General features: G+C 38.6%; 12 protein-coding genes and 1 pseudogene across 19 annotated transcripts in view; 6 read left to right on the forward strand and 7 right to left on the reverse strand.

Moving 5' to 3' along the window:
* Positions 1–284: 284 nt before the first annotated feature.
* On the reverse strand, positions 285–1,425 carry LOC110770268 (uncharacterized; annotated as a pseudogene). The gene is made up of 2 exons (XR_015825768.1): positions 782–1,425; positions 285–499 (listed from the first exon to the last, which is right to left on the reverse strand). The product of XR_015825768.1 is annotated as an uncharacterized LOC110770268 (transcript).
* Positions 1,426–22,568: 21,143 nt separating this feature from the next.
* On the forward strand, positions 22,569–23,389 carry LOC148293181 (uncharacterized). Its single transcript, XM_088244615.1, has 2 exons — positions 22,569–22,697; positions 22,790–23,389. The coding sequence occupies exons 1-2, from the start codon at positions 22,569–22,571 to the stop codon at positions 23,387–23,389; spliced, it is 729 nt and encodes a 242-aa protein (XP_088100741.1).
* A 305-nt stretch (positions 23,390–23,694) lies between these two features.
* On the reverse strand, positions 23,695–24,682 carry LOC148293182 (uncharacterized). The gene is made up of 2 exons (XM_088244439.1): positions 24,203–24,682; positions 23,695–24,129 (listed from the first exon to the last, which is right to left on the reverse strand). The coding sequence occupies exons 1-2, from the start codon at positions 24,332–24,334 to the stop codon at positions 23,695–23,697; spliced, it is 567 nt and encodes a 188-aa protein (XP_088100565.1). The 5' UTR covers positions 24,335–24,682.
* Positions 24,683–35,100: 10,418 nt separating this feature from the next.
* On the reverse strand, positions 35,101–36,046 carry LOC148293183 (uncharacterized). The gene is made up of 2 exons (XM_088244901.1): positions 35,402–36,046; positions 35,101–35,178 (listed from the first exon to the last, which is right to left on the reverse strand). The coding sequence occupies exons 1-2, from the start codon at positions 36,044–36,046 to the stop codon at positions 35,101–35,103; spliced, it is 723 nt and encodes a 240-aa protein (XP_088101027.1).
* Positions 36,047–38,886: 2,840 nt separating this feature from the next.
* On the reverse strand, positions 38,887–41,992 carry LOC110770269 (uncharacterized). Its single transcript, XM_021974368.2, has 2 exons — positions 41,336–41,992; positions 38,887–38,974 (listed from the first exon to the last, which is right to left on the reverse strand). Exons 1-2 carry the CDS (start codon positions 41,975–41,977, stop codon positions 38,906–38,908), a joined length of 711 nt encoding a protein of 236 aa, XP_021830060.2. The 5' UTR covers positions 41,978–41,992; the 3' UTR covers positions 38,887–38,905.
* A 16,934-nt stretch (positions 41,993–58,926) lies between these two features.
* Positions 58,927–60,150, reverse strand: LOC110770278 (Gibberellin-regulated family protein). The gene is made up of 4 exons (XM_021974379.2): positions 59,955–60,150; positions 59,531–59,590; positions 59,384–59,417; positions 58,927–59,265 (listed from the first exon to the last, which is right to left on the reverse strand). The coding sequence occupies exons 1-4, from the start codon at positions 60,030–60,032 to the stop codon at positions 59,084–59,086; spliced, it is 354 nt and encodes a 117-aa protein (XP_021830071.1). The 5' UTR covers positions 60,033–60,150; the 3' UTR covers positions 58,927–59,083.
* A 4,407-nt stretch (positions 60,151–64,557) lies between these two features.
* On the forward strand, positions 64,558–67,258 carry LOC110770254 (protein TIC 20-I, chloroplastic). Its single transcript, XM_021974349.2, has 4 exons — positions 64,558–64,719; positions 64,972–65,165; positions 65,975–66,144; positions 66,399–67,258. Exons 3-4 carry the CDS (start codon positions 65,985–65,987, stop codon positions 67,034–67,036), a joined length of 798 nt encoding a protein of 265 aa, XP_021830041.1. The 5' UTR covers positions 64,558–64,719; positions 64,972–65,165; positions 65,975–65,984; the 3' UTR covers positions 67,037–67,258.
* A 6,240-nt stretch (positions 67,259–73,498) lies between these two features.
* On the forward strand, positions 73,499–75,279 carry ERD15 (dehydration-induced protein (ERD15)). 2 transcript variants are annotated; one of them, XM_021974352.2, is made up of 3 exons: positions 73,499–73,650; positions 74,451–74,779; positions 74,894–75,279. In XM_021974352.2, the coding sequence occupies exons 2-3, from the start codon at positions 74,473–74,475 to the stop codon at positions 75,040–75,042; spliced, it is 456 nt and encodes a 151-aa protein (XP_021830044.1). In that variant the 5' UTR covers positions 73,499–73,650; positions 74,451–74,472; the 3' UTR covers positions 75,043–75,279. The 2 variants fall into 2 exon arrangements, with proteins under 2 accessions (XP_021830044.1, XP_021830045.1); XM_021974353.2 differs by having other exon boundaries at positions 74,897–75,279.
* On the reverse strand, positions 75,127–80,393 carry BPG2 (P-loop containing nucleoside triphosphate hydrolases superfamily protein). The gene is made up of 4 exons (XM_088244057.1): positions 80,155–80,393; positions 78,695–80,059; positions 77,463–77,626; positions 75,127–76,303 (listed from the first exon to the last, which is right to left on the reverse strand). The coding sequence occupies exons 1-4, from the start codon at positions 80,267–80,269 to the stop codon at positions 75,953–75,955; spliced, it is 1,995 nt and encodes a 664-aa protein (XP_088100183.1). The 5' UTR covers positions 80,270–80,393; the 3' UTR covers positions 75,127–75,952.
* Positions 80,394–81,214: 821 nt separating this feature from the next.
* On the reverse strand, positions 81,215–82,129 carry LOC110770286 (F-box family protein). The gene has a single exon (XM_021974392.2). It carries the CDS (start codon positions 82,065–82,067, stop codon positions 81,324–81,326), a length of 744 nt encoding a protein of 247 aa, XP_021830084.1. The 5' UTR covers positions 82,068–82,129; the 3' UTR covers positions 81,215–81,323.
* A 2,058-nt stretch (positions 82,130–84,187) lies between these two features.
* On the forward strand, positions 84,188–91,522 carry LOC110770249 (N-acetyltransferase). The gene is made up of 13 exons (XM_021974346.2): positions 84,188–84,335; positions 84,416–84,517; positions 84,702–84,826; positions 84,966–85,063; positions 85,188–85,239; positions 85,566–85,658; positions 85,977–86,087; positions 86,474–86,804; positions 87,115–87,623; positions 88,255–88,364; positions 89,627–89,685; positions 89,768–89,955; positions 90,924–91,522. The coding sequence occupies exons 1-13, from the start codon at positions 84,281–84,283 to the stop codon at positions 91,110–91,112; spliced, it is 2,022 nt and encodes a 673-aa protein (XP_021830038.1). The 5' UTR covers positions 84,188–84,280; the 3' UTR covers positions 91,113–91,522.
* A 958-nt stretch (positions 91,523–92,480) lies between these two features.
* Positions 92,481–97,615, forward strand: PRFB3 (peptide chain release factor). Of its 2 annotated transcripts, XM_021974327.2 has the most exons (7): positions 92,759–92,867; positions 94,021–94,077; positions 94,238–94,455; positions 94,648–94,845; positions 95,654–95,863; positions 96,962–97,139; positions 97,321–97,615. In XM_021974327.2, exons 3-7 carry the CDS (start codon positions 94,288–94,290, stop codon positions 97,593–97,595), a joined length of 1,029 nt encoding a protein of 342 aa, XP_021830019.1. In that variant the 5' UTR covers positions 92,759–92,867; positions 94,021–94,077; positions 94,238–94,287; the 3' UTR covers positions 97,596–97,615. The 2 variants fall into 2 exon arrangements, with proteins under 2 accessions (XP_021830020.1, XP_021830019.1); XM_021974328.2 differs by lacking the exon at positions 94,021–94,077 and having other exon boundaries at positions 92,481–92,867.
* Positions 97,616–100,946: 3,331 nt separating this feature from the next.
* Positions 100,947–109,509, forward strand: part of DFC (DHFS-FPGS homolog C) — a 9,490-nt gene continuing 927 nt past the window's right edge. For 2 of the 5 annotated variants that reach the window (XM_088244373.1, XM_088244375.1), the window contains exons 1-15: positions 100,947–101,067; positions 101,711–101,873; positions 102,165–102,376; positions 102,557–102,622; positions 103,101–103,210; positions 103,412–103,472; positions 104,172–104,255; positions 104,810–104,866; positions 105,060–105,120; positions 105,393–105,439; positions 105,588–105,665; positions 106,514–107,011; positions 107,195–107,273; positions 108,212–108,367; positions 109,329–109,509. The exon at positions 109,329–109,509 is cut by the window's right edge and continues 22 nt beyond it. In XM_088244373.1, the coding sequence (XP_088100499.1) occupies positions 101,047–101,067; positions 101,711–101,873; positions 102,165–102,376; positions 102,557–102,622; positions 103,101–103,210; positions 103,412–103,472; positions 104,172–104,255; positions 104,810–104,866; positions 105,060–105,120; positions 105,393–105,439; positions 105,588–105,665; positions 106,514–107,011; positions 107,195–107,273; positions 108,212–108,367; positions 109,329–109,509 (1,874 nt within the window). In that variant the 5' untranslated portion in view covers positions 100,947–101,046. The remainder of the gene's footprint in view (positions 101,068–101,710; positions 101,874–102,164; positions 102,377–102,556; positions 102,623–103,100; positions 103,211–103,411; positions 103,473–104,171; positions 104,256–104,809; positions 104,867–105,059; positions 105,121–105,392; positions 105,440–105,587; positions 105,666–106,513; positions 107,012–107,194; positions 107,274–108,211; positions 108,368–109,328) is intronic. The other 3 variants (XM_088244374.1, XM_088244376.1, XM_088244377.1) reach the window with 3 other exon arrangements.

Consider the following 109,509-nt stretch of genomic DNA (forward strand, 5'->3'; position numbering starts at 1 on the left):
ATTTTTTTTAAAAAAAAGGCCTCTCGCAGGCGCGAAAGCGCGTGCGGAGAGGCTAGTATTAATTAAAGAAAAAAATATATTATTTTGTCATGTTAGGTTTAATCTCAACCATTAAAAGTAGAGTAATCTAATGGTCCAAAAATTGTGTCAAAACTTGTGTCAAAAATATGGTGCCACGGATCCGCCCCCATATATATATATATATATATTTGACCTAGCATGACATTTCATATTATGAGATGCTTCATAATATTCATTTCTCGAGGCTCGAGCCTTGGGGTGAACATGTGCAAGCTAACCAATCAAATTAAGCAAACAATTTCTTCATTCAAAGGGAAATGAGAAAAGATTGAAATCCGAAATAAGGAAACCTCCAAAATGACATCATAAAGCAATACAAATCTCCTTAGTTCACAAAGCAGAAAACGTTTTAGGCCCCCAGGAACACTTTGGTAAGGACTGCACTGGTCTCGAACGTTGCCTTCAGCAGCTTCAAACCCTACGGAGAGAAAAAACAAAACATACAATATGTCAAACAAATAAGCTTTAAATCAAAGCAGAGACGAGGAATTAGTTTGAATGTTGAGTTGCATGATGATTCGGCATAAATAGCCTGACTTCAAGCCTTATTTATTAATCCAACAAGTATATATATATATAATTAATGAAAGATGAAATCTAAACAGAAAATATATATTAATCCAACAGGAGAACATAACAAGTTACACTATATATTATAGAGTAAAAGTATAGAGATTATTAGGAGGAATAATATTCAGACCTCTTGCATCCCAAGATGAACCACCTTCTCTTGAAGAGCACCAACATCCTTCACATTGAACTGGTTAAGTACAGCAATACTTGAAATGGTGGACAATATTGGCTTCACCTCCAAGTTATCCATGACCATGTATGTTACTACTCCCTTGACATACCCTCCCTCGCAGCCGGACTTTGCCACCACCGTAGAAGAAGAAGCTTGTGGGGAAACATAAGTCACCCTAATGGACATGTAATCGCTTCTATTTGGGCAAAGGGTTCCACAAACATCGGAAATATGAAGGGGATTGCAGCATGAACACATGTAGAACTGTTTAGAATTCGAGTCGACATTAATATTGTTGGTCAGCAAAGGAAGGATATTGGCACCAGCAGCAACTGTGGTCTTTGGTTTCAGCAAGGTGTTCTTGTCAAGATTGGGTTGCAAGTATGTGTCATTGAGATTTTCGACACTCTCATAAAGCTTTCCCATGCGACCAACCATGCCGTCTTCGGAGAGGAGCCTGATCACAGTCGCAACAGGCAGAGACAGGAGACTGAAGAGAAAATCAACAACATCCTTGCTGGCTTCGGCAAACAAAACTTTGCAGCCCCTGTGTCGATCAGGAGTTTCAAACTCACATGTGTGGTATTGGAGGTTGCCATATCGACGCAATATGTTTTTTTTTTCTTTTTGGATATTGATGCAATGTTGAGGCTTAGGTTACCTATCAATTTAAAGTCTTAGAATAAAATTTACTAAAACATTTCAAATTAATTATTCGTGTCTGCGAAAAAAAAATTAAGGGCAAAAGTTAGGGAATCACTCAAAATACCTCTCCCCTAAACAGGTAGTCTACTTTTCCTTTTTATTGCCAAAAAAGAAGAAAAAACCTTTTTTTTCTTTTCTTTTTTTCTCTTTTTCTCCCTTTCTTTATTACTTTACAATACTTTTCAGAACAAAGGAACACTACATAGTACATATACATTTCGGTGCTCTCAAGCTTAAAAAAATTTCCTTAGTTGCCAAGGATCCTCTCGTTCGATAAAATTTCCTTAGTTGCAAAGGATGCACTAGTTTAATAAAACTCCTTATAATTACTTGCTAAGGATTCAAAGATTGTCCTGGATTCGAGTCCTAACATGTGTATCAAAGGCGGATCCACCATGGGGTCAATGGGGTCAGACGACCCCATGGCAGATCTGGAGTTTAGTGTTAGGGACTGGTTTTTGCCCTTGGAAGCCATGGAAATGACCCCATGGAGAAGAAGAAGCTTCGGTGGCTGGGGTTCTTTTCAGTTTTTTTATTTTTAAAAACTGCCTTGCAAAACGACGTCGTTTTGGGCAATGCAATTTTTTTAAAAAGACCTAGCCAAAACGACGTCGTTTTGGTCTAGGACTTTTATAAAAAAATAAAAAAACGGGCTGCAACTTCTTAACAGCAAACAGACCCGAAAACAGACCCTCCAAACTCCAAATTTTCATATTTCTCCTCCCTAACCCCAATCTCCCCAAGACCTCTACCACCATCTCCTCCCTTGCCACCGCCACCAAGGGTGCTAGCTGCCGTTCACCACCAGCCATTCCCGTTGCCGCCACTATTTTTGTGAAAGTTTACAATTCAATTCAAGTAAGTTCTAATTTCTAAACCCTAAGCCTCAATTCAAATAAATGAAACCTCGTCGTGGACAATTGTAACTTGTAATATTATTTTTGACATTAATTATGAGTGAAAGTACTATCGTTTCATTTTCAATATTTTTTTCATCTTAAAAAATTATTTGGTAGTTTACACTATGACCCTATGAGTGGTCATTCCTGCATCCGCCACTAATGTGTATGTGGGTTTAGATGAATATCGTCAATTTCAATAGGAGAGACCCTAAAACAAATTCCTTAGTTAAAAACCACTCTTACATTTTCTCCATTTTCCTTTAGAAGAAAGTTGATTTTCCACTCCAAAATTAACTTGCAAAGCGGAAGAAGAGTAGCTCAACTCCTTATAAACTTATGCTAGTTCCCTTAATTTTCAATATGCAACAAAATTCAATAGGGACCACTATTATTATTTAAGTAAGTTTCTATTTTTATTTTATTTTTATAAGTAGACTTCTAGTCTAAAATAGGGAAATATTATTGTAGTAGTATTATTATGCTAAACTGACCATAATATTTTATTTGATCTCTACGTTATAGGAGTCATTCTATAGTGAGGGTGTTAGATAACGCCCTTAAATGAGACCATATCTCTTAACCGTTAGATAAAAAGGATCAAACTAACCAATTTGATCCAACAATTAACCAATTCAATTCAATAGTTAAAAGGAGCCTTAGAAAAGACCCTCACTTGGAGTGCATGGTACAAGTCAATTATGAAATCCTGGGATGACTGGTAATTTAGCGGAATTTGAGACTATACATTTCGATCAAGCTTAACAAAATTTCCTTAGTTGCTATGGATCCTTTGGTTTAATAAAATTTCCTCAGTTTCTAAGGATCCACTTGTTTAATAAAACTCCTTCTAATTAGTTGCTAAGGATCCATTGGTGTAGTGATTTGGAGCCAAGCTCCCCAAAGATGGTCCTGGATTCGAGTCCTAGCATGTGTGTGTGAGTTTATGTAAATATCATCCATTTCAGTAGGAGAGGCCCTAAAAAAAATATTTCCTTAGTTAAAAACCACTCTTAAATTTTCGCTATTTTTATTTTGAAGAAAGTTGACATCCCACTCCAAAATTAACTCGCAATGGAGAAAATTAGTAGCTCAACTCCTTAGAGCACTTCCATCGTAGAAGCCCAGCCCAGGCAAAATGCCCCCTAAGCCTCCAAAAGTGATTCCAGGGCAAACATCCATCTCGAGCAAGAGCTGGGGTCCACCAAGCCTAGGCAAGGCCCAGGGCAAGATCAGCCCAAGCTGCTGCCTAAGGGCGCTAACATCAGCAAATAAAAAAATTTATAAAAAATCTAAAACAATTCTGAAAAATTACCAAAAAATTCAGATTTTTTTTTTATACATACCTAGCAAATTCTTTTATTATTAATCTCATATGTATAAATAAAATTAGTCCCATATAAATAGTAATTGCCCTTGGGTTGTGATGTAGGACGATATATGAGTCATTTATGGTGGGAAATATTAATTAAAATAAAGTGGCTCAAAGTTGGAAGGACATTGTGCAAGAGAGGAACATTCTGGTTAAGCATCAATTATGGCACTAGAAAAAGAAGGACGGCGCATCATTGGGATTTTGGGGTTGCTTAATTTTTTGAAAAGATTTATATTATGTTTATATATTTTAGAATAAGTTATCAATCAGGATATTATTTTCATGATATGATTTTAATTAGTTTTCTTATTAGGTAAGTTTTAGGAATATTCTGGAACCTAGGTTTCCCACGGTTTTAGGATTTCTTGGTTTTCTATTTAAGCCAACTCATGACATTGTATTAATTAGTTTTATGATATTCTTAATCAAATTAAGAGATTTTCTCTATTTTTTGGTGGATTCCAATCGCTCATGGATTTCAGTTTATCCTACATCACAACCCATGCTTTTGTGTTGCATCAAGTGGTATCAGAGCGGGTCATCATTCAGAGCAAGAATTTTCCTTCTCAATGATGAGCGGAGATGGGAGGTATACGCAAACCTCATCGACGATGGTCGTGGGGAAATATCAAAGATTAAAGAGGAACGCGCTAGTGGATTTGCCCGAAGCCAAGCTCTTCAATCCTATGTTGCAGATGTTCCATGTTTTATGGGAAGTGACTGTATTAAAGGGTTTCTCGAATGGGTTGCAGATATAGAGGAAATATTTTATACATTACAATAGAAATTTCAAGAAACCGTCGTCTTCACAATTAATAGACGACGGTTTTTTAACAAACCCGACGTCTTTGGATATAATAAACGACAGTTCTTTCAAAAAACCTGTCGTCTTTACATCTAATAGAGGACAGTTCTTTTAAAAAAACCGTCGTCTTTACAGTTAATAGACGACAGTATTTCAAGAAACCGTTGTCTTCACAAATAATAGATGACGGTTTTTTACATACCCGACGTCTTTGGATATAATAAACAACAGTTCTTTCAAAAAAACTGTCGTCTTTACCTCTAATAGAAGATGGTTTGTTGAAAAAAACCATCGTCTTTACATCTAATAGACGATGGTTTTGAGTAAAAGTGTCATCTTTACAAATAATAGACGACGGGGATTTACCGTCATGGTTTTATGCATCAAAAGATGTCAGTCGATTTCACAACGGTTGAAAAACCGGATACACGACGGTGGATTACCGTCGTCTATTGCGATTTTTGTGGTTCGGCAAGTGTCTTCTTAACATCAAAATGATGGGAATACTATTAGATCGCTTGTTGCACGGTGTATTGAATTTACTCAAATTATTATAAAACGTAACACGGTGTATTGAATTCACTCCAATGATAAAACATAACACGTATAATGAGTTTATAGTTACACATTCATGATTGAGTGTCCAATTACAATATTCCTGTAAATTCCATGGTTGAAAGTTCTGGAAGCAAAATTATCGCGACGTAAACTAAAAACAAACGTACAAGAACAAGTCATGAAACATTGGAAAGCCAAGATACATAAAGCATGATCTCCATGATGTATTTATACATCATATACAAATATATTCACATTCAGTTCAAGTTCCATCGCTCATTTACAAAACTTCTAGTATGATTTCATGTGCTCAGCAGTAACCACAAGGGAATGGTTGGGTTTCTTGTTTGTCCTTGATGCAATTTGGAAATTGAGCAGCTACTGCTAAAGAGAGAGTTGGCAAGCAAAGCTTTCTCCAAATCTCCAGTCGTTCCTCGCTGGAGAAATGAGAGTATGTAATTCATGAAGAGCGAGTCACATGGCAAGATAATTGGCCCACGACCACTTGAGAGGCCAAACTCTTCTTCAGACATCTTGAAGAGCTCTTGGAAAATGCAGTTTGAGAGATAGGATAATGGCAGTACGAAACGGCCTCCGTCAATGGTGTAGATAACAAAAGTTCCCTTTTCACCCACCATATTATTCAGCATGTTGTTTGTAGCTGCTCTTGGCGATGAATTTTTGTTCCTCCCCATAGCATCTCTCTTCTGCCACTTGCTAGCATTTCTAATGAGCCTCTTGGGACTGATTATATTGTCCATGGAGATGATATAAAATGACCAAATTGAGCCCTAAAAGCAACTTTGTGTTTTCTAGAATGCTAATGATGAGTGCTATGGTTGTTGAATAATTGGGAATATGGGTTTCCTATTTATATATGTTCTCTATAAAACACTTGTTGAAGTGGGGAAAATGGGTTTAGTTTGGTGGTGAGAATATCAATGTGTAGAAAAACAAACGGTTTTTGGATGCTTTAAATTATGTCAAGTTATGTCTTGTTTTTTGGATAGTTATTTATCATATTAAAGCCGCACACCAAATGAATATGTGAAGTTTATTTTGTAAAGCCGTACATGATTAGAGAATTCTTTTGGTTACCTTGTATGGAGAAAATTCCAATGTTCATATAATGTCATGTGCCTTAAGGACACAACATATAATATTCGTTCGTTAGTAATATCAGTTGGTTACTAGGACACAAGAAATCTTGACTTCCAATCTTTGGAAAGTTCCTGTCTTGTTCTTTTCTTCATAACATCGGAATGTACCAATGTTTGTCAAAAATCCTCGTCAAACGTAATACGGAAGAACTATAGACAAGGACCTAGATGTGTACGTAAACACTTGTAAGTTTTACAAAACCTAGAACTTCGAAGCTAGAATTTTATGAAAATCACCATATCGCTGCATCTATGGCTCCTTTTTTTTTCAAAAGTGAAAATGAAATATCATTTAGTCTCTACTATTGTAGTACGATAGTGTTTACCAAAATAAGAATTAGTTAGCTTAGCTTCTAGAATTGGTTAGCTATTTGTTATTAACTAAGGCACGTGGTACCCACGTGTAGCTCACAGCTGTAACAGCTGTAATATTCATGTGAGTTAGTTACAGAGCTTACTTAGAAATTAAGCAAAACTCTACTGTATAAAAAGCCTGAGTTGCTTCATATCTCGGTGATTTTTTTCTCTTAATAACAATTCTGAGTTTACTCCTCTGGTTTTCTTTCAAGTATTCTTCTGTTCTTCTCTCTAATTTCTATAATATTAGCATGTAGTACGATCACGTGGTGTAATTTGTCCATATATTATAATATAAATAGATATTTATTGATTCTATTCTTTAAAAGGGGGAATATCAATATTGTCGTCCACCTATATTATAGCACGTGTACAAGCTATAACACGTGATCATACTACCATACTATTCTATAATAATTTCTCCCAACAACTCACTATCCCTTATGTAATACTATATTGACATCTGCCTAGATATTTAACATTCTTAACTTAGTAGAAATAATTTATTGTCAAAAACCCAAATGAAAATTTCCCACAGCGCTTTCTTGTTCTCTATTCATCCTTTCTTCACAATCACCAACAAAACCCAATATTTTGTTTTTTGTTTGTTTAATCCGTTTCCATCACAAAGAAAACATCAACTTTTCCTTCTTCTTTTTTTCCCCACAGTGTAGAATACTCAATCCCTCCAAAAAAAAAAAAAAAAAAAAAACTTGTGCAGGGGGCATAAGAGGGACTGGTTGTTGATATGGGTTGGGGTTCTATGAGAGAATGAGAGATATGGAGTCCAATAGAGAATGGTGGAGAGAGAGGTGCAAAAGAGAAGAACGTGAAGAGACAAAAAGAAGAGGAGATAGTTTTAAAGGTGTCAAAAGAGTGGGGTTGGCCCGACACAGCACGGCCGTATTTTTGAGACAGAAAGAAAGAGGAGATAGTTTTAAAGGAGTAAAGTATTTTTTTTTTCCCAATTAGAACCATCTAGTGCTTGTGAAACTGATCTTGTGGAATATATGATTTGATAAAAAAAGGGCAGGATGAGATATTTATTTCTCACTTCTTTCACTTTCTTATCTTGGATGAAAACAACCACAACCTCTGCATGATCTATAATATAATTTACACCTTATGGACCTGCATTAACACAATACTTAAGAGAAGTTCAATAAATTCTTGAAATCTGTTTATACCATAATCAACCGAGCATACCTAGCACCAAAGCGACTAGGACCAAGGCAGGCACGCCTTCTTCCCTGCCGAAGGAAGACACCCTTCCAAGGCAACCAACACCTGCCGAAGCTCCCGATTGCCGAACCTAGTCTCCAAGAACACGTGTCACCACCACAATGATTGGCACAAAGTCCCACATCGGAACTTTGTACAAACTTCTCATTTCTACCTCCCTATAAATAGGGAACAGTACCCAAGATGAAATGGGTAACTAATTTCTTACTTTCACTGTTACTCTGCCAAAGTTACCACTTATAGCTTACTTAAGCATCGGAGAGCCTTCGGCTGGCACCACATCGGTGTCCGAAGCTTAACGACTGCTTCTCTTACTTTGTCTTCTGCAGGGTACCCAGCTACCGAAGGTCCTAGCCCTTTTCCTTACCGAAGGTCCTAGCCTTTTTCCCTGCCAAAGACGATCCCCTTCTCTCTAAGTTGACCCTCTCCCATTTTGAGCATCAACAGTTGGGCGCCGTCTGTGGGAAACGACTTCTGAATCCCAACTCCCTCTACCAGCTCCGCTGGCTCCTTCTCCTATCAAGCCCCATCGCCTCTTCTTCACCCCACACTCTGGTATGCCAAGGGAGGAAAGCAATGAGACCCAGTGCCACACCCCCCATGGGGAGTCCTCCCGAAGGAAACCTTCGATAGGAGGAGATCTCCAGGCGGAGGTGGAGCGCCTCCGTGCCAGCGTTGCGAAGATGTTCGAAAACTACGAACACCTTCGCACCAAAAATGTTGAACTAGAGCACGATTGCCGAGCCCTGATCGGTTCATAATTGTATATCATTTTGTACCCTTCTAGCTTATGATTTGGTTATGTTTTTGAGTTAAACTTGTGCTTTTAATCCTTTTTGTGTTTATCTTTCAGTTCATTGAGCTTTAGGTAATAATGAGGGCTTTGGATAGTAAATGATGCAATCCATGCATGTTAGGGCCTAATTTGGATGAATGGATGAAGAGCTTAAAGACAAACTCAATTTTGGCTACAGTCCCCTGCCAGCCCAGTTTCGTAGGTCATATTGCAAGCTTTGTTTCAGCAACCTACATAGCTCGGATGAGGCCACATTCTTCATGAAAGTTGTTCCAATGGGTGTGTAATATAACATATCCAAAATTCAGCCCCATTGGATAAATATGGAGTCTGTTACCTAGCAAACACAGAGCCATGCTCAGGATGGATTTTATCAGCGCGCAAAATGAGTTAGCAATTTGTTTTGGCCTTAACTTCCTCCTCCGACCTTGGATTGGCCCAAATGATATATGGCTGGAAAGAAGACATTCTGAACTTCAAGTTTGAGTGCTTAAAGTCTTAATTTGCTTAAGGGAAGCCCAATTCGTAAGCCCTTGAAGTTGCTGGTCATGCTGACCTCAGGATGAGCTATTATTTCTGGTTGGAAGCTTGGTCATGGTGACATGAAGATGAGCTAGGGCTGCTGGTGGGATTTATTAGTGAAGTGCATCAACCATTTCATATTTTATAATGCAAGTGTTGTATGCATTAGTGAAGTGCATCAACCATTTCAGATTTTATAAAACAAGTGTTGTATGCATTAGCCATACTTAATTCAGTTTTTCAGCTTCCTTAGGCCTATATATAGTGAGGTTTCCCAAGCTTGTAAACACACCCCAAGGGGGGGAGCTCTCAAACACTTCTCTAGAGCTCCCTTCCCTTCTCTCCCTCAAATTCTCTTAGTTTCTCTTTCTAGTTTTCAATTGTTATAATGAGATCTTTGTGCTGAAATTTTCCTTTAAGTCTTTCCAAGTTCTACTTTAATTTTCATTGTTATGTAAATTCTTTTCTTTAGTTTCAAGTTTGATTAGTTTCCAAGTTTCAATTATGGTTCATGTTCTTATTCATTATGCTTATAAGTTAATATGCTAGTTTGAATGATTGATCACCATTTAGGCTTGCATGTTAGCTATCTTGGTTTGAATTAAGAGTATACACCATGCTTTAATTCGAATTGAACTATGAATAGGAAGAGTATGTATGGACATTCGACAACAGGGATTAGATACATGCTTGGTTGTTTAAATTGTTCTTCTATGCTTAATGGGTTCCTAATGCTTAATTTTAGGTTAGACAACAAATGATCAAATTAGGGAATTAGGAACACAAGGTTATGAGCAAACACCATGGCTTAATCATACTTTAGCTAGAATCAATCCGTTAATCTAATTGAACTTGGGAACTTATCTACTTGAGTTAGTTATTTTCTTTCTTTCTTGTTTTATTTATTTCCTTTCTTTTTTCGTTTCTGTTTTGTGTAGGGAAAATGAATTGGATCATTCAATCACCAATCCTCGTGGATCGACCTCGCACTTACATATGCTATACTACCAAACAGCTCGTGCACTTGCGAGTATCACAAGTTGAGGATGCAACTGAATCCATTTTGGTGCAGCTGTATCGACACAACAAGCCCTGAAACATAGTCTGGAAGGCAAAGGCCACCATTTCACCTAGCAAGACCACACCCAGGACATTGGGCACACCCAACTGAACCATCCACTTACCTCCCGCCATAGCGCTCCCATACAAAATAGGCCTGACAAAGGCAAGGGTCACCTCCACCCAGAAAACACCAAGTCAAAATTTCTCCATGTTCCCCCACCAAAAGGCCAACCCAACGCCCCAGCTAAAGTCTATAGGGACTGTAGGCATCGTATCTCGGAGCGTCGACCAGACCCAATCAACATTAATGTAGACCTCCACCACCCAAAGGCAACTCAACTTGGGCCCCTGCCGAAGCCCACCCGTTCAGCCACCACGGAGGAAGTCGGGGACTCAGACGATTGGGAACCCTATAACCCTGAGGATTGGGATACCCAATGCTCCGAAGACTTCGAGTGCTGGGAAGACTATCCAACCCCACCTACCCAACCCTACAGGCCTTCAGCACCCAACGCTCTTCCACATGCTGACCCAGCTATGCGCCTTCTCTTTGAGAAGGTCCGACGCCTGGAGAGCGAGTAGCATCGCCGCCATCAGCCCCTCTGGGCAAAACCACGCCCTAGGCCCTTCGCTGAGCGTATCCTCAACTATCATCAGGAGAAGGACATCCAGCCACTTCGTATTGCCTTCTACACTGGCACAGAGGATCCTCTCACCCATATCCACTCCTTCCAGTCCGCCCTTGGATGCAAGGGCCTCAGTGACGAAGGCATGTGCCTCCTCTTCCCTTCCACCCTCAGTGGAGCAGCTCTGAATTGGTTTTACCAGTTGAAACCCCGGACCATCAACTCCTTCGATAGTCTGAAGCAAACCTTCCTGGACCATTTCATGATCCAGACTGATCGGCTATACTCCGCGGATGACTTGTACATGCTTCGGCAGGGTGAGGACGAATCCCTTCGGGAGTATGCAGCCCGCTTCAGCCATGAGTACTCTCGTTGCCCAGATACCGATGATCGGGCAACCTTCGGCGCTTTCAAGAGTGGTCTCCGCGAGTCCAACTTCCGTTACCTGGTCCACAGCAACCAATGGAACACCTACGCCGAACTGATGAAACAGGCCGCTGTCCATGCAAAGGCTGAGTACTTTAATTCCAAGCGTGGCCCGGCCACTTCGGCACGTGGCACTTCTGGTAATCCCCCACCTGCTTCGGTACCTAGCCCAGCCCCACCTCATTATTCTGCTCCCACCCAAGGTAACTAAGGTGCCCCGCACCCTAAAAGGAAGGATAGCTACCAGCATACCTTCAGCAGCAGCAAACGTGGCAGACATGGTAACCAGCACCAGTCCAGCGAAGGCCACCCCCCCAGGACAAGTGATCGGGCTCTACTCCCCTTCACCCCCAAGCCTAGGTTCGAGGTCTTCACCACCCTCAACACCACCTATGAGAATGTCCTGGTGCACGAGGCACCAATGATACCCGAGCCTCCCCCCAGAAGACCGACCAGCAAGCCCATGCCAAACACAGGTGTCTTCTGTCGCTTTCATCAGTTCAGTGGCCATGACACTGAATCTTGTATCACCTTGCGCAACATCATTGAGGGACTCATCCGTGAGGGGAAGCTGGGTAAATATGTGCACAATCTCCCACCCCCACCTAACCCTCGCCAACGACAGATCAACATAATCTCCACTATCAGCGGCGGCCCCACCCTGGCTGGGACATCCAATAATTCCATCAAGCACTATGTTCGATCTTCTTACGCGCATCAGGTTTTCAGCACCGAGCAAGGACGCATGCCGAAGACGCAGAGGACAGGCTGGGCCCCCATTACCTTCTACAAAGAGGAAGAACGTGGTGTTATTCTCCCCTATGACGACCCACTCATTATCCGGGCAGACATTTCTAACTTCGACGTTGGACGTATCCTAGTGGACATTGGCAGCTCGGTCAGTGTGATGTTTGCTGATGCCTTCAACGAACTCCAGGTCCCCGCTCACTTGCTCGACCGAAGCATCACACCCCTTGTGAGCTTCTCTGGCGATATAGTTCAGCCCATCGGCAGCATCCATCTCCCTATATCTATTGGTTCAGCACCTCATCGAGCAACCACCACCACTCCCTTCCTTATCGTGGATTGTCCTACAGCCTACAATGTCATCCTCGGCCGCCCAGCCTTATCCCAAATGAAGGTATTCGTCTCCACACACATGCTACTACTGAAATTCCCCACCCCCCATGGCACAGGCACGGTGCGCGGCGACCAACTAGGGGCTCAAAGCTGCTATGCTTTGGCAGTCAAATCTACCAATCGCCAAACTAAGGGTCAAGCCCTTACGGTAACTAAGGCCCCAACCCCTTCTCCAGCTAGAACTGAACGACCTGAGGACCCTAGGGAGGAATTTGTCACTCAACAGGCCGAACCCGTGGAAGACCTTGAGCTTGTTAGCCTCCACGACGACGTCCCGGATCGGCAGGTTCGGATCGGCACCTCCCTCTCGCAGGAGCTTTGCTTTGACCTCGTAGCTTTCCTTTGCCTTTACTCCGAGGTCTTCACCTGGTCCTACAACGATGTTCGGACCACTTTGCAAAACCCAAGGGAGGTGTCGTATAGCAGTGTAGCTCGGAAGTCCGAGTGTCGTATCCACAGAGAGCAGTGTAAAGAAAATAATAGAGATGAAAAAGAACAAGTATGATTGAGAGGTTGATTTATGCAAGATTTGATTTAGAGAAAATTTAATTGATTAAAACACTAAGGCATTGGGTTTCCATTTTTAACATAAGCATGCAACTCTTAATAATTTGATCCACAAAATATTTTCCTTTGTAGTTGTTCAAAATAATTAAAGCCCTTTTTAATTTCCTTTAGGAGTATTCTAAGCATAACTTGTACCATTGGCAACAAACTATCAAAAAATAATCTTCATCAAAATTCTATTAATCTTTGGTAATTCTCTTCTCTTTTAAAAGCATGAAAGTTTTTACTACACAATGGGAAAAACATGATTGAACCCATGAAATAGATTATCAAACATCCATCAATTAATTAAAAAGAAAACTACAAATTCCATTTGAACAAAAACTACAAATTCACATTAAAGCTTAGGTTTGGATCAAACTAATAAAAATTACACACTTATATTAAAAGCTTTCTCCCTAGCCTTAGCTAGGGAGTTAGTTCCCCATAATAAAATTAAACTAAAAATAGAAATTAAAACTTAGAAAGATGGAGGGAAGAGAGAAAGCTCAAGAGTTGTGGAGCTTGGTGTGATTTTACAATGCCATAGCTTCTCCTATTTATAGGAAAATGGGAGCAATTCTAAATTCATTAAACCCCTCCATTCATGAATTTAATATGTATTCCACTTGCCATCAAACCAATTGCCAATTTGCTTCCATTACTTATTCCATAGTGTTGATGACTCCATTCTCCAAATTCTTCATCTTCTTCAATGCACAACCGTAACCCTCATCTTAATATTTCTTCTTTTCTTCAATTGATGCTCCACTTCTACTTGCTTTTGTTATTCAATCCTTTCTTTTGGTTAAGTGTTGCACCCATTTACCTACTAGCATCCAATGATCTTCTTCAACCTTAAGATAAAATAATGAAATCATCATCAATTATGTAATGGGTATGTAAGCAAGTGCAAAAGTGAAAAACAAACCTAATTAACTAAAATTGTAAGAAAATCAATTACTAACAAATATATTTAGGGATAATAAATGTGATAGTTTATGTGCTCATCAAACGACATGCCAGACATATCACCTGATGTCATTTCTCTGTCTGCCGCGCAAATCTCACGGCCTGGAGTTCCGGGCCGAGGGGATGTGCGTTAACACGCGGTTTCCTGCTTTTGGGTGCGGTGCGGTTGTGCGCAGGCGTGCCAGCACGGTCTACCGTGCGTCGATGTGTTGATGAGTGTTGGATGGATAAGTGGTGCGCCTGTTTGAACTGTCTTCCTAATCAAACGATTGTAGCCGAGAGAGGAACTGGTCTCGGCTGTTAGGTTCACGGCCTGAACTACAAGGCCGTTGAGTGATGGTGTTGGTGGTGGGTTTTGAGTGGTGCGCCTGTTTGAACTGTCTTCCTAATCAAACGATTGTAGCCGAGAGAGGAACTGGTCTCGGCTGTTAGGTTCACGGCCTGAACTACAAGGCCGTTGAGTGATGGTGTTGGTGGTGGGTTTTGGGCGGTGCTCTGGCACACTGCTCAGGGAGCGACGGTCGTGTGATATATGGGGTGAGTGAACGAACAACAAGGATGGTGCTCCGGCGCCTTGAAAATCAAGGGTCGTATGATATATTGATGAATGGATTTTCCTTACAATCTAACACTACTCCTAGGAAAGCAAGTAAATATATTGAAAGTGCATTACAGGAAAAAATAAGTTGCTCCGTGGGAGGCTTGGTTTTGGTGTTGAACCCTTTGAATGTGGCTCGAGTCTTGTATTTATAGGAAGAGTCTTTGGAGGAGTAATCGAGGCTAAAAATCCGCATAGTGGAGCTGGATTGGAGCAAGTGGGCAGTCCAATCGACATTTGGGATCGTGAAGTATGGTGGTGTGACCCCAGAAATTCCGGTGATTCTCGGCCGCCGCTCTTGATCGTGGGTTCTGAGCTTCTGGCCGTGGAGACGCATTTATGGCCTGGATAGTTGGTGAACCAATATCTCAGGCTATCAGAATTCTTGTGAGAATGTCCACGTCTAATCACTCTGATCCTCATCACCAAATCCTGACTTCAGTCACTTCCCACCTTCCCTCATGCATTAAATGCTTCTTTGTGGCCAGTGGGTTTGCTGCATTAAACATGCACTACTTCATTAAATGAAGCCTGGGTCCCTGCTATCACGTGATGATCTGACTTTAATATTTCCGGCCGCGATTTTGTTCGGCCTCGGCCTCGGCCTGCGCTTGAGGCCGAGATGATCATGCCTTAGCATTTCTTCTTTTGTTTTTAGGATGGCGAAACGCTGCGTTTCAGTTTTTACGAACAAGTGCCAGGGCCGAGAGAAGGGGCTCCTTCGGCCAGCTTATGGCCGTGATTTATCAGGCACAAACATTGCCCCCACATCCCTGGATTCTTCGGCCTCGGCATGGGTAGGGGCCGAATGGATTCCAAGGGATGGACCCTTTGCATTCCTTTCTGAAGTGATTGACAACTGGGGCATTAAATACGCAGGCCAGTCGGCGCATTTAATGCCTCAAGCACGTCGTGTAGGCCATCATTGCCCAGGGCGTCGCTTCGCTTTGTCAGAGGAAGCGACGGCCTCTGGGCTTTTGACACGTCGTTGCGCCTGTTGAGCGTGCTAACAGAACGTTACGTCTCTCGAGAGAGACACACCCTTTCGTTTCGAATTCTAGCGCCAATATAAAAACCCAGACTTCCTTGCTTTCTCCTTACGCTTTCAGAATCCTCAGACGCCCAAGCTTTGTCAAAAAAACCCATTTCTCCAACCTTCAAAACCCATCAAACTTTCGCACCTCCAAGGTTACCAGAGAATCCCTCGTGAGCTCGCGATTTTCCAGAACCTACAGACCTTATTCCTTTTCTTTTAAGCTTTTCCACCAGTGTTCCTTGCGTTCATTACCCTTTTTTCGCATTTCCCCTTTAAACACTCATCTTAAGCCTGCTCTAATGGCCTCCAATACCCCCACATCTGTTGAAGTTCGGTCCCAAACCTTCCAAACTGAATTCGAGGCTATTTGCCGAGATATTCAGGGCTCGATCCTCCCTGACATCATCACGCCCTGGGCTGATGACGATGGTGCCCCCACTGATTCCTGCGTACTCGGCCCCTCCATTAATGGCGGAATGCCAGAGAGGCTTGTGGCCCATCTGAAAAACAATCTAGTGGATCTTTCGGCTTTAGACGGGGGAGACTTCCAGGACTGGAATGTCCTCAGGCCGCCGCCCACACGGTGGTCGAGGAGGTGGGAGCCGCAGAGGCGATGGTTGAGGAGGCGGCCACCGCCGAAGAAGTGGCTGAGGCGCTGGATGCTAAGATTGCGCCCGCAGACGTGCCGCCTGCCAAGGAGACTGCAGAAGGGGCAACCGGAGAGATTGCCGAGGAAGTCGCCGAAGAGGCCACCGAGGGAGCTACCGAAGAGGTCGGCGATGAGGGCGGTGAGGAGGCCGATGAAGAGGCCGCTGAGGAAGCAACCGACAAGGCCGCCGAAGAGCCTACTGTGGACGTGCCAAGTGGGCCTTTGCCGTCCACCCCTCGTCGCCCAAGCGGCATCTCCTTTCGCTCGGTAAGAATCCGCCTTCAATATACTTGGCTTTATTGTTCTCTTTTGATCTGTTCTACACTTCTGACCGAACTTTTGTCTCTAGCCTCCTCAATCGTCGCCGCCGCTGGCCATGGTTGTCGCGACCATGCCTCCTATGCCGTCGTTCCAGGACTCAACGGTCGTGGCCGAGCCAGTGATGACTAGAGCCACGGTCGTGAGTGTGCCGAGTCTCCTGCGGACTACTTCGGCGGTGATGACCGACCTTTCGCTCCCCGTGAGTATTCGACCTCTTTTTTGTTTATCCCTTTATGTCCTAGTTAATTATCTCTTACCCCTTCTCCCTCTTATGTTTAGGAGGCCACCTCCTCCGATGATCTTGAGGAGCTATACGCTAGCCTCCATGAGGAAGGGGGAAGCTCGGCCTCGACTCCCTTGGACGAGGACTCCAAGACCGTTATTGAACGGCTCCAGGAGTTCCTTCTCCTTGATGTTCGGCAAATGACCGCCGCTGGGGCGATTACGGAGTTTAGGTCCTGCTTGGATACGGCCATGGCGCTCGATCTGCTCGACTCGGCTCAACTAGATGAACTGCAAGCCCGTCTGGCCGAAGGCGAGGAGATGATCGGCCGGTATGCTGAAGCTGCCACGCGGATGGCCGAGGGGAGCTCGCTCGAGCAGGATCTGGAGGTGATTAAAGAACAAGTTCAACCTGCAATGGCCCGACTGAAAGAAAATGACCTCGTCGTCCAACGAGAGAATGAAGAGCTTGCGCAGGTTGAGGCCCAGATTACCGAGCTCCAGGCTCGCCGAGATCTCATCCTCCAACGCCGAGATGGCGCGGTCGCAGCCGGGAGCGAGCTGAAATCCTTGGCCAAGCGAATCCTCAAAGCAGCGACTGAGACGAAGAAGGCCTTGGCCGAGCGGAAGCTGTTTCGAGCGAGATGCAGGCGGACATCAACGGTGGGGACATTGCTTGGAGAAGGATCACCTGCCTGATCTGGGGGATGTTCAGCGAAGGGGTCTAAGCGGGCAAAGAGCGGCCATTTCAACTATTTTTCTTTTTCTCTTTTCTGTGATGTAATAAAAATTCACATACATTATTTTATTTACACATATATATATATATATATATATATATTATTTCGGCCGTGACTGGCCGTTCTTTTTCGTAAGTAATGCCCCTTTTTAACTAAATGTAAGGCAAGGGCCTTCTTTTCTAAAAAACGAAATGTATACTTTCCTTTTCTATATGACGGCCGGGCCTTTCGCTTTAGCCCCTCCGCCTACCTTCCTTTTTTCTTTTTCTTGACTTTCTTGTCGTAGGTCCTCGGTGCCATTTTCTTTTGAACTTGCGCCGAGTTGTAGACGTCAAGTCTCGACTCTTTCGGATCTTCTAAATTCCCGGGCGTCATCCGCTTTAGTGGTTCATCAGTGGCCGTCGGCCAAGATATAAGGAGATGTACCCACGGCCGAGTTTTTTGAGGCGCGGCGTTCCCAAAAAAATTTGGGAAATAAATTGCGCCAAACCATGGGCTTGCTTAATAGGCACGGCTTTGTGCACCTTGGTGCCCCCGATTCCCCCTGTATTGAAACGTCTTTCAAGACAGCTCGGATGTCTTCGATCTGAGACCTTTGAAAAGGCTTGCCCTGTCGCGCCTCGTTTCGCGGCCTTTCCTGTTGGGTCTTCTGAGCACGGGGCCCGGTCATTTCGACCGAGCCGGGTAGTTTCAGAGGAACGCCGTGGGTTTGGCCGAGATGAGCTCGGTCCGCTGGCCATCGAGATATAACCACCTGGTTCTGTTGGATGGCATCATACTAGGAACCTAGATAGGTCCGCGTTGTCGTCGGAATGGCCGGATCGTATATTTGCTCTGGCAGCGTGGCGGCCAAGCCTTTCTGATCGCATTGTTGTGGTAACGCTTCGGTCATACTGCTTTGGCCGGACTGTGCTTGATCGGCCAAAGTATGGGTTGGGCCGAATTTCTCGGCCGTAGACACCGTAGGACTCCTCCTGAATGCTTTGGCTAGAGCGTGGAGCAGGCTACATGCTTTCTTTGCCGGTTGGTTTGGTCCGGGACTCGCCCTTGTGGGCTGGGACTACCCCCAGCTGTTAGTCGGCGGCAATGAATGCTGGCCGTAGCCTAACGCTTGGGTACGGGAAAAGACGCCAAGGTTGCTGCTTTCGCCGTATGGCTCAATCCTTTCACGTTCCTGGCTTCTATGTCCGGCTCCAGGGGGTGTTGCGGGCGAAGTCACCGGCATTCTCTCCTGGAAAAGCGTTCGTAGCTCTGAAGAGAATCTGTCCATCGTGGCCATGAAGGATGTTTCCATCCTGCAAGCCTGCCTGGACATCAAATCCTCCATTACTGCTTGTTCCTGTATGGACTCGGCCGTACGATCCGTCATTACTGGAACGCTGGCCGAGATTCCGACCGTATGTTCGGTCACGGTAATTGGTGAAGTGGACTCAGGAGTATCAGAAGTCATTTCGACGGCCTTGTTTTTGAGCTTTGCCTGTGCCCTAGTTTCCACCATAAATTTTTGACAAGTGTCCCACTGGGCGTGCCAAAAGTGTCTCCCACGCAAATCTCACAGCTTGGAGTTCCGGGCCGAGGGGATTTGCGTTAACACACAGTTTCCTGCTTTTGGGTACGGTGCGGTTGTGCGCGGGCGTGCCAGCACGGTCTACCGTGCGTCGATGTGTTGATGAATGTTGGATGGATAAGTAGTGCGCCTGTTTGAACTGTCTTCCTAATCAAACGATTGTAGCCGAGAGAGGAACTGGTCTCGGCTGTTAGGTTCACGGCCTGAACTACAAGGCCGTTGAGTGATGGTGTTGGTGGTGGGTTTTGGGCGGTGCTCCGGCGCGCTGCTCAAGGAGCGACGGTCGTGTGATATATGGGGTGAGTGAACGAACAACAAGGATGGTGCTCCGGCGCCTTGAAAATCAAGGGTCATATGATATATTGATGAATGGATTTTCCTTACAATCTAACACTACTCCTAGGAAAGCAAGTAAAGATATTGAAAGTGTATTACAGAAAAAAATAAGTTGCTCCGTGGGAGGCTTGGTTTTGGTGTTGAACCCTTTGAATGTGGCTCGAGTCTTGTATTTATAGGAAGAGTCTCTGAAGGAGTAATCGAGGCTAAAAATCCGCATGGTGGAGCTGGATTGGAGCAAGTGGGCAGTCCAATCGACATTTGGGATCGTGAAGTATGGTGGTGTGACCCCAGAAATCCCGGTGAATCTCGGCCGCCGCTCTTGATCGTGGGTTCTGAGCTTCTGGCCGTGGAGACGCATTTATGGCCTGGATAGCTGGTGAACCAATATCTCAGGCTGTCAGAATTCTTGTGAGAATGTCTACGTCTAATCACTCTGATCCTCATCACCAAATCCTGACTTCAGTCACTTCCCACCTTCCCTCATGCATTACATGCTTCTTTGTGGCCAGTGGGTTTGCTGCATTAAACAGGCACTACTTCATTAAATGAAGCCTGGGTCCCTGCTATCACGTGATGATCTGACTTTAATATTTCCGGCCGCGATTTTGTTCGGCCTCGGCCTCGACCTGCGCTTGAGGGCGAGATGATCATGCCTTAGCATTTCTTCTTTTGTCTTTAGGAAGGCGAAGTACCCTGGCGAAACGCTGCGTTTCAGTTTTTACGAACAAGTGCCAGGGCCGAGAGAAGGGGCTCCTTCGGCCAGCTTATGGCCGTGATTTATCAGGCACAAACATTCTCATCCGCTCAGCATCAATCCTGCCATCAGACCCGTTCAGAAGAAGCGTCGTGCCTATGACCCAGAGAGGTACGAAGCTCTGAAGGCGGAAGTTGACAAACTGAGCAGCATTGGATTCATCAAGGAGGTGGACTATCCCACCTGGCTGGCTAATGTAGTGATGGTCCGCAAATTGATGAAAGGCTGGCGCATGTGTGTGGACTACACCAACCTTAATCGAGCTTGTCCGAAGGATAGCTTCCCTCTACCTAGAATCGACCAACTCGTGGATGCCACGGCAGGCCACGCCCTTCTTAGCTTCATGGATGCCTATTCTGGGTACAACCAGATCTTCATACACCCTGAGGACCAAGCCCACACCTCCTTCATTACAGATCGTGGTCTCTATTGTTATAAGGTAATGCCCTTCGGCCTCAAAAACGCTGGCGCCACTTACCAGCGCCTTGTGAACAGCATCTTCGGTCCGCTGATCAGCAACACTATGGAAGTTTATGTGGATGATATGCTGGTTAAGAGTCGCACCGCTGACCAGCACATCCCAAACCTCTCTACTATGTTCGCCATCCTAAAGCAGTACAAAATGAGACTCAACCCCACAAAGTGCGCCTTCAGCGTGGCTTCAGGAAAATTCCTTGGCTTCATGATCTGCCAGCGGGGTATTGAGGCTAATCCAGAAAAGATAAAGGCTATCTTAGACATGAAGGTGCCGAAGACGGTCAAGGACATCCAGAGCCTAACTGGGAGCATCGCAGCCCTCACCAGGTTTTTCTCCAAGGCTACGGATCGCTGCGGCCCCTTCTTGAAAGCTCTCAAGGGTACTAAGCGTAACATCACCTGGACCCCAGAGTGTGACACGGCTTTCAGCGAGCTCAAGGAGTACATGAGCCGGGCCTCTTTATTGTCAACCCCCGAGCCTGGAGACATCCTCACGATTTACCTATCCGTCTCGGCCACGGCAGTTAGTTCGGTGCTTATTCGGCCTCATGAGGGTGCTGAGCACCCGGTGCATTATGTCAGCAAGGCTTTACAAGATGCCGAGGTTCAGTACCCAGACATTGAGAAACTAGCCTTCGCATTGGTTGTTTCCGCTAGATGCCTGAGACCTTATTTCCAGGCACATACCATTCATGTTCTAACCAACCAACCGCTCAGACAAGTGTTGCAGAAGCCAGAGACTTCTGGTAAGCTGGTCAAGTGGGCCATCGAGCTTGGTGAATTTGATATCCACTATAAGCCTCGCCCAGCTACCAAAGGATAGAAGGTCGTAGACTTCATCTCTGAGTTCACAAAACCCCAAGCTTCGACGACCCCCCAGTTCATACCTCATGAGCCCACTCCTCCCTCAAACTTGGTCCACGTCGCCAGCAACGGCACCCTCGACCTTACCCAGCCTTATGGACATTGTACGTGGATGGCTCCTCCAATGCCCAGGGATGTAGGGCTGGCCTTGTTCTTATCTCCCTAGATAGAGTCGTCCTTTAGTATGCCCTCCGCTTTCAATTCCATGCCTCCAACAATGCGGCCAAATATGAAGCACTCCTAGCTGGCCTTCGGCTAGCCAATGAGATGGGCGCTAAACAAATCCAGATATTCAGTGACGCTAGCCTCGTTGTTCATCAAGTCAACCAGGACTTCACTGCCAAAGACATCTCTATGACAGCATATCTCCAGCATACCCGCCACCTGCTGACAACTTTTGATGCTTATCTCATTAGCCAGGTACCATGCTTAGAAAACAGCCACGCCGATGCTCTGGCTAGGCTAGCCTTGGCCCTGGACCAGGGCATCGGCCTCAACATCCACATCGAAATCCTGGATCGCCCTAGCACACAAACCCCACTTATCTATACCATTGATCACAGCCCTACTTAGATGGACCCCATCTTTCAATTCCTGCAAAATCAGACACTGCCTGCTGATCCTGCTGAAGCACGGCGTGTTCGTTATCGCTCCGCTCAATACCTGATCATCAATGGCTCTCTATACAAGCGCGGCTTCAACCTCCCCTACCTTCGGTACCTTACCCCAGAGGAAGGTAACTATGTCCTTCGAGAGATCCATGAGGGCATATGCGGCAATCATTCAGGCGCTCGCTCACTAGCGCACAAGGCCATTCAACAAGGATACTTCTAGCCTTCACTTCACACAGATGCCCAGGCCTTCACCTAGAAGTGCGATAAGTGTCAGCGATTTTCCAACATCCCTCAACTTCCAGCTGAACCATTGACAACCATGGTCAGTCCTTGGCCATTCGCCCAATGAGGACTTGACCTCATTGGACCTATGCCTGAAGGCAAAGGCCAGGTTAAATACGCGGTTGTTGCCGTAGACTACTTTACTAAGTGGACCGAAGCTGAAGCCTTGGCCACAATCACCGCGACTCGAATCGAAACATTCGTATGGCAGAATATCGTATGTCATTTCGGCATCCCTCACACCATCGTCATGGACAATGGCCGGCAATTTGACAATGCAAAGTTCAAACAATTTTGTTCAACCTCAAGATACGTCTTTGCTTCGCCTCCCCAGCCCATCCTCAGTCCAATGGCCAGGTCGAAGCTGTAAACAAAATCATCAAGAAGACCCTGAAGACCAAGCTTGACAAAGCCAAAGGTTGCTGGCCAGAGTTACTCCCAAAGGTCCTCTGGTCCTACCGCACCACCTTCCGTACCTCCACAGGAGAAACACCGTCTTCTCTTTCCTTTGGTACCGAAGCCGTGGCCCCAGTGGAGATTGGCCAGCCCACATACCGAACCTCCACTTATGATGCCGAAGCCAATGATGAGCAGTTAGCACTAAACCTCGACTTCATTGATGAGCTTCGTGACCAATCCAACATGCGCAACGTCGCATACGAACAGCGTATCGCCAAGTACTACGACTCCCGAGTCAAACCCCGTGCTTTCAAGACCGGGGACTGGGTCATACGCAAGGTTTCCTTGGCCACCAAGAACCCTACTGAAGGTACCCTAGGCCCTACATGGGAAGGTCCTTATGAGATTACCAAAGTCTGCCGCCCCGGCACTTATCAGCTTCATGATCCCAAGGGCAAGACTTTGCCTCATCCTTGGAACGCTGATCATCTCAAGTACTATTATAAGTAAACACACCTAGACCCTAGGACAACATGTTTTCTTACACTTTGGTCTTGAGACTTGACTCAACCATCTCTTGTACCTTTTGCCTTTCGGCATTTAACTAATGAACTGCCTGACTTTGGCTAATTCTTACCAATCACATGATTATCATTTTGCTAAGCACAACCGATATCAAAAGACAACAAGTCTAATATCATAGCAAATCAACATGCACTTGCCCCAAGTAAGGCAAAATGTTCATACATAGCAAAGACAAACATCAAGTCCCAAAAAATAACTAAGGTACATAAGGAAGGCAACGCCTTCAAACACTAGGTAGAAGCGGCATCTGTGGTGGTCGGCTCTGACTGTGGCGTGGCTGCAGTGGCATCGGTAGTAGGACTAGGTGAAGGAGGCTCGCCACTCATATCGAAGTTGATTTCAACCGAAGGGTTGAACCTCGCCAGCCTCTCCTCCCAGCGAAGCTGCTCATCCACCAACCGGTCCATGATGTAACTCCTCAGCTCATCTGATGATCGGAACGACTCAACCGCCTCGGCACGGGCCGCAGCTACCTCCTTGGCCTTCGACCGTTTCAGCTCTTCCACCTCTTTGGCCAACTCCGCCTTCTGCAACAACAAGGTGTTCCTCTCTCGGATGGCGTCATGCGCCTCTGCCATCTTGCTCTTGGCCAGCTCATCGCACTTTTTCAGCCTCTGAATCTCCTTATCTGCCTTAGCCATGTTGACATACATCTCGCCAAAGGTCTACAACACAAAGCATCATTAGTCAGAGCAAACTAGAATGATAAGCACAAATTCATTAACATATATCACTTACATAAGCAGACGTGAGAATCGTCTTCTGGGCCCGATCTGCATAGTTGGAGGCCTGAGTCTTCGCCAGAGCCTCAGGATCACTCTTCACACCTTCCAGGAAGATGTTCACCAAGGGAACTTCCTGCCAATGCATTGCCAAGTTCACCTCCTTCTTCTATCGACGCAGCTTGGAGAAGTCCACCTTCTCCACCCCTTCAGCAAACACATCATCAATACCGAAGGGTAGCTTCGGCGGTGCCTGTAGGTTAAAGGGAGGAAGCCTAGGCCCTGCCCCCATCACACTCTAGTGAGCTTCCTCCAGCGCGTTCCTCTTCCCCAGCATGTCAGCAACCAGCCCCTCATCATCACCCTTGGGCCGCTTCCTAGTCGCATGCTGGCTCCCCCCCTTGTCCGCCTTCTTGGCCCAAGACTCCCTCAGCCGCTTCTGCATCTCGGCCTCATCAATATCCACCACAACCTTCATGCTGCCCTTTATCACACCTGCCACTGCACATCCAAAGCTAAGTTAGTCACAATTACAAAAGGAATCAGAAGACAAACAACAAAGGTGACCTAGGTACTTACTTCCTTGCAACAGTTCATACTCAAACAGGTTCTTCTGGGTGACTAGGTTTCGGTACTCCCGCTCGGTCTCAGACAACAATGACCTCACCTTCTCAAATTCCTCTTCTTGCTCCTTGGCGATTGGTCCCCACTTCACCGAACCTGCAACAAAGGTTATATACTACTCCGCCATTTAGACCTGCACAAGCAACAATGGAAAACCAAGAATGAACAAAACAAAACAGCAATTACTCTTGAAGGATGGGACCAAGGACCTATAGACTGGAAGTGGGTAGGAATGTGTTTGGCAACGGTCTTCCCTGGAGAACACTCCCAATCACCATAGGCCAAGCACCACCTGTTCCTCCAGGACTTCTGGGTAGAAGGCATGTCACGAATAAAATAACCTCTCTCTTTTGCCTTTCGGCAATTGGCTTGTACCCAGCCAAAACTCCCATGTTGCTTCAAAATTGAGTACAAGTACATGAACTGCTCAAAGGTTGGCTCATCCAACCCAACCAACCACCAGGCAATATAAATCCCATGAAGAAGAATCCAAAAGTTGGGATTATATTGCCCAGGCGCATACCCCAGCCTAGCCAACATCATCTGCACCCAAGGATGAAACGGTAGTCTGAAGCCATGCAGGTACATATCTGTAACAATCAACACTGAGCCCTCTGGAGGATATCTAACCACATCAACTGCAGTGGGTAATCTCAAGCCTACATAAGGTGGAATACAATAATATGTCCGAAGCTCGGCCAACTTTACTTCTGTAAGAGTATTCCGCTTCGCCAATGGGACACCAACCCGTATTTCCACTCCCTCTGAAGCTGAAGCCACGGCTACACCTACGGACCCAAATGGGGATGCCTGATTACTCGAGCCCACCTCTGGTGTATAAGCCAAGGCTAGAACCCGATCACATACGTCCTCTAATTCTTTGTAATTCATCTGCATCCTATTATATGAAGCTAACCCAGAGTCTGTGGATGGCTCACCCCTCTCACCCTCATATTGTACCATCACTACTAAAAAAACACACACTATGTACTGATTCAGATTTGTCCCCTAAGTTAAGTTTTGAGACAATAAATTGTCTCCATTAACCAATAGAGACTATGCAGCCACTATTTTTAAATCAGTATCCTAGTTTGGGGTTGCTATTGTTTTTTGGGTACCATTTACTTAGTCAGTCCTTCCCTATTTTCCATTAAAGAAAAAGCTTTTAAGAAACAAGCCATTTGAGTTAAGCCAAGCCATTTTCGATGGCTCCAAGCTTGGGCTCTGATATTTGGAATGGTGTCTATTATATTAGACACTAATCATATATAACATATCAGTTTGCAATTGTGTACTCTTCAAACAAGACAGATCTTAGTTTTAGTATCTTCTCCCTTAGAAATGCAAATATACAACAATTCCCGTTGGTTCAATATCAGTTCCCATTGTATGAGTACCCATTTAATAACACCCTATCATTTATGTAATACACTTACAGCCATCAGTCCCCATTCATATATTACTTTTAATATTGATAAGAATGTGTATTTTATTTTAAAAATCTGCACATATTCGAATACGATTTGGGGGCTGTTTTGCATATTATTCTATTGACTTCATTTAATTCATCAATGTTATGTATTTGCCTTGAATGAAAACTGAACACAGCAACCCAATATTTCATATTATCCAAACAACTTTACACAACCCATGCTTCATATCGATATGATCCAAAAATATTTACATAGCAGATGCATGTTTTGTACTATCATTTTTGTACACACTTGGCCACTATTTACATATATTTGGCCACTGCAACTTATATTCAAAAGGTTGTCCTAACTCCCCATCATGAAGCACATCCCATGTTTATTATAATAAGGTGCCAAACTTCTCATAGCAGATTTCCCACATTTTCCCCATTGCTAACCCACAAAACATGCACAGTTTAGAGATGAAACAGTATTCCAACCTCCATTTAGATTTCCAGGTGAGGCAAAGCATTAATAGATCCATTTACATTTCCCACATATCGAAGGGCTTCCAATGCTGCTGCTAAATCTGAGAAACCAGCAGCCTGCATTGTGGAGCTCATCTCCATGACCACAGTAGCTTGCTGATTATATGAATACAAAGGTCCCTCAAGTAAGCTCCCTCAGTAAGCTCCCTCAAGAAGTCACTCATTTTGATTTGCTATGTTTGGGTTTGAGGGTGAGTTGGTTGGAAGTGGTTTCGTTCTTCTCTGTTCATATGAATACAAAGGTTCTCTGTTTTATAGTGGCATTCTCCCACCTATTTGAACTTTCGTATTTTGAATTCTTTAAACCAGCGGGAAAGTTGACCAAAGCAAACCAGCGGGAAATTAAGTTAATAAAATAAAATTGATGATTATATTGGACGGCTATGGCCCTCTTTATTTCTATTTGATGGTTAACTGTGGGTATACCACACCATTAATAGCCTACCGACTATCAACCCTCAAATAAAAAACAAATAGAACATTTACCATAACACTGCTAGTTGTACAAGTAGAGACTAATCATTAATGAATGCCAATATAAATATTACTTTTGCTACTGTTTGTCATTCAAACCATTCAATATATAATTAAATGAAAGAAACTAGCATTTACAATCAGTATCCAATTTAAGGACAAATGCCAAAACTGAGTGAAGGGGAGCCCAAGCCAGTTTGTATAGGGAGCCAGCCACGTCTCTTTGTGTGATTTGTGAGTTGAGTCAAATGAGCTGCAGCTTCCTTTGATAAATTGGGACTGATAATGACAAGTTGGGACTGATAAAAAGGATCAAATATTAAAGGAAAATCATGAAAATCAATGTTTTGTATTACACACCATTGACTATCCCAAATATCTTTACTAGGCATGGTTTTGGAATTAGTTTCCAAACAAAATTCACAAGACACTTTTATGAAATTGTATCTAGAAAATCAGTGTGTAGTGGCCATATTTCTAGTAGTGCATCCTACTCTCTATAACACCTTCTACCACACCCTCTGTCTGGGAACTCTCACGTTCAGAACAAACATAAAGGCTTGGCTCTGATTGGGAACTCTCACTTTTGGTACCTTCCCTACCAAAGGCAGGGGGGTCATGGCTTTCTCTATCAGAACTTTCAGACATCTACAATTTGCAGAAACAAGAAAATAAACTAATGCACATGCAAAAAGGGATCGAAACATACATTCAACAAGTTCATATCAATGTTCAAGGCGTTCATCAAGTTCATACTCATACTCAAGGTGTTCATCCTAGTCTTCAACATGTTCATACAAAAAGGAAATTTCAATTCGAAAATTCAAGGGAAATAAGGTCTAACCTTGTTTGCACCACCATGGAAAGCTCGCCGGAAATCTTTCTGATCACTACTCCACCACGAGGTATTTCGCCGGAAATCTCCTTTTCTCCTTCTCACTTTCTCAAAAAATTTCTCAAAATCTCAAGTATGAGACCTTCTCCACCCCAAGCCCCTATTTATAAACCTTCAAGGGTACCAACGCCTCGGTTCACGAGAAAACCCTAGCACCCTTTCAATTTCCCTCTCAAATTCCTTGTACCTGCTTCACATTTTGAAATTCAAAATTCAAATTCCAAGGAAAACAATTATTATTATTGGGAGGGCAAAAGAAATTAGAAAGGGACTTGCCGAACGGCATGACCCGTGCAGAAGGAATGAGGGACTCACCAAAATTCTCACCTTATGTCCAGACCCACCCTCCAAGCCCTTGCCAAATGAGGAATGGCCTTAGCTCCTGCCAAAGGACTACACTAGCACAACAATAAGAGATACTCAGACCACCACATGTACAAGGGGTGGCCTTGCCGAACGGCAAGGCCCGTGCAGAAGCAATTACAAGCTCTCAAAAAAAATTTACGTTGCCCAAAACTTTGTTGACTCAGCTCCAAGCCTTGAGAAAACTTAATTGAGCCGGCCCCAAGGTTTGACAAAAGCCCAAGGGCTCAGGTTTCTTGCCGACTGTGCCTTTGTAGCCTATCTCCAATCCTCTCTTCCAAAACCCTAGTCCCAAATCAAAAAGGTCCAACCTTCAATACACAATTCAAATTCAAACAAAAAATAGAGAGGAATTCTCAAGGCCTTGCCGAACGGCAAGACCCGTGCAGAAGTTTTGGAGGGTCACCTAAACTCAAACCATGCCAACACACAAACAAGGCTCCAGGTCACGGTTCGCTCTAGAGGCCCAGCTCCAACTTACATATCCTTATGTGTGACCCGTTCTCCAGCCCTAATTCCCGCTGCAATCCAAGCCTTGATAAAATTTGGGTTTGGCCGGCTCCAAGTATTGACCAAGGCCCAAAGGCCGTGTCACCAAACTACCTACCAAACCTCAAATGGCCAACTCCTCAAATATCCACCAAGAGCTGAAACACGCAACAAAACAAACATCAAATTTTGACCAAGACACCCTTGCCGAACGGCAAGGGCCGTGTATGCAATTACGGGTTCACAAAAATATTTCACCTTACCCGCGACCAATTGCCGAAGATGTGGTGACCTAAGTCCAATCCTTGCCGCAAATCAAAGGGCCCAGCATCGAAGCTCACGCACCAATGACTTAAGCCCTAGCCGAATCCGACTCTCAGCCAAGCCCCAAATTCCCAGCCTCATATCGACGTAGGAAGGACGACCATGAAGCCCAACTTGCTTACCTGCCGAAGGTAAAACGGCCCAGCTCACAGCCAACAAAACACACAACCCAGATCCAAACTCGCAAGGCTCTCTCTCTGAAACTTTGGGGACTCACGAGTTCAAAATCACCCTTGCCCTACGGCAAGGACTACGCCGAAGCAACTTCACCACCAAATTTCAAAGACCCAAGTCTGAATATCCCAAAACCCCAGCTCTTAGCCCCAAAAGGAAGGCTCCGAAAAACTTCTTGCCGAAGGTCCAGGAGACCTAGCCCCGGATTTGACTCCAAAAAATACTTGCAAACCAAGAGGAGCACATGTAACACTTCGCGCAACCCTTGCCGATTGGCAAGTCGTAAACTCACTCCGACTCAGCAGAGTTGCTGAAGGCGAACCCCAAATTCACGCCGACTCAGCCAAGCTGCCGAAGGCCAGCGATTTTTTTCGAAATTCCCCTTGAAACCGTCAGCTGCCTAGACCCTTGCCGAAAGGCGGGTCTTATGCAAACCATGCGCTTTTATCTCAAAAAAACCCTAGCTCCAAAATTGGGCCACTACCCCAAGCCCATAAGCTTCAGCTAGAAATTACCTATTGCCGAAACAAAAAGGGCCCGGCTCCAAACCTTATGCTTACCAAAGGGCCTTGCCGAAACAACCTAAGGCCATGGTTTGGCCCATCTTGATTCCTTACCGAAGCAACTTCGCCCCTACAAAAAATAATTTGGCCTTGCCGAACGGCAAGGACCATGCAGAAGCTTTGGAGAGACTGACCATTGGCTGACCAAGCCCAAAAAAAAAACAAAAACAAAAACTGCCGAAGGTTAAGCCAAGACTCTCCCAGACGGCTCTTGACCAAAAGGCACGACACTTGCCTAGCCTAGCACCTAGGCCATACTCTTTAAGCTTAACACAACTTCTAGCTTGCCAACTTGGGGGACTAGGGACCGCCCCACGATTCCTATTGAATTGGGAATGCTCAGTCACAATTATGCAAATCTTACAAGTTCCCAACCCAGAAGTTACTTCTTGACCGCGAACTTGGGGGACTACTATTTACACCATAATCAACCGAGCATACCTAGCACCAAAGCGACTACCACCAAGGCAGGGACGCCTTCTTCCCTGCCGAAGGAAGACACCCTTTCAAGGCAACCAACACCTGCCGAAGCTCCCGATTGCCGAACCTAGTCTCCAAGGACACGTGTCACCACCACAACGATTGGCACAAAGTCCCACATCGGAACTTTGTACAAACTTCTCATTTCTACCTCCCTATAAATATGGAATAGTACCCAAGACGAAAGGGGTAACTAATTTCTTACTTTCACTGTTACTCTGCCAAAGTTACCACTTATAGCTGACTTAAGCATCGGAGAGCCTTCGGCCGGCACCACATCGGTGTCCGAAGCTTAACGACTGCTTCTCCTACTTTGTCTTCTGTAGGATACCTAGCTACCGAAGGTCCTAGCCCTTTTCCCTACCGAAGGTCCTAGCCTTTTTCCCTGCCGAAGACGATCCCCTTCTCTCTAAGTTGACCCTCTCCCATTTTGAGCATCAACAAAATCAATGGACCACTTCAAATACGAAACTTAAAAGGATACATCTCATAGTTTGAAGAATGAAAAATTACTGAAATCGGAATTCCACATAACTCAAATAATGAATGTAACCCAGAAAGTAATGTTGTGACATATACCTTATTTTAGGAATGTACATATTCACAATTTCTATAGCAATATATGCACGACAAAAGAACACTATTGTTATAACTAAAGTAAAACTTAGCATGTAAACGAAATTAAAGCATTAAGTTGAACTATAGGAAAATTATGAAACAACTAACATAAGATTCTATTTATTGTAAACATCAATCAAAATAGATTATTAATACTAAATTTCTAAGTTTTCTAATGTAGTCTTAAAAAATTATAAATAAATAACATATGCATACTATAATTTCTTTAAAATGGAAAACTTATACGTCATTGAAGTTTAACTTATTAATTAGTACCCCAAAAAAAAAAACCATAAGGTAAGCACATATAACACAACTCTTGCTTTATGGTAGTCATATCTCCAATGTTAAAAAAGAGCCAAACTTTGAAGCCCTTTGTTAATAAAAAGAAAGTAAACGTACACAATATAATATCGGAAAATTGTAGCATTGAACTTTTTATGAGAACAAATACATGTCATCGGTAATAGACGACAATTATTTCCGACAACAATTATGACCCCTCACTAATATACATCATCTTGTGAGAACTAATGATTGCCCTCGGAAGTACATAATCACTTCCGACAACAACTAATTACCCTCGAAAAAAGAAAAAATAATTATGAGTATCACTAATTGCCCTCGGAAATAGGCTATAATTTCCGAAAACATGAAGATGCCCTTGGAAAGAACACAACTACTTCCGACGTGCATGAGATTCGTCGTAAATAAATGCGGCGCCAACATTTCCCTCCAAATATTAGCTATTTTCGATGGCGAGAAAACCATTTTCCAAAGCATTTTGGGTGTCATAAATATAGTAAGCATTTTGGGTGTCAGATTCTTTGTGAACTGATGCACCATTAAATATCTTTCTTTCAAATGCCATTTGTTTTGTAATATAATCTGGACATTTTTCTTTCTTAAAATAAATTAATTGATACTTAAACTGTAATAGCAATTATCCGTTATCATGTAAGTCACAGCCTCTCTCACAAACACACCTCCCTTGCCGCGGGCTGCACCTAGCGGAGCAACATAAGTCATGGGTTTGGAATGAAGTGAATGCACTTTGGACAAATGGCCTTAGGGTCGCTGCCGGAGTAGGAGTAGGAGTAGCTTGACGGCTGGCGTGAATGACCGACATGTGTACAATGCTTTACCGTTTGATCCACCGTCGGTCAACGCAGGAAGGATTTGATGGGCGCCACCAATTGGCACCTTATTATTCTTAAGTTTGAGAAGGACATCCTTGTTGAGGTTGGGTTGCAAGTATATGTCGTATAGGTTTTCTAAGCTATCGTAGAGTTTGCCTAAACAACCGTCCATGCGTTTCTTAGAGAGGAGCCTAATCACAGTGCCAACGGGTAGAGATAGAAAAGTGAAACTAAAGTCAACAAAGTCATTGCCAGCTTCGGCAAAGAGAAGTTTGTTATGCTTTTTGTCAATGAGGAGCTTCAAACTAACTGGAGAAGTAGAGACTGATTTGGTTTTGGTTTTGGTTTTGGGTTTGGAGGGGGCCATTGAGGCAGAGTGAGATGGAGGACATGCCAACTATATATTATTTATTTGTAGACCCACTACCTTAAGGGAGTTAAATGTTTTTTAATCGTCATTTGGATAAACCTTATCTATGTATATATAATATTAGCATGGCCCCCAGGGGCGTAGCACAATGGTTAGAAGGATAAGCCGGGGCCAACTATAAAATCAAAGTTCGAATCCTTTTGTTGTTGTGTGAGTTCCTAATTTATCAGCATAATTCAAAGGGGTTCCTGGATATCAATATATATATAACCTAGCATGACATTTCATATTACGAGATGTTTTAGAATAGAGTTTTTCTATTTAAATCCCGCACTTCTCTTTGTTCACCCCATATCTAAGTTAACCCCAACTTCTAATTCAAATTTTCTCAATCTCTAAGAAAACCCCACTAGTATTTTCCCAAACTACCCCTAAATACACACCCAATAGGAAAAAAAAAATTAAAAACTCATCAAATTGTCATATCCCGGATCGCTCCGCCGTAGCACGATATTGTCCACTTTGGGCCCCCCTCTCTGCCCTCATGGTTTTGTTTCTGGGAACTCTCGAGCAACTTCCCAGTGGGTCACCCATCTTGGGATTGCTCTAGGCCCAACTCGCTTAACTTCGAAGTTCCCATGAATTCAAAGCCAATGAGCTCCCAAAAGGCCTCATGCTAGATGGAGGTGGGCATGTACATATAAGGCGCATCACCCCGCTATCTTACCCCTCACCATTCTAAGTTCATCTCAACCTCAGAATTACAGCAAATATTTAATCACAACATCCTCAATATTTCTAGGAGGAGTCCCAAACCAAGAAATAATCTCACATAACATACCTTAATTGAAGACCCACAAGCCACTATTTGCATACCGTATTTAGGATTTATGAAGAGAAGATGAGAGTGTAGTAGGTTTCTTGGATTGAAAGAGAAGAGTAATCTGGTCATCTGGTGTAAAGGGGTTTGTGTTTTTCTAAAACTTAATATGAAGAGTGGTGGGGTTTGTGTATAGATATATTAGAGTTAAGTATTAAGTTGGATGACCTTTTTTTGTCTTTTTGCACAATAATAAAACTTAAGAGCTTAATGATTTAAGTATTGGGGTGAACAAAGAAAAGTGTGGGGTTTAAATAGAAAATCTCTTTAGAATATTCATTTGGGCTAGTCTAATATAGGCCCCTACCATTTCTATTTCCTAGACATCTCAACTCATTAATGTTGAAATCTATGTATGAAACCCAAATTCAAACTAAAATACCCCGTAATATATAAAAAGTCATAGTACTCCTACATATTTACATTGTTTGCCATAAGTCAACTTGACGGTATTCAAGCATGTCATTAAGTCCCTCATTTCTAATTAATACTTCCTCATTTATAGCATATATATCAATGACTCCCTTTTTTTTTTTGGGCATTCCCTCTAATCCCTAAAATTTCAACCAATAAAAAAAATCCTTAAATTTTCAAAAAATAAAAAATCCCTCAAATTTCGTCAAAATAAAATATAATAGATAAATTATTATTAATACAATATAATGTACCTACAAATTTACCTATCTTGTATATATCCACTACGGGATAAATTTTTGGCAATATGGGTAGGTAAATTATTTTCAGAATATACCTATAAATGTGATGGCTTTAATATACCTACAATATACTAATAATAGGTAAATTACAAATTATTGCATAATAGGAAATAATTAGGTAAATTATATGCAAAATGCGTTTATAAAAGTTGGGTATATTATTTGAATAATAAGCAAATTCATACTAGGTACATTATTTCATAAAAGAAGTAATAGATACATTTTTTCAACATAAAATTGTATATACGCTATTATATTTATAAAATAAAAATATAATAGATAATTAATCACGTATACTTCATACATAAATATATATAAAAAAAATATTTTTTTTATTAAATAAACCAATTAGGTATGTTAAATATGAATTTATTGTTAAATTTAAAAAACAATTCTAAATTAATTCCTAGATTCATTTGGAGATTTTTCCAAATTCAACGTGTGTCATTAGTTACATTCCAACTAAAAATTATTTTTATATTTGTTCCTACATTAATATACAAAATGCAATAATGGCTTAGTTGGGGGTATTTTAGGAATTGAAAAAGTACAATAAATTGAATTTTGGCTCAATTAGATAACTTGCCGAGTTGGATCATAATCATTGGGTTTTATTTAGAAAAAACAGGATTTTATTCAAACAAATAAAGAGATGGGTTAAGCTAAATTTACTATATTCATTTCTCGTGGCTCGAGCCTTGGGGTGAGCATGTGCAAGCTAACCAATCAAATTAAGCAAACAATTTTTTCATTCGAAGGGAAACGAAAGAAGATTGAAATCCGAAATAGCGTTACGACATCATAAAGCAATACGAATCTCCTTAGTTCACAAAGCAGAAAACATTTTAGGCCTTCTTATTACCCAAGAACACTTTGGTAAGGACTGCACTGGTCTCGAACGATGCCTTCAGCAGCTTCAAACCCTACGAAGAGAAAAAACAAAACATACAATAATATGTCAAACAAATAAGCTTTAAATCAAAGCAGAGACGAGGAATTAGTTTGAATGTTGGGTTGCATGATGATTCGGCATATATAGCCTGACTTCAAGCCTTATTTATTAATCCAACAAGTATATATATAATTAATGAAAGATTCTAAACAGAAAATATATATTAATCCAACAAGAGAACATAACATTCAGACCTCTTGCTTCCCAAGATGAACCACCTTCTCTTGAAGAGCACCAACATGCTTCACATTGAACTGGTTAAGTACAGCAATACTTGAAATGGTGGACAATATTGGCTTCACCTCCAAGTTATCCATGACCATGTATGTTACTACTCCCTTGACATACCCTCCCTCGCTGCCGGACGTTGCCGCCACCGTAGAAGAAGAAGCTTGTGGGGAAACATAAGTCACCCTAGTGGACATGGAATCGCATCTATTTGGGCAAGGAGTAAAACAAACATCGGAAATATGGCGGGGATGGCAGTATGAACACATGTAGAACTGTTTAGAATTCGAGTCGACATTAATATTGTTGGTCAGCAAAGGAAGGATATTGGCACCAGCAGCAACTGTGGTCTTTGGTTTCAGCAAGGTGTCCTTGTCAAGATTGGGTTGCAAGTATGTGTCATTGAGATTTTCGACACTCTCATAAAGCTTTCCCATGCTACCAACCATGCCGTCTTCGGAGAGGAGCCTGATCACGGTCGCAACAGGCAGAGACAGGAGACTGAAGAGAAAATCAACAACATCCTTGCTCGCTTCGGCAAACAAAACTTTGCAACCCTTTCTGTCGATCAGGAGTTTCAAGCTCACACGTTTGGTGTTGGAGGTTGCCATATTGATGCAATATGTTTCTTTTTTTCTTTTTTTTTTGGATACTATATTGATGCAATGTTGAGGCTTAGGTTACCAGGCCCCACCCAACTGAGGCTTAGGTAAATTTATAGTCTTAGAAGAAAATTTACTCAAACATTTCAAATTAATTAATCGGCTCTGCGAAAAATAAAAATTAAGGGAAAAAAAATTAGGGAATCACTCAAAATACCTCTCCCCTAAACAGGTAGTCTACATTTTCATAAAGACAAATTGAGACGAAAACAATTTAGCATAAGACACCTATGTCCCTCAAACTTGTCCTCCACCGACCGATAAAGAAGAACCTTAAGCTTTTTATTGGCAAAAAAGAAGAAAAAATATATTTATTTTTTTTTCTCCTTTTCTTTATTACTTTTTAGAACAAAGGAACACTACATAGTACATATACATTTCGGTGCTCTCAAGCTCCTCTCGTTCAATAAAATTTCCTTAGTTGCCAAGGATCCTCTCGTTCAATAAAATTTCCTTAGTTGCAAGGGATCCACTATTATTATTTCAGTAAGTTTCTTTTTTCTTGTTTTTATAAGTAGACTTCTAGTCTAAAATAGGGAAATATTATTGTAGTAGTATTATTATGCTAAACTGACCATAATATTTTATTTGATCTCTACATTATAGGAGTCATTCTATAGTGAGGGTCTTAGATAACACCATTAGATGAGATCATATCTCTTAACCATTGGATCAACTGACCAATTTGATCCAACGGCTAACCAATTCAATCCAATAGTTAAAAAGGGCCTTAGATAAGACCCTCACTTTAAATGCATGCTATTATAATTGGTACAAGTCAATCATGAAATCTTGGGATGACTGGTCATTTGGCAGAATTTGAGACTATACATTTCGGTCAAGCTTAATAAAATTTCCTTAGTTGCTAAGGATCCTCTGGTTTAAAAAAATTTCCTCAGTTGCTAAGGATCCACTCGTTTAATAAAACACCTTATAATTAGTTGCTAAGGATCCATTGGTGTAGTGATTTGGAGTCAAGCTCTCCAAAGATGGTCGTGGATTCGAGTCCTAGCATGTGTGTGTGCATTTATGTGAATATCGTGCATTTCAATAGGAGAGGCCCTAAAAAAATATTTCCTTAGTAAATTTTCTATATTTTCATTTTGAAGAAAGTTGACGTCCCACTCCAAAATTAACTCGAAATGGAGAAAATTAGTAGCTCAACTCCTTAGAGCACTTCCATTGTAGGAGCCCAGTCCAGGCAAAAGGCCCCCTAGGCATCCAAAAGTGATTCCAGTGCAGACATCCAACCCGGGCAAGAACTGGGGTCCACCAAGCCCAGGCATGGCCCAAGGCAAGATTAGCATGAGTTGTTGCCTGAGGGCGCTGACATCAGCGAATAAAAATATTTATAAAAATTGAACAAAATTATGAAAAATTACCGAAAAATTCAGTTTTTTTTTTTTTAATACATACCTAGCAAATTCTTTTATTATTAATCTCATACATTTCCCGCCAAATATTATCTATTTCCGACGGTGAGAAAACCATTTTCCAAGAGCATTTTGGGTGTCAGAAAAAGTAAGCATTTTGGGTGTTGGATTCTTTGTGAGCAGATGCATCATTAAATATCTTTCTTTCAAATGCCTTTGGTTTTGTAATATAATCTGGACATTGTTCTTTCTTAAAAAAAAAATTAGTTGATACTAAAAATGTAATAGAAATTATCCGTTATCATGTAAGTCACAGCCTCTCTTACAAACCCACCTCCCTTGCCGCCAGCACCGGCTGCACCTACCTGAGCAACATAAGTCATGGGTTTGGAATGAAGTGAAGGCACTTTGGACAAATGACCTTAGGGGGTCATCTCAGCCACATAGCATACCTCACCGTTGGAGTAGGAGTAGGAGTAGCTTGACGGCTGGCATGAATGACTGACATGTGTACAATGCTTTACCATTTGATTCACCGTCGATCAACGCAGGAAGTATTTGATGGGCGCCACCAACTGGCACCTTCTTATTCTTAAGTTTTAGAAGGACATCCTTGTTGAGGCTGGGTTGCAAGTATGTGTCATCTAGGTTTTCTAAGCTGTCATAGAGTTTGCCTAAACAACCGACCATGCGTTTCTTAGAGAGGAGCCTGATCACAGTGCCGACGAGTAGAGACAAAAAAGTGAAAAGAAATTCAACAAAGTCCTTGCCAGCTTAAGCAAAGAGAACTTTGTTATGCTTTTTGTCAATAAGGAGCTTCAAACTAACTGGAGAAGTAGAGATTGATTTGGTTTTGGTTTTGGTTTTGGATTTGGAGGGGGGCATTGAGGCAGAGTGAGATGGAGGACATGCCAACTTTGTTAAACGTTTTTTAATTGTCGTTTGGATAGACCTTATCTATATTATTCAATTATCGTTATGAGAGCCTTCTCAAAAAATAGAAAGAAAAAATAAAGTAATTATGAGGGCGCGTTTACAGTTGTCTAATATATAACCTAGCATTCAACAAAAAATATATATAACATAGCATGCCCCCAGGGGCGTAGCGCAATGATTCGAAGGACGAGTCGGGGCCAACCGTAAACTCAGTTCTAATCCTATTATTATTGTGCGAGTTCCTTGGTATCAATATATATATATATTTAACCTAGCATGACATTTCATATTAGGAGATGTTTCAGAATATTCATTTCTCGAGGCTCGATCCTTGGGGTGAACATGTGCAAGCTAACCAATCAAATTAAACAAACAGTTTCTTCATTCGAAGGGAAACGAGAAAAGATTGAAATCCGAAATAGCCATTACATTTCATTTATATCCAAAATGACATCATAAAGCAATACAAATCTCCTTAATTCACAAAGCAGAAAACGTTTTAGGCCCCCAGGAACACTTTGGTAAGGACTGCACTGGTCTCGAACGATGCCTTCAACAGCTTCGAACCCTACAAAGAGAAAAAACAAAACATACAATATGTCAAACAAATAAGCTTTAAATCAAAGCAGAGACGAGGAATTAGTTTGAATGTTGGGTTGCATGATGATTCGGCCTTATTTATTAATCCAACAAGTATATATAAAATTTATGAAAGATGAAATCTAAACAGAAAATATATTTTAGCCTTTTCTTTTTTTATATACAAATAGAAGTAAATAATAAAATGACATTATGACATGTAAAGAAACAAACAAGGGCTTGTCCAATATAGGTCCCTACAATTTTTATTTCCTACACATATACTCATCATTCTATAAATCTATGGCCCCGTTTGGTTCACGAAACAGATTTCATGGGAAATCATTTCATATATCATTTCCCAAGGGATGAGAAATGGTGATTCCTTTCCCATGTTTGGTAATGCAGGGAAAGTAACCCGGAAATATTACTTTATTTCCTTTCCCGTGTTTGTTTTGAGTAGGGATGGAAAGCTAATTTTATTTAGTTTTCCAATTTTACCCTTATTAAAAATATGAAAAAATATGTTATGAATTAAAAAATAAAAAAGGAATACCAATAGTTGTTGGATAAAACTGTAATTATAAATTATTAGTAAGGACAAATTAGTTAGAAAAAATGTGCATTTAATGCTAGCCTTACTTTCCCATGAAAAGGGAAAGTAAAACCCAAGGATGGAGGATGGCTTCACATTCCCCCTACTTTCCCATGTGCCAGGCAACGATTTCCCATGCCTGACTTACTAAACATGGGAAAGCAATTGATTTCCCATCCCCAAGTTTCCTTTCCCATGAACCAAACCGGGCCTATGTGTAAAACCCAATTTCAAACTTAAATAACCAGTATGATATAAGAGGTCATGGTATTCTTATGTTTTTACATCGTTGCCATCAGAATTCATATTTTATTTATAATTTATTCCATGCATTTCATTAACTGCCATAATTGTAATTAAAACTCCCTATCAATAGTATATCAATCACCCCATTTATTTTGGTTGTCATTCCCTCTAACATATCTCCCCCTAAAATTGCAAACCAAAAAAAAATAAGTAAATTACATATCCCATAATGTACATATGAAAAATATAAATATAAATATATACGTATAAAAATATAGGTATATTATTTTCCAAAAAAAAAAAAAAAAAAAAAAAAAGGTCAATTACTTTGTAATTGAAATTTCAGTACATTTTTCATAAATTAAAAATAGGTACGCAATCATTTATAGAAAATATGTACATTGTATAATTGAAATTTATGCACATTTTTTATAAATTAAAAATAGGTGCATTATTTAGAAGGAAAAAACATAAGTTCATTATACTAGGTAAATTGTTTTACTAGAGAAATAAAATAGGTACATTATTTAGAGAAATAAAATAGGTTCATTTTAAAAAAATTCATAAAAAAAAAATAGATTATCAAATTATTTTCCATAAAACAAGTAATAGGTATATTATTTAGAGAAAAAAATAGATACAAAATTCAGCGAAAAAATAGGTTCATTATACTAGGTAAATTTTTTTACTAGGTGTATTATTAGAAAAAATAAAAAATAAAAAAGGTAAATTATTTTGAGAGGAAAAATAGGTTCATTTAAAAAAAAATTATTTTCATAAAACAAACAATAAAAATATGATCAAATTATTTTTCATAAAACAAGTAATAGGTGCTTTATTTAGAGAAAAATAGGTACATTATTTAGAGAATAAATAGGTTCATTTATAAAAAAAAACATTTTTCAAAAAACAAACAATAAATAGATTATCAAATTATTTTTCAACATAATTAGAATGTACACTATTATTCATAAAACTATAAGAAAATAGATTACTAGTCGTATAATTCATAAAAGGGAAACAACATAATTTTTTAATTAAATAAACCAAAACGTTAATTCCCTATAGATTACTAATACGTTAATGTCGAATTTAATATTTAATTTCAAATAAGTTTCTAAATTAATTCCTACATCCATTACAACTATTTGGAAATCTTTCCAAATTCAATTTGTGTCATTAGTTACACCCCCCATAACACATTAACTTATAAATATGAGTAGTTTTAAAATCCGAAAAATACAATAAATCAGATTTTAAGTTATATTAGGTAACTTGCTTAGTTGGATCCTAGTCATCGGGTATTATTTAAAAAAATTGGGAATTTTAAATATAAAAATAAAGAAAAGGGTTGTAGGTGATTTAAAATGAATTCTATATGGGTCTAAGCTCAAGTTACTAAACAAAACAAGACTCAAACCTACTATAACTTACAAGAGAACATAACAAGTTACACTATATATTATAGAGTAAAAGTATAGAGATTATTAGGAGGAATAATATTCAGACCTCTTGCATCCCAAGATGAACCACCTTCTCTTGAAGAGCACCAACATCCTTCACATTGAACTGGTTAAGTATAGCAATACTTGAAATGGTGGACATTGGCTTCACCTCCAAGTTATCCATGACCATGTATGTTACTACTCCCTTGACATACCCTCCCTCGCTGCCGGACGTTGCCACCACCGTAGAAGAAGAAGCTTGTGGGGAAACATCAGTCACCGTAGTGGTCATATTGTATCCACTTGGGCAAAGGGTTCCAACAACATTGGAAATATGGCGGGGATTGCAGTATGGACACATGTAGAACTGTTTAGAATTCGAGTCGACATTAATATTGTTGGTCAGCAAAGGAAGGATATTGGCACCAGCAGCAACTGTGGTCTTTGGTTTCAGCAAGGTGTCCTTGTCAAGATTGGGTTGCAAGTATGTGTCATTGAGATTTTCGACACTCTCATAAAGGTTTCCCAAGCTACCAACCATGCCTCCGTCTTCGGAGAGGAGCCTGATCACAGTCCCAACAGGCAGAGACAGGAGATTGAAGAGAAAATCAACAACATCCTTGCTCGCTTCGGCAAACAAAACTTTGCAACCCCTTGTGTCGATCAGGAGTTTCAAGCTCACACGTGTGGTGTTGGAGGTTGCCATATTGATGCAATATGTTTTTTTTTTCTTTTGGATACTATATTGATGCAATGTTGAGGCTCAGGTTACCTATCAATTTATAGTCTTAGAAGAAAATTTACTAAAACATTTCAAATTAATTATTCGGGTCTGCGAAAAAAAAATTAAGGGCAAAAGTTAGGGAAGCACTCAAAATACCTCTTCCCTAAGTCTACATTTTCATAAAGACAAATTGAGACGAAACCAATTTAGCATATGACACTTATGTCCCTCAAATTTGTCCTCCACCGACCAATAAAGAAGAACCTTTTCTTTTTTATTGGCAAAAAAGAAGAAAAAAACCTTTTTTTTTCTTTTCTTTTTTTCTCTTTTTCTCCTTTTCTTTATTACTTTACAATACTTTTTCAGAACAAAGGAACACTACATAGTACATATACATTCCGGTGCTCTCAAGCTTAACAAAATTTCATTAGTTGCCAAGGATCCTATCGTTCAATAAAATTTCCTTAGTTGCAAAGGATCCACTATTATTATTTCAGTAAGTTTCTTTTTTCTTGTTTTTATAAGTAGACTTCTAGTCTAAAATAGGGAAATATTATTGTAGTAGTATTATTATGCTAAACTGACCATAATATTTTATTTGGTCTCTACGTTATAGGAGTCATTTTATAGTGAGGGTCTTAGATAACGCCCTTAGATGAAATCTTATCTCTTAACCATTGGATCAACTGCCCAATTTGATCCAACGGCTAACCAATTCAATCCAATAGTTAAAAAGGGCCTTAGATAAGACCCTCACTTTAAATGCATGCTCTTATAATTGGTACAAGTCAATCATGAAATCTTGGGATGACTGGTCATTTGGCGGAATTTGAGACTATACATTTCGGTCAAGCTTAATAAAATTTCCTTAGTTGCTAAGGTGGGTTAATAAAATTTCCTCAGTTGCTAAGGATCCACTCGTTTAATAAAACGCCTTATAATTAGTTGCTAAGGATCCACTATGTAGTGATTTGGAGTCAAGCTCTCCAAAAATAGTCGTGGATTCGAGTCCTAGCATGTGTGTGTGCATTTATGTGAATATCGTCCATTTCAATAGGAGAGGCCCTATAAAAATATTTCCTTAGTTAAAAACCACTCTTAAATTTTTCTCTACTTTCATTTTGAAGAAATTTGACGTCCCACTCCAAAATTAACTCGCAATGGAGAAAATTAGTAGCTTAACTCCTTAGAGCACTTCCATTGTAGGAGCCCAGCCCAGGCAAAAGGCCCCCTAGGCATCCAAAAGTGATTCCAGCGCAGACATCCAACCTGGGCAAGAACTAGGGTCCACCAAGCCCAGGCATGGCCCAAGGCAAGATTAGCCTGAGTTGCTACCTAAGGGTGCTGACATCAGCGAATAAAAAAATTTATAAAAATTGAACAAAATTCTGAAAAATTACCAAAAAAATTCAGAATTTGTTTTTTATACATACCAAGCAAATTCTTTTATTATTAATCTCATACATATAAATAGTAATTGCCCTTGGGTTGTGATGTAGGACGAGGTATGTGTCATTTATGGTGGGAAAAATTAATTAAAATAAAATGGCTTAAAGTTGAAAGGACATTGTGCAAGAGAGGAAAATTATGGTTAAGCATCAATAATGGCGCTAGGAAAAGAAGGACGGTGTATCGTTGGGATTTTCGAGTTGCTTGATTTCTTGAGAAGATTTATATTATATTTATATTTTTTAGAATAAGTTATCAATTAGGATATTATTTTCTTTATATGATTTTAATTAGTTTTCTTATTAGTTAAGTTTTAGGAATATTCTGGAATCCAGGGTTTCCTACGGTTTTAGGATTTCTTGGTTTTCTATTTAAGCCAACTCATGACATTGTATTAATTAGTTTTATGATATTATTAATCAAATTTAGAGATTTTCTCTATTTTCTGGTGGATTCCAATCGCTCATGGATTTCAGTTTATATTTTCTGGTTTAGACATTTATCGATCCGTAAACTCGTGCTTCCATGTTGCATCAAGTGGTGTCAGAACGGGTCATCATTTGGAGAAAGGATTTTCCTTCTCAATGATGAGCGGCGATGGGAGGTACGCAAACCTCATCGACGATGGTCGTGGTAAAATATCAAATATTAAAGGGGAACATGCTGGTGGATTTGCCTAAAGCCAAACTGATCAATCCTATGTTGCAGATGTTCCATGCTTTATGGGAAGTGATTGCATTGAAGGGTTTCACGAATGGATTACAGATATAGAGGAAATATTTGATACATGTACAATAGCAATTTCAGAAGAGAAGATGGTGAAAATTGTTGTGTCCTGTTTAGGAGGCGATGTTGCTTCTTGGTGGGATCGGATGCAAAAATCTATGAAGCAACAAGGTTAAAATCTTATTGCTTCTTGGCGTAGGATTAAAAGACTTCTTGTGGAAAAATTCTTTCCTTTTGAATATGATATATATTTGTTAAGGAATGGTTACAAGATTAAACAACCCAAAATTTTGGCCAGCTAAGAAAAGATGGAGGAAGAGGTCAAAGAAGAAGAAATTGTAATGGAGGTTGAATTAATTGATGATCAAGTAACCCACAAGATGGAGGGAAAAATTGAAGGTATGAATAAATCCGAATTTAAGGAGGAAACACATTTATTCAAGGAGTTTGATTATCAACTGGCATATTCTAATATTGTTTATGAAATTAATTATATGATTATTCCATAGAAGTATGAGCAAGTTTGGACAAATCATGGGTTTGTTCCTATGAAGGAAATTGAAGAGTTTATTCACACATCAAATTCTATATATGTCTACCTTAGTTCAATTTAAGGAGAACTCGAGGTCGAGTTCTTTACAAGTGAAGGAGTCTGATATAGGACAAATCATGGGTTTGTTCCTACGAAGGAAATTTACAAAAGGGGAAATTTTCAAAATCAGAAAATTGGGCTTCAAATATGGAAAATCATGCTTGAACATCAATTATGGAGCTAGGGAAAAAAGGAAGGTGTATCGTTGGGATTTTCAGGTTGCTTGATTTCATGAGAAGATCTATATTATATTTATATTTCTAGAATAAGTTATCAATCATGATATTATTTTCCTGATATGATTTTAATTAGGATTTAAATTATTTTCTTATTAGTTAAGTTTTAGGAATATTCTGGAACCTAAGGTTTCCTACGATTTTAGGGTTTCTTTGTTTTCTTTTTAAGCCAACTCATGGCATTGTATTAATCAGTTTTTTTTAATCATATTGTTAATCGAATTTAGAGTTTTTCTCTATTTTCTGGTGGATTCTAGTCGCTGATGGATTTCAGTTTATCTTTTTGGGTTTAGACGTTTGTCGATCCGTAAACCCATACTTCTATGCTACATCAAGTGGTATCAAAGCGGGTCATCATTCAGAGCAAGGATTTGCCTTCTCAATGATGAGCGGCGATTGGAGGTACGCAAACCTGACCGGCCAAGTCGTACAGGCTAACAGTCGATAGTCGGCAGATGCCCTAGACATCCCCTGCCAATTCAGCCTCCTAGAAGGTATCTTGCAGGAATCTCTCGAGTTCCTCACTGGTATATTAGCTTGGACAAGTGGTACCCTTTCAAGCTACTCCCACGAGTCCCACATCATAACTTCACACCAATAAGACACCCAAAACCTCTACAAATAGAGCCCCTTTCAAGCTACCCGTCTAATTGTGAGCACCAACAATAGCAAAAGTGACCAACTGGCCAGAGTTCAACAAAGAACAGGCGATCAACAGATCCTGAAGTTCAAAAATATTAGTGAGCAGCCGACATGCCCAAGTTCAGCAAATCAAATAAAGTGGTCAACCGAGACCAATATTTAAAGCTACAAAGCTACAAAAAAAGAAAAAATATTCATCTACTTTGAGACTTCAACAGGAGCCTCCCCCTTGTTGATGTCATCTTCAGCTCCAGTCTCATTAGCCACATTTCTCTTTGGCTACTGTCTCACCATCCACCTGCTCATCAAATGTAGCCACCTGCTCATTAGCTGCAGCCAAGCTTCGGAGTCATGGGAACTCTGAAGTTAAGCGAGTTGGGGCTAGAGCAATCCCAGGATGGGTGACCCACTGGGAAGTTGCTCGTGAGTTCCCAGAAACAAAACCGTGAGGGCAGAGAGGGGGGCCCAAAGCGGACAATATCATGCTAATGTGACAATTTGGTATCAGAGCAACTCTACCGTGTGGTGCGAGTGTGCCAACGAGGACGTCGGGCCCCTAAGGGGGTGGATTTTAACATCCTACATCGACCAACGGAGAGGGGGTGATGTGCCTTATATGTACATGCACACCTCCATCTAACACAATGCCTTTTGGGAGCTTACTGGCTTCGGAGTCATGGAAACTCTGAAGTTAAGCAAGTTGGGGCTAGAGCAATCCTAGGATGGGTAACCCACTAGGAAGTTGCTCATGAGTTCCCAGAAACAAAACCGTGAGGGCAGAGAGGGGGGCCCAAAGCGGACAATATCGTGCTACAGCGAAGCTGATCTCAGGATGTAACTTGCTCATCTGCTTTGGCTATCTGCTCCATAGCATTAGCCTCTGCCTCATCAACTGCCACCTCCTTGGCCTCATCCTTCTTGACTATAGGCTCATTAGCCATCGTCTCACCAGCTACCTGCTCCTCGGTAGTATTGTGTTCGTGACGGTATCATGCTCACCTCAAGTAGAAGACTTTATTGGAAAACACTAATGAGGAACATGCTTCCTCTTTCCAGATGCGTCGATCAAGGACTCATTCTTTTCATCGAGCTGATCAACCGAGTCGAGACCATGATGTTTCTATCTCTCAAACATCACCAGATGGGGGTAGACCACCTTCCTGCTTTCAGGACCTGGAAAACTTTGGTCATGTCTCGTTCGAGATCAAGCCTTTTATTGATCTCTTCAAACCGCAAGCAGAAGACAAAAGTTGGTTGGTTACAATAACTCACATATAACAAAGCTTTGAATATGTGAGTAAAGCAGATCAGCGCAGTTCGAGACATACCATTGCAAGACATTGCACCAGTCGGCCAGCTTAATAGCTACCCAGTCCAAGCTGACCTAAACACAGCATAGTTGCTCGGCCAATCCCGTGATTGGCCCCTACACCAAGAATGAATCTCAAAGGCCTCCTCCTATTAGGAGCCTAACTCAACCTAGATGCAGTTGGAAAGCCCGATAAATACTTCTCATCTCCTTCATGCCACATAATCGAAATGCAAAAGCTATGGGGCATTTGTGGGAACACATATTTCGGCAACCAATAGATGGGCGTCACATGGAAAATGAATATTCCTTAGGTCAATTGATTACCCTAATTAAATCCTATTAATTAAGGAAATTATCTTTGATTTAAGATGAGAATATCTCCCCAAATTAAGGATAAGATTTCCATCAAATCTCCTTGATTAATTCCAATCTCTCATTTATGTGTAAGAATAATCCTAATCAAATAAGGATTATTCTTCAAACCCTAGCCTACAAGGAGCACTATAAATACATGGCTACATCACATATATGAGGTAATCCGATTTCTACCCTTGAAGCGCCCTCTCTCTCATGCCACTCTCTTCTCCATGGCTCCAGCCACCCTCACACACGCCTCTGGCCACTCGGCTCTCCCCATAAGAGAAGACCTCCATCCTTTCCGTTATCTTTAGTATCTTTTTCAAGAATATTTAACTGACTTAGGCATCGAAGGACCTTTGGTCAACACACCCGAGTGTGGTCTATTTACTCCAATAATTTTTCACAAAAATTAAAGGAAGAAGAGAGAGAAGGAAACTCGAAACGTGAAGAATCAACCCGTGAATCCCGTGCGAAAATTTGCTCAAACAAGAACCTCAACATTTTGCACATGAACATGATATTTTGGCGGCAAGTAGGGAACTGCGCTTTTTCTTTTCCCATAATCAATCACCAGACTAACCATCCTCCAAAAAATTTGTTTCATAAAAAATAATTTTATTTGCACCCTGAGTTCGAGAACGTTGTTTTACTCAGTACATAATACATATCCTTATTTCTTTTTGTTTGGTCGACAATATCTCTTGAGGTCCCAACTATATGCACGAACGTATTTCATCGAATAAGTAACCCTCTCCTCGCTCCCCCTCTCTCAACTAACCCTAGGAAAACCCATCTGCCGCTTTCACAACAAAGGGGAGGAGGAGGTCACTACCCCTCCTCCCCATTCTCACCTTTTGCTCCCTCTGTGCTTGCCTTGGTGATTTCTTCCATTCTTTTGGGTGGATCTGAGACTATATGTCGTATTTTAATTATGTGTCCCCAATTCTCCATCAACCTCTCTCTAAATCCAATGTTGTCCCAGCATGTTCCATCTACCCCTCGAATTCCTTTTCCCCCTCTTCGATCTGGCCTCTCTTGAGGGATGCAGCAGCTAATCCTAAACGCAATCTCTCGCGTCCCCATCGGAAGGTGTATAGAGCTCTTGCTCTGGTGCTTGCACCACCACCCTCCACTCTCTTGATTCTATGGGCTTTGGGTTTCCATTTCTCTTGGTCTTGCTTTGATTGGTTGCTGCATTCTTTGTGGGGCATAGGCGGGTTCAAGCTTGGTGGAGTTGGTGATTCATGGATGGATGTCTTGGAGTTGATACGGCTATGTGGTTCAGGGAACTTCTGGTCTTGGTGGCAGATTTGTGGGTCTTTTGTGTGCAGCTATGCTGTTTTGTGCGGTGGTAATGTCTCCTCTCACGGCGGCTTTTGTGTGCTTAGGCTAGGGTTTTCCAAAATCCTAGCTTTGATTGTGAACTGGGCTGTATGCTTATTTTTGGGCTCTAATTGTATTTGGGGTGGGCCATTGGACTATGTGTGGTGTTTTATTTTGAGTTGTTTTTGTTTTTGTACTGGGTATGAGAACTTTGTTCTAAACTTGGTTTGAGTTTAGATGTTCTTTCCTAGTTGTGTTACAGGTTTGTTGTGCCATTGGTTTGTGCAGTTTGGATTTAGAGAGACAGAAGTGGTGCAGTTTCATCGAATAGGACAGAAGTGGTGCAGTTTGGATCAGTTTCACCCTCAACCCAAAGGTGAAAGTGAAAATCATCTACCTAGCTAACCAGGGGCGGTCCTATGCCTAGGGCAAGGTAGGCTGCTGCCTACCCCAAAATTTTAAAAAATAAAAAATACCCATATATAATAGGCCAACTCATGTGAAACATACAAACCTATGCCCACCCAAAGAGCAACCCACATGTATTCATAACCTAAAATTTCTCTCTTCTTTAATTATCTCCTCTTTAATTATCTTCTCTTTAATTACCTACCTCAAATTTTAAGATGTTGTATATGACAACATTGAATCTAACATATTTTAAATAGGTTAGAAGTTGTGTTCTAATCTGTTCTAGCGTTTACTTAAGAATGAATTTTAATTTGCTGACTTTGTTGAAATTAATAAGGTCTTTGATTTTTGGAATTTTGTTGAGATGTTTGATTTGATATTGGTATTGTTGAGATGTTTGATTTGTTCTTGATATGTTAATGTTTGATTAAAGGCATTGATGTTATTATGAGAATTTATTTGATTTTTTTTTTGGGATGTTGGATTAAATAGTTTATCTTTTGTTATGTCGGATCACAATCCGAACCCCAAGAAAACAAAGAATTTGTTGGAATTTTTTTGTTTTAAGAAAAAGATTAGTTTTTTCTTTGTTGCTAAACTTTTATTTATATATAGAAATGCATTTGATGGTAAGGCTCATTATGTCCTCCTACTAGGTGTATATTTTTATGTTTATTAATGAGATTCACTCATAACGTCGAGTTTTTAATGTAAGTTTCGCCCAGCTGGATTTCGAATCCTGGATCCGCCACTGTAGCTAACATTCTTAAAAATTCATTGCTTATATATAGAGCTGCAACTACAGGTAGGTGCTTGCCATGCTTTCTGGTCATGTGGTGCTCTCTGTAACACATAGTATGCAAGCCAATTTCATTCCAACGCGTCTTGAACACTATGTATTGGGAGAGATTTAGGATTTCGAGCCCAAGTAATTCAAGTCCAACACATGAATACCATATCAAAAAATTAATTAGGGTAAAATTCTGATATGTACTCTTCTGGCTGGGTGGGAATATATATAAGATTGCATTGTGGGAACTCAAAAATAATAGTAACTAGCCTCTTCGCACACACTTTCACGCCTGTGAGGGACTTTTAAAAAAAAAATTTATTTTATTTTAGAATTAAAAAAAGAAAATAAGTAGTTGTGTTCCATAAAAATAGGATTCATTATCTGATTTTTCTTTTAATTTTTTATTTTTTTAATATGAAAAAGTGTGCATTTATCATATTATCCTCATTTAATTAATAATTTCAATTCTTAATGTTTGCATTAACCAATGGCATTTTCTGGTAGTTTAAATGTTTCACCATTCTCGGCCTTTTGCTTTATAATATATAGATAGATGAACTCCTAAGGTCAACTATACAAAATAACTACCGTCAATCATGCATGCATGGAGTACTTTTATTTATATATACCTAGCTGGGCTTAAGCCCACCTAACCCAAATGTCATAACAACTGGCGTCCATAGCCCTCAGCCCATCCCTTATTTTTTGTTTTCTTCAACAACAAAAAAAAAATTAGTTTCGTCCCTCATTTCGTTATCTTTTTGTTTTCCCTATATAAACAGCAAAGCCCCTGCAGTATATAAATCAAACCAAAGTATTAGGTACCAGAGCATGTGATAGTCTCTCTGCCAAAGTCCACCAAACCAACATCTCTCAGTAGTTATTAAATACACTCCTTTCTTCTCCCTACTTTTCCATGGCGGGTCTTCAATACAACTTCTTTCCCACTGATTTCTTTTACCCTCGCACCGCTCCACAGGCCGCCAACAAACCAGTTGTTCTTCCCCTCCAAACCACCAAACTAGATCATGTAGCCGCCGGGGATCTCGAGCAGCTCAAAGCTTTGGCCATTCAACGCCGCGGAGTTCAAGCCGTCCAGGTTACCAAATCTCCCCCGATGCATGGTTGAATAATATGCAAGAATTTGATGAAGATCAACGTAATGAACTTTGGGGTATTATTATATATGCTTAAGGGCTCTTTTTTCTTTCCCCTTTATAGTTTCTTTGCTTTCCTTTTCATGTATCACAGAGTTTAATTTTGCCATGTAACAAGATGGTGGGTGTTCTTCTTTGGTATTAGCATCATCCAGAATATGTACGGTTTTTATGATTAGATTATTATTATGAAAGATATGGTGATGCAATTTCTGCAACTTAATGTTAAAAGAAAATCGTTTGTTCCTCAAAATGAAAAAAAGAAAATAATTTTAAAATAAGTTGTCAAAATGAAGTTTGCTTCTATATACCTTTTTTTATTAACCTATTCATCACTGTACAGAACTCCAACTATAAGATCTTTTGCTCCTGCAGACTTACTCATCTAGCAACCACGTCTTTGAACCCAAAAGAATAATTGCAGCCAAATGATTGATTGACTATTCCGTTTGCTTACTTTTTTTTTCAACCGTAGGAAAATGTCTTCTTATTACAAAATGGAGGCTAATGGTCGCTAAACCAAGTTCCCATTGACAATTATTTTATGCTTAAAAAATCTTACTACCAAAAAATTTGATGGTAAAGTTTAAAAGATGAGACCTGCAGCCAGCAGAAAATGGGAAGTGATGACTTAGATTTTGAGAATGGCTCCGATAATTATGGGCGATAAATTAGATGTGTAGGTAGATTTAATATGCAATATACATGCAATTCAACAGTCGAGAGATTAAAAAATACGTAATCAATCCTTAATATAAAATATTTATTAAAGAATCCCCAACAAAGAAACTCCCCAGTTGACCCAAACATAAAAAAATAAAACAAGTAAATAAACTCCCATGACATAGGATTCATGTGGACATCGTGAAGCCGTCCAAATTAGCAGTGTGAGAATTTCTGGTAGGGCCAATATTCGTGGACACATGTGGAAATAATTTAAAACATGGGTTTAAGGTGCTTTCAGAATTGAACATGCATTTCTGTCTAATTTTGAACAGTTTTTCCAACTTGACTGGCATAATAAGATAATGGAGAATATTCCAATGATCCATGGCGTGCAGGCCACGGTGGCTGCTTGGCATTGGCTCAAAGATCAATATGGGAATATGCCGAGTGAAGTAGAGAAGTCCAAGTTTTTAAACATACAACACGTGCCAACCGCCAAGACTTTCTTTCTTTCTTTCTTTTTTTTGTTTGGGAGGTTTGGTACTACCATACCAGCACATTGCTATCAACTTCTCAAGTCATCTTGCATGCCTTGAAATAAATGTTTGTTTTATTACTTGCTAACATGAAGTCATGGTGCATGCCTTCCACCATATATAGTCCTTATTTCCTTATAATAATACCATTAATTCTATTTCTGGGATGTTAATCAATGATCCGAACTGTTCAATTTTTAAGTTCTTTTTTAAGAATTGTTCATGTAAAAAATTCAGCTAAGTTATAAATTGTTTAGCCGTTTAATTATGCATATTTTTTTATAAATTTCATGTAACAAACTACGTCATGTTTTATATTTTAAATGACCAAATAACTTCATATCTTAACGATTTTTTTGCAAAGATAACCTAAGAAGGATGTGTGCACTTTAGTTACAATAAGGAAAATTGTGTATATATTTTTGTTTTATTATTAGTGCCAAAATAGAATCTTTTACTTGTTTTAACTAACAGGGGGAATATGATTTAGGAATCTAATCACGAGTTATTCTTTTGATTAACAATTTTTTTGGTCAACTCATCACGAGTTATTCCGGCCCACCAAATTAGATGCAGGTAGGGTAGCTGTGCATCTTTATATAAAATAAATAAATGTATACAGTTTGACGAAACATCTGTCTAAAGGAGGACCGTACGTATCTCAAATAAGTTATCAAATGAGAAAAACGTTATTTTCAAACAATTAGAAGCAGAGACGAAGCTTCTGTCAGAATGAAAGATGGGCTACAATCTGGACCTAGGGTTAATGGTGAGCTTTGCGCTTGGCCTTGAGTTTATGTATTGATCTTCGTTGATCAACAATGTTTTTCATGCCATTTGAACTCATATAAAATTTCCCCAGATTTTTTTATTTTTACGTTTAGTACAAGTGATTTGAGGAGGGGGATTTACACACAAATATTCATTGGGTATTTAGGAGTTCAAACCTTTTAACAACACGAATGAGAAGCCAAAGTGAAGCAAATCAAATACACAGCTAGGTACTAGCTAGAATCTTGGAGACGAATATAGAGAGGTTAATTACTTAATATAACAACAGTAGATGAAAAGGCCAAGTGCATGAAAAGAATCGACTCCGTTCATGATTAAGAAATGCTGCATCAGCTCACTCTTGTGTAATTTTTATTTTTTTAGGTTTTATAATGAAAACTTGTTGTCAATCTTGACGTACGCAACAACTTTACGTAAATAATAGATTTAAATTACGATCATCTCAAGGTTCTTGGATTTCTTATTGAACTTTATTGTCAAATACATAATAGATAACTGGTTTTATTTTATCCTTTGTTGCCCTTAGCTTGTCATTACAGATGAATAAAATTTAGTTGTTACACTCTGTAGCCTACTAAAAGTATGAATTCTATTAATAAGTTTTCCAATTCGAACAGTTTAATATAGTGCATAATATTGTGTGGTTGTTCGTCAAGTTTTGAACACCACGATGCCTTTGGCTGCTAGCAACCTATACGTTAGCAACTAGCGGTTGCTTGTTTGTGAAGGAAGTGATACCAGAGAGATCCAAGCCCTGAAGTGGGCTTGAAAGTTGCTCTCTGGTGAATTGCGATAGGCATGCTGCCAAAGATAGTGTAATTGAGAGAATAGAGATGAACTTGGAGAAGAAGATTTGCAGAAAATGCTAATCTAAAATTGTATTACTCACTTAAGAGTTATATGCAATTGTACATGGTTAATTAATAATTACATCTAACACAAATCCTGGAAAGGTATCCCTAAAACATGGATATGTAAACATGGAAAAGTATGAGAGATGATAGACAAGCTTTTCCTTGTTTTAGGAAAGCTGTCTATGTCTTGTTTATGTCTTGACTAACACTCCCCCTCAAGTTGGTGCAAAAATATCACGCATGCCCAACTTGTCAACTGAGTCATGAAAGACTTTACTCGATACGGCCTTCGTCAGAATGTCGGCAAGTTGGTTTTCCGAGTTTACAAATGGAAACTTAATTATACCACTTTCTAGTTTCTCTTTGATGAAGTGTCGGTCCACATGTTTGGTACGGTCGTGTTGTACTGGATTCCTGAAAGGACTTCTCACACTCATCTGTCCAATTAAACTTCACTTCCTTTCGAGTCAACTTGGTCATTAGTGCAGCTAAATCGGGAGAAATCCTTTATGAATCTTCGGTAGTACCCTGCCAATCCTAGAAAACTTTGTATTTCTATGATATTTTTGTGTGGAAGCCAATTTAGTACCGCCTCCACTTTAGAAGAATCTACTGCAACACCATACTCGGAAATTACATGTCCTAGGAATTTCACCTACTGTCATGTTCTGCCTTACTTATTGCCTTGCTCACAGGGTTTCTGTGTTCTGCCTTACCTACTGTCGTGTTCACACGATTTAAGTGTTCAGCTTTTATGTGTTCTTCTATGTGCCCTATTTGTTAGGGTTTGTCAATTGTTTCACTTGTGGTTTATGACAAGGCCTTCTCTATAGTTGTTCGATTAGTCAATGTTGAGTATGGTGTTCTATGACTCGCTTGTCAAGTTGGGCATGCGAAATATCTTTGCCCCAACTTAAGGGGGAGTGTTGGCAAGTCCATACTTAGTTAGGATTTTGGTTACTTACTCATTTATCTAATCCTATTATAATTGAGATTTATTTCCTATTGTAATTTGGATGTATTTCCTATTTTATTTAGGGTTGTACTTCCTTATAAATACTTCCATATTGGAGAAGAATAAAGATATGAGCAGATATGAGCAGAGGTGAGCATATCTGAATATTTGCCCTACTTTGTTTGACATAATAATTTGTCACCATCGATTTTATTGGCGCTTCTTCAAGAATCATTTCTATTATAAAAATTAAGCAACACCCGCATAAAATTTTAGTTAGATTTAAATTTATTCTCTACACCCATCACTTCTTCCTAAATTATCCTCACTAACCTAAACCAATCACACATACATTTTATATTCACACCCCCACAAACCCGAATTTTCCAACAACAAAAAACCACCATTTTAGAAAACCCCATCACTTATGAACCCCATGACTTTGTGATAGACATGAACCCTAAGGCTAACCCCATCAGTTTTGCAACAATACACTGAATTGCCAGCATATTTATTAAGTGCTTATTGAACATTTCAATATCTCTACCTACCGAATTGTGAATTGTTATTCAGTATCTACATTTCAATAATTAAAAGCAATTAATTATAAATGCTAAAAATTAGGAATTTGACAAGTAAGGTAGATGGCATAGCTTGTAAATATTTTATAATACTAGGACAACTATTAACCTATATTCAAATTTGGGTTTTTTATATAAGTTGAAAAATAGGTGAGTTTATGTCTAGAATATAAGAGTTACAAGGGCCTATTTTTGGCTTTAAGTTAATATGAATAGTTTCTTAAGGGTCAAAAGTAGTATTTAAAAATAAGAACATGGGTATAAGTTAGTCCAAAAAAAAATTGTATTAAATGTTTTCCCAAGTGGGGGGGAAAAAGTTTCCCTAAATGAACCAAGGGTATGAAATTCCCACTTACATGGGAAGCCCATACCCATGAATCCATAATTTCATTCACAAGAGTGCACATGCCAAACATGGGAATGCAATTTGAAATTCTCGAGCTCCTAAACTTTGAACCAAACGCATCCTTAGAGCCCGTTTCGGAAATTGATTACTTTCTCATGTTTGGTAAGTTCAGGCATGGGAAATGGTTGCGTGGCACTTGGAAAAATAGGGGAGAGGGGAATGTAACCCTCTTCCTCCCTTAGGTTTCATTTTCCCTTCCCATAGAAATTTTGGGAAAACAAGCCAACATTAAGTACACACTTTTCTTGACTATTTTGTCCCCATTAATAATTTAGAATTACAATATAACATTAAATGCATTCTTTTATTATTTAATTTCATGCGGATATAATTGGAAAATTAAACAAACTTTGTTTTACATTCCTGCACCAACCAAACATGGGAAAGGAAATAAAGTGGTATTTCCCGATTACTTTCCCAACATTACCAAACATGCTAAATGAATCTTCCATTTCTCATCTCTTAGGAAATAACATGAGAAATAATTTCCCACCAAATCTCTTTTGTGAACCAAACGGGTCCTTAATGTAAATGAACAGTATTGATTACACACTTATCAAATTTAAAATGCATTACATAAGTGTTTTAAATTTTGAATAGATATAGAATAAGCAATCTCACAAAATTATTAAGAGTCAAGAAGATTTAAACTCTTAATTAAAAAAAGTTATAAAAAAAAAAAAAAAAAAAAAAAAAACGCTTCAGGGGTTTCCCCCCGGATCTCATCGAATCTTCAATGTTTTTCAACTTCTAGTGGACCTATGTCGATCTACTCTTCTTTTGGTTGATCTATTATCGCAAATCTGGACTAGCTTTGGTTGTGCCTCATCTTGCGAGGCTACTCTTTGAGATATTGCAGAGAAGAAAGTCATGCCGGTTAGCGGCTAGTTTTTGTCTTTGAAGTCATTAGACTATATTCGGGGAAATTATGGCTATTGAAAGGGGTTTTAAAAAGTTATTTTCGAGTTTGATTCTCTATAGAGCATTTTAGCTTTTTGGCTGGCTCAGGTCACTGAGGAAGTTTTACCCATGATTGCCATATTGTTATTGGGATGTCTCCCTTTACAGTATGTGTCCTTTGTACTCTTTATTCTATTGATCTAATAAAATTCTATCGACTTTTATAAAATAAAATAAAATAAAAATGCATTTACATAATGACATTAATTGGAATCCTAGAAAATAACAAATTAACAATCCAAGCCAAATAACAAATCCTCCTTCCCTATAAATAAAAGATACAATTGCGCACTTCACCGTATAACCAAAACATTAAATTCATTAAAAAGTCGCTTTTGTGGCCTTTTCTCACAACCAAACCATGGCTGGCCTGCACTACAACTTCTTTCCTACTGATTTCTTTTACCCTCGCACAAAGCCTATGGCCTTCGACAGCACCAGTCCCAGTCCCAAAGATCAACTTCTTCTTCCTCTTCAAACTTCTAACAGAGATCGCCATGTAGTGGAAAATCTTCAACAGCCCTTAAAGCCCACAAGCCATGGAGTTGGTCAAACTAACAACAGCCTCCATCAGTACAAGGTACTCAAAGCTATTACTTCCATAAGCCAAAGCAAAGAAGGTGGCTCATACAACCGAAGAGCCTTCACAGACAACTGAAGATAGATGATATTGAATTGCCTTCGTGCTCATGTTTATGCTTTTGTATTTTCAAAAATTGTTATTGATATATAATCCTTCTGTTTGATAGGTTCTCTATCTTCTATTGAAATAATAACAGAATAAAATAAAATAAAATATCTTTTTTAATTTTTAATGAACTTTGGATTATTAAATTAAGGATTATAATTTGCAATACTCCTTTTGTTCTTTAAAAAGAATAATGAAAGGTTTCAGTTTCTACTGAGGTTATAATAACACATCAAAGAGGCCTTTTTGTTTTTTTGGACAAACATCGTAGAGATTCGTGTAAGAGCATCTTCAGCTTATATATGTCAAATCTAAACATGAAATGACGAGAACTGAAGGAGAAAACTACTTCAGTTTAGTAGTCAAATTCTATATGGATTTAGAAACAAAGGTAATGTAGACAAAGATGAAAACTGAAGGAAAAAACTACTTCAGTTTAGTAGTCAAATTCTATATGGATTTGGAAACAAAGGCAATGTAGACAAGGATGAAATGTCAAATGTTTTGTTTAATTATTACTTTTTTATATGTTGGGCCCTACAATTATTTACTTCCGTTAACACTTGATTTCAGATGATTAACCAAGGACTTTGATCGGGTCAAAGTCAGACTTCTATTGGTTCTGAACTGAAAGAGTGGTCTTCTCTTCTCAGTCAAAATTATCTGCACATGGGATAGAACGAGTCATCAAAGAGGTAATGGTGTGGTACCAACCAACCATCTTCGATGCCAAAGTCAGAATGCAGTAAACGGAGTGTTTGAGGGAGCAAATGGACAGATTGTCAAATTACCATTTAATTAATCGAATCTAAATTTTACACTTTACATGTCACATAAATATGAACTGTAGCTTATGGAGTTGCGAAATTTAATTAAAGTCTTTTTTTGGGATGTAGAAAGGTGATGGAGGGTTGACCGAAATGGGAGTTTTTTTTACTATATGGGATGGGTTCAGTTCGGTTACCAAACCGACGGTGGTCAGAATGCTACAAATGGAACTCCCACTTTGCAGATTGTCGGTTGAACCGACGGTTTCGATCATAACGATTTGGAGAGAGAGAGAGAGAGAGAGAGAGACCTGAGGAGATTGAGAGAGATCGAGAGGCAGAAATTTAAATGTGTCCTTGAATTGCTCTGAATTGAAAATACAATGATAAAATTAAAAAAACTGAACCTACGAGGACCAAAGTGGTAAAATCGGCAAACTATAGGGATCAAAAGTAACCTTTATATTTTGAATTCAAGAGATCTTAAGAAATTGAAGGGAACTAAAAAATTTGGGGCACAATGGATAAGTCTAATTGAGACTTTTCTTGATCAAGTATAGCATGCAAGGAATACACACTAGGCATCGGGGAAAAATAATGCCTTTTGTTTTCCCAATGGCTATGTAGTGTAGTCTATTAGCAAATTTGTAGTAGAGACAGGTGAGAGATAGTATCGAGGTTTTTTTCGTAGGGGTTAATTAGATGCTAGAATCCACCTAGAGGTGTTTTAGCCAAACGAAAAGGAATTTTTATTAATATATCTACAAACAACAAATTCAAAAACATATAAAGCAATACAATTAAGTTGAATTATTAAGTAAAAGAAAAATAGCCTGCAAAATAGGAATAAAACATAATTATCTGTACAAGGAGTGAGCTAGCTCAAGGGCATTTGGGGCCTCCTCTCTTGGTCTTCCAGTTGTTATAGCAAGGACAGAATTGCTTGTTCCCGTAGGTGCCTGGAGGCACGCACAAGCACTTAGCGCAGCACTTTTGGCAGAAAAACAAACATGGCTTCTTGTATTGTGTGTTTGAGCATCTTGTAGAGCAACGCGGACCACACTCTGTACAATATCATGTTAAACTTCTATCAATAACTTTTCTTTTTTTTTTCTTTTTGGTTAAATAAAACAATTGATTTTTATAAAAAAAAAAATTTATATGGCTGATTAGGATCTTTACCTTGAGGTTGAAGGCTGCCTTCAGTGATTCCATTCTGAATTTTTCAAGAAATAAGAGGTAATTAATTAAATTGGGAATTTAAATTAAATATCAGACAAAAACATATCAAAAATTGAAGCAGAAAATGCCAGTAGATATATAATTTACCATCGTGTGGTTGTTACTGCCTTGGGGCTGTGGTGCTGGAGCCTCAGTGGAGATAGTAGCCTGCAACATAAATTTTTACGAAATTTGCAAATGAATAAATCAGATAGAGGTGGGGAGAAATTTCAAAATGTTTAAGTTCTGATGGGATAGACTTGCATGCACTCAATAATACCATTGAATAACACAATCTTCTTGTTTTAATTTTCTTTTAAATAATCCTACTGCAATTATATATCTCTGCTTCAAAGTACAACATGCAAATAGTTCAACAGTTCAATGAGAGACTTGAAATTTCTTAGGGTGATTAGGAATGCAGGCCTGTATAATATATACAGATGAAAATGAACATAGATATAAGGGAGGGTGGCACAGAGAGAGAGAGAGAGAGAGAGAGAGAGATATCAAAGATTAATTGATTGCTTACATGGTTCTCTACTATTAAGAAATGAAGCATAACAAGGCAGAGCATCACAATCCTTAGAGTCCTTTCCATTGCCATCATTGCCTACTGTATATATCAGAAAAGAGAAGTGCTGGCTACTATGACTCAAAAAGCAACTTGAGAGAGAGAGAGAGAGAGAGAGAGAGAGAGAGAGAGAGTTATATGTTTTCCTGAAGTGTGGTGTTAGGACTACAAAGGACTATTTATATACAGGATTGTTAAATTTGAATCTCTCTAACTGATAGATTTAGCTAGAGAATTCTATGGATGTAAACATTGAAAGGTATATGGTCTGACATATTGCCAGAGATCAAATCACATTTTTGTCCTTGTAGTTTAGCCCAAACTACAGAATTTTGTTGTTTTCACCATGTCTTTTTTGTACAACTTTACTTGAATTCATTATCAGTGTACGGTTTATGCATCTCTTGGGGTAAAATAAAAATAAATAAATAAGGCATTCTTCTTTTGGTAAATATATGAAAGAAAAATAAAATGCTTTGTTGTACCCAAAAAAGAATCTATAGGCATTCCATATTCAATTAGAGTTAGTAAATACTGTGGCAGAGGTAGCAGCAACTATGGAGGAGAAAAGACAAAATAAATTGTCTTTGAATTTATGACCTAGTCACATGTGATGAGAAGTTGAGAACCATATTTGCAAGCAACAATTATAGCATGCTAGTATTAAATAACAAAGTTTAAAATGAACCTAAATTTGAATCGATCAAACACTTTCCCGTTATTCGGTGAACAAAATTTGGTGTCTAATAGCAAAGAGTTTGTAACTCAAGTGGTTAAAAGCAGTTATTCTTGCATCTGTTCGGATCTCCCTTCTCCAATATCATTTGTATAAGAAAAAAAAAACAAATTCAGTGTCTAATACAATACAATCCAAGTAAAGGAAGATGAAAACTGACATGACCTGAATTGTGATAGGATATAGGGATTGGTATTTATTCCTTCTTTCGATTCTCATGCATGTGAAATAATGGTAATGTGAAAGCGATCGCATACAACCTCCCACAAGACACATGTACATTCACATGACCCTGTTACTGTTGGGTTTCTAATGCACAACAAATGTACCACTAAAGCACAAAAAATATAATGTTTTATAGAATCACTTATCTGCTGTCCGAAACCATTGCCAGTGTAAGAGCCCTTTCTTTTGCACTCTCTCAACTCAATGCCCGTGACCAATTTTGTATTTGCTTCCATTTTCTTTTCTGTATTTTCTGGAAGAGAGAGAGAGATGGTGTTGAGATGATGAGTAGTTGGCTGGTTGGTTATGTTAGTTTGGTCTCGTGAATCATTGTCGTTGCTTAGGCAAGAATCCAAGGACAGCAAGCCCACCATTGCAGACTTATAGCCATTGTTTATTGTTTTCTTTACACGCTGTTTTTAAATTTTTTTTTCTCTCTGAAAATTTGAATCTGCAAGTATGAAGCTTCACCAAAAAAAAAATTGGATTTGACAAGAAAAAAAGAAATTGATACGAAAAAAAAACACACTCGCCAACAACCAAAGGAGGGATAGTGGAGCGTCCATGGAGAGTGTAGGTGGAGTGCCAGTAGAGAAGGTGAGAGGAGATGGTGGTGGAAGGAAGGGGAGAGGGGATGAGTCACGTTGGCTAGGTGGGAGAATCAGTTTTGACGTTGGTTAGGGTTTCTGTTTCCTTTTATCTTTTTTTTAATTAATAAATAATATAAAAGAAATTAAAAAAAATACAAATAATTTAAATTGATGTGATTGTCCACTTCATCTACTAATTTTAATTAATGTGATTGTCCACCTAAGCTGCCACACAAGGTGGTATGAGAATATATAAAAAGCTTAAATGCTAAAATGGTCCCTATGTTTTAGCCCGTTGCAATTGGCCAATTTAGTCCATGTATTTTCAATTTGGCTAATTGGGTCCCTGTGTTTCGCATCGTTAGCTAATGTAATCCAATATGTTAAACTTCTGTTAAAATATTAATAAAAAAATATAAATATGAATTCAATCTATAAAATAAATTATTATGAAATAAAAATAAGATTTAAAAGCTAAAAGCAATTAAAAACCAAAGGACAACACCATTTCATCTCAACTGCAAACGCCCTTTCTCCCCAGCAACAACTCACCCACACGCAAAAACCCCAACTCCCCAAGCCACAGCCACCCACCCCTCCCCTTCTCTCTCTCTCTCTCTCTCTCTCTCTCTCTCTATATATATATTCAATTTTTATAAATTAATTTCAACAAAATTTATAGGTTTTCAAAGGAAGAAGAAGAAAAAATGAATTTTCATGTTTATTTAACAGCAATTTTAACCGAATGGGCCACATTGGCTAACAGTGCTAAACACAGAGACCAAATTGGCCAAATTAAAAACACATGGACTAAATTGGCAAACAAGATAAAACACAGGGATTATTTTATCATTTAGTGGCTTTACCCTTTTTTTAAAGGAAAAAAGAGACCAAAATTTGATAAAAAAGAAAAAAAATTAACTCAACAAATATCTCTAAATCTATGCAAAATTGGAACACTAACACCATTAATGTGCAATATTTGCAAATAATTAGTTGAAAACAAAAAAACAACAGTAAAGTGAGGCAATCAAAATGTTTAAAAAACTAAAAAAATAACATTTAACAGGTTAAGCTTGATTAGGTAATTTGCGTAGTTGGAACCCAGTCATCGAATTTTTGTCAAGAAAAAAAATAAAAGGATGGGTTGTAATAAGAAAAAATTAGTTTGAAGGGGGAAAGTTAAATTTTCTACAATCCTAAATCGAGGAAGGCAGCCCCATAGTGTATGAGTACGTTTGACACTTGCAGTCACAAGTTTCTTTGTTGCGATCACCATACTGTACATACTTGTTTAAGAACTTTGCCAGTGAAATAAAGGGGGTAATAGTATGGATATGCTCTGGATAAAGTTTACAATATTGTTGTTGGATGTTTGTTATAACTGTTGCATGTGCATATGAGTATCCACTCGCGGAGCCAAAAAAATTTCAGGGGAGGGGCAACATTTAAAAGGCTAAAAGTATGTGAGGGAAATCCAAGTGCAAGGAGTCCATGAACCCATCTATATTAGTCGACATTGAAGAGAGAAACTTTGAATAAATAAATGTGAAATTTGCCTAAAACAAAATTAAATTATAAGTTGAGAAACTAAGAAAGGACAGATGACAAATAAGGGGGATTAAAGCTCATGGATATTTATTATATAGAGATACACCATTAAGGAAATTTTGGGAGACAACAAGTTTATGTGAAGCAGAAATCAAATTGAATATTACAAAGTCTCTTTCAGACATTTAATCGAACACATGGTGGGCACCAGCAAAGGGGCAAATTTCGTCCACCCCAAAGAATTTTCTAGCGAGGAAATATGCAACTACACCTCCTTGCTCATGTGTAGGACCACCAGTGTGAGTATCTATGTGAATATTGAAAAAGAAAAAAAAATGAAAGATGTCATGTTGCTTAAGAAGGAACTTCAGTTCATATGCAACTAAACTGTAAAGCCAATATGGCAAGTATTGAATAGGTACAGTAAATACAAAAATGAAAATGCTAGAGGCACCAACTTTGGGCACCAATTTGGGCACCAACTCTCTAATAGAGTGTGGGACCCGTTGTATTGGCGGGTTCCATCTCTATTAGAGAGATGATGCCCAAGTTGGTGCCTCTAGCACCACCCATACAAAAATTTGAGACCAAAGTAACTAAGGAAGACAAGGTGAATCGGTTGGGCTGTGAGCCCAACACAGATTCGCTGACATAAACCACTCCTTACAAATTCTAATACGAGCATTTAGATATAATCTGAACAGCCCAAGTAGCTTTTTACAGTCTTTGAAAATTCGCATTACTTGTTAAATTTGGCAGTCCTCATTAGTAAATTATCGACTATATGTTTTGGAAAAAATAAAATGATAAAATAGAAGTCTGTAAACTCCAATTATTTTTATATATAAAAAATAGAAGAAGTAGGACTTGTTCAATATATGATATGTGTATATATAAACATGTGTTGGCTTATAAGTGTAATAGAAAATAAGATAGTACTTAGCTGTGAATACAGAAACCAAACCAGAAATTAAATGGTATGTTTACTTATCAGGAATGGGGAAAGTCATGAATCGGGGAACCTACATAGGATAATCAAGGAATGTAGGAATCGAATCAACTACTCCCCTTAGTTGATCTCATTCCCAATTTTGAGAGTATTCAATTATGCATTTTAACTTATAATCCACATAATTTTTTATTCCTTATGTGTTAGTAAACACAAGGGAAGTCATGAATTAGAATCATTCCAATACCCATGTGTAAACACAGGAGAAATAAAAATTAGAATCATTCCAATACCCATTCCTAATAAGTAAATATATTGTAATAGTATCTCATCTCTCTCGCATGACTTGACTCTCTTTATTATCTTCTCTTTCCTAACTAATACTCATATAGCTGACAACTTTATTGTTATTATTTTTTTTTTCTTTTAACAAAACACAAATGCAAATGGAAGCTAGCAGCTAGAAACTTCACCCAATACCCTCTCCAAACTCAAGCCCATTGAGCCCAATGCTCTTAAGCACCCCGCATCCAAGCCCGTTCAGACTAAAACAAAAATAGATGAAAGGTCACCTCAACATCCCTCCCTCCCTACGATTTGCAGCCGCTCCCATATCCCTTCAGTCCTCACCATCTGCCACAGCCAGTGGCCGCTGCTGCCACTTCCACCTTTGTAAGTTCTTTTTTCTTCTTCAAAACAATTCTCCGAAATTCTTTCTATTTTCTTCGAAATTCTTCTTTTCTTCTTTATCTTCTTCTTCGTTCAATTGAATTTTTTTCCTGCTTCTTTCCTATTTAGGGATTTAGGGTTCTTATAAAGAGAAACAAAAAATGGGTTTTTTGGATTTTGACGTTACAGACTTGTGTGTTGGAAATATATGGGAAGACGATTTGCTTATATTGGTTGTGTTTTGATATTCAATAGCAAGGAGCAGGTGGCGTAACTGGATTTTGAAGTTTTTGAACTTGACTATTGAATGACTGCTCGGATTTCCGTCTCTATATAAACCGCCCTCCGCTCTCTCTCACTCACACGTATTTCTCGCGCTCGGGTCAATCACTTCACCACAAATTTCGCACGCAGATATTTTCTTCTTCTTCGCTCGAAGCTTCGCAGAGGTAAAGAAAACAAGTTCTCCAATTTTCTTCTTGATAAATTTTTTCGCTTGCTTTTTTGTTAATTAATGGATCTCTTGGTTTACGAACATGCTTCTACTTTGTGTTTGGTTGCTGAGAAAACGAAAAATGGAATCTTGAACGATAGAAAACTAGGTTTTGGTGTGGGAACGAAATTAAGGCCAGAAGGTTCAACTGATTATGTAAAAGATGCTGTTGAGTGAATGATTTAGCTGTATAAGGGTTTGGTTTGTCTTTACCTTTTCTGATTGGTTAGATCTGGTTGTGTTTGGTTGTTCAGAAAGCACAAAATTGGTGAAGGAAATTGAAGATTTGAAAATCGGATTTTTTTTTAAATTTATTTGATCTATGGCTTTTGATGACTATGATCTTTGAAGAACTTTTTCGTATTTAATTTTAAAGATTAAAGATTTTTTTAAAATTCTTTTTGTAATTGGATGAGCTTTTTGGTTTATGTAATTATCCATTTCATATAGAAATGTTTGGATTCGGGTTGATCTTATGAATTGCATTTGCTGTCTTCAATTAGATGAATTCATTGTTGTATCAAAACGATATTTTCGAACAGGAAATGAGTAGTGTGGGGGATGTTGGCAAGAGTTAGTAATAATGGTAACATGATAGATGTACCATCAATTTTCTATTTCAATTTTTTTTTTTTTATGTATGTTATGTTAATTGACTTTTGTATTGTATCATATCGTATCGTATCAGCATACCTGAACTCGAACCCGTGCAACATTTGTTCCTAATCTCTATGTTTTCCACTTATGAAATTGCTTTAATCTCAGGTACTTGGCTATGATTCAAAATGGATGCGCCATGCCTGCTGGGTGTAGTTCTGTGAATTCCAGAGTATGTAAGCCATCAAATACTAGTGGTTTTGTCTTGTCATGCATTCCTCGTTTTCAAACTGGGGCGGCTTCTCCATGCATCAGTTCATGGAGAGCTCATCAGGACGGTAAGTCTTGGTTGTATATTAGACTCTCAATGTTCTAGGCCTTCAATTTGCATTTCCACGGTTTTAATTCCTATATGAAAAATATGTTATATATTTATCAATTTGAGGCCGCATCTGTTGATGTGTTTCACAAACACTCCACCTATTATGTACTCACACAAACACACATCAGCTCAAATAGACTTTTTCATGTCATTATCAACCCATAGGGTGAGCTTAGTATTTGTTTTCATTCAATGTTATCTTGATTATAGCTATGCCACTTCTGCACCATTGTACCGTATCGAGCCCATTTTTAAGCGGGGATCAAGGTAGCTTGTTACGTACAATCCCCTTGTTGCCAAGCCGATGCAAAACTCGTATGGCCCCTCGAGCATCCAAGGATGTCCCATACAGTTTTCGGTTCCCTCCAATGACTAAGAAGCCAAAGTGGTGGTGGAGAACATTAGCATGCCTCCCCTATTTAATGCCCCTACATGAGACATGGATGTATGCTGAGACAGCCTATCATCTACACCCTTTCCTGGAAGACTTTGAATTCCTTACTTACCCATTCCTGGGGGCCATTGGGAGGTTGCCCAGCTGGTTCTTAATGGCATACTTTTTTGTTGCGTATCTTGGAATAGTGAGGAGAAAGGAATGGCCACATTTCTTCAGATTTCATGTGGTGATGGGCATGTTGTTGGAGATTGCCTTGCAGGTCATAGGGACTGTGAGCCGATGGATGCCACTTGCTATCTACTGGGGTAAAGTAGGGATGCACTTCTGGACAGCCGTTGCATTTGCTTACCTATTTACGGTGTTGGAATCCATACGTTGTGCTCTTGCTGGCATGTATGCAGATATCCCCTTCGTTTGTGATGCTGCATATATTCAAATTCCGTATGACTAATACGTGAAGGAGAAAGTATAAGAGAAAGAAGGATTTGCTTTGCTTGCCTTCCTTCCCATCTGTTTGGATTTTGTTGTATGAGATGATAACTTGTTAGCCGGAATAGTTTTCTTTTGTGTAAATGTTCTAATTGGGATCAGTTGGGTTTGTGTTGTAGCAGAATGCTCATTCGGGTGTTTGCTTATTCCATTGTTAATCAGATTCAGAATTAGTGTTTTGTTATTTCTCAATTTTCCAAGTAAATGATTCTTTGACTTGATTAGTCAAAGCTTAGTAATCGGATTCCGTCTTAGAATGCAAGAACCGCGTAGTATGCCTTCCGTCCAATTATTGTAGTCTAAATTGCTTTTTTTTTTTATACCCGCTATTTGGTTTCATTTTCAATCTTGTCACTATTATTCCCATTTTTGTAATCATGTCTTTGCAATTTGCTAATGTGTGTGTTCAATCCCAACATAATCCTAATTTCTGTCAGATACGAATAGAACACGTTGAACATTAATCCCAACATAATCCTTGTTTCTAGGCATTGTAGTTTGTTGGTTTTACCATTTTGGTCTCTGTTGTTTCAGTTTTATCGATTTACCATGAAGTTTTAAATCCTTCACAATAGAGTATGTTACAAATTATGTCATATTTCTTCCAATTCTGACCAAAATTATGTCCAAAATACCCCTCTACGTCAAGGACACGTGCTTACTCTATCACAAATTTGGGTAAAAAATTTGGACGTGTCATTGAAAGTCATTTATCAACCCAGACAAGGCATGGTGTAGCCCATGCTTTGGCTCAATTTGGGTTGTGCAAGAGGAGTAATTTTTGAGTGTTCCGGGTACACCAAGTGGCTGGTGTATCATCCAATAGACGGAGGACATATGAAATATTTCCAATACAGCCCACCACATGTCATAAAAAGAAATGCAATAAGTTGGACAATAATTCCACATGTCCTATGTTTATTGGATTGTACACCATTCACGTGGTGTACCCGGAACATATAAAAATTTCTCGTGCAAGAGAAAGCTCTTTGTATGGGAGGATGCAACGCCGTCGTGGTCAGCACCATTATTAGAAAACGACATGAAGGGCGATGTTAATTGCTTTTTTTTCCTTAACCAAATTTTCCTCGTAAATTTTTTAAGGTAAGGGGGTTGTATCCTGAGATGTTTTCATAGTCAATGAAGCATCTTTATAATAAATAAATCACCATAATTGAAACCAGAAGATCCAAAGTGAAAAACTCGACAAACTACAAGAATCCAAAGCGACTTTTGCGAATTATGTAATTAGGCCAAATCATAATGAAGTTGCTACAACAATTATAAAAGTACTAAACGAGTGTAATTTATGGTGACATCTTAAATTTATAATTAGATTAGTGATAATGATGGGAGGAGGGCATGATTGAGATGTACACGGTTTTGCTTGGTAGGATATGTCTTGTGTCCTTCTCATCATACGATTCATATCCGCTATCTTAACCTAACCCCCCACACCCCATGTGCCATACGCGCATTATCTGGAAGCGGAGAAAACCAGTACGAACCTTGCCCCCACCAAAAAACGACACGTCATTACTTTCACAAAATGATATCAGCCGTTGATAAAAATAAGCATATCTCCCGGCCGTCGATTAGGTGATTTGTGTTGGAAAAGTCTAACATGGCTCTCACATGAACGGGTCCCACTTCCACTCCTGCATTTCATTTATTAATTAATTGAAGTCATTAAACAAGTCATAATACAATAATCCGGGGTGTTAAGACTCAAAATACAAGTTTCTAGAGCTTTTGATGATGAGTGAGAGGGTGCAATCTTGACCCTTCAAGATTGCTTTGCGTAGGCCCCATTTTGTACCAACGGTTGTGAAATCATCAATCGTTGGAGCCACGTGTGATTTTCAGAGGGGTTGGTGTCAATTAGAGGAGCTAAACAAGACCTTCATTGCTCTCATCCCAAAAATTCCTGATCCTGAGAACACTGACCAGTTTAGGCCTATTGGACTTTGTAATAACTCTTACAAGATTTTAGCAAAGGTGATGGCCAACAGGTTGAAAATGATTCTTCCGGATATTATCTCAGATAACCAAAATGCCTTCGTCCCGGGAAGGCAAATCCAAGATAATATCCTCGTAGCGCACGAGGCCTTTCATTATTTAAAGAGGAAAAAAACTGGTGGTGTTTTTGAAGCTGGCATAAAAGTTGACATGAACAAGGCTTATGATCGTATTGAGTGGGACTTCTTGTTTGTTCTTATGGAAAAAATGGGCTTTGCTAGTGACTGGATTCGCCTCGTCAAAGCTTGCCTCACTACGGTGTCTTTTTCTGTCATTGTTAACGGCAGACCCGGCCGTTCCTTTAAGCCCTCCCGGGGCTTGAGACAAGGGGACCCACTCTCACCATACCTTTTCTTACTGGTCAGTGAAGCCCTCTCTATGAACCTCACAAAGGCCGCCAGCAAGGGCGAGATCACTGGAATTAGGATTGCCCGGCGATGCCCCATTCTCTCGCATTTGTTCTTTGCTGATGACTCCCTTTTCTTTGTGAAGGCTGATGTGCTTAATTGCAGGAACCTAAAAGGTGTTCTGGATAGCTATTGTTTGGCGTCTGGACAATGCATAAATTATCAGAAATCCTGCTTCTACTTCTCTTTGAACACACCTGAGGAAACTAGAAGAAGCTTATGCTCCTTACTGAGTATTAATGGTGTGGACAACCCGGGGATTTATCTGGGGCTGCCAACTATTTGGGGAAGGTCCAAAATGGCTTCCCTGAATTATATTCTTGAGAGGATTCGTAGGAAAATTGAGGGATGGAAGCAAAACTCGTTATCACTGGCGGGTAAGGAAATACTAATAAAATCTGTTGCTACTGCGGTCCCTGCCTACCCGATGACTTGCTTTCGCTTTCCAGAAGGAACTTGCAAGAAAATAACTAGTGCACTAGCGAATTTCTGGTGGGGTAAATCTGAAAAGGGATCTGGCCTCCATTGGAGGTCCTGGTCGAGGCTTGGATTAGCAAAAGGTGATGGTGGGATGGGGTTTCGTGACCTCTCCAGCTTCAATCTTGCCTTGTTAGCTAAACAGTGCTGGAGAATACTACAAAACCCGAATGCTACGTGGGTTAAGATCTTAAAAGCTCGCTACTTTCCCAACTGTGATTTCGTAAAGGCTAAAAAAGGATCTCGTTCCTCTTGGGCTTGGGCAAGTCTATTGGATGGGAGAGATGCATTACTCAAGGATGCTAGGTATCAAGTGTTCAGTGGCGCCACTACATGTATTTGGACTGACAGGTGGGTCTCATCTACGCATTTTGGTGTCATTCAACCTATCAGACCCGTTCCCCCATCTGCCCCTCAACTTGTTAAAGATATAATGGACAAGCATAATCATACTTGGATTCTTGATGGCATCTCCACCCTGTTAAGCAGGGAAACTTTGGATCGTATTAGATGTACTCCGATTGGCCGTACTAATCGAGCAGATAAACTTGTATGGCCTTGGAATACTGTGGGCACATATACTGTGAAATCGGGTTATCACCGTTTTCATGCAAGGCTCCACACAATCATACCAACCCACAACTTTTCCTCCCACTCTATTCCAGAAACTGTCTGGAAGTCCATTTGGAAAATCAAAACACTCCCCAAAATCAAACACTTTCTCTGGAGAGCTATTTCTTGCTCCCTATCCACAAGACTGTCCTTGTTCAGAAGGAAAATTGTTAGTAATCCTCTTTGCCCAATTTGCGAGTGTTATGAGGAATCCATTGAGCACATCCTTTTTCTCTGCCCTTGGACCCTACTGGTATGGTTTGGCTCTGAGCTGTCTTACAGGATTGACCATCAGAGAATCACGTCCTTTGACAGGTGGCTTGAAGGAATTCTTTTGATTCCAGGCATTACCAAGGCGGAGCTTAATCACTGTTTGTCTCTTATTAGCTTCATTTGTTGGGAAATCTGGAAGTCCAGGTGTCGCTTTGTCTTTGATGGTACCACCCCGGACCCGCGCCGGGTTATTATAAGTGCTAGGGAGGCTTGCAATGAATTTGTGGGTGCCACTGCTGTTGGTGGAGTGATAATGATGGCTACACAAGCTTCGCCTCCCAGCTCTATCTCTCGAGGATCTCGGTGGTCTCCCCCGACTAGCAATATTTTGAAAGTTAATTTTGACGGTGCCTGGTGCCCTGGTTCCTGTGCTGGTGGTATTGGAGTGGTCATTCGGGATTTAAATGGAGTTTGGTGTGGGGGCCTCTCCTCCCCGGTCATCTGCGATTCAGCCCTTGTTGCAGAAGCTGCCGCTGGCCTTTGTGCAATTACCTTTGCAAAAGAAAGGGGAATGGGGAAGATTATTTTAGAATCTGATTGCAAGGTGGTAATTGATGCTTTGCGTGGAAGGTTTGGCAACAACTCTTGGGTCATCGCGCCAATGATTGATGAAATTCGTAATCTATCTTTGTGTTTGGATGATGTGGCCTGGAATTGGGTGCCTAGATGTGCAAATCGAGCAGCTCATGCAGCAGCTTCGATTGGTTTGAGAGCTATGGAACTGAAAAGTTGGGTCACCAGACCACCATTGTCTCTTGTTGGAGTTTTAAATTCTGATGGTCTGCCATGCCCACCACAGGATGGCAATACTAGTAGTTAATTTCAGTTTTTTATTTGGTGGGGGTTAAGACTATAATACTAGGCTCCGATGGAGCATTAGACTTGTCTGACTTCTCTGTTGTTGGTTTCCTCTCCTATCTGGCTTTTGCCTGCTTTTGTATCTTTTTACCCTTTTGGGTTTGAATACAACAAGCATTATGACCAAAAAAAAAAAAAAAAAAGACTCGTATCATCATATCCACTAAAAAATTCGACCAAAATAAAAGTAAAAAAAACATCAAGACCCAAGGCTCAAGTGAGTGATGGATTTCAAATATCTTCCTTAAGATTTCCAGGCATATGGAAAAATAGAACCAAAAACTTCTATTGTTGAAAGGTGATTCAAAAATTCCCATCCAAGTGCTACATCATCAAATCCCTATTTTTTGGAGTCTTTGTACACTTGTTCAAGATATTTGAAAGTGTTTTAAAATTTTAGTTATTTCTCATTGCGTCGTGTTCATCGAAAAACAAATTAGTGGGTGGTATCCTTGCAAAATATGAACACGGTTATACGAATTCTTATATATTCTTTTTCATCAATGTACGAATCCTTATATTTGGCGTGAAGAAGTTTTACATAGACTGCAATTTGATAGGTATTTTATAAAGATCCCTCAAGGACCTTCTTTGTACATTTTTGTTTGTTTGAAAAAAAAAACACTAGAATGGAAAAAAAAACACTAGAAAAAAAACATGGAGATACCAAAAATATAGGCATATTTGCAAATTGTTTTGATTAAAAAAAAAAAAAAAAAAAACAAGTAAAAGCATCTCCAAGGGAAGGGGATTTGATATGGGCTCTTCAATTCTTATCATTTTATGTTTTTAGGGCAATTTGAAGTACCATGTTATAGTCGACAAAAAAAAAAAGTACCATGTTATAATCAATAAATTTAGCATAACAAAATTCTTACCCAACTAAATTTCTGGTTTTCCTTCATTTTACGTATATTATGGTTCCCTAAATTTGGTTTTCCCCTATTGACTCAAGTTTAAATTATTAATTTATAATCATCTATGAGAACAAAATTAACCAAATATCACTAAACTAAATTATCGCTCCCCTAATCTAAATTACAACTTGAAATTCCTAAAGTTAATGATTTAAATTAAAGATATATTTTAATTTCCCTTTTAATGATGAGTAGTCCATGTACTATTTCAATCTCATCATTTTCGTCTCGATTCTTTCAATTCAATCAATGTCATCCTATCCTCTTATGATGCACATAAACTGTCATGTTGAACATAAAAGTCTTATTCTTTGCCAAAACTGATCATATGTGAGGCTCATAATCGACTTCTTAAGAATAAACTCGTCTTTATACTCTCATTAACTAGTTTTTATATTGATCATGTGTCTCACACGTAATTTCTTTTTACCAAATTTACATAAAATATAACATTGATGTGCAACATAAGAATATAAGAGGGATATGGTCGACTTGAAACAAAAATGACATGTTTAAAATTGTACATGAGTACTTCCAAAAAATAAAAAAAACATGAGTAGAAAACCTTTTAATTTTATTAACTTGGTACTAAACATGATTTGGAATACCGAACTGGCGCAGGCAACAAACCAAAAAACGGGCTCACATTTTTCACGATGGGTTTTGTGGCAACGTGGCATAGTCGTGTCGGTTCTGAGTCCTGACCCATCCAGTCAAAGTCAATGAACAACAGCTAGTTACCGTGGGACAACGATCAGGCGATGAACGGCTGAAAACAGTTGTAGCAGCTCCAAAATCAGCAGTCCGTACAGAACAAACCAGTGGGCTGGCTCGGTATACCCGAACCTTAGGTTCGTAACTCCCAACCACAGAGGCTCGTATTTCCGTCTCTATATAAACCGCCCTCCCCCACTCTCTCGCTCTCACACGTATTTCTCGCCCTCTGGTCAATCCCTTCACCTCAAATTTCTCACCCAGATATTTTCTTCTTCTTCGCTCACAGCTTCGCAGAGGTAATGAAAACAAGTTCTCCAATTTTCTTCTTGATAAATTTTTTCGCTTGCTTTTTTGCTAATTAATGGATCTCTTGGTTTACGAACATGCTTCTACTTTGTGTTTGGTTGCTGAGAAAATGAAAAATGGAATCTTGAACGATAGAAAACTAGGTTTTGATGTAGGAACGAAATTAAGGCCAGAAGGTTCAACTGATTATGTAAAAGATGCTGTTGAGTGAATGATTTAGCTGTATAAGGGTTTGGTTTGTCTTTACCTTTTCTGATTGGTTAGATCTGGTTGTGTTTGGTTGTTCAGAAAGCACAAAATTGGTGAAGGAAATTGAAGATTTGAAAATCGGATTTTTTAAATTTATTTGATCTACAGCTTTTGATGGCTATGATCTTTGAAGAACTTTTTCGTATTTAATTTTAAAGATTAAAGATTTTTTTTAAATTTTTTTGTAATTGGATGAGCTTTTTGGTTTATGTAATTATCCATTTCATATAGAAATGTTCAGATTCTGGTCAGTGTTTCTAGATTTTAAAAACTTTTGGTGGGAAATTTATTAGATTTATATAAAATCAACAATTGTAATGATTTTCAAAGGGACACCATAATGGTTTAAGCCATCAGTTTCGCAAGGCTGATCTGGATTTAAACCATGGTGGTGTTGGAGATTTTTAATAATTGAGTATGCAAACAAGTGCATTGCTTAGAAACGGGTTGATCTTATGAATTGCATTTGCTGTCTTCAATTTGACAAGTACTTGTATGGGAGAAGATTTGGTATCTCATTTACTGCATTTTTCCTTTACAGTTGAATTGCGCTGTAGCCAAAGATGGCACTGGTTTCAGGAGGATCAACGTTGAACCCGAATGCCCCTCTCTTTATCCCTGCTGCTCTTAGGCAGGTGGAGGATTTCTCCCCTGAATGGTGGCAACTGGTTACCACTTCCACATGGTACCACGACTACTGGCTCAGTCAACAGGGTGAGGATGGCTTCTATGATAATGCCCAGGGTGACTTTGACAATGTTGCAGATTTGCTTCCGGAGACCTTTGATCTCGATGCTGGCGAGGACTTCTCCAGTTTAGAAGCTCAGTTTGAGGAGTTCCTTCAATTGTCTCAGACTGAAAGTAAAACTGGTATGAACAACTACTCCAAGAGAATGTAGATTATTGGCAATTGGGATGTAAAAATTTGATGCAGTTTCCGAAATGCTGTTAAGACTGTTGGACTCAAATTTTCTTTTGGAACAGCAGGGTTGGAAACAAGTACTGCGGTCTTGAAGAATTTGAAATCACTGGAAGACAGACGTTCCCCAGTGGAGCCAAGGAGGTATGCTGAGAAGCCTGCCAAGCATGTGAGCCCGAAATGCAGCCCCCGCTTCATCCAGCAGCCTCGTTGAAAGCAGCTAGCTTGTCGTGACTTCTTCCTTATGTAGTTTAGCCAATGGCAGAACCCAAGTAATTTGTAGTTTTTCCGTTCCCTGTAATTTCTGTATAGAGCAAGGTTGAAACACTTGCTTCCATCCTTGTTCATTCCGATGCTCTTTCTGTTCAGTTTTACTAAAAATACCTTCGGGGTACGAAACTTGTAAAAAAAAAAAAGTTTAACAAGAGAAGTAAAAAGAGAAAATTTTATAGTTCTTGATGTGTATCAAACTTAAGTTTTGGCAATTGTTAAGCTTATTTAGAAAGCTTGCGCAACATTTAACATGTTAGGAGTTTCCTGCTAATGAGTTTTTGGACCACGGTTTTTACTAGCATTTTTAGAAGTTTAATTAAGCATTTAATTCTCTAATTAGACCCATAATTTGTTCATCATACTACACCAAAGAAATTTTTTTTCGTCAAATTCTGTTTCCATCCCTCGACAAATCGTGCCACATTTAATTTAATTTCTCTCAAATTAAAAAAAATAAAAATAAGAAACACCAATCATATTCCCCTTCTACACTTGCTTGGGAAAATCTTCTCCTAAAAGAAGCAATTCAGCCATCGCCAACTTCCTTAGGTCATCTAAAATGTTGTGATTCAATATAATTTGCACCCCCTTCAACCGATCATCTCAGAAGGAGCTGTCATTTAAAACCCTCCTCTCAATTCCTAAACTAGGAAACAATATTAATGATTTATATAATCCCACCAACATACTTAACGCTATAGGTTTGCGCAAAATGTCGGCGTACAATCATTTTTCCTTCGATTAAACTAGAGGAACTGTTCCTTTAAACACTGCGACTCGCTTCTCAGAGCTACTAGATTGACCAGGTTTCCAGAAGAAATTGATGCAGAGCAATCATGCTTATCTTCTCTTCAAATGGACGCCTCAGAAAGGAAATCTGCACTATCCATTTCAAGCTTTTTCCTTTGAGCTTCAAGTTTGCTCTGGTTTCCAATGGCCTCGGATATTGCTTTCGGTAGCCAAAACCCAGGTCTCTCAAGAGACCGTGCCCGATCAAGAACTAGTGGTTCTCTCAAAGTGATTTCAATGCCATCATATGTCCACAATGCCAAGGTTGCTTCCCCTTTGAGACCTATAGAAAACCAACCTAAACCAGCTATTGCAATATCAACGCTATTTACATCCCAACTTGCTCCGGACACTTTGATTTCCCTCTCTTCCCATGTGCCCATCTCAAAAGCACGGTCGGTGCCAATTGGAGGCTGCAAAAGTATAAGCCATGTACAGTCAGTAAAAAGTATACTTAACCAAAGGAGCCCTTTCATGCTATTTCTTGAAATATTCAAAGGGGAAAAGAAACTAATTAATGAAGATTGGGGGCAACTAAACATAGTACTAACAGTGTCCTTCAATTGATGGTTATCAATTTGAGCAAAAATAAATATTATATATATAATAATGATTATCAATCAATTGGAAGGATGCCAAGGATGCTACCGTCCATTTGACCTTCCCATGATAGTAAAGTGCCTTTGAGTTTGAAGACTAATAAAACATTAACATAGCTTACTTTAGTGCAAAGCATGTCACAAATGCAGACACAAGAACCATTCAAGACAACATTTGCTACAGTAGACCATAAAAATGATACTATGTTACAAGAAAAACCGTTTCAAAACAAACTGCAAATGGGTATTGCAGGTCTCTTCTGCTCCAAATTATGCTGCAATCTCAATGCTACTTCGAAACAGTCAGGCAGACAACTGAAAACATTTTCTCTTTGTTATATTTGAGCATTTAGGTTCACTTTATAGACTAGTCCTGGACACAAAATACAGTTGTGCCAGATGAAATAAACTAAAGTATGCTTGAGCTTGAGGATCCCACTTAAAGACTTATTGTCTCTTCGTTATGTTTGAGCATCTAACTTTTCTATAGTACTTCCTGTTGTACTTCTGTTTGGTGATGCATCAGTATGCTTGAGGAGCCCATTTTGTCTTAAATTCCTACAAATCAATCAGATCCATTTTCAACATTACATATTCTAGGAGAGGTTTCGTCCTTCGTGACTATAGGGTAAGCTGGAATCTTTAGTGGATTCAGAGCACTATAAAGCTACACCCCCTCACAGATTCCAAAGAATTCGGTTAAACATTTGGTGGGCCTTTTCTATGTTAATGACTAAGTTCTTACTGCTTACTAAGTTTCAAATGATGAATCCATTGGTGCTACACACATAATATATATATAAGACAATTTTCTAGATAAGATTTCAGTAACAATCATTTTATATTGCCTGCATATGTCAGGACTATAATATCCTTATGAGTTTTTAGATCCAAAATTAAATTGCATTGAGCTAGCTATGCTATAAAATGCATAATAATGGCAAAGATGTATCTAACTGGGATAAAGAACTACCTGCAACCTAACACCACCATGTTTCCTCCATGTCTCATCAGCATTTTCTGTCTTCCCCATATGTAAAGAAATATTTGGCGAAGCCCAAACTGTTAAATAAATTGTTTCCACAGAAGCTTGAATAAGGTCTAGTCTCACTAAACCACCAACATGTATGGTTTGCCCTGCCTGCAGATATCAAACATATGAATTATTAAATCCCGTAGCACTTAGGTTGAGTCAAACCCTCACCTTCAAAATTTACTTGTCCATGCTCATGCATTGGCAAATAGTATATACATGGAAACATTAAGGACTTTCTTCTCATTTTAAAATTTTAAACGTAGAATCTAAATAGAATATTGAATTGATAACTTAGGGGCCTGCTTGATAACGCTTATGATTTTCGTTTTTAGTCTTTCTCTTCCTTGCTAGGTTAAAGAGATAGTGGGAAAACATACAGGTGAAAGGAGGGAGGGAGGTGCGCTGCGAGGAAGAAATGAGGGATGGAGAAAGGATGTGAGGAAGAAATGAAGGAGAATACGTTAAAAGAAACTGGAGAAACTTGTTATTGGTTTTTGCATTTTATTCATGAATCATTTTATTGTGCAGTTATTTGTCTTTCCCTGTATTTAATTAAAAATAAAAACCATAAACGTCTTTCTCACCAAAAAGCCTCTTAACAACTTAAAGCAATTGAAACAAAAACTATGAAAACTGGAAACACTAGACATAACAGTAAAAAAACACCCAAACTATTAATCTAATGTTCACTCCTTGCTTCATTATAGAATAAAGCTACGTGTTCCTGCCATATCAAGTAAACAAAATAATCTAAAATCTACTGAATTTTAGAAAGCCTCTTGCCACTGAAAAAGCACGCTCATAGACATTACATTCTAAGATAACTCCAGTACAACAATTCAACTAACGCTTCACAAATCATTCATAACCTGCAACTTAAAATAAGAAACCAGAAGAAGGATTAATTGCTTACAGAAGCGGTAAAGTTTACATGTCTTTTGATTAGGGCGGAAAAGTGGGGACCTATGCTCAAGAGGTTATTGAAAATGTTCATATGTTATTAATGTGATCAATTATTAGGATTTCAACAAGAAGTCTCAGGAATTAGTGTTATACTAGCTTTAGTCAAAATGTGCATAGGGATAAAATACTGATGAATGCACATAACAACTACAAACATATTTAAAGAAAAAATGGTCCAAAAATAAAACAAAATGGTAACAACTAACTTGCCTTTATCCTATAAGTCCGAGGATGAAGCTCCTTCCGTATTTCAACCATTTTCTGTTCATCCCTATTCAATCTCATGGACACCAAATAGGGATGTAGAAGTCCTGGAGTGTCAAACAACTTTGCCTTAGCCGACAAAATCCCTCCAACTCTCAGGATCCCCAGTGTTGTCCCAGGAACTGGGGCTTCAGTGAGCTTTGTAACCCTTGCACCCTCTTTCTTTGCCAATGCATTTATTAGAGTAGACTTGCCTGCATTTTGAGCCCCAATAACCCATACATTCCCTCGAGGACCAGCCAATTCTTTGAGGAAGGACAACAAATTCCTGACACCCAAATCCTTATGAGAACTAACCATATAAACCCCACTTAGCTTAGGTCCCCCTCCAGCCTTAGCACGATGGCGGACCCATCTATCCAATCTAGCAGGTGATACTTGTGATGGGAGGAGATCAACCTTTGTGGCCACAAGGACAAGCTTTGGCAGTCTTTTTTTAAGCCTAGGATCATTTTCAGTTCCTCTTAATGCTGCAAACAATGACTTCGCAGCCCGTTTAGGGAATGACCCATCAAAATCAACACAATCAACAACCATAACCACGACAGGATTGGCACTTGCAGCAGGTTTAATTAACCGGGTAGCAATCAACCTATCAAAATCAAAATCAGGCATTAAATTTTCAGCTGCTTGGTTCTTCACCTGCCCATAATTTCTTAACGAATGACATCGCGCACACACTGTAACCTCTTCTTTCTCTTTCTGGGCCTCTCTAGCCATTCTCTTCTTTTCTGCTTTAGGAATCTTCTTCTTCTTCATTTTCTCTATAGTTTCCTCTTTAATGTTACCGTACCCAACCCCTGCCGGAGTAAAACCATCCAAATCCAAATCATTTTCTTCCTTCCCCAACAACTTAGCTTCCAAGTCATCTGAATCCCAGTCAAACTCATCCCCCATTTCCAATTCACTTTCTTCTTCATCACTTTCTTCATACTTACCCTCAATTCCATCAAAAAATTCCTCTTCTTCTTCTTCTTCTTCCTCTTCTTCATCAAACTCTTCCAATTCATCCTCAACACCCTCCTCACCATCTGACAATTCTGATACAGTAAGCTTCCTTTTCTGATAATACCCAGGAAGGTTTGGGTCCTTATCTTGCATAAAGACCCCACAGCCAGGGCAAAATGGCCCATTTCTCTCATCCTCATCTCTTCCTTCACTCAAAAATGGGTTTCCAATTCCACCACCTTTTCTTCGTGTAATCTTCCCATGAACTTTCTGGGCTGTCTCTATGCTTTGTTGGTTGTTTACAGCAAAATTTATAAATGAAACTTTGTTGCCATGTTTGTTTTTGTCTAAATTAAAGCCTAAGAAACCAAAAAACAGTGTTATTTGAACGCGGTTGCAGTTCTAGCTAAAGAAAAGAAAAGTGAATGAAAACGGAGAAGTAGAGTGCGTTTACCTGCTGAAAGGTGAGCTTTCGGAATTGGGTTTTCGTGTATGTTGCCATTGTTGAGAAGCTTCAAGCTCAGCTTTGCTGTTGAAGGAAGAGTTACTATAGATAACAAAGTTGTCATTTTGTTCAAGGGAAGGAGAGAGTGGGAAGAAGAAGACCAAGTTGTGTGCCTAAGCTTTGGATGGCAAAGGGCGGGTAGAGAGTTCGGGCCGGGTCGGGTCGGCCATTCAAGTTCGTGTTGTGTGTTTCTGGGCCTGCAACAGGTCAGGGATGCGCACTTCAATGGATCAGGCCTGAACGTGGTTGCAGACTAAATAAAGATTTTTATACACTCGGGTCTATAGATTTTAGGGGCATTTTGTTTTTGTTTTTTTATTGACAAAAAGTCAGTTTTCGTCTCTTTCATAGTTTCAAAATTGATAAGTTGACCGTGTAGTTTGAGTTATGAATGTTTCAAAACTGATAAGTTGACCCTTGTTGTTTGATTTTTATTGCAATTTAAGGACACATTCAGATTCACTTTTATTGCAATTTAAGGACACACTTTTATTGCAATTTAAGGACATATTTATATTTATGTCAAGAAAACTGGTAAGTTAATCCTTGTAGTTTGATTTTTATTGCGATTTAAGAACACATTCATATTTACGTCCAATATCTTGACGATCTTGACGAAATAAACACGTGTCTCTTATGTTTATGGGTATTTTGAACGGAATTTTAGATTGTCTTGATGGTTTTTAGAAATGACTTGGATGTCTTCGTGTTAGTCCTCCTTGGAATCCAACTTTTCTTGCTTCTGGTGTGTCCTCGTTCTATAACGTGGTCTTGCATTTTGCAAAAAGAAAATGTTACTTTGTTGTTGTCCTGCCTTAAAACAATACTAACAAGCACAATCTAATATGTTTTGTTTGGACTGTATGGCAGGACCAGGTTGACCTTCTCCTGGGTTTCAGAAGCCCCCCAAAACAAAAGGAAATTGAAAATTTAAGCCATAGTGCTTGCTTGTATATATCAGTTTCGATTTGTTTTTCTGGGACACCAAACACCCAATAAAAATTGAAAATTAATCTCCTCTCCCTATCCAGGTAGCCAGGTGCAACCAATAAAAAGCTCGTAGGCCAAACTAGCTACAAATTACATTGAAAATAATAATAAAAGATGATGTAATTAGTTCATACAGCACAAGGTAGAAGAAAATGTTGCAAGTATCTCAGAGCATCATCAACGCTCACATATCTCCAATTTACAACGCTTAAAATCCCCACACTCACTTCCTTCACCTTCCTCCTCCCATCACAAAACCCCAACTTCAAATCCGCCACAATCCCACTAGAAACAACCGCACTCGACCCGCAACAACACCCCGGCGAAGGAAGCTCCTCCGAAAACCAACCCTCCACCCCTCCTTTCCCTTTACAATTTTCCATCATCCCAAAAACACCCCTCCACCCTTCCAACACCACATTCCACGTCACTCTCACCGCCTCCTCATCTTCCAATGCCTCAAACACATCGTAGTTATCAACACCGATGTCGAACTTGAAGATGCCATTGGGATCGAGGGTTAGCTCCTTTCCGGGTTTTGCGAGAGTGCAGAAACTGTTAGATGATGAATTGTTGTGGCGGAACATGTTGATTGTGAAGATGAGGTTGTCCAGAAGAAGGCGGGGTTTCGGGGGCGTTTGTCGGCGGCGTTTGGCAGCGGAGCAGCCAATGACATAGAGGCGGCGGTAGGGGACCGTAGGGTTTGTGATTTTGAGGGTAGAGAGAGAAGGGAAATTGGATGTGCAAATTGGCTTCCAAAGGTGATCGGAGGACATGGAAATGAGCCATGACTTGCACACACATGAGGCTACGGCTAGGGATTTGGGGTCAAGATGGTGACAAACTAGGTCAAGGACTTCCCATGGGGCCATGGTGACGATGAAAATCTGTGCTCGCAGAATGTTATATATTAGGCGTTGTTCGGTGTTTTATTTGAAACCAAAATATCAAAGAGAGTTGAAAAATGAGTGGTTTGAAGGTGGCGGTGGTTAAAAGTGGAGGGCTGTGGTGTTTTGGGGGAGAGGCACGTGGAGGAATGTGTTGTTTTGCATGGATATGAGTTGCCACGTTAGATTGCAGTGTGTGTTTTGAGGATTCTGAGCGGAACACACGTGCCAGTCACGGTTGTACACGTGCCATTACTTACTAATCACTAGCTACAAACGTATATTATTTGCTGGGTGGGGTTGGGATGGTGATGGTTGCCACGTGCAGTTCGTGGGTGGGGTCCGATAAAAAAGAGAGAAATTTATTATCATCACTTTTTTCATATGTGGCAATCATTTCAGCTAAAAAGTGATCCCACTTATTTAATATAATTGTTTGTGATCATATTTTGACGGAGTTAACGACAGGAGCAATGTGAATCACTAAATCAATGAGGTAATGTAGGTTATTTTAACTTCCATGAGCAATGTGAGATTTGATCATAATTTTAAAATAATTAAGCTTTTTATTTTTATTTTTTAAAAGAATGAAAACCCAACGGTTACCTCCAATTTGATGACTCATATTTAGTATGAGTAAAATCTAACGGCAAAAAAATTTCAGTGGCCAAAATGTTAATATTAATTAATATGAATCATATCCAACTCCCAAATTACTCAACACTCCATAATTACCTATCCATTGTTTATATCCATTGTCGGAATATGAATCGGGACTCGTATGTCATTTCCATCCTCATTTTCATTAATTTTTTCCCTCCATGCTCACCATACATGTAAAATTGAAATTGGGGATTCCCCATCACTTGCCTTCGTTGGGGAAACGAATGCCCCACCCCGCTCCATTATTCTAAACGAGACAAGTTTGAGTTGGGGATTAAAATACTTTCCCACTATTCCCGAAAAATTTCCCCATACCCAACTCATTAGGATATCAAAACCTCGCGAAGTTCCTAACTTGTGAGGAAAATTACCATCCCTTGTATAGATGAGTAATTATATATGAGAGAGGAAAATCTAAATTTGAGTCTTACTTTTTTTCAATTTTTATTACAAAACCTCGGTGGAATTGGAAAATTTAAGTCCTTTTTGGAGATGGTGGCACTGTTCCACTTTAAGACAACCACTGTTGTTTGGAAAAAGAAAACGCATATATGGTAGCATGTGTAGATTTATTCACTGATGTTTAATAATTTATACATGATTATTGGGTTTTTCAGTTGAATTATGAAAGGGTTTTCACATCTAAGCCTATAAATAGGGCTCCAAATATAAAAAATGGATTTTTGTAGAAATGTCACCTAAACTTATACCTCAGTTTCAATTTGACACTTTAAAGAAAAATTTAAGAAAAATGTCACCTTAAATTTTCAAAATCCATGATTTGTCATCTTACTTTAACACCATCCAATTTTCCATCCATTTTTTAGGGTATTTTAAAAATAGAAAATTCATTTATAAAAAAAAGTGTATTAAAAAAAAATCTCACTGGTGCGATGTGTTGTGGGGTGGGGGAGAAGGGAGAGAGAGGTCTTTTGCATTTTTTCTCCCTTGAAAATGGAAAGACTAAAATACCCTTTAAATTGGATGGTGTTAAAGTAAGATGACAAATCATGGATTTTGAAAATTTAAGGTGACATTTCTCTTAAATTTTTCTTTAAGGTGACAAATTGAAACGGAGGTATAAGTTCATGTGACATTTTTACAAAAATCCCTATAATATTCAAATTCTAGGAAAAAACCTATTTGACTTTTGAAAGGATCAAATACCATACAAGTCTTAAAAATTCTGAAAATTACAACACTGCCATCAATGCTTTCTTTTCTAAAAATCATAATGCAAGGATAATAATGGTATTTCACACATCATTGAAATTAAAAAAAATAGTTAACTGATCATTTTTGGATTTTTTCCTTTAATTTATAGATTTTAGTGTTTATATATAAAATCAACGGAAGAAAGTGAATTTCTAAATAATGTAATTTCAGAATTTTTTTTTAAAAAGTGCTTTTATTAGTGGGGTATAAATAGAACATCCCGTACCACTGTCACTTGAAAGTTGAAGTCCTCATTTCTTTCCCGCCTATTTAACCCTCTCACTCTTCCCACTTCCAAAATCAAAAACCGTTCATTTCTTATGGCGCCAAGAAAGACCGCAACACCGTCTTCCTCACGCTCTCCGATCCCAATCGGTAAAGAAAATCTCACAGAAGAAACCCTAACCCTAGAAATTCAATTCCATTCGCTCACCCTAATCGCTTGTCCTTCGCAGGTAATTGCGAGGTCACAGTGGAAGCAGCTAATTTCAGTTGCCACTCGGACCCCAACACCCTCCAAATCTCCGTTTCCAGGAGCGCCAAAATCAGCATCTCAGGTACTTATTCGACAACCATTTCCACCTTTCCCAATAGTTATCTTTAAAACCAAACAAAGTCCAAGTCTTTAACCCCCCCCCCCCCCCCCCCCCCCCCCCCCCCCCTTTTTTTTTTCTTCATATTTGCATTCGTATTTAAGTAAGTTGCTATCGATTGTGCTTATTGGATTGTTGTTTATGGCAGTGAGGAAAGAGATGGAGAGAAATAATGATAGTATTGCGGCATATGAAACATTTCTAGTTGGTAATCCTTCGTTCGTGGTTGTTAATCCCAAAGATGCCGATAGCTGTCAAAAATCTTATCTCCAGGTAATTCTGTTATGCTAATCTTCCCTTGTTTCTGCGTTTGTGTATGTGAAATAGTTGCCCTCTTTATCTGTTAGTTTTATTGACCTGACATCTTTACGTTTCTGCTAAGGATGATCTCATATGGGTTTGTTCCTTGTAGGAAGTACTAAAGATGTATATTAGGGAACTTCCTGCAATGAATTTTGCTGCCAATACTGGAAAGCAATCAATGTTTCTAGAAAGATGCGTTACGAATGGGTATCATTATCTAACTTCTTTTATTTTCTGAACCTTTCGTTAGTTGTGTGCCTATTTTTGTTTTCACATCTTGTCTCGACATCTATCAAGGTGGCTTTATCTATATATATATTTTTTGTTTCAGGAAATATTGCACTTTGCTTTTGAAATCGCAGTCTGTGGGAGATTCTGAAGAGGTAGGCTTGCTGTCCTCTTTTTTCTGGTGCTTTTGTCAACTGAATTTTTACCCCTGCACATTTGTGTCCAAGTTGATAATTTGCTCTCCCCTTTTGTCCACTTACACTCCCTTTTGTTTTTTTGTTTTTTAATACTGTTTACTATAACATACAAGGGAGTGTAAGTGAACAAAAGAGGAGTGGGAAAATCAGCTCCCTTTAAATTATATTGTATTTAGGCTTGAATAAAGTTACTGCATGGGAATGAAATTCAGTAGCCTTTTTTCCCTTAATGATAATTGTTGTTCTTCTGTTTTCTTCCTTTCCCCTCTGTTTTATTTTTGCAGGTTATAGCTGCAATCACTTACCAAATAGTTCCTGCTGATACACAGTATGCTGAGATTCCTCTTGCTGCTGTCAGTTCAATTTACCAACACAAGGTCTTTTATCTCCTATGTTTTTTTTTTTGCAGTTCTTTTTATTCTTTATTGTGTTACTTATGATTAAAGTTTTGTTTAGTGTTGGGATGCTGTTCCTCTGAGATATATGTTTCGATTCTTAAGAATGAGAACAAACTTACACCCAATAAACATGATTAAATGCTCCTTTCTAAGAATGAATATCATTTGTTTGGTTGTTACTTATGTGCCTTTCAATATTTCCCCTCCCCCATATTAACTCTCTAGTACTACAATGGATTTTGTGGGATTATTTGGAAATTGCTTTTACTGGTTAACTAAAAAAATCAGTAATTCCAGGGATTTGGTAGCTGCTTGTTCATGGAGCTGAGAAAGAGACTTCAAAGTGTTGGTATATGTACAATATTCTGTTGGGGAGACAAGGATTCTGAAGGATTTTGGCTTAAACAGGTAATTCATGATGCAAATCCTCAGAATTGGAGCAGGATATAGTAACTCTACTTTTATCTTGGTTTTGGCAATCATTATTTTGTTTGTTCTGTTTGAATGAAGATGGAAATATTGTATCACAAGAAAGTAATTCTCTCCTCATTGTCTCTCTTTCTCTCTCCCTCTTACATAAACGCGGCCTGCACGCACAACATAATTAATCTAACATTTAGACAGAGAAGGAAACTTCTTAAAGATATACATCTGACAGTATGAGGGTACATTTTCTGGAAATTTAGTGCCATATGCTGCTTTTCTTTTTTGTTTCCTTTTAAAAATACTGTTAAAAATTTCTGTTCATTTGATTTTCAATTTTGAAGTTTTCTAGAAATTGATCGAAACTGCAGGGGTTTGTATCAATAGCAGAGGTGGATACCAAGGGTAAATGCCGCAGGATACCTATTAAAGCTGACATTCGTCGAGCATTATGCTTTCCTGGTGGGTCAACCCTCATGGTTTTACATCTTAACCAGGATGTTTCCACAAATACTGCAGAATCTTTGAAGTTGGGCATTTTATTGAAGCCTAATGGAAAGTCATCTACTGCTTCTGAAAACCAACTGCCGGGATTTTCTAAAGGGAATTACACTACTCTGAATACAGAAAATCAAATGTCTTTAAGAAGTGAAAATTGTCAGCCTGAAAATTTGGTAAATGGACTTCCAAGAGAAGATAAAGGTAGGTAGTTTTGTGTTTATTCAAGTTCTTTGAACTTCCAGTGGTTTCATTATACATACATATGTATATATATATATATATATATATATATATATATATATATATATATACACCTATAAACAAAAGGGTATACATCATATGAATGCGCGTTTTCTTACTGTAGATTAAACCATTATGAAAATTCTTAATCAAAATGAAAAATTTTCATTTACAAACACTAATCGATTGATATTTCAGTTGTCCATATATCTTGCATGGACAACTTCAATCTGTTATGATGGTAAGTATTAAAGATTTCTGTTTTTGGTAGGTTCTCAGTGTCAGGAAACAATGCAGTGTATCAGGGATCCAGTTCCTCTCATCAGAGAGGACTCCAGCAAGTTCGTCAGTGCTGCAGAGGTATTCACTAGTGGTGTTGATGCTGATGTAAGGCACTGTTCTTGTTCCAAACAAGTTTCATGTGCAAAGAGAAAGGTCTGGGAAGCTTCAATGTCATCATTGAAGTCAAAGAAAGTAAAGGGAAGCCATCAAGTTGGCTGCCAATCTGAGTCTAACTTCAGTTTAGTTTCAGAAACTGATGGAAGTGATTCTTGTCTACAAGGGTGCTCCTTTGTTTCTTACAAAGACAAACCTTTAGTTGCAGATCCTCCTAGAGATCTTTTGGGTAGTAGTTACAAGGAAAAAAATGCTGAAGAATGTGGACCCGTTAATATTACATCAGAAACTTTAGTCAGGAAGGAATTTCAGACACAGAGAGAATTCTTTAAAATCATGTTGATGAATATTGCTGATGATAACAAGAAAGCAAATCTCACAAAGGTATACATTCTATTAATTCTGTTTGTCAGATATCGATAATTGATGTCAATTTCTTATTTTAGCATCCATTTTTGAGTTGAAGATCATGTCTTCTATCTGCAGACTGCAGTTTGCTACCACAACAACTTAATTCATAATGTGTGTGTGCATGTGTTTGTTCAATCATGCTTCTCTATCTTTGAACTCACCCTACAAGAAGAGTGGGGTGAATAATCTAGGGCTTCTGAATGGACCTGGTAGATTTTTATTTTATTTTGACATTTGAAAGGGGACCAATTAATATCTTAGAGGTGATACAATACTGTAATCCTTTCCTCCTTGCTCAGTGGTTCCTATGCGTGACCTGATCATGGGCTCGGCTTGGAGATCATTCCTAAAAGAATAAGATCTCCTATCCTCCAAACTAATATAATGTGCCAGAAAAGATGAGTTTGTTGGTTATATAAATAAGGAGGCTGTACTTTTTTGTTTTTGATCATTTTAATGCATTTCCTTTACTTTTTTTTGTTACACTAATAATCGTTTTTCAGTTTTAGGGTCCAATATTTTGGAATGAAATTTAATTATTTTCCCCTCCACTGCATATAATTATTTTGAGTTTTGTTGATTTTTATATTTGTTTTATATACAGGTAATTGAGGACCTTGGTGGTGCTATTACGTCTGATGGAAGCACAAGCACCCATGTTGTCACGGGGAAAGTGAGAACAACTTTGAATTTTTGTACTGCTCTTTGTTCAGGGTTAGTAGTCAATCTCTCTCTCTCTCTCTCTCTCTCTCTCTCTCTCTCTCTCTCTCTCTCTCTCTCTTGTTCTGCTACTGTCATTGCTAGTGCAAAAATCTGTTACATTTTATGATCTCATAGGTTTTGTAGTCAATTATGTAAATTACAAGCCTTTATGAAGTGATCTTCTTTACTAATTATATGCTGAACATATTCCTCAAATATTTAATAGGTACTATGATAGAAGGGGGACTCCCTTTGTGTCCACACATTATGCTTTCAAAAAGTACCATTACATTAACACTCATTCTGTAATGACGAAGCTTTTATCTTCCAGTATAAATTGAAAAGACAAATATAATGTTGTTAACACATTTTGATATGATGCCACCTATTTGTTGGTGGGGGGCTCCTCGAAGTGTAGGTCCTCTCTCCTCTGGGATCGAGGGTGGATGCTTGCGTCCTGTGGCATTCACTGAGGAGCTAATCTTGCCTAACCCTCTAGCTTATTATAAAAATAAAAATAAACTAAACTTATGTGTTTAGTTAAACCAAATTAGCAGAAAAATATTACACATGGGAGATTGCCAGTTATATCAAGGTTGGTTGTGTAATCACAGTCAAACTTCATTGGTGGAGTTATGTATTATGGAAGTTATGTATTTAGGATCACTGGATTTGTTGATGTGGCGATTAAGATTGATTGGAATCCACAACATAGTAGTGAGAGATAAGTTAATTTTTTTTTATAAAGAAAATTTCTATTCCTTTCTCCTTTTATTGTGTAGTGAAAGTAGGGTAAGGATAGCTGTGGGTTAGGTAGCTCTCAGAAGCATATCGCTCTGATAACATGTAGAAAAGAACATTTAAAAAAGGGAGAAGACGATCATCATATTTTGTCATTCCTCAGTTGAGTAATATACGTAGCCTTATATAGCCTCAATAAACACAAAGGTCGGTGAACGCTCAATCAAATCAACTAAGTTAGCTCAATCAGTAGCCAGAGTTTAGTTATACCGAAAAAAAGTAGCCATAATTTAGTTACACAAAATCAACTGAATTAGCTGAATCATCCCCAAACATAGGTTGTTTATAGCCTACATGAACAACAAATGTGTAAGCCCCACCTATTCCTGGTATTTTTTCACATTTCTGTGTCAGCCCCAATTATGAACAACTCATTTCTGTTTATAGCCGCAATTTATTAGGAAAAGTCTAGTATTATTTGTCCTATAATATATATATATACATTATTTAATAGAGCTTTCTGTGCTGTGCAGAGCTTGGATAGTTTCTCCCAGCTGGTTGAAAGAAAGCTTTCGTCAAGGAAGATATGTGGGTGAGTTGAATTGACTATGGTTTTGTTGTATTAGTAACACCTTAAGCATTTTTTTCCCCATTGATGGATTTCTTTTTTTCAGATGAATCATCTTACATATTAGATGATAAAGAATATGTGCTCAAATATAAAACTGAGTTAAGAGGTGCAGTTCTCAGAGCAAAAGCAAGTCCCCAAGGCTTGCTTAAAGGCTACGATGTATACATAGCAGCTCATGTTCAACCCACTGCTAGGATGTTATCTTCCATTGTCAGGTCTGCTGGAGGAAATGTAAGTTCCTCACTCTGAATCTAAATATTGGTTAAGCATGCTTGCGATTGAAAATGTGAACATTGTAATGGTCTAGAGGAATGGCATCTTGCATTTTGTATGTCATACTTATAAAATGAATTTTTAGCAAATGAAACCTACCAAACTGGCAGGATGTGTTTTAGAAAACCTTAATTTCAACCAGAAAACGTTTTCACTGCTAACTACATGTTTTGTGCTTCAATATTTATCTTCACCTTTATTAGTTTCTAGAGGAAGCAACGAAATTAAAAAAATGAATGTTTTACAAAAGTGTCAAGATATAAACTTAAGATTCTCAAATTTGGACATGGACACACCAGCTTGAGCATGATGCAATTTCAACATAGCATTTTCCGTATTTTCCCCCGTCTTCATTAAACTGCTCAGAACTGGTTGTGTGACAAGTGTTAGGTTCACTGTGCTTGATCCTTACTGGTTATCATAAACATTGTTGTGGATGCTGGAGATTGTAATTCCTTAAATTGATTATTATCTATTATAGGGATAGGGATCTATAAGAGGGTAATATGGGGAGAAAGGATGACCAGAATGTCTCTTGGCATTTTGTCTTGAAAACAATTTGGTACATTCTTTCTTAATACTTTACTTTTATATAATCATTGTTCTCCCATGTGTGAGAAGATAAACTGTTAATGGTAATGATATTAATCAGGAATGTTTACTCCTCTGTTAGTCTCAAAACTATCTTAAACTTTTTGGGAGGAATATCGAATTTGTCTTTGGGAGGGATATTGTTGCCAGTATACAAATTGAGCTTGTAAATTTTGATGACGTACACGGCCCACTTTGTTTGTATACCTGTTTGCCATGGTCATTTTCCTTCATTGTGGCTTTCAGAACTAAAACGCTGCTAATCAATGTCTTATTTCTAAGTAGTGTCTTCATATTATGACGGTCGACACTGATTAATGTTGGATCAAATTCAGATTATTAGTGAATTGGAGAAAGTAAATGAAGCTTCAAAAACAATCTTTGTGGCATGCGAAGAAGACATGGAAGAAGTATTGTTGGCTGTAAAGAAGGGGATATGGACATTTAGCAGCGATTGGCTTATGAACTGTGTCATGGGACAAGAGCTTGACTTGGAGGCTCCCCAGTTTGCAGAGTCCCTTTGATGAACTCATATGCATGGTGTGGATGATCTATAGTGAATGTAAATATCTCATAACAGTAAATTAAAAGGGGAAGATAAAAGCAAAATGTGAAGTCTTTTATCATTTTTGTTATAATTTTTGTTTACACTATATTGTAGAACTCTTTTAACCATGAAAGACCGTTTATTCCTGGTACCTAAGGGCTGATTGCCAAAGTCTTTTTGGCTGGGATGCTCTTAGGATGGTACAAGGCCCATTTTGTTTTCAACTGAAGCATAAAGTTGTGTTTCTAATGGGACTGTAACTTCGAACTTTGGAGAATTTAGTGTTAGCTGAATCAAGTCTTGCATTATTGTAAAACTCAGTTTTCTAAGTGTTAGTGTTACTGGTTGTGGTTAACTGCTGGTTATTACGTTAATGGTGGTGGCCTCTTTTGTAGTGATGATTAGTAATTTCTTATCGGCGATGGGGAGTGGGGATAGGGATGGTATTGCCATACCCGGCCCCGAATTGTCCGTTCCTATATGTGTGAGTTCTCCTTTCCCTTTCCTAACTTTGGCAAAAACAATAAAATTGATGGGTTGTCTTGAATTTGACCCAAATTCATTCTTCTGAACCCTAATTTCATTTGCGGTTATGAGGTGTTCACAATTTTCTTTTTTAGCAAAATATGTAAAAAATAAAACAAAAAATAAGAAAGTTATTCGTGTTATAAAACTAGGGGGAATTATAGAGAGCAATAAGAGAAAGATAGAGAATTTGTTCTATAAACTTGTATATCATTCATCTTTAATACCTACTATTTATAAGCTTCGGGGATAGAAAAACATTCACCACCCATTAATGGTAGATTACAAACACATAATTACAACCCATAAATGTACTAAATACAATTCTTAGCGCATAGGTTACAATGATATTATGATGTGTTTTATGGTAGGTATTATGAGTGATATTATGGTGGTCATTCACAATCAATAGATTTACAACAATCCAGAAGTTAAATGCTTTTTTATTATTTTTATTTTATTATACAAGCGATATTGGGGGAATTAAACTTAAAAGTGTAATGATAAATGCTCTTAACCATTTAAACTACAAAACAAAATCCTTATTTCGGAAGTTTAAGTTTTTATATAGAGTCGAATGGCCAAATTTCTCTGATGCCGTAAAACAAACATCATTGTACATAAACAATGCTAGAAACACTAACTTATTACATTAATATATTGATATTAAGAGATGTTAAATTTTCTTCTTTGTTGTAAATAAATAAAGTCTTAAGTAAGACCAAGAAAAAAGAAATTAAAGAAGAAATGTGGACATGACAACTGACATCAGCCAGGATCCCTAGCATTATAGTCTTTTAACATACACTCACTCTGCAGGGAGATATAAACATGAGTAACGGTCAAGAGGATAAGACCCAAGAGAGAGAGAGAAAGCCAAAGAACTCATAAAGAAATGAGAGCTGAGCTGAGTTCCATACGTGGATGTCCAGTGCCCACTAGTCTCAGCTGCTCTTTCATCCCAAACATTCATTTCTCTACTTTCTAAAAACAGAGTTTGTTTAATTGCTCTTGTTTCCTCTTTTCTTTCTAATTACGGCAAGCATGGCCGCAGAATTCGCATTTGTCAGAAATGGTAGCACCGCCACTACCACTGCTGCTGCCGCTGCCTTGTTCAGCTCAAATTGGAAAGCTTCCGAAAGAAAGAGTCATCAGTCACTACACACTCATTGCATGGATGACAAGAACAGGGTCTACAAACAACTGGGTCTGCTTTCTCTCTCTCTCTCTCTCTCTCCATTTATATACTTTGTATGTCTATATGTATCTGTTACAATTATGTCACTTTTGGTAAAGTTACTGGTGCCATGTTATGAATTGGGCCTACCCAATTGAAACTTAAGCAATTTTGTGCTGAAATAAATTTGTATGTATTGGAATCTATTGCAATATTTAAATTCTGGAAATGGGTATGGGTATGGCTTAAATGTGATAGGGGGCAAGTTCAGGCTGAAGTACAGTCTGTTTGAGCATTTTGAAGTTTATGTCTTGGTCTTAAGTGAAGTACTATAAGGTTTTGAATTTCTGTGTATCTTTTGTAATTCTTTGAACTCTTGTGTTTAAGAACCTTGGACTATGCTTGGAAGGTAAATGTGTCAATGCCCATAAACAGAGGGCATGAAAAACTCTACTTCATCAAATGAGCGATGATAAGGGCATGAAATATTCTATAGAAGATCAATTAGAGCTGAACTGAATCAAATGGAAGGTTTTGTAAGTATTTATCCAAAAACTTATGCTAGGACCAATGGGGCTTCTAGCTGTAGTAGTACAACACTTATCTCCTACACCCACAACAAGGGCTCAACCCTGAACCAAAGCAAGATGTTAGGACCTGTACTTGGGGGAAAAGGAAACGGAATGTTAAGGAAGGGGATTCACAAAGGTTTTGTTTATTCCTTTATCATTCTCCTTTAATTTCTCAGCTACATAATGTTTTTTTTTTTAGGGTAAAGAAGGGCTTTTGTTGCATCACATGTTTGATGCTTAAACTTAGTGATAAGAGATGGTGGTTGTTTAGAGGGGTGAATAAGGGTCAGTGATGCCACTGTCCTGGCTCTATGTCATATCTCCACATAAATGTTGGATGGATGATGAGGTTGCAGTACAATCTCATTCTCATTGAGTGTGAGTTTATTTTCCAATCCAAAAAGGGAAGAAGAAATAAACTGTGCGACTTATTACATATTTATCTAATTCTGGCTGCAGAAGTTTCAGCACTTAACTTATGCCGAAAAAAAAGGCTGAAGCTTTGGTATATGAATCCGATAGTGTCAGTGCTGAAATTTATTCACTAGGTGTTCAGTTTTAAAATCTTTATATGGAATACCATATTAAATCCATTCGCTTTTTGCTTGTAGTTGTGGGGCATACAAAACCCTTCAGCTGTGACTGATGGGAAGAAGGATGAAACTTATGTATGTTTCCGTTTCACAAACAAAAGCTGAATTAATTCTGTTTTGGCAAACCAGTGAACTGATCAGGAATTAATAATTATTTATGCTCCAGAGTATGAATCACTGCTACATTGTTTGATTATTACATGGGATCCAAAATGACAGTCTGAATCTTGTTTAGGATTATTTTCTTTGAAAAAGAAGATTGAAGATACAGTTCTCCGAGCTGAGATGTTGGCCCCATTGGCATTGGAACTTGAAGAAGCAAGAAGAAATAAGCAGGAACAACAGATTCGTGACTATAACCTTTGGGATGACACAGCTAAGTCCAGTGAGATTCTTGCCAAGTTAGCTGACAGTGCCAAAGTGGTTGATGCTCTTAAAGACTTGACCTATAAGGTGACACCTTAAAATACATGGTGTATTTAAGTTATCAACTGGTTTTCCGTTATTCATTATTGAGATGTTCGTAGACACAAGGCTACATTGCACTTCATGTGATACCTGCAGTTTCTTAGATAATATTTCTACCTTCCTTAGATGAATATGAGGATCTGGCATTTATGACTACATCTGCTTATCGCTCTGCAGGCTGAAGAAGCAAAGCTGATAACGCAGTTAGCGGAGATAGATGCTATACATTATGGGCTTTTTAGGCAAGCATATGTTGCATCTCTAGATGTAAGCAAGCTTTTGGATCAGTATGAGATGTCCAAGCTTCTCAAGGGACCATATGACATGGAGGGAGCATGTCTAGTTATCAAAGCTGGAGGTGAAGGCTACCCTGAGGTTTGATAATCTACCTTTGCTCTTGGTACTATGGGATTGCATATGGTTGAAACTGTTAGTGTGTGTTAACTTAAATTTTTCATGTTACCTAGAATGCAGTAGGCAGAATGGAAACAAGAGCTTGATACACCAGAAACCTTAAGGATCTGATATAAGAGAAAAAGACAGAAAAAAAAAAAAAAGTTTTGACAATTGCTTACCTACGAGTTTGAATGCTCTATGGTGCTATATCTAAACACAGTGTTTTTCTATCCTGTACTCCTTAAAACTTCAATAAGTTATCGATTTCTTGAAAACAGTGAAACAGGGAATATGGGATGTTCCTTTTCCAAATCAACTGAGTAAGTGTTTCCAAATGTAATTGTACCGTATGCGGGCAATTCAATGTTTGTCACATTTTGCTCGAGTAATGGGGGACTGAAGTTCCTAATTTGAACCAGGTTGCACCTGAAAACAGAAAGCTTTAGCAACACAAACTGACTAAACGAAGCCTTGCTCACGTCCACACGTAAGGAACATAAAAGTGAGATTTTGAAGTGTGTATGGACTGATGAATTGCTGAAAATGGAACTATTGGAAAATTTTAATTTTTTTTTATAGAAGACTCATTTCTTTTCTAAATCTGTCAAATCGCCCAATCTTAGAAACAAGATTCCTCTGAGATTGACAGACTTACATGCAATCTATACTATCTCTCTCTCTCTCTCTCTCTCTCTCTCTCTCTCTCTCTCTCTCTCTCCTCGCCATCCTCTTATATATACACATTTCAATTTATCTGTGACTTGATTTTGGAATTTCTGTAATTCAGGTATGGGTAAAACAACTACTAAGCATGTATACCAAATGGGCCAAAAGGCTAGGTTATAAAGGGAGGGTCATTGAGAAGCGTCCTTCCACAAATGGTGGCATCAAGTCAGCAACTATTGAGTTTGAATTTGAGTTTGCTTATGGCTATCTTTCAGGAGAGACAGGTGTTCACAACATTATAAGTTCGCAAAATGGATCTGCTTTGCATTTGGTAAAACTTTCTTTCTGTTCTGACCCTAAACCCTGATCTCAGTATTGCAATCATTAAGTTTTTTACTACTATGGTACTCAAGAAAGTGCAGTTTTAGCATATTCCTCCCAGGAGGCACGAAGTTAGAATTTAGTAAACAAAATAGGGTTGACCAAGGTAAACAAAATAAATCCTGCAATATAGTCAATCAATAGTCAATGCTAACCGTATATCTAATGCTCATGCGCTTGGTTTACCTTGGTCAGTTCATTGTTGCATTATATTAGGACGCACTGGGAACTGCAAACTAGAGACTTATGACACAATAAACCATTTTTTCTCAACCTTACAGATTCAGTGCTGCAGACCTCTGGACGATATGTTGTTAGTTAGTAGTAGACTAGTAGTACAGACCAAATTAAGGGAAGGAACATTCTCTCAGTTGTTGAAAGAATATGCTTTGATTGACTTTAAGACTAGATAAAGTTTGTAGAAGCTTATGAATAATTTGGCAGACATCATCAGTTGAGGCTAACCTTGAATCCTTGATGTCCAAATCTAGAATTCAGCTTGAGGGCCTTCATCCTTTTCTGTCCCTGTCATTTGAGTACTTTTCTATCTACTAGCCTGTTTGAACAATTCAAAAGAAACACCAACACCAGCATCACTTTTTAATTTAAAATTCAATATAACATGTAAGATGTAACTTAATCCTAAAATTGATAATTCTGTTGGTACACTATCTTTTCCAAAAATGTTAACTTTTAGCTGTTAAGTAAAGGGGCACAACTTAGTTGTATTAGGCACTTAGCCCAATCAATATAGGACTAGTGCTCAACACTCCTCACATCGGACCCCTCTTTTGAGTGGTCAGACATGAGTACTGGTGGCCCCTTCTTTGAACAACCAGAGTGGTCCCTACTAAGGCGATCAATATGTGGTGGCTTTGATACTATATTGAATTAGTATGTTACCTAAAAGTTAGGTGGAGAGTCAATCGGGTAAAGGATACTTAGCTCAATCACAACTAGTGATTAACAATGTTCTTTACATTAGTTATATATCTCGTAAGAATCTGGACCAGTAATTTTACAGTTTGGAAATCTGAGTATCTTGCAGGCTAGCTCAGCAAGTGTGGATGTTTTTCCATTGTTTCTTGGAAAAGCTCATGACCTACAAATTGATGAGGAGGATTTAGTCATCGCATTGCCATCAATGCTTGAAGAAGAGCAGGGCCAAACTGGACCTTCAGTTTCCATCCAGCATATACCCACAGGCGTAACTGCGCAATCATCAGGTGCTTCGTGGTTCACTAGAAGCCCTTACATACTTTATAGCTTAAAATGAACTCTTTATGATCTAATCATATTTCTAGATGACCAGTGACAACAACATTATTTGTATTTTGTACTTTAAAATCCATAATATATATATTTTTTCTCGTGCAAATCCTTTGTAAATATTATCATTATATGCAGGTGAGAGGAGCCACTTTGCAAATAAGATCAAGGCCATTAACCGGTTGAAAGGCAAGCTTCTCATCCTTGCACTGGAACAAGGAGTTACTGAGGTTAGTGATATCAAGAAAGATGACATTGCCAATCTGTGGCAGAAAGAGACTCGAACGTACATGTATCATCCACACAAACTAGTGAAGGATGTAAAAACCGGCATCCAACTGCCTGACCTAATGTCTGTTTTGAATGGAAATCTTGAACCTCTTATTGGTGCTCATATTAATTCAAGACAATAAAGTTACATGGTTTGGAGTTCTCTGACTTCTTTTTGTGCAATGATCAAACTGCTACTTTTTTGGGTTAAAAATTTCAACTTCATTCACATCTTGCTTATACCTATAAAAAAATTACATCTTGTTTTGTCATTGTATTAGTCTCCATGACAAACAAAGTAGTTGATTAGAACAATGTTATGAAAGTTTCTCATTTATGTTGTCAATTCATGTTCCCAGGATGCTTTATTTTTGGGTGAATCGAAGTTCTGAGAGCCTTTTAACATCACAAAGTAGCTAGCGTCCTCCTTTGAGTCTAGCTACCATGAGGCAGGGGTACCCTGTTAGTAGACATTTTTGCAACAGTGCAAGCCCAACAGCTGATCCAATGATACAAAAAATATACCAGTAAATCTTAGGACTTATCTTTAAATATTCCTTTGAAAACCCAATGGGTGGCAAAGGAAGCTCATACCCTTTATTTACAATCAATACTACTTAATTATCTGTATTTTTTGGTAAAATGGAGGGCCAAATTATTTGTACAAAAGCATTAAAGTGCTAACCAGTTAGTAAGTTAAAACGGTACCTCCACAATGTAATTTCATAATTTTTAGGACCTCATTCAAACGTTATCCCAACAAACTTTTATTCAAATCAAAGATCATTTAGTCTCTTGATTATTATCTTGAACATTTGCTTGTTTACTGAAAATATGGTGCACGTCTATTTATTTGGTCATAGTTACATAATTAAACGCTTTTCGATTTGAGTGAATTTTTGCAAAGATGATCTCTCAATAATGACCTAAGAAGTAAACATTTTCGATTATGGGATAGATTTTGATGTGAGCTGAAATTAGGTTAGCGTCATACCAGCTTACTAACTAGTTAGCCCTTGAGGGTTACTATTTTATGTAAATGATTATTGTACTTAATTTATTTACTTGATATGAATTGTACTTAATTATACTAGTCTGGACTCCAAACGGTTTTTAATTACAATGACCCTTGATTTGTACTCGAGTTTCATTCTGGTCCTCAAATTTGGTTTTTAAATTAGCATCCTTCAATTGGGAGGAATTGTAACATGTTATGAAGGGAATGCAAAAGGTTTGTCCATGAATTGACACTTCTACCCGTCAAATTGACTAATACTTTGACAAAAATTTGAAGAAATAACTTGTTATGGACTGTTGTAGTTAATTAATAACCTGTTGACTTTTGTTAGGAGACAAGAAAAAAATTAGTAAAAAAAATTAAGTTTAACGACAAAACAAACTTTTAGTAATTAGGATATGATAAATTGACTATTTTACTTGTGGATTAGCTGAATTAGTTATATATTTTTGTTTGTTTTGAAAAAATAAAAATAAAAATACAGACACGCACACATTTCTACCTTACGAGGACTTGATGATTAGTGTTGTTGTTGATGCCTCCGGATCTTCATGTTCCTCTTAATTTCTCCTTTGTTTTTCCCTCTCTTTAAATTTAATTGAAATTACCCTTTGCCCCAATTACTTGGGTGCTAGTAAAGGAAAATCATGAATTTTTGTTTTTGTTTTTTAGTTTTGGATAAAGGGGATTACTTTGAGGATCTTTGCTTCAGACAATGCCAGTCCATGGTGTTTTCGTTAGATGGGTGTTTTAGGTTCAAACAATAGGTGATCGATTAACCAAGGTGGTTAGTGTGAGTAGTTCGGCACTCTCATTCCTTAAGAGAGGTCAGAGGTTCGATCCCTGCTCTTGTATGGAGTCACCACTTTGGCCAGCACTTTACCCTTTACGGGCCGACCCGGTGTGAGCGGGGATTAGTCTGGGTTGTGGTTAAGGCTTAAAGGTGCTACCCATAGTTGGGGCCCATCCAGGACCACATCGTGGTTCAGACAAAAAAAAAAAAAAAAAAAAGGTGATAGATTTTAAGTGGGATTTATTGAATAATAAACAACCTACAATTTAAAAAAAAAAAAGTTGATATAGATCCAAATTCCCATTGAGAAGTTGGGTTTAATTCTCGGATTTGGTGACTTTGATCCAAGTTCTTTGACTTTTGTGCCACATAAGATTACATTTATTTTTTAATAATTTCTGATGTAATTTTTTTATTTTTTTATTTTTAAAATCATTTTTTTCCAATGTTGCCTCTTATGACTTGAATTGGATAATAGTCATTTATGTCATATTGCCTATTGCCTATTGCCTATTGCCTATTGCATATATATATATATGTTTTTTCATATTTTCGCCAATGTGTAATAGTATTTTATGTGTCTTTTTATTTATTTATAAGTAACATACAATTTTATTTTGTCTATTTTTGTATCTAACTTATAGATAGTCTTCTAATTTATATTCCTAACTTATAGGTACCATGATTTATCACTAAGTTTTTGTCGTTGCTAATAATAACACTATTTGCATGTATGTCAGGTACATAATTTAATGTGGGTGCTTGTTTGATCGATTGATATAATATGTGGATATTTACTTTTTATGGATTAAATTGTATTTTATCCATATATTAGAAATATTATCAAGGAAAGAATTCAAAATTTAAATTCTAAAATTCAATTACAACGAAATAATGCATTAAATTTAGATTTTCAATGTATTTTCCTTATTTACCTCAAAAGATAAAATCGGCACAATAGAAAAAATAATAAATGTTAAAGGACCTATATCTAAAACCAAAAACGTGTGGACAAAACTTAATGACAGTTAATCATTTTGGACTTAAATCTAAAAAGCCCAAATTATAATAATTAATGGAAAATGCTAGGGAGACCAACTTGGGAGACCAACTTGGGATACCAACTCTCTAATAGAGCGTGGGACCCATTGCATTGGTGGGCTCCACCTTTATTAGAGAGTTGGTATCCCAAGTTGGTCTCCCAAGTTGGTATCCCTAGCATGACCCATAATTAATAGAAGAACAATACCCAGTAAAAACAACCATTACCACGGCTTCTCAGACAGAACCAAAGACGAAAAAAAATATTCGAGAAGTGAGGAGGTAGGCTGCGGTATTTGGTAAAGTTTTTGCCCGTACAATTTTCTAGCAGGGATGATGGGTGACGTTAACACCAATATCAAACGGACGTTTAGTTTTGTCTCCGTATAGTTGTAGTTATCCAGGTGCCGTCATCTCATTGGTCCGTATTACCACCTGTCAAATGCCACGTGGCAGTACAGTGCCACTATATAATTTCTCTCACCGAATGTGGTCTAGTCTAGGGTCTCACGCGTGGCAGTCCTCCTACCCCTCGGCTAGCTCAGGGTTAGAATTACGGGGTATGAATTATAATAAATCAAACCTGTGGGATCCGATTGTGATTAAACCAAAACGCATGGAGTGAAACTGAAATTCTCCCTATATAAATTGATAATATATTGAACTCACAAACTCGCAAACGCGCGGACGCAGACACATCACTCCATGAGAAGAGCGGCACAGAATCTCCAACTCAAGCACCATGCCTCCGCTTACTTCCTCTGTCAGTCTCTCTCTCTCTCTCTCTCAATGCAAACACATACAGAACAGTCATGTTCATGTTCATATGGAAACTTCTTTCTCTGCCTTTTTATGCTTTTGTGGAAGAAAAAGAAGCATAAATTTTGTAGAATAGGAGAAGAACAAGGAGAATCTGTTATCTTTTTCTGTTCCGTAGCATAAATTTTCCTTGTAATCTTCTTGTGCCCATGTACCCCTGAAACATTCGTAGAGAAAGATTATGGAGAGACATCTTTTCTTATGGGTGATGAATTGAATTGTTAATAATTTTTCAGAATCAGTACAAAAGGATAAGATTATTTGACTAGCTTTCTCTCATATGCATGTGTCAACCAATTTTTATTTTTTAAATAAAGTATATCGTTGGTCTTTTTTTACGCTGATGAAAATGAGGAAAAAGAAAAAAACGAGAAAATACTTTTACGCTGATGAATTGGGTGTAGGTGACAATTGTGTGTCACCATGGCTTGTGTTAGATATGGGAAAATACTTTTCCTCACCCTGCCATTACAGACAGCCTAAAGGTGTTGCATGATCTCAATTTTGTTGTCCTTAGAGCATGGCATGTTTTTTTATTTATTTAAATTTCTTTTAGTACTGTAACTTAAAAGTTATCGTGTTTGCAGGTTGATGCTCTCCTGATGAATGTCTATACAAACACTCTCCTAAAGTGTGAGAGAATTGAAGTTTCACACTTCCATGACCGAAGTGTTCGCTTGTTTACTAATAAAACATGGAGATCAAATAATGTGCCGGCTTTTAGAGGCACAAGTCATCTTAATAGACGTGGTAAGTTCATTTCCCTGCAAATGGATGTTCAGAGTTTCTCATGTTACATGTAATCTCTTATTGATGTTTTTGACAAGTTGCTTTGAAGCACTGTAATTTGGGGGCTCCTTAAGGAAATAAGATCATGTGAGATTATGCCAATCTATGGGTGAAATCTAGGACTTGGAGACCCTCTGTTGTTTTGTCATTCTTTAAAAAATTATCTACCTAGTTGTTTTAGAAGTCATCTTTGTGCAGGGTGGAAAAGATTAACCTTGAGTTTTTGAACTTTTTTCCTGGCTTAATTTTTAGGTTATATATCTACAAAGATATCATCTCAAGTTATGGAACAAATGCAAAGGAGTGTGTTTGTCAAAGAGTACTCAGAGGACTTACCCGGTACATCTTCATATGAATCGGCCATGGAAGCACTTTCCTCCTTGATTACACGTAAAAAACGAGGAGACAGATCATCAGCAGGTGGTAAATATGGGAAATTGGAAAGGATGTCAATATATCTCAAGGTAATGTACTGACACAGTACAATGAGACCAGCATGCTCTGAGTAATTATTGTTGAAATTAAACTTACTTGATTGAGAATGTTGAGGTGACTATCTAGTTTGATTTGTATCTTTGTATTGTTTGTTAAATTTTGATTTAGTGTTTGTAGATTGAAATGCAGAATGCTTGGTTTCTTTACAGATACTAGGCTTGGAGGAAAAGATAGGAGGACTCAAAATTATTCATGTAGCTGGAACAAAGGGCAAGGTGCTTTCCCTTTAAACTATAAACTACATATCCTCTATAAATCTGACTAAAGCTTTCAAACGATTAACAACATCTTTTGAAATATTATTATGATATCCAACCCTAGTAGTGTCGATAAGGTCCTTAAATAAGAACATGTTTTTAACTTGTTAAATGAGATATTAACTGATCCAATGATTGAAAACATATTTTTATTAAAGTGTCTGATTAGACATGCATATGTGTATATTTTAGATGCAATATAATTGTATACTTCTATAGATGCGTTACTTGACAAGGATTCAAAGTGTCTGAGATGATAAAAATGGGAAAGATATTAGAAGTTTAGTATTCTTATTAATCGTACATTTGTCTAAGGGTTATTGCATGACACATAATAGTCAGAGAACACATATCTGCAATCTCTCTCTCTCTCTCTCTCTCTCTCTCTCTCTCTCTCTCACTCTTTCTGTTTTTCTTTTGGGCTTTCACATTTAAGGGTTCAACATGCACATTCTGTGAAGCTATTTTGCGGGAGTGTGGTTTTCGAACGGGACTGTTCACTTCTCCTCACCTGATTGATGTGAGAGAAAGATTTCGGATCAATGGGTTAGTATTTTAACATAAAAATGAACTATATTGCTTATCTTTTGTTTGGATACGTTGGCCATCTCTCTCTCTCTCTCTCTCTCTCTCTCTCTCTCTCTCTCCATTGCCTGTAATTGGTAACTTATGTGTACAAAATTAATCTTACATTTGACTGTCAATATAACTTTCGGGTCTGAGCTTGACTTTAAATTGCATGTGTAGGTTGGACATAACTGAAGATAAATTTCTACTGTATTTTTGGAATTGCTGGAATCAACTGGAGGTATTACTCCCATATAAATATTGGAATTCCATCTTTGGAATACTTTTAAGATATAGTTGTTCCAAATTGTAAAAGTTCTTATTGAAATCTCATACCCCAGCATGGTTCATGAGCACCTTCACGAACAGATGTATAGTTGTTCCATATTGATAATCACAAAATAATCATTGTTCCATATTGTAAAAGAGTTCCTATTCAAGTCTCATACCTCAAGCGTGGTTCATCAGCACCATGCATGGCATTTCAGTTGTGCTCCTGGACCTGCTGTTAGATGCGGCATCAATTCAAATAGTACTGGTCATATTCATCAAAACTCAAGATGCTTTGGGCTTTCATTAGACTGAGAGCTTTGGTATGCATTATTTTTGCTTCAAATTCGTGGAGAAAAATCCCTATGTATATGTATTTTGACTTTTCAGTTTCAAGAGCATCAGAACAAATTCATAAAAGCTTAAAATTTATACGAATCATGGCTATCATATTCCAAATTGGGAGGACTTTAGAATCTTCAAGACTACGTGTGAGCTTGATTTTTAAATTATGATTTAGTGGGTTGCATATGCATAAGATGGTCTTTAGTAATTTTTATTACTGCTTGATAACTTACCAAATAACAACTTATGGTACTGATGCTTTATCCACGTTAAGGGCCCAAGTTGTAAAACACAGCTTTTTGATTATTGAAGCTTGAATTTGCAGGAAAAGGTTACAGAGGACCTGCCAATGCCTCCACTATTTCAGTTCCTCACTTTATTAGCTCTCAAAATATTTGTTTGTGAACAGGTTAGTCATAGAACCTTAATTGCATATAAAGCTTCCCATTTTGGAATTATGCAGATAGCTGCAGCAAGGAGTTCCTTTTGGATTTTTGGTTACTCATCTGTTTTTTCCCTTGTGTATTGTATGTATTTTTAATGATTCTCACTACTGAAAACCGCTAGAGTCTGATGATTGGGTCATTTTTTCCCTGCTTTCGTTTGGAATTTTCTGTTCTACTGTCAGTGTAGTCATTACTCTCCCAAATATGACATCAGGAAATGTTCTGAAGCCTGCTTATTAGCTAGTTCCCTAATCTCCTTACCATCCCTGCATTCCCTCCCTTATTGAGGTCTTCAAGCAGTGTTCCCATATGTCTATATTAGGACTTTCCTTGTTCTGTACCAATTAACTGGATTAGTGTTTTCTATGGTTAGCTTGATATGCACTGTAACATAGTATAAAAGTCTGTTCCTGGTTTTTGAATCTTGGAAACCCAATTTTTGGTATCTAAGTTTTGTTTTCCTTGGATATTTTTCTTTTTCCTGATGTGTTTTGATTGAGAACAGTACTTTTGATAGGTTGACGTTGCTATTATCGAAGTTGGTCTTGGGGGAAAAAGAGATTCAACAAATGTGGTATGCTGTATGGAACTACATAAAATTCTTGAAGTCTATTCAAATTTCAAAACTGTTTTATTTTTCTTGTAGAAGCCTACGATTAGATTATAATAAAGTGAAACTTGAGCATTCTCTTAACGTTTTTGCTGAAAGAACTGTATATAATATTGTTTGTGGAAATACTTATTGATGTCAGTGGTAAATCATGCAGATAAAAGAACCTATTGTTTGTGGCATTACATCTCTGGGGATGGACCACGTGGAGGCATTGGGTGAGTCTTTTGACTCCTCAACTTGTTTTTCCATATTTTGTTTACTGAGAGTACTATTACCTTCATACTTTTTTATTTTGGTGGTGAAACAATCATCTTCATACTTAATATAGGGAACATTTATAATTTTACAATTATATGAATTCTATCCTGTTTCTGAGACTAGTTATCAGTAATCAGGTATTATTCTTTTGCATTTTCATCCGTTTTAGCATTATTGCGAGCGATGGGGATATTTGGATGCTAAATTAGGTAACTATAATATTATGCAGGAAATACCCTTGGGCAGATAGCTTCTCATAAGGCCGGAATATTCAAGGTATAAATCTCCCACACAAGCAATTCAGACTAGCATGGATATGCTTTCTTTGATTATGAGTTATTTATCGCATATTTCTGTTTTGATTATTCAAATTGGCAGTTTTCATATTTTCTGAATTGGGTTGATGTCTTCCCTGCTACTGAAGCCTCATATTCCTGCATTCGTGGTAGCTCAACTTTCTGAAGCAATGGATGTAATCCAGGAGGTGGCTCGTGGACTAGCGGTAAGTCCTCTCTCCTAATTCCATTATGTAGAGGTCATAATTTGAATGTATGCATAATACATATCACACACATGCATGTGCACATATGTATACTTTTGTTCCCTGCCAATAGTTTTCTGGTCAAATTACTTCTTACCTTTTCCATGGGCTCTAAAAGAATTTTTTTTTCTGTCATTGTGATCCACCAGTTTCTTCTGATCATTGATGATTTACCTCCAAAAGCTTTTTGGCCTGGTTTTATGGGCAAGCACCACAATTATAGAATGAAGTTATGAGTTACATATATATATATATATATATATATATTATTCCTTCTTTGGTTTTTTGCACATATTTTTGGATAAAGATCATAAACAAATGCGGTATCTGCATTTTTTCGTCACTCTAGTTTTCATGTCATCAAGTGTGATAGTTGACAGTAGACACTAAAGCTTTCATATGATCTCATCAAGTGTTTTAATACATAGAAGTAAATAAATGATAATTGCACAAATGCAGTTCTTGATGGATATAAATTTTCTTGTTATCCTAAAATTGAGATGAAAAAAGGTCTTGACATGGTAAAAACCTGAGTATACAAATTTGGTAATGTTTGTTTTATTTTATTCAAAGATGACATGTTACGTGGTGCTGATGGAAGCCTGTACGTTAAACAAGCGTGTAGTAGGCGTCAATTTGTTGGTCATCCTTCAGTGTTCAGCTAGGCCTAACCAAAATATCATTATTCTGTTAGATATTTTTATAGGTTAATAACTGTAGGTTCATTACATACACGTTCCCAGACAGAAGAATTTATGGATTGTTAGCTGCATGTGCATCGCCCTTTGATCTGTATTTACCAATTGCAGGTTCCGTTGGAAGTAGTGGCACCACTTGACTGTGAGAAGATGGATGGTTTAAAACTTGGCTTGTCTGGTGACCACCAGTTCATCAATGCTGGTCTTGCTGTTTCCCTTTCTAAATGTTGGCTTCAAAGAACGGGGAATTGGGAAAAACTTTTTGGAAAACAAGATAACCTGGAAAGCGATTTACCAGCGGCATTTCGTAGAGGTCTTTCAACAGCACATCTTTCTGGGAGAGCTCAGATTGTTTATGATACTTCTTTGAAGTCTTGCAATTCATCAGAAGTGTCTGACAGTTCTTGTGGAGATCTAATTTTCTACTTGGATGGAGCTCACAGTCCTGAGAGCATGGAGGTTTGTGGAAGATGGTTCTCTAGTGCAGTAAAGGGAAACCGGAAAGCATCATCTTGTTTTACGGTTGAAAACATGGTGCAGGTTTGGGGGAACGGTCACCTCCAATATGGAACAGAAAAAAGGGATAAGTCTTACAAAATATCAAAGCAGGTAAAACCAATACAGATTGCAATTTACTTTAAGTGATAGATGTCTTGAGATATCCATGGACAGCTCTTAGTGACCTGAATGTCTCAGTTAATGTCTTATCATATCAACTGAATGATTCTCATCTACAGTTCGTTTATGCTGATATAATAATTGGTCCTTGTATGTCATCTTTATACCTTGTAGATTCTTTTATTCAATTGCATGGAGGTTAGAGACCCTCAAGTATTGCTTCCAAAGCTTGTAAGCATGTGTGCTTCTTCAGGTATTGCTGATTCACATACAGTTAATTAGTCAATTCCACCTCTTTGTTCTTCTCAGTTCTTAAAAACTACTTGTTTTCTTCAAGAAGCTTTGAGATATTGGTGTCAAATTTTATCTCTTCCTCTAAAAGGGGAAGGTTGTGTGAACATGTGGGTGGGGAGTTGGGGATGGGGCAGTGGTAGCCAGCTATCTTTGTCAGCAGAAAAGAAAGAGGCAATTGTCGGTTTCCTTTTTAGACCTTACATATGATATCAGTATTCTATAAAACCGTACTAACGTATAAGCTCAATACAATACAGCAAAAACTCATTGTTAGTATAAATTTGAGAATATATTGCCAGTATTCTCTACTACCAATTGCATGGCGTCAAGATTAGTTAGGTGGTCTGTTGAAACTTTGAGCATGACATCCTGTAAATGTAGTTTGTTTGTCTTTTTCTTTTTTCGCTGCTATTTTTTTCCTAAGGATATATATATATATATACACACAGAGAGCCATTGAGGGATCCCTCAAATTAGCTTATTTGAGGGACACCTTTGTAGGGCCCACTTCACATTGTATTTCACTAATCCAAATCGTCTATGTTTTAGATAATCATTCAAAGATCATCTCTACAAAAAATTGCTTAAATCCGATATCGTTTGACCACTCAATTGTGTTATTGAAATTTTAGTACTTTCTTGAAGCACCGTGTTCATTGATTTTGTAGGATACAATTGGATGTCGAAACGTTTTCCGATTTGTCTAATTTTTTTGCAAGGATGATCTATGAATGTAGACTTAAAAAATAGATGGTTTGGATTGTTGGAAAAAAAATCGTGCCTCAAATAAAATTATTTAAGGGATCCCTCAATAGAAGGGGACTATATATATATGTATATTTCTATGGTTATGAGAGTTGAAACTGATGCCTCAGGATTTGTTATAATATTTCTCAGGTACTCATTTCTCAAAGGCCCTTTTTGTCCCAAGTATGTCAACTTATAACAAAGTTACTTCTGCTGCCTCAGTCATTCCTGCCGATAACTGTAGCAGGGACCTGTCGTGGCAGTTCAACCTCCAGAGACTTTGGGAGAAGATGATCCATGGTAAGGGTATGTACTTTGGTTTCCTTGAAAGCTTCAATTGCATTTTAATTGGTTATTTTGTGGTGTTTGCTTATTTACACCCCTGATAATAATGATAAGGTATATTATGTATACATTACATGCACGTATGTATTTATGTTAGACACATGCAGGCACAGACACATTTTCCTGACCATTAATTTAAAAAAAGAAAGAAAGTAGAAAGGTCAATCAAAACATTTCATGGCTCTTATGAGGCCCATGAAACTGAGATGGAATGTTTGTGATTTGCACCTGATCTTGGTCTTTGAGAGGTGGTGTTGGAAATGGATGCTAAGGTTGAAATTGCTAGTATTACATCACTGTAATGAGTTTACTGGACCTGATGGTGTCTTGGTTGAGGAGGTTAAATATCTGCTTCACCAATTTCGGAAAGCTTTGTGTTGCTGGGGGCTTGCAGCTGCAAACATGTTGCTCACGCTCTGGCTCAGTTTGCTTTAAGTTGTGAGGATTTCGTTTCTTGGGTTGAAGATACTCCTCTTTGGCTGCATCCTCTTCTGTCCCATGATATCAACTAGGGTTTCCTTTTGGATGAAATGTTCATCCCGAGAAAAAAAGAAAAAAAAGTAGAAAGATCAACCAAACACTTACAGTTGCCTGGGGAAAAAAGACAGCGAGCAAAGAAATCTGCGTAACTCATTAGTGGGGGTTAGGTTTAGTTTAATGCTGTCTGAAAATCAGCTCTCTTAAGCTGTCATCATTAGCAACCCTTCATCTGATCTGATAGTTTTTGTCAAAATAGCGGCTGTGGCCTTAAAACTGTGCTATGGGGTCCTGATGTTGGGTACCTGAGAGGTGACCCGAACCATCCTCTGACCAAATTGTCTATCAGTATTTTGTATGCGTTCAATTTATGCATGCAGTTGAGAATGATGTTTTGATTATTTCTTGAACAACAATCTGTCCAACACAATGTTTTTGTGCTCAGATACAGAAGTCAATACTGTTATTGACACGGAACCAAAAATGGATGCTGCAAAAATTTTGCCTTACGAGTTTCTTTATGAGGATGTTTCTCATTGCAGTCCTGTAGAAAATCATTTTGCTTGTAGTGCAGTAATCCCTTCACTACCATTGGCTATTGATTGGCTCAGGGATTGTGTAAAAAG

This window comes from Prunus avium, chromosome 7 (assembly GCF_965620075.1).
Source record: "Prunus avium chromosome 7, drPruAviu1.hap1.1, whole genome shotgun sequence".
NCBI lineage: Eukaryota > Viridiplantae > Streptophyta > Magnoliopsida > Rosales > Rosaceae > Prunus > Prunus avium.

Excerpts from the sequence above, each read along its gene's own strand:
- LOC148293181 (XM_088244615.1), top strand. The coding sequence starts at position 22,569 with ATGCCTGAAGGCAAAGGCCAGGTTAAATACGCGGTTGTTGCCGTAGAC. Across the intron at positions 22,698-22,789 it reads CATTCGTATGGCAGAATATC|ATACGTCTTTGCTTCGCCTC; the intron begins GTATGTCATTTC and ends TTCAACCTCAAG.
- LOC148293182 (XM_088244439.1), bottom strand. The coding sequence starts at position 24,334 with ATGCATTGGCAGGAAGTTCCCTTGGTGAACATCTTCCTGGAAGGTGTG. Across the intron at positions 24,130-24,202 it reads CGATTCTCACGTCTGCTTAT|ACCTTTGGCGAGATGTATGT; the intron begins GTAAGTGATATA and ends TTTGTGTTGTAG.
- LOC148293183 (XM_088244901.1), bottom strand. The coding sequence starts at position 36,046 with ATGGCAACCTCCAACACCAAACGTGTGAGCTTGAAACTCCTGATCGAC. Across the intron at positions 35,179-35,401 it reads TTCATCTTGGGAAGCAAGAG|GGTTTGAAGCTGCTGAAGGC; the intron begins GTCTGAATGTTA and ends TTCTCTTCGTAG.
- LOC110770269 (XM_021974368.2), bottom strand. The coding sequence starts at position 41,977 with ATGGCAACCTCCAACACCACACGTGTGAGCTTGAAACTCCTGATCGAC. Across the intron at positions 38,975-41,335 it reads TTCATCTTGGGATGCAAGAG|GGTTCGAAGCTGTTGAAGGC; the intron begins GTCTGAATATTA and ends TTCTCTTTGTAG.
- LOC110770278 (XM_021974379.2), bottom strand. The coding sequence starts at position 60,032 with ATGATGGCAATGGAAAGGACTCTAAGGATTGTGATGCTCTGCCTTGTT. Across the intron at positions 59,591-59,954 it reads TCTTAATAGTAGAGAACCAT|GCTACTATCTCCACTGAGGC; the intron begins GTAAGCAATCAA and ends TTTATGTTGCAG. Across the intron at positions 59,418-59,530 it reads GCAGTAACAACCACACGATG|AATGGAATCACTGAAGGCAG; the intron begins GTAAATTATATA and ends TGAAAAATTCAG.
- LOC110770254 (XM_021974349.2), top strand. The coding sequence starts at position 65,985 with ATGATTCAAAATGGATGCGCCATGCCTGCTGGGTGTAGTTCTGTGAAT. Across the intron at positions 66,145-66,398 it reads ATGGAGAGCTCATCAGGACG|CTATGCCACTTCTGCACCAT; the intron begins GTAAGTCTTGGT and ends TCTTGATTATAG.
- ERD15 (XM_021974352.2), top strand. The coding sequence starts at position 74,473 with ATGGCACTGGTTTCAGGAGGATCAACGTTGAACCCGAATGCCCCTCTC. Across the intron at positions 74,780-74,893 it reads TCAGACTGAAAGTAAAACTG|CAGGGTTGGAAACAAGTACT; the intron begins GTATGAACAACT and ends CTTTTGGAACAG.
- BPG2 (XM_088244057.1), bottom strand. The coding sequence starts at position 80,269 with ATGACAACTTTGTTATCTATAGTAACTCTTCCTTCAACAGCAAAGCTG. Across the intron at positions 80,060-80,154 it reads GAAAGCTCACCTTTCAGCAG|GCTTTAATTTAGACAAAAAC; the intron begins GTAAACGCACTC and ends TTGGTTTCTTAG. Across the intron at positions 76,304-77,462 it reads ATGGTGGTGTTAGGTTGCAG|CCTCCAATTGGCACCGACCG; the intron begins GTAGTTCTTTAT and ends ATACTTTTGCAG.
- LOC110770286 (XM_021974392.2), bottom strand. The coding sequence starts at position 82,067 with ATGGCCCCATGGGAAGTCCTTGACCTAGTTTGTCACCATCTTGACCCC.
- LOC110770249 (XM_021974346.2), top strand. The coding sequence starts at position 84,281 with ATGGCGCCAAGAAAGACCGCAACACCGTCTTCCTCACGCTCTCCGATC. Across the intron at positions 84,518-84,701 it reads CGCCAAAATCAGCATCTCAG|TGAGGAAAGAGATGGAGAGA; the intron begins GTACTTATTCGA and ends TGTTTATGGCAG. Across the intron at positions 85,064-85,187 it reads GAAAGATGCGTTACGAATGG|GAAATATTGCACTTTGCTTT; the intron begins GTATCATTATCT and ends TTTTTGTTTCAG.
- PRFB3 (XM_021974328.2), top strand. The coding sequence starts at position 92,705 with ATGGCCGCAGAATTCGCATTTGTCAGAAATGGTAGCACCGCCACTACC. Across the intron at positions 92,868-94,237 it reads CAGGGTCTACAAACAACTGG|GATTATTTTCTTTGAAAAAG; the intron begins GTCTGCTTTCTC and ends AATCTTGTTTAG. Across the intron at positions 94,456-94,647 it reads TTAAAGACTTGACCTATAAG|GCTGAAGAAGCAAAGCTGAT; the intron begins GTGACACCTTAA and ends ATCGCTCTGCAG.